General features: G+C 42.5%; 2 protein-coding genes across 4 annotated transcripts; both read left to right on the top strand.

Annotated features, from left to right (window-relative positions):
- Positions 1–6,153: 6,153 nt before the first annotated feature.
- On the top strand, positions 6,154–31,634 carry LOC139471536 (endoglucanase E-4-like). 2 transcript variants are annotated; one of them, XM_071253913.1, is made up of 12 exons: positions 6,154–6,209; positions 7,712–7,890; positions 9,350–9,671; positions 10,328–10,510; positions 11,179–11,366; positions 12,433–12,592; positions 20,546–20,657; positions 26,438–26,588; positions 27,879–28,023; positions 28,328–28,499; positions 30,323–30,513; positions 31,527–31,634. In XM_071253913.1, exons 2-12 carry the CDS (start codon positions 7,717–7,719, stop codon positions 31,583–31,585), a joined length of 1,857 nt encoding a protein of 618 aa, XP_071110014.1. In that variant the 5' UTR covers positions 6,154–6,209; positions 7,712–7,716; the 3' UTR covers positions 31,586–31,634. The 2 variants fall into 2 exon arrangements, with proteins under 2 accessions (XP_071110014.1, XP_071110013.1); XM_071253912.1 differs by lacking the exon at positions 6,154–6,209 and adding an exon at positions 6,337–6,361.
- Positions 31,635–62,602: 30,968 nt separating this feature from the next.
- LOC139471539 (uncharacterized) lies at positions 62,603–132,803 on the top strand. Of its 2 annotated transcripts, none has more exons than XM_071253916.1 (3): positions 62,603–62,714; positions 115,943–115,990; positions 125,681–132,803. In XM_071253916.1, exon 3 carries the CDS (start codon positions 125,700–125,702, stop codon positions 126,342–126,344), a length of 645 nt encoding a protein of 214 aa, XP_071110017.1. In that variant the 5' UTR covers positions 62,603–62,714; positions 115,943–115,990; positions 125,681–125,699; the 3' UTR covers positions 126,345–132,803. The 2 variants fall into 2 exon arrangements, with proteins under 2 accessions (XP_071110017.1, XP_071110018.1); XM_071253917.1 differs by lacking the exon at positions 62,603–62,714 and adding an exon at positions 94,285–94,312.
- Positions 132,804–144,179: the final 11,376 nt, after the last annotated feature.

The raw sequence follows: 144,179 nt of genomic DNA, 5'->3' as shown, positions 1-144,179 counted from the left end.
CCGCCCCACTTGTAAATAGAGAATGTACAAATTAGTTACTGTCATTTACTCCAACGTTGTCTCAACAGGACCATAACTTTGGTAATATATCGATTATCGGTATTTAGTTGATGATCGGTAACATTATTTCTACTGTGGTCCATGTTTATCAACTTTTTCATCAGCTTGACTGATTTGTTTACATAATAAAAAACATCTAATTGATCATGAACTACTGAGGCATTGGAGCACCTGTATTATTAGAGAATATACATGTCAAGAAAAACAGCGATGTTACATCCAGTCCAACAAACAGGTAATAATTTCGTCGCAATGCACTTGAAAATTGCTGGTGTGACAAATCAAAACAAATTACAGAATATCAATTGCATTGGCAGTAAACAATAGAGTGGTAGTACAGTATTCAATGGAGTGAGTGAGTGAGTAAGGTTTTACGCCGCTTTTAGCAATATTCCAGCAATATCACGGCGGGGGACACCAGAAATGGGCTTCACACATTGTACCCATGTCGGGAATCGAACCCGGGTCTTCGGCGTGACGAGCTAACGCTTTAACCACTAGGCTACCCGACCGCCCCAGTATTCAATGGCAATATATAATATGTCTGCAGTGGTCAGCATGAAATGCAAAATTACGGTGGTGATAGTAAAAGTCAAGCTTCCGAGATGGGCTAGGCAGGCCAGGGAAATCAGGGATGAAGTGCGATCCTCACATGAAAGCTGGTTCCGATGTGATGAAATGCGTGAGATATATACGTAAACAGGCTATTGTCCCCTTATATACAACCCAACTAGCTACTGGAAAGTTCTACATAGTTCTGTCACCTCACCAGTCTAGCGGCACTAGAACATTTCAGAAGTTTCTATATCATACTATCACCCTCCGCGGTATACCGGACAGGAAGTTTACTCACCGCACCAACATCTAAACATAGTAACTTCCTGCCGACTGATCATCGTCCAAACACAATACAATAAGCGTCTACTGAATATCAACAGAAACAATGTAACACAGTTAGTTAATTGTTCGACAATAAATGCACTTCCATGTAACAAAGTTGGGCGCTTTACAGGAACCAATGTGATTGATATTGTGAGCAAAGTGAAGCTCCCTCGGATCTCGATGCCACGCAATTAACCAAGTGCCCATGCTTTGCCGCCCGAGCCTTCACGTCGCATCAAAAGCCAGTCATATATTGGTGGGATCAATACTAGCCTGGGATTCGGATATTTATTCATACAGATAGAAGGCTGTGTTAGTCGTATGGTTAAGGATTTGATTCGTAATTGCGAGGACCGGGTTCGATTCCTAACGTGGGTTAATTGTGTGAAACCCTTTTCTGGTCCATGACATCGTAACGTGACCTGAATATTGTCAAACCTTACTCATTCAGAAGTGACGCGGTGAAGAAAGTTGGTGAAACGTCTCTAAAATATATCAATCGCTATCCTTATGCGTGCCTTTCGTCACCACTCGCCCCTTTCCGTAACCTGCAAGCTTGTCCCGGAATAACACGAGTTTGTCACGAATGTATGCGTGTGAGGATGTCCGTATGTTTTTTTCTAATTTTCCAATCTCCGCCCGTCCTGAATTTTCATTCCGGCGAAACCCGTGAAGATCCGGGGTAGAATTGGTCTTCAGCAACCCATGCTTGCCGTAAAAGGCGACTATGCTTGTCGTAAGAGGCGACTAACGGGATCGGGTGGTCAGGCTCGTTGACTTGGTTGAAGCATGTCATCGTATTCCAATTGCGTGGATCAATGCTCATGATGTCAATCACCCTTTATCGTGTAACTATTTCTTTCAATGCCAGACGTGAATCAAGGTCAAACTCAGGAGAAGTATATACCTTGCCCGCCTAGGAGATAACTGTATAAACCTTCTGAATAATTTACTCAGTTATTGTCAATAGGCCAATACACCAACACTTTCGTTTTGTTCCCGGCTATAGCACTGCAGATATGCTGGTTGATCCATCTTGACAATAATGGCCCTTTGGCGTTAAGCGTTTTAAAATGATTACTTTATAGTTCTCTCCATACGAAAATACAATAAACATATTTGAAAATATATCAAATAATATAAACGAAACATCGTTAAACCGGACGGAATTATTCTCAGTGTAACAAAGTAAGATCAACACATCTATGGATAAACAGGGTTTCCACCCTAATGGGATTTTAATATGAAAAGAAAATACAGATAGCCACAAATAGCTTTGATACCTCAAACAGAAAGGTCCATCAATGTTTCTGATGCCAGAACGCGTTTCTTCTCAACCTAGCGTGAAAATGGCATATGAACGTCCCTAGAATTACCGTAATACTAGTATTTGGGGGTACATGATTTAATTGCTCTTAGTAGTGCTGTCTGGGGTAGTCTTAATGATGGTTGAATAAGCAACAAATATTTCAAAATTCATTTTTGGCTTGTGTATGAAGATATTCCAGGCTTAAATGGAAGTGAGAATGTTTTTGTGCAATGTTATTTTAATAGCACCAGAGTGAACTTGCATGTTTCTGCCCTAATGTAAGAACGGCGGTAATTAACATAAACATTGTCTGTATACTTCACTTATTCCCAGGATGTCTTTGCGCTACGACATCTTTATTTATTGTGAACCCGTGAAGACCCGTGCTGGAACAGGTCTTCAGCAACCCTTGCTTGCCGTAAAAGTCTGACTTGATTGATGCAATCATATTCCAATTGCGTAGATCTATGCTCAACATATCAATCACTGGATTGTCTGGTCAAGACTCGATTATTTACAGACCGCCGTCATATAGTTTGAATATTGCTGAGTGCGGCGTTAAACAACAAACAAACAAACAAACAAAGCAAAAATTAAATGGTGACCTGAACTTCATCCGTTCATTGAGTCGGTATGTATTTCAGCTGAACGATGATTGTCCTCCTGTTTCTCAAACAAATCTCAAACAAGCAATAACGACGCAATACTGGCCCGACTTTGATTAGTTGAATACACATAGAAAGTAATATATCTATTTGAAGTCTGAGTCCTAAAAAATGGAATTGTCTATATTTAGTTAGATAACATATAACATGCTACATCGATGACCCAGCACGTGGACAGGTCATTCGTGACCAACTCGTGTTATTCCGGGACAAGCCGAATAGCGACTCGTGCCCCTGTCATGGCCATTTTGGCGACCGGGTTCCGTCTTAGCGCAAACGGGCATATTATATATATTTCAGATGCAATTTAAAGCACATTGGGACGAGCGGAATTATACAGTATGATTAAACACATTTAACTGTGTCTTGGGTATATTTTAAGATGCAAGACATATGTAAAACCAAAAAATATTTCTGAGGGATTCTTTGACGAAGAACTTAAAATCATCTGATTGGTTTGTCATATTTTCGCACATAACATTCATCGATAGGGGGACGAGTCTTCTTGCAGGTTACGGAAAGGGGCGAGTGGTGACGAATGAGGTGCTCCCTCGAAAGGCTTCTAACTTTCTCAACATGTCTCTAATCTCAAGGCAATGACTCCAGACAGTCACGTACCGAGTCTGACCTTGGTCCTTGGGGTAATACAACCACCAGTCCTTCGTTATGAAACGCCAAAAATTCTCCCAGCTGCCTGCAAATAATTGAGACAAGACAACCAGTGAGTGATATTATGCGCACCGTCCCTCGTCGTCGGGGAACGTTGACAGCAATCAGCCAAGTCTCTGAGCCTGACCACCCTATACAGTTAACGCCTCGTTCGATATGCATAGGGTGCTGGGGACCTATTCTGACCGGGATTCCCCATTACTTGGGTCTCATGCTAAGGAGGTCCTAGGATTGATAACCCAAGTGGATACAATGTTTGAAGTCTATTATCAGTATCCAGGCCGTGATATTGCTTGAGGCATGGTGGGGTAGCCTCCTAGTTAAAGCGTTCGCTCGTTACGCCGAAGACCCGGGTTCGAATCACCACATGGGTACAATGTGCGGCCAAAACGTATAGACATGTATATCAAATAGGAAATGTCTATACATTTCTGTGACTATTACGAACGATGTCGAACAAAGACAGTGTGGTTTTACACCGCTTATGTCAATATTCCAGCAATATCACGGCGGAGGACACCAGAAATGGGCTTCACACATTGTACCCACATGGGGAATCGAACCTTGGCCTTTGGCGTGACGGACGAACGCTTAACCACTTAACCACCAACTATCAACCTTTATCATTCAATTCTTTATTCATGTACATGTGTAGGCCAGCGGCCCATGGTACAATATTTGGTCCACCATTAACATTTATAGGCTTAGTGTTTGGAGTCTAACATTCATAGCATGATATATAAAAGTTGCAACATTTCTAATAACAGTTTCATTGTTTACCGCCATAAGCATATTGAATTTAGCAAGAGTAGGATGTACAAAATACTTCTGTGGTAAATACTGAAGACGAATTTCATCATTAGCGTTACAAATTAATAAAAAATGATATTCATTCTCGACATATCTTTGGTTGCAACCAATATTTTATACAGCGTTTATACGCAGAAATGTACAGTGGGTATCTTCCACACTCTCCTCGCACAACATGATTGGGAGTAGACGTTTTAACACCTAGCACTTTCTATTTCTTTACAGTTTTCAAAACTCCACATTTCAGCCCCATATAACATAATTGGAGCGATTTTAGTATCGAATATTTAAAAAAAATAGTTTCAGTGGAATAGGTTTAAGTGATGAAAGGGATTTTAGAACCGAGAACAATACCCGTTTAGCCTGTAATGCAGCATTGTAAGTATGTTTCGACCATGATAAATTCTTTGAAAATACAACTCCCAAATATTTGAACGATGATACACATTCCAACTGACAACCACTGAAATACCATTTCTCAAATGTAGAAAGTACTCCACCATTCTTAAAAACTACTATTTTCGACTTATCAAGATTTACCTTTAGGAAAAAAATCTGGCAATAGTGTTCGAGTACATCGATGCGTTTTTTTGGAGGCCATATACAGTATCTGATATAAGAATTACATCATCAGCAAAGAGTAGCAGGAATAGTTGAATTATGTCTTGATGGAGCTGAATTCCGGGTTCACAGTTAGCCAACCTTTATCATATAATGGGTAGGTTTCTCGGCAGGATAAAGACAACGGATTAAAACGATATCCGTTGGGGTCATATGCGGATAGAGATGCAAATATCAAAGGTCAAGTAGGGACTACTTTCACTGTTTATAAACAAACATGGCGTCGCCCTTGTCATTCGGCGATCGAGTCAGAATTAACCATCGGGAATCTGGATAAACTAAATGGATAATTGCTATCATTATCAAAAGAACAGTCTAATATACTGAAAATCCGTGTCTAACTGTGACGTAGCTAAGGGATTTTATAAGTTTTGGCAACTTTGGAGATATAAATTTTGAAACAATTTTGCGAGGGCACTAGGCCTAGCCAAGCGGGATCAGTAGCCATATTTGTGCTTGAAATCTTTTCCACAAATTAAAATTGTTGGATTTGGCCAACATATGTTCCATTTGTTACCTTGTTTCGTTTTGTCGCTGTGTGTACATCTGACTGCACTTCTTAACATTATGACAGCACATGCCGACTGTCAACAACGTCTGAACGTGGCCGTGACGTCTCATAGACTAGGTTTAGAGTAGTTTACTTTTGACAAAGGGCAGTTACTCTAGCGGATAGACCGATGGATTGCCGCGAAATGCAAGTAAAAACAATTGTTGTTTTGCGTATATGTTGCTTCGCCACTGTAGAAGAAACAGATTTCAGTTGGAACTATATTGGCTACTGTCACTGTCCGACTGACACATCACTTACCCTGTGACGTAATAAATAGTAATGCGAGCATTCAAGGAAAACTCGCAATGTTTCGGTAATGTTTGTGAGAGAGGGAAAGCGATTTTCAAGCACAGAATTAAAGAATGACAATATTATGACATTATATGATAAAGAGGTTATTACGCTTGTGTGTTTTGGGATGGTAAGGATCCTGTATTAGGAATAAACACGATATGTTTAGCTCGCCAAGGCTCGCTGAATACAATGTTTATTCCTCATGCAGGATTTTTACCATTCCCAAACACACTTGCGTGATAACCTCTATTGACACGTGTACCAGAATTAGAACAGATTACAAAGATAAACCACTCCCAACTGCAGACATAGCATACGCACTAGTCTCGTCCTATACAGAGAACAGGTAAGAACGTTGGCTAGCGTTGTGGAATTTCAAGTCCGTACAATGTGTATTACTTCGCCAGTATAGAACAGTTGGATTATGAATCATTATCATTGTGATTGTACATACTTCTCCCGGAGATACCTGACGGTTTGACAGTTAGATGGGATTAAGTAGGTCTTAAACTCCGTTATAGGTTTATCAAAGGTACTTTGTTTAGCCCACCAGATCTGCATAATTGAGGATCGGCAAATGTTTAGAAATTGACTTAAAGGTTTTTAGATGTCTTCATGTAGATGAGAAACTTCTTTTTCCGACATTTGCATATTTTTTAGGTTTTCGGGAATTTGGAATGATATTTTCTCATATTTTACCACGAGCAAGTCCCTGAGCCAAGTCTCTAGATGCAGCTGTAGATGTTGCCGCAGCTGCGGATGTAGCTATAGCTGTAGATGTAGATTGTATATTAAACATAAAGTCGGGTTAATGAAAGTATACACCCATGTTTAATGGTAGCTATAAATGAAACAAACAAGAAATGATTATTCGATGGTGATGTGATTCGAGTATCAAAGTTGTGTATGGAACTTTAATTTTGAAATGTTTCTTTGACAGTATTCAGCCTCGTCACATTTGTATTTTTGGGGTTAAATCCAATTTTCAAGTATATACTTGCAGTTTATTTGTATTAAAGGGTCATCACGTTCATATTTGATCTTCGAAGATCATCACGTTCATATTTGATCTTCGTAGGGCATCACGTTCATATATGATCTTCGTAGGGTACCCCGTTCATATTTGATCTCTGTAGGGTATCAGGGTTCATGTTTGATCTTCGTAGGGCATCACGTTAATATTTGATCTTCGTAGGGCATCACGTTCATATTTGATCTTCGTAGGGCATCACGTTCATATTTGATCTTCGTAGGTCATCACGTTCACATTTGATCTTCGTAGTAATCAGGGTTCATATTTGATCTTCGTAGGGCATCACGTTCAGATTTGATCTTCGTAGGTAATCAGGGTTCATATTTGATCTTCGTAGGACATCAGGGTTCATATTTGATCTTCGTAGGGCATCACGTTCATATTTGATCTTCGTAGGTCATCACGTTCACATTTGATCTTCGTAGGGCATACCGTTCAGAAATCCCAGCATAGTTCAGCAGGATGGAAACTGGACTTTCAAAGTCAGTAAACTCCCTTGCCTAGGGAAGATGGGGCTGTGTGTAACCAGTGAGTGAGTGTGGTTTTACGCCGCTTTTAGCAATATTCCAGCAATATCACGGCGGGGGACACCAGTAATGGGCTTCACACATTGTACCCATGTCGGGAATCGAACCCGGGTCTTCGGCGTGACGAGCGAACGCTTTAACCACTAGGTTACCCGACCGCCCCCTGTGTGTAACCGAAAACACAAGTACAATGTTGACAGGAATGACTGTTGGGTCTGCGAGATGTGTGACTCGATGACTGTGTATATCTTGAATGCATTCATCACCGAGGTCACCTTGTTCCGTCAGCTGTGATGTTCCTGTTGCTGGTGGCCGCGATCCTAGGGGTGACCTCCGCTGTCACTGACGTCAAAATCACCGGCCACTGGGAAGGAGGTTTCAATGGTCAGTTCTGCATCACGCTAACAGAAGAGTTGCATGGCTGGAAAGCTCATCTTGTGTTCGACCATGAGGTCAAGTCACTACAAGTAGGTAGCCTGGTCAGGCTGACCTGGAGTAGGTCACACTTTCAATATGTTTACGACCCGTGAAGATCCGGCGTAGAATAGGTCCCATGGTTATCGTAAAAGGCGTCCATGCCCTGCCGTAAAAGGTGACTATTGGGATCGGGTGGTCAGGCTCGCTGACTTAATTGATGCATGTCATCGCATCCCAATTGCGTGGACCGATGCTAATGATGTCAATCACTGACTTGTCTGGTCCAGACTCGATTATTTACAGACTGTCGTCATATAGCTGGAATATTGCTGAGTGTGGCGTTAAACAACAAACAATCATTATGTTTACCTGTAACGTTGGAATGAATGAGTGAGTGAGTGAATGAGTCGGGTTTAACGCCGCAGTATTTCACAGCGCGTCTGCTTAATGGGGGAGCAAAACCCAAAGTGATGAAACTCTTTCATAATTTTGAATAAAAAAACTACGAGACGCGTTAGTGCTGACAAATCAATGATGATAGGATCTTGACGCACCAAAGGGACGCAACTGTTGGTGAATAGAGGTCCGCCGTGAGTCCGTGGATAGCTTCTATCCTGGGCCAGAGAACCGGAATTATATGTCAGTATTTACATGTTTTGGCCGTTATCAATGAAAGTATTTTAACTACAAACATTGGCATTTGTGTCGCTATAAAGACACTCACTGGTCACCTGGGGCCTTGTCCATGCCTATGGTAACAGATGATTCTTGGGGACATTGGCCATCTTGATGACAAGGGTTATTAACTCAGGACATTGGTAACATAAATTGCAGATAATTGTTGGTCACAATCGACCTTATTGGTCATGGACCATTTGTGCCTTGGACCGCCTCCGTGGTCTAGTGGTAGAGCGTCCGCCTGGAGAGCGGAAGGTCCGAGGTTCGATCCCCAGCCGTGTCATACCAAAAGACGTTAAAAGATGGTACTTGTTGATGGCGCGCGTCATTAAGGGGCTAAAGCAAGGACTGGTTTGCTCGGAGTCAGTACACTGTGTCTGAGTGGGGTATTCATGTTAATATGCAGCATGGTGTATCTCAGTAGGCTTGCAGTATAAAATCTGCATTAGTCCGGACTAGTACAAGCAGCCACACACACACACACACACGTGCATGCGCGGCGCTATATAAGTGCAATAATCTTAGACGCGACGTGAAAGCCCATTTCACCTCACCTCACTATTTGCGCCTTTCTAACAAGCATCGATTGCAGTGACCTTAGAACGATAAGCACCCAATACGGCACCGTGAGCCATCTTTAGATTAAATATTTCTTTTGCACATCAATTGGATTCATTGGGTCTGGTTAGTGCTGTCGTGGTTTTGTTTACCCAAGTGACCTATACATGTACTACCGGTTTGATGACCTCTCGAATGTTTTAGTGAATCCGTTGAATATGTTGTCCAGTAAGCTGGTGTTGTTTGAGGCTAAATGAAGTCACACGTTTGAAGGTCAGTACGGCGGACATCGTGGAGACGCGCGACAACAACAAAGAATTCATCCTCAAGAACAAGGACTGGAACAAGGATGAACAGGTGGGACAACAACTGTGCGTCAACTTCATGGGCAAGACTGACGGCAACGTCGACATGAGAGGCACCGTGTTCATTGAGAACATCCACGGATCCGCGACATCTTCGCCGACACAGCAGCCCCCGATAACACAGCCGACGCAGCAGCCCCCGATAACACAGCCGACGCAGCAGCCTGTTCAGACACAACAGCCAGTCACGTCCGCTCCGGTCACGTCCGGAGGCCAGACACAAGCACCCGGTAATAGTGTTGAAACTTGTCCTGGGATTTAAGTTAGAGACAAGATTTGTTTTGCTTACTGCTTCAAAATATGCAATTATTTTTCTGTGATGCAATTTTTTTCACGACACATTATTTTCAGGACGCCCGGTATGCCCTGCGAACTAAGACCTTAGAACAAATTATTTGTTTCTAACTCAAACCATTCTTTCATAAAGCGACCATTAGTGTTCCACGCCTCGGGGGCAAGACACCAATTCTATCCAGTGTGAAATATGCCTTTAATATGGAACGGTTAGTATGCTTAAAAGTGTTTCTCGGGCACGTGTTTCTGAAATGTGAGGAGGGACGTCGTTCTTTTTATTTGTTTAAAACAAAAGTAATGGGGGATGAAAACCCTTTTTTATTTCTTTTCAAACAAAAATACTAACAAACATGACTGGACACACTTTGAGCTCTTGAAAACAATGTCAAGCAAGCATATCATTTTATGAAAAACAAAGCACGCTTAACATGACGAAATTTTTGAATTTTTGTTGTTGTTGGCTATATAAATGACTGACGCGCGCTTTCCGAGGAACGTTTTTTAGCCCAACCTTTCACAATGTTAAAACTGGAGGACCAGGATGCTGAGGCATTCTTTGGTAGTAGATTGAATTCTTTTTTTACTGTTTAAGTACAAACCGGAAGTAGCACCGCCAAGTACGACTACCGGAAAGCACTGGGTCTCTCCATTCTCTTTTACGACACCCAGCGATCGGGCAAACTTCCGGCTAATAACCCCATCCCTTGGCGAGGTGACTCCGCACTTGGAGACAAGGGAGATAATGGCGAGGATCTCACCGGCGGCTGGTATGATGGTACGTGGTGAATTCATCCGCGCAGTGCACTCATGATGACTTTTAGTGAGTGAGTATGCTTTTACGCCGCTTTTAGCAATATTCTAGAAATATAACGGCGGGGGACACCAGAAATGGGCTTCACACATTGTACCAATGTCGGGAATCGAACCCGGGTCTTCGGTGTGACGAGCGAACGCTTAGGCTACCCGACCGCCCCGTGATGACTTTTAAGGTTTACATGGTATGGCCGACTTTGGGCTCGCATCTCTATACGGTGTAATGACAAACAAAAGAGTAAGGACGTCAATTAAAGATGTATGACAATATAACACCCTGTTCAAAAAATCGATTCTTGACCAGACAATCCATTGATCATATCATGAACGTCGATCCACCTCTTATGACCAGCATATGTTTCTGGGGACCTGTTCTCGCCCCGATCCCAGTGGTTTTGAAGGAGGAGTGATGGGATATTGTTGGTTTGTACCTAATTGTACGCTAGTTGGGTTGTTGCCATTTAGTACCCGTCAACCAGTCAATTTTACGACCTTCTGTCATTCAATATCACAGCGGTGGTCAGAAATGACGAACCAAGGCCTTCAGCGAGAGAACGCTTTACCCACAAGGCTACACTACATGATGATGATGATGATGATGATGATGATGATGGTGATTTACATTTTCAGCCGGCGACCACGTCAAGTTTAGCCTCCCCATGTCGTCCTCCGCGTTCATCCTGGCCTGGGGACTGTCTGTGTGGAAAGATGGCTACACGGCCGCTGGTCAGCTGGACCAAATGTACGACATGTTGAGGTGGCCACTGGACTACTTCCTCCGATGCTGGATCCCGGACAAGGAGGAATACTACATACAGGTCAGACTTGTCACGTGCCACACCAAGGGCTGGACATTCACTCTGTCTCTACTGAGAAGGCCCCCGGCGGTGTATAACGTGAATTATATTTCATTGCAAAAACGTTTGATAACTGATCCCCGTTTTGTAAACTTCATTATCCCTGTAGATTGAAATCCCGTTAACCCGCATACCTAACTGACACCATACGTATTTATTGATAGCGGAAAAAATAAACTAATTAACATGATGCTATGGACTATATACATATAAATGGCCTTATTGATCAGGGGCGGTGGGGTAGCCTAATGGTTAATGCGTTTTCTCGTCACGCCGAAGACCCGGGTTCGATTCGCAGCATGGGAAAAATGTGTGGAGCCCATTTCTCGTGTCCCCTGCCGTGATACTTCTGGAATATTACTGAAAGAGGCGTAAAACCATCTCACTCACCCCTAATCGATCACTATGTAGCCACCAGATCAACCATCAAGACATACCCTCGATTTGCTTTAGTTATTATTTATTAAATATGATCACATGATATGATCACAAAGTTTTGTTTCTTTTGATGGCTAGTATATAATTGGTGTGCTACTGTTTTAAACTGATCAGCAAGCTGCACCTATGAAGGTTGATATACCAACGTTTGCCTCAAAGTTTTTTCATAGAAACAAACAATTCCCTTTAAATTGAAAAGGAGCCCAAGTGAGATTGGATATTTAGAACCTGAACCTGAGGTAAAACTAGACTTGCTTCGTTATACAGTAGGGCTAGGCGGAAGGGGAAAATAATATCATTCAGGGACTGGGAGACAGTCTTAGTTGATATGTAAACCGTTATTTTACGATCATATGTTTGGTTATGAAAATACAATAAACTACGGTTATAACGAACTCAAAGGGACCTCTAATTTTAGTTCGTAATAACCGAAGTTCGTTATAAGCATACATACAGCATATATACAAGAAATGACCGGGACTAAAAAATAAGTTCGTTATATCCGTCAGTTCTTTATAAACGTGTTCGTTTTAAACGTCGTTTACTGTAATTATTAAAATAAGCAAGCAATCCATGGCACACCCTGCAGGTGGGAGACGGAGGCCCCGACCATGCATACTGGGGAAGACCGGAAGACATGACCATGGCTCGCCCAGCTTTCAAGCTAACGGCTAGTAAACCCGGAAGTGACGTATCAGCTGAGACGGCTGCTGCCTTCGCTATGGGGTCTGTCGTCTTTAAAGACAAAGGTACGTTATTACAGGTAGCCATTTTAATACAATACTCATGTGCACAGTAGGGCTGGGACGGGTAACTCGGGTACTCGGGTCGGGTGGGTCCTGAGTGAGTGAGTGAGTGAGTTAATGTTTAAAGTCACATCGGCAATATTTCAGCCATATCGTGACTAAATCAAGTTGGACATTAATCATATATAAATAAAGACAGTTAAATCTGTCGACGAAGGACTGTAAAAACACTAGACTATCACAAATGTAGATTTAAAACTAGCAGATCATCATAAAAAGTGTAACAAATCAAAACAGTACACAATAAAAAAGGGCTATAGATCACCAATAACCAAAGGTAGGTCACCATACTAGGTACCATGGGGACTTACGATATTTCTGCTACCTACATGGTAACCCAGCAGGATTTACACCATCGCTCTGGCTACTGGTGATTGTCAGTGAGTTTTAGCTACATCAGTAAAAAACAACAAGAATTCTACGAATAAGAGCATCGAAAATGAAAAAATACTTTGAATGAAATGGGACTGACATACCTTCTCAGGGGAACAATTTTTTTACGTTACTTCAACCCCCTTTAAAGGTACAGCCACTAACAATCACAGTTATATAATCATTTTACCAAATTAAAAGCACATACTTTATACAATACATATCAAAATTTATCAATCAATTCTATGTCTTTTAAAAAACCAAGAATTAAATGAGAATTAATCTGATTAAAAAGATCCCTGATGGATGAAACTTTGAAATACTTATCCCTTGTGATGGAAAAATCAATACAGTCAAGCAGGACATGCTTGACCGTGATTCTTTCATCACAAGGGATACAGAACGGAGGATCTTCACCTTTTAATAAATATTCATTTGTATACCTTGAATGGCCAATTCGACATCGTCGTAAAATGACCTCTTCAAACCTGGACTGACAACCCAAGTAGGTGTAACCGATATTTGGCTAAATTTGATGTAATTTATTGATACCTACTTGGGTGTCCCACTTCTTTTGCATAAGATCTCTGATGTAACATCTGATCACAGGTTTATAATCACTGTATGGAATTAGAAGTGGTGTCACAGATTTGTTGAGCGCTGCTTTAGCTGCAGAATCAGCCATTGTGTTTCCTTTTATGCCCACATGACTAGGCAACCAACAAAAGACGATGTCGTATTTGCCAGTTGAAAGATCATTATAAAGTTCTAAAATGTTTAAAATAATTGGATGATTAGAAGAGACGTTTTTCAGTGCCTGAAGGCAAGATAGAGAATCAGAAAGATTATAAATTGTTTTCATGCAGACTGTTTCTGAATGTAGAACAAGGCTGTAAGGATGGCATTGGCCTCAGCAGTGAAAATAGAGCTATTGTCTGGTATTCGAGATGATAAATGTTTTGATCCAACGACAGCGGCACTTGCTACTGTGCCACCGTCCTTGGATCCATCAGTAAAGATTGAACGGTGTGTATCGTATTTAGATCTTAATTGTAAATATTCCTGTTGATATACTAGTTGATTAGTGTCAGATTTGATAAAACGAGTGAGGGAAATGTCTACCTCCGGCCTCACCAACTGCCAGGGAGGAGAAGACAAAAGACGGTAAGGAGAGATAAGGTGGGTCCTGAGTAGGACCCGGGTACCCACATGACTACCCCGACCCGAGGTTAGTCACGGGATATAATGTAATGACATTAACAATAAAACAATGGTTACACAACAAGTAAAGCTAATGTTCACATTTCTTTCTCACTATGCAAGCATTCGTTCTGACTTGTATATGTTCAAGTAAGGATACAGCGTCTATCAACTGCAGAGTATGCATGATCAGTTTGTTTTATACGTGTATCTAAATAGTTATTGCCAGGGCATCGGTAAAACAATTCCCATTCGGACATTATGTACCCAACTCTTGCGACATATAGCAGGTATCCGGGTAGGGCCGGGTAAAAGTGTGTCGAGTACCGGTTAGTAAATTTGGACTCGTCCCAGCCCTAGTGCACAGAGCGAAGGGCGGCAGATAACTGATCCGAATACCAAAGAATATCCCGAGAAGGGAGCAGGTAGAACGTGCCCTGAGACAGATCAACGAAAAACATTGGGTCGAAGTGGATGTAAGTACTCAATTTAAAAAAACATGTGCTTTTTTAAAAACAAATCTCTGAAAAATAGTGTCAAGATCAAGATGTCATTGTACTGGAGGCCTCCGCCCCATATACAAAACAAGAGTGAGTGAGTGTGTGAGTTGGGTTTAACGCCGCTTTTAACAGTATTCCAGTTATATCACAGCGTGTCAGCTTAATGTGTGAGGAAAGCCCGAAGTGATGCAGGTCTCAGACGTTTACCACTTCGGTGAAACCCACGAGCACGGGTATGGTGCTGACAAACCTAGAAACATAATCGGGGCGAACCGGGATTCGAACCCACGATCATAGGTTTCTGGCGAGAACAAAGGTATAATATCAGTGAGCACAACACAGCTACAGAGACGTGCGACATACAATACATCTGACGTAGCTTGTGTTTCGGGCCGTTTTGCCTTGTGTGGGCGTGGTCCCGTTTGCTACGTCACAATAGGCAAGATAGTGGGGGAATTAACTTGGTAGAGCTGATTACTCGGCTATCACCTTTAAAACAGAGAGAAGGCTGCTGAGTCCCTTTACGTCTTTATTCGTGGTAGAGTCTAATTTCATATATAGAGAGATATTTAAACAATATTACATTACAAGATAGATGCAGTCAATGACTTGTTACATTAAATATATAATTGACAACCATACATGAATTGATAGCGACTCGTTTAAACTTTCTTAACAGGATTGTTCTAATAAATAAGGTACAAAAACGAATTGTGAATAATAAGCGACTGGGAGGTATTTCATGTTATTCTAGCTACACCATTTCCTACAGGAACTGTTAACATTTACATTTACGGCATTCTAGCGTTACTCGTGTATTAACATACAAATGTATTTAACATACTGTATAATTTCAATGCCGTAAATGCTTAACCAAAATGATAGACGTAGCATGGCCAATATTCGCATGAGACGGTATTTACGTGAGATTACCCGCGGGTATTTACCACTATGTACTCTTTCTCATGCTATGTAATGTACGGCTTTATCTATCACTTGGCATATCAACAGTTAATGTACAAGTGAACTAATCCACTAACATCTTTATAAACACACACATACAATTAACACTCAAGGTGCTTTGCGGTATAATGAATGACATATAACTTATTCTTAAATATTACAAACCATGGTAAATATATAGTTGCTTGCACAGGACTCCGTATATATAGGGACTCAGGCCTTCTATAGAATGTGTTAGTTACCTAATATTGAAACTATGATCTAATTACAATAATTCGACAGTTACGGAGCGCACCGACCGCGTAATATCCTTTATATTCCACCTACCTGAAACTAAACTGATGGTGCGACCGGCCATACACAGCATGTTATAGCCTGGGGCATAACCCTAGCCTGGCCACCTGGCTGAGGTAGATAATCCAGTCACTGGTTTGTGACGGTCAGTCACGTGCACGGCAACTAACTAACATGATCTACAGAAATATATTTGGGTATAGCTCGTTGTAAGATACAATATTGAGAGAAATACAAAACATATTATTGAAATATGACTACTATAATTATGGGTTAATTATAGTGATTTTAGGACTAAGACACATCTGTGCAGGTAATGTAACAAAGTGGGTGTACACAATGAGTTAACGAAGTGACGTCACGATACTGTGAACATATTTCACCGACAAAGTGCATGGTGAACAAATAGTGCTAACCTAAGAACTGTTTTTCCATCCTTGAGTTCAAGAGATTTACATGAATACAAATTTGGTAAACGCCATTTCTGTGGGAACTATGCTTCACTTAAATCAGTATAAACAGTACTAACAGTTTATCAAATTCATCCTCTATGCAAGTTTGACAGAAAGGACACAATATCATTGGTATCAGTATAGAACGCTGTCGACCAATGCTAACCATTTTCCCGAGGCAAGGGAGTTAACTGACTATATAAGTCCAGTTTCCACCCTTGCCGAACTAGGCTGGAATTCCGGAGTTACATTTTGTCTGGATTAACGAGGCTATGCCTAGTCCAATCAAAAACGAAATCGACATGCGGCGCGTAAAACTGCCGAAACATCCGGTTCGTAAACAACATGGATTTAAACGTGCAGATTTCCGTCGACTGCAGGGGTTGCAAAGCAAGTGTATCGTCAATTTGGCGTCGTCTGATATTTTGCAAATCTTTTGATGTTTTAATCAAGGTATTGAAGTGATCTGATTCACTTCGCCGGGTGTGACCCGTTTTATTACAGTATAGATCTTGATTATTGATCAAATCGTCTTGACTGGGCGCCGCCATTTTGTGTGAAGCAAATGAAAGTGATATGAGCGACGAAATCTTATTGGTCAATATGAGGGACACAGAAGGGACATAACTCGTAATAGCCACTTGTGACGCTACGATCGAGCCAAGAAATACCAGCCAAGTTCGGCAAGGCTGGAAACTGGACTTTCATACAATTCAGGTTCAATTAGCGACTTAAAAGATCTATACATTGCATATCTTGAACTGTTTTCAAGTGACGAACTGAAGTCCCGATGAAACATAGTGACTTTCTATGAAATGATCTTTAAAAAATCCTGTTTATTACTTTTTTAAACCGATGTAACAGCTGAACGCCGTGTTCCCCCTGTCAAAAAATATCGTACGTGAATTCGTTATTCTACCATGAATTTGGAATTTTTTTTATCTACAATTACAGGTTACAAAATGCACAGATGCGGTTACTACAATATTCAAAGGATGTGTGGCAATACACTTCGTGCAGAAAACACGATAGAAATCTAATTTAGCGCGGTTAAATCTACAGGTAACCTAGCTCTACATTGAAAACCCAGTATGTTTATCCCCTAAATATAAAATGAGAATAAAATTGGACTTAATAAGCAGCCTTGTTCAAACCAAGAGATCAATATAAAAAAGTATGTTCCCTGACCATCAAATCGTCTACATGCTCTTACCTTTATGTTCATACTTTTTAACATTTGTAGTTTTTTACGCTTCTGGTCAGTTCTAGTATTCTGAAAACTACCATGCTTTATGCCCATTAAGAGAATCAAATGCTTTCAACGAATGCTACGTCGAGCCTCTTCTTACGATTTAATAGATATTTCTAAATAATAGCATAGAGCTAAAAAATGTGGTATATATGGAATATTGTTTTTTTCGAAAACCCGCTTTCGTTTCCGGAATTTTGTCTCTCATATTTGCCAAAAGCGTCTCTTATTTAAAATACATGTAAAGACTTTACTAAGTCTACTATTCAGGGGGATTCCTCTATAGTTATCTGGATTAGTTCGATCCCCCTTTTTGTGGAGAGGTACAATTATAGATTTCGACCACATTAACAGTATCATTTCCTTAGAACAATATAGGCATTTCAACAAAAAGATTATCTAGTCCGTGTGACTTTTCGAATTCATTCTTAAGAGAATAAATTGCATCAATAATTTCCTCAACAGTGATATTGGCATCAAGAATACATCGATCAATGTTAGTGTAATGCTCATGACAACATATATCTGTGTCTGTATCAGAACTGGCTAAGTTCTCAAACATATCAGCAGTATGGAAGACATCTGTGAAATGAGTTAACCATTCGGTGGGATAAATTTTGCAATTTTTATATGCCTTTAAGTATATATTTTGATTCCCTTTCAAAATTTAGTAGGGCTACCCAGAGTTATGCATGCATAATTTATCATTTTTATGTTGCCGAACTTAAAAATTTATAACTACATGTTTGCTTATATACTGAACCGCAAAGGAAACATCACCCCAAGTAACATTGCATGAAAAGTTGTCATTTAAATATCTGGATATTTTTTGTCAAAGTTTCTAAAATTTAAAACTACCTTGTCCGGAAAAATGAAATTAAAAGATAAAAAACCCAAAGCAGATGACAATGAAACCGATCGCCCAAATGCATCACGGCAACGGCCATGGTAACCCGATGCACGTGAGTTCCGTGCAAATTGAAATGCACTCGGTTCCCCCATTTCTTGCCTTATAAAAACCCACCTAGAACGGATAACATTCATTCGTTATTGAATTGCTACCACATGCCAATATTGACAACAAATGAGCGACACCAAGCCCTTGGACGATTGCAAGCTGGACAAACCGCCCGGAAAGTAGCCAGTGCATTTCTAGTCCACGTAAGGACCATATACAGGGTCCAGCAACGGTACCAGACCACCAACACTACAGATGACCGACCATGGAGTGGAAGACCAAGGGTCACCACCCGACGTCATGATCGTCAGATTGTGCGACAGCATCTTAAAGATCGGTTTGCTACTGCTGCGGGAACTGCTCGACAGACCATGGGGACACGCCAGCGACACATTAGTGCGGACACCGTGCGTCAACGATTGACGAGCAGACACCTCCACTGTCCACTATGTTGTTGAGAGACACTCGTTGGGTGGTCCGAACATCATGGTGAGGGTGGAATTGGTCTTGCAGAGAGGGTCGGCCCTGTGGTTTTCCAGAACATCGGTCCAGGGAGAGGCAATGGTGTCACAGCAGCTCGGTACATTGAGTCTTGAGACCATACGCCATACCTCATTTGGCACGTCGCCGGAACCACGAGTTTCAGCATAACACCCACACTGCGAGAGCAACAAGAGACTTCCTCCAGCAGAATGGCATCAGAACCATGCAGTGGCCTGCCCTCGGTCCCGAATTAAATCCCATTGAGCACCTATGGGACGAGTTTCAAAGACGGCTGAATGACGTCCGACCAAGGCCGACAACTGCAGGTGAACTGCTTCAGGCATTCCTCAGAGTGTGGGCTCAAGTGCCCATGGCCTTCATCAACCGCCTCATCCATTCCATGCATCGACGTTGCACGGCAGTCATCAATGCACATGGCGGACACACGAGATACTGACTTGTGATGCCATTTTCTCAGGGACTAGTGTTGTGTTTCACTTTAAGAACATTTGACACTATAATTTCAACCTTGATGATCAGTTTTGCCAAGTTTCATCTTTTGAATATGCCTCAAAGTATGTTTACAGTGTCTGGACAAATAAGGTTTCTCATATATCTATCAATGGTGACGTTTCTTTTGCGGTTCAGTTTATTTACTCCTAACAGTACAATATTGTTTTCTGTAATGTTCATTTCTTTGTCGTCTGAACTGTCGATTGAAAACAGAGAAAAAAAACTGGACTTGTCAAATATTTACTTTTGTTTCAATATTGGCAATATGTGTTTTTTAAAACGAAAATTAGTTAGTCTACCATTTGTGAAATGTCCGCGGGTTCCCTACACCAAGTTATATATATGTGCGCGCGCGTGCATGCGTGTGTGTGCGTGCGTGCGTGCGTGCGTGCTTGCGTGTGTGTGTAGCATGTGTGCAGCGATTCTGTAGCCAGTGTTAGGGTTCAATGACGTTATTTAAGGCCATTAAAAATAGTTTTGTTTCTCGTGACGTTTTTTCACGAAACTAACCAAGCAGGGGTAACTGTAGGTTACAAGGGTATTAATAGATGTAAACGTCACTCTGTTTTACCATCATACCTCTTTTGGACCTGCCACGTGAGGCTCGAAGTATGAATATAAGTTATAAAATGTTAGATCTGGTGGAAAAACGAAATTTCAAATATGTTGAAAAGTACTCTTTTTTTATCTTGCTTAAAATTTTATAAAGAAGAGAAATTAGGATTGGGAGCATATTTAGCTTCAGTACATCCCAGCACACTGAATCATTTATCTGCGGGGAACTCTAAGAATGTACATTTACTGTTTGCGGTATATTATCTAGATCAACGCGTGATCCAGTGACGATGCCGCTGGTATTGATGGGCCTCCCGTGTTCTGGTTACGTTATGAAACCATGTTATTATCTTGAAGACCCGGCATTCTCCGCCAAGCTGTTAGATGCTGCCAAAACTCTGTACGACTTCGCCAAGAAGTACCAGGGAATCTACAGCAACAGCGTTAACCAGGCCGCCGGATACTACAGGTAAAGCTGGACAGGTAAAGCTGGACAGGTAAAGCTTAGAGTCCATAGGTACGGATTCTTCAGCTGGGATTGCATAGGTACGGATTCTTTAGCTGGGATTGCATATGTACGTATCCCTTAGCTGGGATTGCATAGGTACGGATTGTACAGCTGAGATTGCATATGTACGGATTGTTTAGCTGGGATTGCACAGGTACGGATTGTTAAGGTGGGATTGCATAGGTACGGATTGTTAAGGTGGGATTGCACAGGTACGGATTGTTAAGGTGGGATTGCATAGGTACGGATTGTTAAGGTGGGATTGCGAAGGTACGGATTGTTTAGCTGGGATTGCACAGGTACGGAGTGTTAAGGTGGGATTGCGAAGGTACGGATTGTTTAGCTGGGATTGCACAGGTACGGATAGTTAAGCTGGGATTACACAGGTACGGATAGTTAAGGTGGGATTGCATAGGTACCGATTGTTAAGGTGGGATTGCATAGGTACGGATTGTTAAGGTGGGATTGCATAGGTACGGAGTGTTAAGGTGGGATTGCAAAGGTACGGATTGTTTAGCTGGGATTGCACAGGTACGGATAGTTAAGCTGGGATTACACAGGTACGGATAGTTAAGGTGGGATTGCATAGGTACGGATCATTGAGCTGGGATTGCACAGGTACGGATTGTTAAGCTGGGATTGCACAGGTACGGATTCTTTAGCTGAAATTCCATAGGTACCGAATGTTAAGATGGGATTGCATAGGTACAGATTGTTAAGTGGGATTGCATAGGTACGGATTGTTAAGCTGGGATTGCACAGGTACCGAATGTTAAGATGGGATTGCATAGGTACAGATTGTTAAGTGGGATTGCATAGGTACGGATAGTTAAGGTTGGATTGCACAGGTACGGATTGTTTAGCTGGGATTGCACAGGTACGGATAGTTAAGCTGGGATTGCACAGGTACGGATTCTTTAGCTGAAATTCCATAGGTACCGAATGTTAAGATGGGATTGCATAGGTACGGGTTGTTAAGCTGGGATTGCACAGGTACGGATTGTTAAGGTTGGATTGCATAGGTACGGGTTGTTAAGCTGGGATTGCATAGGTACGGATTGTTAAGTGGGATTGCATAGGTACGGGTTGTTAAGGTGGGATTGCATAGGTACGGATCATTGAGCTGGGATTCCATAGGTACGGATCGTTAAGCTGGGATTGCATAGGTACGGATTGTTAAGCTGAGATTGCACAGGTAGGGATTCTTTAGCTGGGACTTCATAGGTATGGGATTTTAAGCTGGGACTGCATAGGAATGGTAGCGAACATATCAGAGATAACATACATACATGGTTTGAGAGTGTCATTAGATTACAAGAGAGAGAAATAGTTGGGCCACTAAACTCCAACACAAAACCCCGATACTTAGGCGTGAGGATCTAACGCTTTATCAGAAATCCCTTTCACCCTTTTTCAACCACATACTGCGATTTCATTGTCCAAGGTTTATTCACAATTACATGAACTCATGTATTCAGCATTACCTTGCAGCATTTTAGTGAGTGAGCGAGTGATTGTAGTTTCAGCCGTTTTCAGCAATAGTCCAGTGACTCCAAGAATGGACTTCACACATTATATCCAAATTGGGAATCGAACCCGGATCTTCGGCATTATGATCTAACACTTTAAGCACTAACCTACCCTATCGCAAATATTGCAGCTACAACACGGCGACCAGTGAATATTCAGCATGGATCAAACGAACCAATGATTGTTAGCAGGTACTTTGCCAACAATCCACGACGATGGGGGACGATGCCTCGCTGCAAACACTCGGCTAAACTCATTCCGTATACTACTGATTTCCATGTCTCTACTGATTTCCTTGTCTCTACTGATTTCCATGTCTCTACTGATTTCCATGTCTTTGCTGATTTCCTTGTCTCTACTGATTTCCTTTTCTCTACTGATTTCCTTGTCTCTACTGATTTCCTTGTCTCTACTGATTTCCATGTCTCTACTGATTTCCTTGTCGCTACTGATTTCCTTTTCTCTACTGATTTCCTTGTCTCTACTGATTTCCTTTTCTCTACTGATTTCCTTGTCTCTACTGATTTCCTTGTCTCTACTGATTTCCATGTCTCTACTGATTTCCTTGTCGCTACTGATTTCCTTTTCTCTACTAATTTCCATGTCTCTACTGATTTCCTTGTCTCTACTGATTTCCTTGTCTCTACTGATTTCCATGTCTCTACTGATTTCCTTGTCGCTACTGATTTCCTTTTCTCTACTAATTTCCATGTCTCTACTGATTTCCTTTTCTCTACTGATTTCCTTGTCTCTACTAATTTCCATGTCTCTACTGATTTCCTTTTCTCTACTGATTTCCTTGTCGCTACTGATTTCCTTTTCTCTACTGATTTCCTTGTCTCTACTGATTTCCTTGTCTCTACTGATTTCCATGTCTCTACTGATTTCCTTGTCGCTACTGATTTCCTTTTCTCTACTAATTTCCATGTCTCTACTGATTTCCTTTTCTCTACTGATTTCCTTGTCTCTACTAATTTCCATGTCTCTACTGATTTCCTTTTCTCTACTGATTTCCTTGTCGCTACTGATTTCCTTGTCTCTACTGATTTCCATGTCTCTACTGATTTCCATGTCGCTACTGATTTCCATGCCTCTACTGATTTCCTTGTCTCTACTGATTTCCTTTTCTCTACTGATTTCCTTTTCTCTACTGATTTCCATGTCTCTACTGATTTCCTTGTCGCTACTGATTTCCTTTTCTCTACTAATTTCCATGTCTCTACTGATTTCCTTTTCTCTACTGATTTCCTTTTCTCTACTAATTTCCATGTCTCTACTGATTTCCTTTTCTCTACTGATTTCCTTGTCGCTACTGATTTCCATGTCTCTACTGATTTCCATGTCTCTACTGATTTCCATGTCTCTACTGATTTCCTTGTCTCTACTGATTTCCATGTCTCTACTGATTTCCATGTCTCTACTGATTTCCATGTCTCTACTGATTTCCTTTTCTCTACTGATTTCCATGTCTCTACGGATTTCCATGTCTCTACTGATTTCCTTTTCTCTACTGATTTCTATGTCTCTATGGATTTCAATGTCTCTACTGATTTCCATGTCTCTACTGATTTCCTTGTCTCTACTGATTTCCATGTCTCTACTGATTTCCATGTCTCTACTGATTTCCATGTCGCTACTGATTTCCTTGTCTCTACTGATTTCCATGTCTCTACTGATTTCCATGTCTCTACTGATCTCCATGTCTCTTTTGATCTCCATGTCTCTACTGATCTCCATGTCTCTACTGATTTCCATGTCTCTACTGATTTTCATGTCTCTACTGATTTCCTTGTCTCTACTGTTTTCCATGTCTCTACTGATTTCCATGTCTCTACTGATTTCCATGTCTCTACTGATTTCCATGCCTCTACTGATTTCCATGTCTCTACTGATTTCCATGTCTCTACTGATTTCCATGTCTCTACTGATTTCCTTTTCTCTACTGATTTCCATGCCTCTACTGATTTCCATGTCTCTACTGATTTCCATGTCTCTACTGATTTCCATGTCTCTACTGATTTCCATGCCTCTACTGATTTCCATGTCTCTACTGATTTCCATGTCTCTACTGATTTCCATGTCTCTACTGATTTCCTTTTCTCTACTGATTTCCATGTCTCTACTGATTTCCATGTCTCTACTGATTTCAATGTCTCTACTGATTTCCATGTCTCTACTGATTTCAATGTCTCTAGAGATCTCCATGTGTCTACTGATTTCCATGTCTCTACTGATTTCAATGTCTCTACTGATTTCCATGTCTCTACTGATTTCTTTTTCTCTACTGATTTCCTTGTCTCTACTGATTTCCTTGTCTCTACTGATTTCCATGTCTCTACTGATTTCCATGTCTCTACTGATTTCCATGTCTCTACTGATTTCCATGCCTCTACTGATTTCCATGTCTCTACTGATTTCCATGTCTCTACTGATTTCCTTGTCTCTACTGATTTCCATGTCTCTACTGATTTCCATGTCGCTACTGATTTCCATGTCTCTACTGATTTCCATGTCTCTACTGATTTCCTTTTCTCTACTGATTTCTATGTCTCTACGGATTTCAATGTCTCTACTGATTTCCATGTCTCTACTGATTTCCTTGTCTCTACTGATTTCCATGTCTCTACTGATTTCCATGTCGCTACTGATTTCCATGTCTCTACTGATTTCCTTGTCGCTACTGATTTCCATGTCTCTACTGATTTCTATGTCGCTACTGATTTCCATGTCTCTACTGATTTCCATGTCGCTACTGATTTCCATGTCTCTACTGATTTCCTTGTCGCTACTGATTTCCATGCCTCTACTGATTTCCATGTCTCTACTGATTTCCATGTCTCTACTGATTTCCATGTCTCTACTGATTTCCATGTCTCTACTGATTTCCTTGTCGCTACTGATTTCCATGCCTCTACTGATTTCCATGTCTCTACTGATTTCCATGTCTCTACTGATTTCCATGTCTCTACTGATTTCCTTGTCGCTACTGATTCCCATGCCTCTACTGATTTCCATGTCTCTACTGATTTCCATGTCGCTACTGATTTCCATGTCTCTACTGATTTCCATGTCTCTTCTGATTTCCTTGTCTCTACTGATTTCCATGTCTCTACTGATTTCCATGTCTCTACTGATTTTCTTGTCGCTACTGATTTCCATGTCGCTACTGATTTCCATGTCTCTACTGATTTCCATGTCTCTACTGATTTCCATGTCTCTACTGATTTCCTTGTCTCTACTGATTTCCATGTCGCTACTGATTTCCATGTCTCTACTGATTTCCATGTCTCTACTAATTTCCATGTCTCTACTGATTTCCATGTCTCTACTGATTTCCATGTCTCTACTGATCTCCATGTCTCTTTTGATCTCCATGTCTATACTGATTTCCATGCCTCTACTGATTTCCATGTCTCTACTGATTTCCATGTCTCTACTGATTTCCTTGTCTCTACTGATTTCCATGTCTCTACTGATTTCCATGTCTCTACTGATTTCCATGTCTCTACTGATTTCCTTGTCTCTACTGATTTCCTTGTCTCTACTGATTTCCATGCCTCTACTGATTTCCATGTCTCTACTGATTTCCATGTCTCTACTGATTTCCATGTCTCTACTGATTTCAATGTCTCTACTGATTTCCATGTCTCTACTGATTTCAATGTCTCTAGAGATCTCCATGTGTCTACTGATTTCAATGTCTCTACTGATTTCAATGTCTCTACTGATTTCCATGTCTCTACTGATTTCCTTTTCTCTACTGATTTCCATGCCTCTACTGATTTCCATGTCTCTACTGATTTCCATGTCTCTACTGATTTCCATGTCTCTACTGATTTCAATGTCTCTACTGATTTCAATGTCTCTATTGATTTCAATGTCTCTAGAGATCTCCATGTGTCTACTGATTTCCATGTCTCTACTGATTTCCTTGTCTCTACTGATTTCCTTGTCTCTACTAATTTCCATGTCTCTAGTGATTTCTATGTCTCTACTGATTTCCTTGTCTCTACTGATTTCCATGTCTCTACTGATTTCCATGTCTCTACTGATTTCCATGTCTCTACTGATTTCCTTGTCTCTACTGATTTCCATGTCTCTACTGATTTCCATGTCTCTACTGATTTCAATGTCTCTAGAGATCTCCATGTGTCTACTGATTTCCTTGTCTCTACTGATTTCCATGTCTCTACTGATTTCTGTGTCTTTAGGTCGAGTCATTTTAAGGACGAACTGTGTACCGGAAGTGCCGTTCTGTACAAGGTGACTGGAGAGGCGAAGTATTTGGCTGATGCAAAGAGTTTTAACACAGATGAAGTCCCATGGGGGTATTCCTGGGACGATACGAAAATTGGATGTCAGGTTAGATTATTGAGGCCAATTTCCGCTTAATCCTAGTGTTAAAAAGGTTAGAAAGATGGTTGTTGGGGTGATTGTGGTATTGACAGTGAACTTTGCAACGGCGACGATGATGATAATATTGATGATGATGGTGATGGAGAAACTACCACAACGTCATGGAGTGAGTGAATTAAAAATTTAATCTCGCATCTGCATTAATTCAGCCAAGTAGCGACCGCAACGTCATTAAATGGTAATAATGGATAGACATCTACGCTACAAAACCACTGGACCAGACAGTCCAGTGGTTGACATGATGACCATGGATCTACCATGACATTCATCACCCGATCCTGACCACCCGATTCCATTAGCCGCCACTTACGACAAGCATGGGTTGCTGAATACCAGTTTTAACCCGGATCTTGCAAAGAAAGTGCAAGCTCGATTCATTCGCCACCACTCGCCCCTTTCCGTAACCTGCAAGAAGACTCGTCCCCCTGTCGATGAATGTTATGTGTGAAAATACGACAAACCAATCAGAATGCGCGTATAATTTTAAGTTCTTCGTCAAAGAATCCCTCAGAAATATTTTTTGATTTTACATATGTCTTGCATCTTAAAATATACCCAAGACACAGTTAAATGTGTTCAATCATACTGTATAATTTCGCTCGTCCCAATGTGCTTTAAATAATGCATCTGAAATATATATAATACATGGGGAAATAATATGTGAACCATTACGCAACGCAACAATTGTTTTGGGTATGCCCGTTTGCGCTAAGACGGAACCCGGTCGCAAAATGGCCATGAGAGGGGCACGAGTCGCTATTCGGCTTGTCCCGGAATAACACGAGTTGATCACGAATGAGCTCGATTGTACCTCAAAAGTTGTCAAATGTACACACCATTGGGATATTACTCGACAAAAAGGGCAAATTGATTCCCCTTGGCATACAGTCTTGTGGATAGTACATTGTCACTCTGAATCTTTATGCTCAGATATGACTGGTATGACTGGTCTCTTTTATATCCTGCTCAGATCCACCTCCACAGTCTAGGGATGGAGCATCTTGTCAGAGAGAGGAAGGTCTGTGGTTCGATCCCCAGCCGCATCATACCAAAATACGTTCAAACATGGTACTTGTTGTTACCATGCCTGGCGAGAGGCATGAGGGGATCGAACAAAGGCTGGTTGCCTTTAAAATCAGTAGACAGAGTGGGGTACCTATGTTTATCCGCGGCATGATATCTAGGGAATCGCCTTTTAACAATTATTAAACAACAACTGTTTCTCTCGAACGACAGCTGCTGTTGTTCGAAGTCACCAAGGACGCCAGCTACAGCAAGCAGGTGGAGGCCTTCATGACAAGCTGGATGGCAGGCGGTGCCGTCCCCTACAGCCCGTGTGGCTTGGCCGTCAGAGACAAGTGGGGAACGCTCAGATACGCAAGTATGTTGTGGGCTTTGCTCTCAGACAACAGTTAGATACGAGGAATTACTAATTTACTTTTATGTCAAATTCCCTCACCCTGCCATAATATTTAATTTAATTATTTAATTCAACTGGTTAATTATCAAAGTTTGTCGTATGTAAGGAAGCTGTGAAAACTAAACTGACTGTTGTATGAGAACAAAATAGTGGACCTATCATTGATATAACTGAACTACTGTTCAGAGCGTCGCCAAAACACTCTCTCACTCACCTATCCATCCAAACTACTCACTCACTCACTCACTCACTCACTCGTCGACAGCCAACTCCGCTTTCATCGCCCTGATGGCCGCTCACGACGGCATCAACTCCAAAACATACCAGCAATGGGCTGAAGGGGAAATCAACTACGTCCTCGGGGACAACCCCAAACACATGAGCTACCAGATCGGCTTCGGGAGCAGCTACCCTAGAAGCCCGCATCACCGAGCCAGGTAACATCTGTCTGTGTCGTCGTAGTTGCAGCAGCTGATGTTGTAAATGTATCAAGACGTAACAATGGATTAGGTGCTGGCCTCAGTAACAGTTGATGGAAGGTGTTTGTAAAAATATATTGGGTGTTTGTTGATTAACGCCACACTCAACAATATTCCAGCTGTATGACGATGGTCTGTAAAATAATCGAGTCTGGACCAGACAATCCAGTGATTGACATCATGAACATGGATCCACGCAATTGGGATCGATGACATGCATTAACCAAGTCAGCGAGCCTGACCACCCATTCCGTTAGTCGCCTCTTACGACAAGCATGGGTTGCTGAAGACCTATTCTACCCCGGATCTTCACAGGTCGAAAACATTATTGAAGAAGTTATTGCTAAGGTGGTAATCAAGAAAATCGTCATTTCTAGCTGATCTAAAGAGGTGTAATGCTTTGTAATCACTACCGTATTTGTCATATAAATTAACCGTGCTGTTATGTCGCTCATATTTTTGACAAGATACACATTAAGTCTGTATGGCTGTACATTTGTGACTGGGGCGGTGGGGTAGCCTAGTGGTTAAAGCGTTCTCTCGTCACGCCGAACACCCGGGTTTGATTCCCCACATGGGTACAACGTTTGAAGCACATTTCTGGCGTCTCCCCGTGATATTGATGGAATATTGCTAAAGCGGCGTAAAACCATACTCACTCACTATCATTTGTCTCTGAAGAAGGTCCGGGATCGTATCGTATCGCTTCCAGTCAAGGAATGTTGTTTCGCACTAACCCTCGATAGCTCCTTGTCACGTGTTTGGGTGATGATTTTACGAGCGCTTCCTCTGATTTCGCTCATAGAGAAACTTGAGAAAACGAAGAAAATATTTCCAAGGGTTTTGTTCATCTCTCTGTAAGCTAAGGCCGTTTAGTTTTTATTTGGGGGCACGGGTGGCCCAGTCGTCTAAGGCGCCGCGATTCGCTGTGCAGAGTTGCGTCCCTTGGGCACGCCAGAAACCTATGATTGTGGGTTCGAATCCCGGTTCGCCCCGATTATGTTTCTAGGTTTGTCAGCACCATTTCCGTGCTCGTGTGTTTCACCGAAGCGGTAAACGACTGAGACCTGCATCACTTCGGGCTTTCCTCCCACATTAAGCTGACACGCCGCGATATAACTCACTTAGTTTTTACTACTTATTTTACGAATCCACAGCCCCGTACAATTGGGGATGTCAGACCGAAAAAGATATAAAATTTTGTTAAAGTGAGTTTTTGTTGAATCTGATTATCACGATCATGTGAAGATATTATAAGTTGTAGCAGGATCACTCCCGCGTCAGGTTTTATACGGAAAACCACTCGTGGTATAAAACGCGGGACGCATAACACCGCATGTACCCCGAGTTATACTTACCGACAATACACGAATTCATCTTACCGACATGTTTTAAAATGACATTGAAAAAAGAATTAAAACAATTTCAAAATTGACAGAATACAGCTATTCGACTGAGCTGAGGTTAACGTGTGCTATGTTACGTGTCTTTCACTGACTCGGAAAAGGCGAGCGGAATTTGGCATCGAAGCGGGGCATCAGGGATTTATTCTTTCCCCAGAAATCCACGTGCAGCCTGTCTTGTTCGTGGCGGGTATAAGGGATTTATTCTCCCGCTGAGGCATTTATTTCCCTCCATGGTATTTTATCAAGGTCACGTGGACCAATCCGACCTCAATATTCTGACATGGAGGTATGATAGGTTAATAACACTAATTACTGTTACTGTTAAACGAATGGGTCGATTGTACATGTGTTGCACTGATGCCTCTTGTATGCCAGCTCCTGTCCCGACCGTCCGGCCAAATGTGACTGGTCCTCCTTCAGTAGTTCCAGCCCCAACCCCCAGCTCCTCAAGGGGGCAATGGTCGGGGGTCCCGATGCCACGGACTCTTACGTCGACAAACGGGACGACTACGTCAAGAACGAGGTCGCCTGTGACTATAACGCCGGCTTCCAGTCATCGCTTGCAGGTAGGCGATAAACATGAAAGCTCGGAACTTAAAACATTAATTTCACTCGTGACATATTTTCCGAAATCACTCGTACCTCGTGGGTTATTCTATAATTAGATACCCGTAAATTTCGATATACTTAATACCCGCAAATACGAACATATTGGCAGCCCCTGATCAAACACACCTCAGTCTAGAATCCCTAAATACCGTCTTGTGTCTCTCTCTGTGTCTCTCTCGATCTCACTCACTTTCTGTATCTCTCTCAGTCTCTCGCTCTCTCTCCATCTCTCTCGTTCTCTCTCAGTAACCTGATTATGTATTGAGGTCACCTGATCTACGAGGAGCCGGTTTTTCATATCGTTTAATGCAATGAGTAGAAACTTAACTACAAGTACAGCCTCACCGAGTGAATGTTATTGCCCGGCGCAATCATCAATCCCATCTGGACCAGACAACCCGGTGATTGAAAGACTATGAGCAGCGACCCAGCTAATTGTGACCTACAATGAGTCCTATCACCCTTTGTGTCCACCCGATACCCATCCATCTACCTATAGTACACGCATTGGGTACTGGGGCCTACTTTTGCTCCCAAGGGAAATCGTCCATGCAATCGGGACTAGTCCATTTCTTGACCGCAAGTGACTTTGTAGGCATGAGTTAATGCGATGGACATTCAAACCAGGCATCGGGGGCACGGGTGGCCCAGTCGTCTTAGGCTCCGCAATTAGCTGTGCAGAGTTGCGCCCTTGGGCACGCCAGAAACCTATGATTGTGGGTTCGAATCCCGGTTCGCCCCGATTATGTTTCTAGGTTTGTCAGCACCATACCCGTACTCGTGGGTTTCACCGAAGTGGTAAACATCTGAGACCTGCATCACTTCGGGCTTTCCTCCCACGTCAAGCTGACACGCCGTGATATAACTGGAATACTGTTAAAAGCGGCGTTAAACATAACTCACTCACACTCAAACTAGGCAGCAAAAAGACAATGATACGTTGTTATATATAGACAATGTTGTGTTCCAGCACTGGTTTCCCTGGATGCGAGTAAAAAGCTCCCTCCCGCCCCCGCTGCCAAGTGTTAGACACGGAACAAGAATCACGGTGTGGACAAGAAAAAATAAAATACATAAATATGTTTTTGATTTTGTATTTGTATCAGCAATATGTCGCTGCAGTGTGGCGGCCAGTACATAATCGATTCTCAGCCAGTGAACAAGTTGTTGATGAATACCCCACGCCACCGGGGTACGTGGCACGTGGTCACAGGTCACAAATCATGTGAAGTGAAGCACGTTGAGCAGGTGGATGGGTGGCCGCGTTCAGCAGCTTGACTTCTCAGAGTATCACGGGCTTCGGTCCTGCCCCACACTGAAGCACGTGTAGCACATGAAGCACATGTGTTCGAAACGTGCCTCTGGCCACCCAGCCCCATCTTCCCGAGGCAAGGGAGTTAGCAGACTATAAATGTCCAGTTTGAACCCTTGCCGAACTAGGCTGGAATTATGGAGTTATATTTTGGCTGGACTAACTAGTCTGTGCATAGTCCAATCAAAAAAAAAATTCGACATGCGGTTCGTTAAACTGCTGGCAGATTTCGGTCGATTGCATGATTTACAAAGCATGTGTACCGTCAACTGAGCGTCAACAAATATTAAGTTTTTAATCAAGGTGCTCAAGTGATTCGACGCACTTCGCGAAGTAAGACCTGTTTTATTACAGTATAGATCTTAATTATCGATTAGATCGTCTTGACTGGGCAACGTCATTTTGTTGAAGCAAATGCAGGTGAATTGAGAGGTGGAATCAGAATGTCAATAGGAGGTGAGGTGAGGTGAGGTGAAATGGGGTTTAACGTTGCGTCCAAGATTATTGCACTTATATATCGACGTGCATGTACGTGTGTGTGTTTGTGTGGCTGCCTGTACTAGTCCGGACTGATGCCGATTTATAGTGGTAGCCCACTGAGATACCATGCCGCAGTTTTAACATGAACACCCCACTCAGACACAGTATACTGACTCCGAGCCGGCCAGTTCTTGTTTTAGCCCCTTAATGCCGAGCGGCAGACAGGGTAACAACAAGTACCATCTTTTAACGTCTTTTGGTCTATTGCAGCCGGGGATCGAACCCCGGACCTTCCGCTCTCCGGGCGGACGCTCTACCACTATACCACGGAGGCGGTCTTGTCAATAGGAGGTACATAGAAGGGACATAACTCGTAATAGCCACTGATCGCGCAAAGATCGGGTCCAGAAATTTCAGCCAAGTTTGGCAAGAGTGGAAACATGACTTTCACAGTCAGTTAACTCCCTTGCCTAGGGAGGATGACCTAAGAGTGAATGGGTACCCGGTAGGGTGAGATGGTAATGTGGTTGTCAACCCTCCAGCGCCTTACAGGCAGATTGGTTGGTATACTCCCAAGGGAGCTGGGAATGAAAATCGAGTGTACACTGATCCCTTGACCGGGGTAGTAACAGTGAAGTACTATGAGCATCCACTTCGTGAATTGAAAAAACAATGAGCCACATCGCGGAGCCTGACCACCGGACTCAAAGTCGACTGTTTAAGGTATATTTGGACCTATTCTGAAACTGAATCCCAACATCTGGTCTTCAGTGCGCACACACATGCACGCACGCACGCACGCACGCACGCACGCACAGAACACACACACACACACACACACACATTCTTTCAGTCTCTCTGCAGGGAGAATGCGCCCCTCATGGTTTACCAATGATTGACATCTTGAGCATCGATCGACGCAATTGGGATACGATGACATGCCTCAACCAAGTCAGCGAGCCTGACCACCCGATCCCGTTAGTCGCCTCTTACGACTAGCTTTTGTTGCTGAAGATCTTTTCTAACCCGGAATTGCACGGGTCACTAACAGTTGACACTTTGGGTGGTAACTTGTCAATATCAATTGTACAAAGCTTTTTAGATTTTCTTCTATTAAATAGTGATCCCCATCCTGTCTCAAAATATAAACTCGATCTTGAAGAAAATGTAGAAAGACCTGCTTCTAGTTGAATAATTTAAAGTGGTGAATACTCTCATTTAGGAGTTATTCATTGAGATCACCAATTGAGACAAAGCCACAAGAAACATCACGTGCAGTTTTTATCACGTGCTCTAGAACAGTCAAATATGTAATAGGGGTGTCGGGTGCGCGGTAATGACACAAAGTAGAAAACATTTCTGTGGTGAATAAACTTGAAACAACACTGAATCAGAATAAAATACTTCCAAGTCTGTTCTATGCTTGACACAAAGTGAATTAGAGAAATATACAATTATGCCACCCCAAATCATTCTCTGTCCCTCCTGTGCGGTTCATGGAAGAGGTCAAGATCGGCTGACTGAACGCGAGCGTCCAGGTGGGATTCAGTGAAGCATAACACATCGAAATCGCAAATATCATCGTAGATTTGTGTCAATTTGAGGCGGATACTTCTGATATTCCAGTGGAATATGCTTATATCATTGGTTGTGTTAGATTCTTTTGGACTGGGATTTGGAGGAATACACCTGCAACGAGCAAGAGAAGGAGGAGAGATATATTTCATGTTAAGACGAGAGTGTAATGTGTACATTGTACACGGCATTTGCAATGGATCTCTACTTTGCGGATGGACATTTGAAGGTGAGTTGGCATACATCTATATTAAATTAACCGGGTCCCTATTGTTGCCATGTGCAGTCCGTTTGGCTTCAAATGAGAACGGGGCGGTCGGGTAGCCTAGTGGTTAAAGCGTTTGCTCGTCACGCCGAAGACCCGGGTTCGATTCCCGACATGGGTACAATGTGTGGAGCCCATTTCTGGTGTCCCCCGCCGTGATATTGCTGGAATATTGCTAAAAGTGACGTAAAACCATACTCACTCACTCACTCCAATGAGAACGATGAATTGCAAATAACTCAATATCGGGACTAGTCCATTAAATGTCAATACGGTACACGACAATGAATACCCTGTACCCAACATCATCTGCTGTTTTTTTTTTTTAATGCCACCACTGAAAAAAACTGTTCAGGAAACCAACATGTTGTTATGTGTACAAGTTGAGATCTTACAGGGGGCGCGGGTGGCCCAGTCGTCTAAGGCGCCGCGATTCGCCGGGCAGAGTTGCGTCCCTTGGGCACGCCAGAAACCTATGATTGTGGGTTCGAATACCGGTTCGCCCCGATTATGTTTCTAGGTTTATCAGCACCATACCCGTCCTCGTGGCTTTCACCTCCCACATCAAGCTGACACTGGAACATTGTTAAAAGCGGCGTTAAACCCAACTCACTCACTCACTCACTCACTGTGGTAATCCCTCTTGTGCTTGGCCTTGAGTCGAAAGACGGGGTCACAGCCTGGGTGAAACCCTGACCCTGACCAGCACAGTCTTTCACCTTTTCCCGTTGGTAACTTTCTCCCAGACTCCTTACAGTCCCCACCGGGTACCCACTGACTGCTGGCTGTGTGAGAGGCATTTACCAACGTCTCATCTGGGAGAACAGGCTCATGTCCTTCTTCACGTTTCTGCTTGATGTTGCGAAGATAATGATGACGGAGGAGGTCAGAACGTTCACACAATACAGGCCTGTTTTCACCACTTATCTTTCTGTATCTGTATCCAAATGTATGCAACGGCTGCCATAGCTTGTATTTTGTAACAATTTTAATCATGTTCAGTTCCAAAGTATTTCACCAAGAGTCTTAGTGACATTTGCTTATTTTCTGAATTCAGTTTAACAATTGCACGTCTGACTTGATGTTTTCTGAACATTGTCTAATTTATCAACCCCACGTGGTTTTAATATGTTCCCCCCAGAGAGCCTGAGAGCTTGAGTACCGTCGGCGGACAACATTTTCAGCTTGTTAGGAGACAAAGAAAGAGCTTTAGAAGCTTGTTTCAAGTATTTATTAATGGCACAAAATGTTTTTCCTCTCTCTGCTTCACATTGAAAGAAACCACACACCTTAAAAATCAGCTGAATTGCGCATCTTGTCAGTCAACAACGACCTATACCATGAAACACGTCTAGCACGTGTTTACGCTGTTCCGCCTACCGTTGTGCCCGCCCTCCTTCTGTTGACTGTTGAAGAGGTCAACTCGTGCACATAACAACATAATAGTTTCTTACACCACTTTTTCCAATGATTTGGATTAGAAATAACAAACAGCAGATATTGTTGATTACAGGGTATTGACAGTTAATGGACTATTGACCCGTGAAGATCCGGGGTAGAATAGGTCTTCAGCAACCAAGCTTGCCGTCAAAGGCGACTATGCTTGTCGTTAGAGGCGACTAACGGGATCGGTTGGTCATGCTCGCTGACTTGGTTGATGCATGTCATCGTATCCCAGGATTGATGCTCATGTCAATCACTGAATTGTCTGGCCCAGATTAGATTATTTACAGACCGCCACCACATAGCAGGACTGTTGCTGAGTGCGGCGTTAAACAACAAACAAACAACACAAATAATAAACTGTTCCCGGTTTTGAGTTGTTTGCATTTCATCGTTCTCATCTGAAGCCAAAAGGATCGTGCGTCGTGATGTCATGCTTGATCTGTTTGAGGGAGAAAGAACCAGGTGAGGACAACGAAGAGTTGTTGTGAAATTGTTTAATGATTGGGCTGATGATTACGACTAATCAATAGTTCAACGCGTTGTAGAGACATACTGAATATACAGTATTTCCTTGATTGTGTCGTACAAAAAGTTAAGAAAATTTGAACTGTAGCTTGTTATTCGACAAAAGGCAAAAACAAGATGTATGTACAAGTAGCATAAAAAAGACTCGGAAAAACTTCCGCCCGTATTCCCGTTCCAAACGTTATTTACCCCATCATTCCTATACATTGCCACAATCTTTTTCATTATATATATACTCTGCAAAAAAAGAAAAAAAGAAGAAAAAGAAACGCAAAAGTAGTAAAATCGTAAATATCCGACAGAGTGTTACCGACATCCATACAAAACTATTTCCAAAAATGATTTGGTCATGTCTGCATGGATTGATTCGAGTGGAAAGAATGAGGTACTGCAGAAATTTGGCGAGAAGATGGAAAAAATCGCAAAAAACACAACCACGCGATGCCTGTCCTCAAACTGCTTTGAACAGTATTCCAGTTATATCCCGGAAACGTATAGAAATACAGTCAGGGCGAACCTGGCCTCGAACCCTCAATCCCAGGTTTCTGACATGCCCAAGGGACACCTTAGACGACTGGCACACCCGTGCCCTCTCTTCAAACTAGAATTGCGCGTGGATGACAACTGCATATTCATTACTTTGTGACGTCAACGGCCCCAATGGGAAAGGCCGTCGCATCAGTCTGTGCAGTGTTGCGAAGACTACGAACATCCAGTGACTACTTTATAACATAAAATTACTTTGAAACAAAAATATTTTTTTTCTATGTTTTATTCATGTTAAAAATACGATTTAAACTTTCTTTAGCCCCTGACTTTATAATAACGAAAGCCTTAGGAAAACTCTCTTATCTTTTTTCCGATTGTTTCCGAAAAAATGATCTCATCCTTTGTAAAAGAAGCCCAGTTGGTTCTGATAAAACTAGTTTCATATTTATATAATTCATTTCGCATATCACATCAGAAGCGTTATGTATGTATGACCCTTATAGGAATGTTCTCTGTGGTGGTATACAACAATACGTCAACATTTCATCCACAGAAACAAATTCAATTTTAAGCTCGCCATGCGTCAGGTAATATTGTTGATATGATAAGATTGTATGACTTAATAAGCGATGACGAGACGTCGGACACTGCGTCTTGTTTCAGTGTGATTGTCGTTGACACTTGAGTTAAGTCAGGAGGTGAAGCAAATTAACCTATACACGTTATTCATCTCCACAAATGCAACAGTTCTGCAACATTTGACAGGAAGAATAAAGGCCAGCATTAGGCGTTCGGCCGTTTCCCGTGAAGAACACGAAGAGGGTACCAGTTGAGTATAGCCAGCAATATTCTACTCTATGTCGGCACCCTGTTAAAATACGGGTCTTTAAAAACAGTGATTTTTACCGTCAGTATTATTCAATCGACTAGTAATATTTAGTCGGTCATTCATACGATCAATAATTTAAAGTCGGCCAGTAATATTCAGTCGGTCAGTAATACTGTCAATAATATTCAGTCGGTCATTCATACGATCAGTACTATAAAGTCGGTCAGTAATACAGTCAGTAATATTCAGTTGGTCAGTAATACGGTCAGGAATATTCAGTCGGTCAGTAATACGGTCAGGAATATTCAGTCGGTCAGTAATACGGTCGGTAATATTCAGTTGGTCAGTAATACGGTCAGTAATATTCAGTCGGTCATTAATACTGTCAATAATATTCAGTCAGTCAGTAATACTGTCAATAATATCCAGTCGGTCAGTAATACTGTCAATAATATTCAGTCGGTCAGTAATACGGTCGGTAATGTTCAGTCGGTCAGGAATACGGTCAATAATATTCAGTCGGTCAGTAATACTGTCAATAATATTCAGTCGGTCAGTAATACGGTCAATAATATTCAGTCGGTCAGTAATACGGTCAGTAATGTTCAGTCGGTCAGTAATACGATCAATAATATTCAGTCGGTCAGTGATACGGTCGGTAATGTTCAGTCGGTCAGTAATACGGTCAGTAATGTTCAGTCGGTCAGTAATACGGTCGGTAATGTTCAGTCGGTCAGTAATACGGTCGGTAATATTCAGTCGGTCAGTAATAATAAATCGGTCAGTGATATTCAGTCGGTCAGTAATAATAAATCGATCAGTGATATTCAGTCGGTCAGTAATAATACATCGGTCAGTGATATTCAGTCGGTCAGTAATACGGTCGGTAATATTCAGTCGGTCAGTAATAATAAATCGATCAGTGATATTCAGTCGGTCAGTAATAATACATCGGTCAGTGATACTCAGTCGGTCAGTAATACGGTCAGTGATATTCAGTCGGTCAGTAATAATAAATCGGTCAGTAATGTTCAGTCGGTCAGTAAGACGGTCAGTGACATTCAGTCGGTCGGTAATATTCAGTCGGTCAGTAATAATAAATCGGTCGGTGATATTCAGTCGGCAATATTCAAGCTGTAAATGAAGGCCTGTAAATAATGGAGTCTTGATCAAATCAAGTGGTTGATAGCATGAGGAACGTGTCACGTCGACATGTCACGCACTGCAAACACCAAATCCTCATTCAGTCGCTTCTTACGACAATGGTTTTGTGAGTGAGTGAGTTAAGTTTTACGCCGCTTCTCGCAATAGTCCAGCCATATCACAGCGGGAGACACCAGCAATGGGCTTCACACTTTGTACCCATGAGGGGACTCGAACCAGGGCTTTCGCCATGAAGAGCGAACGCTCTAACCACTAGGCTACCCGACCGCCTAGTGTAGTCACGTTCATACTTTTGTTTATGCTTTTGGAAATGCCATCACAGTGAATTCTGAAAAGGTTTACGACCGACCACATTTCCCAGATGAATATAACTATTTGTTTGTTCAATCAGATTGGTTCCAGATTGCACACGAACGGAAATTTACCCAACTTTCACCTTACATTCTTACCATACCAATTACATGATAGTTGAAATGAAATAGAAATTCATATCGACATAGAAAGTAATTTAGTTAGTATTCGGCGTCATGGCATTCATCACTTGTTTGTAAACATAACGGTCCGTCGGTTGCGAGTTCAACTCCAAGTATGGTTGTGACCACATATCACAGTGGGGAGTTTTGACTTGTGGCAGCGATAGTATAGAGAGCTCCGCGAACGGGCTATCGCAGTTAGGAGCTTTCCCCAGACACCTACAATCGTAGGTTCGAATCCCGGTTCGCCCCGATGATGTTTCTAGGTTTGTCAGCACCATACCCGTGCTCGTGGGTTCCACAAGGTGGTAAATGTCTAAGACTTACATCACTTCGGGCTCTCCTCCCACATTAAGCTGACACGTCGTGATATAACTGGAATACTCACACACTCAACCCATCACCCCCCCCTTCCCCCGGGCCGCAGATAAGGAACGGTGAATACATACACACACCAACACCAGGAAACCACGTCGGATGTCAGAATGGAAAATACAGATTTTTTCAATCTGGAATTTAATGTTTGAATGTACTAAATTGTTGTATGTGTATATCAGGTTTTGTTCTAGATGTCGGTGTTAAATTATAAAATGTCTCTGATGATGATGATATATGAATGCAATTTGAATATTTTCTATCAGTATATATGTTGTGATTTGTCGACTATTTTAATAATCATATCTGTGTGTGTATGTGTGTGTGTGCGCGTGCGTGCGTGCGTGCGTGCGTGCGTGCGTGCTTGTGGTCACTCGGATGTAACGAAGTCGGATATTGCGAATAACTGCAAATCTTGCTTTAGTTCAGTGAATTCCGTGACAGATGTACACGTGCCAGGAACAGTTTTTCAAATGTGCCACAGGCCACTCCTCAAGATGTGTGTGGTGAGGTGAAATGGGGTTTACGTCGCGTCCAACATTATAGCACTTATATATATATATATTTGTGTGCGTGCGTGCGTGTGTGTGTGAGTTTGTGTGTGACACAGTTTTAGCCACTTAGTGAGTGAGTACGCCGCTTCTAGCAATATTCCAGCAATATCACGGCAGTGGACACCAGAAATTGGCTTCACACATTGTACCCATGTCGGGAATCGACCCCGGGTCTTCGGCGTGACGAGCGAACGCTTTAACCACAAGGCTACCCGGGTTCGATTCCCGACATGGGTACAATGTGTGAAGCCCATTTCTGGTGTCCCCCGCCGTGATATTACTGGAATATTGCAAAAAGCGGCGAAAAACCATACTCACTCACTCACTCACAGGCGGACAATATACCGTATGTCAGTGTTGTCCTCGTGGCCTCTGTGTTTTCCTTGACACAGCTTTACAACCGTTGAGAATGAGAATGTTGAATTTATTTTTTCACAGAAAAAAAGCGCACAAGTTTTGTTTAATGGATATCGTCATACCAAGAATGTAGAGAGATAGACTTGTATTCACTGGAAGTGTGTAAAAAACACCTGTAAAGGGAAAGTGACCACAGTTGGTAATATCCTTAGGAATTCTACAGAACGCAACCATCATCCGGAAGACATTCAGCGTGTTCGCTTTGTCAGAAACTTGAGGAAGAGAGCAAGAGAAGAAACAACACAGATGCACACACTGTACAACGAAGAACTCGCCAACTACAACCTAGAAGAAATTCGTATCCATCCACGAGCAGCGACCTCTACCGCCATAGAAGGAAGACTATCCCTGCCTTGCCAGAGACGAGAGCAGATGTTCACCTTGAAGACTCTTTGACCAACACATCTCATGACCGTCCCTTCCTCCTGTTCACTGATGGCGAAGATAAAATACTGGCCTTTGCCACAGAAAAATACCTCCAAGCCTTCCAGTCAGCGGATGGATTGCTCAAGAATGAAGTTCAACAGAGACTCAACCGTCCTCTTGTCCCAATGTGCGTACAAACTGACTTTGAGTTGGCTGCTATTCGGGCTGTGGAGGCAGAATACCCCGCTGCTGATGTCAAAGGGATGCCTATTTCTTTTCAGCCAAGTCATTTGGAGGAAGACACAGGACTTGGGACTTGCTGTGCAAGTGTATAAGAAGAGCTGCTGGACTGCCTCTGCCTCCACAAGCAGTTATTCAAGACATCTGGATCGAAGCCATGGATGACACTCCCAACGTTCCAAGAGCTGTTGAATTCAATGACTATGTGGTTAGCATGATTCCCGCTGCCATTGTGGAACAATCACTCAACGATAGGTCCGAGAACAAATAGCAATCTGGAAGGATTCCACAGCAGACTGAACCGTGGACTACCTCAACGACATCTCACCATCTGACTGATTAGTGAAATAAAATGTATATTAATGTTCTTGGGGTTATTCCATTAAATTGACAAAGGTGACAGGCAAGGGATTAGGTGTGAATTCAACTGTGAACTTTGTTGTTATAAGCTGTAGGCGTTTTGGGAGGACACCCAACCGCGTGTCACTACTTTCCATTGATATTGGCGGTAAACCCAACTCACTCACTCGTTTGGTCAAGCTTGATCTATAGTTTGGTATAGTTTCTCTTGTTAATTAGTGAATCAAGTTTCCTTCCAACTCCACCCATTTTATAGTTAAATCAGTGATGAGAAGATGGAGAAAATGTTTCTTTAACGTAGAAACATTTCAAATGTTTCAACAGCTCTTCTTTGAGATCGGAAGACAGACTCAGGATGCGAATACAAAAACAGCAGCAAATCCGAAATAACGGAAATATAAAAAAACCCTACAAGAATCATCAGAATCAGCGAGTGAGGTGGGTTTAACGCCGCTTTTTAACAGTTTTACAGTTATATCGAGGCGTGTCCGCTTAATGTAGGAGGAAAGCTCGAAGTGATGCCTGTCTCAGGCGTTTATCACTTCGGAAAAACCCACGAGCACGGGAATGGTGCTGACAAACCTAGAAACATAATCGGGGCGAACCGGGATTCGAACCTACAATCATAGGTTTCTGGGACTCTGCCCAGCGAATCGCGGCGCCTTAGACGACTGGGCCACCCGTGTTTATTGGAATAGAGACACCATTATGGAACTGAGTCTTGTCCCTCAAATGGTATATTTGTGTCAGGAAACATGATGTTTTGGAAAAATGGAAAATTATTTTGTTCCTACTGTTTCTCACATAATAAAATGTGAGTTCTTGCCATCACATTTGTTTGACATTGCATAACAATTGTGTCCATGTCGTGAATATTTGTCGACATATGTCGCCTACAGCCTATGAGACGTTCAACAGAGGGAATATTTACTGTTACAAATATGATGAAATCGTTGAAGCTGTGTTGGCTTCCAGACACCATACACTGCGTAACGTGGGATCAAGCTGATTAATTGATGATAAAAGTCGTGTTTATTTGCCAAACATAAATATTGGAAAAGAAATTTGTTCGAGAACTGTTGACAGAGTAAATTATGCTTACTTAGCGATAATAATATCAAAGGTTTGTCCACGAGCGTCGATAATGCACTGTGCCCTACATGTCTACTTCGTTTGATATGAAATATTACTCTCAGACACGCAGTGACAGTGCATGCCAATGTTAGAAAAATATTGCTTTTAGAGAGAACGAGCTTATTGGCGGAATTAATTTAAAAATGCACTAAATTTCTTTTATAACTATTGCAAATGTATGATTAAGTTGAAAAAGGGATATGTTCTTTATCGAATCAGTAAAATGGCTAAATATGACAAAATGGATTTTACTGATTAAAAGTGAGTAATTAAAATTCAGTCTGGCCTGGCAGATAGTGAGTGAGTGGGTGGGTTGGTGAGTGAGTGGGGTGAGTGAGTGAGTGGGTGGGTGGGTTGGTGAGTGAGTTGGGTGAGTGGATGGGTGGGTGGGTTAGTGAGTGAGTGAGTGAGTGGGGTGGGGTGAGTGAGTGAGTGAGTGATCGATCTACCCACCCAACAAATGCATCTCAAATGCAAATCATACTGGGGTGAAAGCAATGGGTTGTTATGTGTTAGTGAGTTGTGTTTAATGCCGCTTTTAACAGTATTCCAGTTTCATCACGGCGTGTCTGCTTAATGTGGGAGGAAAGCCCGAAGTTATGCAGGTCTCAGACGTTTACCACTTCGGTGAAACCCAGGAGCACGGGTATGGTGCTGACAAACCCAGAAACATAATCGGGGCTAACCAGGGATTCGAACCCACAATCATAGGTTTTTGGAAAATCGCGGCGCCATAGACGAATGGGCCACCCGTGCCCCCGGCATGTAATGAGGCACTCATTGATATGATGCATGTAATATCGCCTATGACGCGCATATCAAATACATCACCATCCAAGAACCATTTGTTGTTGGCGACCGCCTCCGTGGTCTAGTTGTAGAGCGTCCGCCCGGACAGCGGAAGGTCTGGGGTTCGATCCCCGACCGCGTCATACCAAAAGACGTTAAAAGATGGTACTTGTTGTTACCCTGTCTGGCGCTCGGCATTAAGGGGCTAAAACAAGGACTGGTCGGCTCGGAGTCAGTATACTGTGTCTGAGTGGGGTATCCATGTTAAACTGCGGCATGGTATCTCAGTGGGCTAGCACTATAAATCGGCATCAGTCCGGACTAGTACAAGCAGCCACACAAACACACACACGTACATGCACGTCGCTATATAAGTGCAATAATCTTGGACGCGACATTAAACCCCATTTCACCTCACCATTTGTTGTTTCTTTCATTTTTAGCCACCATCAAACATGGATGTATAATATACTTTGCCCGGCAGTGTATTAATGCATGACCATAACGATCTGCTGTTTGCCTTCACGTTGAACCTGTTTGCTGTTGACGCTACTGACGAGGAGTGATGATAAATTATCTTGGTCCCTTTGCAGTGTAAATATCCTCGATAGGGGCTCGTCTACGGTTTGGAATAACTCCCACCGTGGATATACATCGTTAAGTTTTAATGGGATGACCTAGGCCATGTATTTCTAAGCACTGTGATTCTCTGTGGATAAGTGTGTAGTTTAACAATACACGACTCATTGCTCCAGACAGTTCACGCCGCATCCTCAAATGTCAAACTTGGGGTTCTAATTTTGTTAATTTGATGACAATTACACAACGGAAATCACTAATGTAGATTAAGTAGACCAGCTGAGTTGGACTGACACGTGTTAATCATGGTTGGGAGATGGGTGTAATACTGTTTTAAACATGGCCTCAGTCAAATTACAGCAAATCCTAGACGTTTAACACTTCATAACCAGAACGAATCTAGGAACTGAAACTACTGGACTCAGCTATAACAAAGGGACGCAACTCTGCATTGCGAATTTTGGCGTCCAAAAGATGTAATGATGTGATTTGATTTGCATATGACAGTAAACATGTGTTTTGGTGCAACTGCAGCTGTCAATGGTGTGAATAGCTGTAGCGTTCAACAATATCCCCTCACTCACTCTAAGTGCTCCCTTGGATGACGGGATATAGGATTGGTCTCAGCAACCGGTGCTTGTCGTAAGGGGAGACTAAATGGATCTGGCAAGGTGACCTGATTGATTGCGTGTCATCTGATCCCAATGGCGTGGTGAGTGAGTTTATTGCCACGTGCACGTGATGTGGGCGGAATGACCGGAGTGATGCAGGTCTCAGACGTTTACCACGTAAATGACACGTACGGGTATGATGCTGACAAACCTAGACACATAATCAGAGCGAACCAGGATCCGAACCCAAGACCATAGGTTTCAGGCACGCCAAAGGGACGCAACTCTGTACATCGAATGGCTGCGCCTGAGACGACTGGGCCCCATCAGTGTAGCCTACGTATTACCCGATCCCGTTAGTGGCCTCTTTTGACAAGCATGGGTTCCCGAAGACCTATACTAACCCGGGTCTTCACGGGTAGAAATAAAGGAAGCCTATGAGACAGCCTGTTTCATATTAAGATCTATGCACAAAGCTTAAAATTCAGAGTGCCAAAAAGCTACCCACAATACTGTATGACGAGGGGTTAATTCAACTTTTATGTCAAGCAATATTCAAGCAACTCCAGCCTTTGGTGTCACAACGTTTGAGGTTGAATGGATCATGTTCTTTCCCTTGTTCAACATTTGTTTGATCTGGTTTACATCATTCAATGCCTTAGTTTTCCAAAGGATTTGTGGACGTGTGGACTTTTTGAAGCAATTTACTACTTTCCCAATGTTGACTTTTACCATATGTTCCCGTGTTTGTGAACAATTGACAGGGGCGTCTTGGTAGCCAAGTGGTTAAAGCGTTCGGTCGTCACGCCGAAGACTAAGGTTCGATTCCCGACATGGGTACAATGTGTGAAGCCCATTTTAGGTGTCCCCTGCCGTGATATTGCTGTAATATTGCTAATAGCGGCGAAAAACCATACTCACTCACTCACTCACAGAACAATTGACGTACCTTTGCATGTGTTTGTGACGGTGCCATCTGTGGGGCAGGTCCGACACATAAGTTGTGACGTAGGGGCGGGTTGACAAGGAAACAAACGTATTTTGAAAAAGCTGATCGTGTACCTTTAAGTCGTAATCACAAGCTAATGTGATCGTACATGGCGGAGAGGGCACCAACAGCGTATTGACAACATTAAGAACAAAATCAATCCGTGAAATCATTTAAGCTCCATGAGAGTTCCTAAATGTATGTCATCATCCATTATCACGGCGAAATAGACCCCTCAACAGACCAGGCAATTGCTAATCAAACACCGGGTTGGGACAAGAATAGCTTATAACATCACAGAATGTCCATGTTTACACCGAAACGAGATCGCGCTGGAACCAACAACCCGTGCAACCCGGCTATCATCAAAGGGAGATAATTACGCCACTCGATGTTTCACGTACCACTAATGGTTATATCCGCGTTGATCAGGATCTGCTGTACAAGCGTAGAGTACGTTGTTTAGACGATAGACAGCTATAGTAGACGAGAACCGTGTCTCCCATAAGGGGAAGAATAATTTGGTTACAGACTGCTCCAGACGAACAATGCTTAATCAAACATACATCTTACACCCTTTCAGACTATGACAGAATGGGCGAGAGGATGTTGTCGTTTAAGATCTTATGACACATTTAGTTTTCTTGCCTTCCTTTCTGCGTAATGAGATTATTTGTCCAACCTGGGTTGTCGTCTGTTAAAATTGTTGCTGATACAGCGCCCAATATTGATTATCCTGACATGTTTGTCTCTTACCCGTTGTGTGGACGTCACGTCGACATTGAGATCTCAGGACATGTTTGTTCTTGGGCACGAGGAGGGGGGCGGGGAGCAGTTGTCCAATGTGCCGCAATTCGCTGTGCAGAGTGAGTCGCATCCCTTGGGCTCGCCAGGAACTTATGATTGCCGCCCCGATTATGTTTCTAGGTTTGTCAGCACCATACCCGTTCTCGTGGGTTTCACCGAAGTGGTAAACGTCTAAGACGTCTATCACTTCAGGATTCCCTCCACAATAAGCTTACACGCCGAAATATCACTGGAATACTGTTTAAAGTGTTGTTAACACATCCCACTCTCACTCATAACAAGCCGCTGTAGTAGTAGTAGTAGTAGTTGTAGTAGTAGTAGTTGTAGTAGTTGTAGTAGTAGTAGTAGTAGTAGTAGTAGTTGTAGTAGTAGTAGTAGTTGTAGTAGTAGTAGTAGTAGTAGTAGTAGTTGTAGTAGTAGTAGTAGTAGTAGTAGTTGTAGTAGTAGTAGTAGTTGTAGTAGTAGTAGTAGTAGTAGTAGTAGTAGTAGTAGTTGTAGTAGTAGTAGTAGTAGTTGTAGTAGTAGTAGTAGTAGTAGTTGTAGTAGTAGTTGTTGTAGTAGTTGTAGTAGTAGTAGTAGTAGTAGTTGTTGTTGTAGTAGTTGTAGTAGTAGTTGTAGTAGTAGTAGTAGTTGTTGTAGTAGTAGTAGTAGTAGTAGTAGTAGTAGTTGTAGTAGTAGTTGTAGTAGTAGTAGTAGTTGTAGTAGTAGTTGTAGTAGTAGTAGTAGTAGTAGTAGTAGTTGTAGTTGTAGTAGTAGTAGTAGTAGTTGTAGTAGTAGTAGTAGAAGTTGTAGTAGTAGTAGTAGTTGTAGTAGTTGTAGTAGTAGTAGTAGTAGTAGTAGTAGTTGTAGTAGTAGTTGTAGTAGTAGTAGTAGTAGTAGTAGTAGTAGTAGTAGTAGTAGTAGTAGTAGTAGTAGTAGTAGTAGTAGTAGTAGTTGTAGTAGTAGTTGTAGTAATAGTAGTATTGGTAGTGGCAGCACTGTCGGAAATGCTAGAAAAAGAATAAAATTTTTCACACACGGTTGTTATTGAAATCGAATAACTACCGATCGACCTACCTCTGGTATTTCGGTCACAAGGAGTCCTATCGACTTTTTACAGGAGAACAATTCGAACGAAAACAGTGAGTTTGGCTCTATTTTAAGTCCAATGATGGCAGTTTAAAACGGACTACAGAAATAGGCGCACGTGACTCCGTTAGAATGGTAATGATGTGTAGTCTTCCGAAAACATCTAATCAACACAAAATAAATCACACGCAGAAAATTCCAGATGTGCATCTTCTAAAATAACAAAATGACGTTGCGTTTGCAACACTGCTACTATGATGCAAGTTACATTACACTTGGGGCGGGGGGTGGGTGTCTCAAAACCAAAACCGGGACGTAAAAGGATATTTGATACCGGGTGACTTGGTGTACAAGCTATATGAGCAGAAGGTACCCCCGATGACCGAGCAGTTTTCAGGGGGAAATATTCCATCCTGTCTATTAGGTCACATTATCCCCGCACCATTCTTAACTATACAGTCATGGATTCAAGATCATTTACCTTGATTAATCATTCCACTGACTACATGTGGCTATCGGCAGATGGACAAAAAGCACCCATGGTACCATCAGGTAAAGGTAATCCTGTCATTGTTTTGCACGCTGCAACACGTGATCTGGGGCGTATTGATGAATGTGTGCTAGTTTTCGAGGTGAAAAAGAAAACTAGTGACTTCCATAATTAAATTATAGGAGGAAATATGTTTATAGACTGGTTGGAACATCAGCTATTGCCCATTTTAAACAACCTCAGTGTCATAGTCATGGATAAGGCCTGTTAATACAACGTCCCGGTACCAGACGTCACACCAACCAGGAGTAGTCTGAAGGCGACCATACAAGAATATATGACATTGTCGACTTCAGACCATCTGAAACGCAAGTTTATGGAGAACATTCGGCTGAATAAGAAACCAGTAAAGTGCAAGATATGTGTGCTGGCGGCACAACACGGTCACGTTGTCTTAGGTTTGCCAGTCAGACATTGTGAGTTCAACCCTGTTGAGCCTCTCTCGGCTGACTGTACAGGGTTCGTGGTCAGACATAACACAACATTCAAAATCACACATGTCAAAGGGAGGGTCAACGCAGTCTTTGCTAGACATCAGCGTTGTTGAACCAGTTATCATAGCGGAGATAGATGCTACCTCAAGAAATCATCTATAGAAAAACAAAATTAATACTTCTTGATTCCAAAACCGCCACTTCCAGTACACATCACGTTTAATAGTTTTTAACTATTCCATCATTTATCCAAACAAATATGATGCATGTCCTAAACCCGTGAAGATCCGGGGTAGAATAGGTCTTTAGAAACCCATGCCAGCCGTTAAAGTCGACTATGCTTGTCGAAAGAGGCGACTAACGGGATCGGGTGGTCATGCTCGCTGACTTGGTTGATGCATGTCATTGATCCCAATTGTGCATCGGTGCTCATGATATCAATCACTAGATTGTCTGGTCCAGACTCGATTATTTACAGACCGGTGGTAGAGTTACACCAATGTAGGTGTTAAATGGATTCATTCCAAACACACTCGTGAAGATCCAGGTTTGAATAGGTCACCAGCAACCCATGCTTGCCGTTAGGGGCTACTAACGGGATCGGGTGGTCAGGCTCGCTGACTTGGTTAATCATGCATGTCATCGTATCCAAATTGCGAGGATCGATGCTCATGATGTCAATCACTGGCTAGTCTGGCCCAGACTTAATTATTTACAGACCGTCGTCATATAGCGGGAATATTGCTGAGTGCGGCGTTAAACAACAAACAAAACATGCTACCCCACCAATGCACATGTCAATTAAGCGCAATAACAGCAATATTTTGAGAATGCACGGACAGGTGTTAGGTAATTACCTCAGGTTATAGGCTGTTTATCATCATTTTACCTGTTTATCATCATTTTACCTGTAAAGGTACATTTAAGGGTAATAAAAGTGTCAGTTAGAGTACGCTAGATTAGGTCAATTTACGTTACTTTGATATATGCTATTTTCATAGCCCTATGACTCGTATTTATTAAATGAAGTACAATGTGTGAAGCTCATTTCTGGTGTCCCCCGCCGTGATATTGCTGGAATATTGCTAAAAGCGGCGTAAAACCATACTCACTCACTCACTATTAAATGAAGCCAGAAAAGCATTTTTCTGATATTTCCGACAGAACGTAAGTATGTGTGTGTACCTATGTTCGCTCTGTCTCAGCGGTTACCGAATCAAGTCAGGCGTGTCTGCTGTCATCTCCGTCTCTCGTTTCGCCCTCGCCGCCAGTTTGCATGTTTCCATGGCAATATATCAAACCGTCACACTGACACAGATTGTTAGTAAAGTGTACTAACTTAGCGAAGTTCACAGTCCACTCAGACACCAACATGTTTGTAGACTTTACAAACCACTTTGTAAATATTTTCTAATTAGACTAGTAGGTGGCCTATCCGTAAAATATACTAATCGGTTAGTAGAGATAACTATCCATCTTTACTAACTGCAAAAGTATATTTACTAAGTTTGGAGTGATTTTTACTTCACTTTAATCAAGACTCTTTTCTTGGTCATTTAGCGATCCCTGTTTACAGCTTCTGACAATTTGCAAAATAACAAGTAAATAACAAATGACGTAAACAATATAAAACACATAATGATTTTCAGTGGCATATCAAGTTTGCTGCCGCGTGTAATCTACCAGACAAGATAGTAGATTCGTTGTTTACGAATCTTCTGCCGCTGTTACTAATTTAGTTCGGAGAATTCACTAGACTGAATTCTCAGCGTAGCTATCGATTCTTAGAATCAGCGTCTTGTCAAAATCTATACCCATTTACAAAACATAAATGAAACTTGATGAAAGTTGAGCCCCAGCTGTACGGCCCAAGCAGCTTGAAGGGCATTTCACGTCTATTTGAAGACCAACACTGTACGTTTGAGCTCTATCTACAAGCCGGATCTGTGTGTCCAATTCTTGTTGAGAGACGTGTAATGCGTTTAATGATACAACGGACACCACAAATAACTCTAAATTCTGCTCCCTGGACGCCATAACCAAGAGACCAAAGGATTCACATAATTGAATCATGGTCTTGATATCGATCCAAGAAAAAGGTACGAGGACGATTTACTGCCGTATGCTTGAGAGAGTTAAATAAATATATCAAACTCGTGGCTGGCGTCAAAGGTAGATATTAGCTTCTGTAAAGAAATGAAGATAGCTCCTGAAATATACACGGGTGACGTCATACGCGTTGACAGATCGTGGCTATATCTTCCTTTTATAGACGTGGTTGTTTTTTTGTGCCTACATTGTCCTTTGGTGTTCAGGACATGAACCTTACTTTATTTATAGAACTTGACCACAAACACACCTTCAGAGATCAACCATATGATTTTCGGGGGTGGGTGGATGTTGTGGGGGAATTTGGATTTGACATTCTCATTTTTTTTAATGTTGAGGAGCTCACTTGTATTTTCTAAAATAAACAGGTGCTCAATTATTTTGTATTTAGTCTCAAAAACAGACCACATTATTATTTTTTACAATGCTGCGGCATATTTTACAAAATAAAGTAAACAGGGGTTGATTATTTATTTCATGTTGTTTGGTTTTTGTTTGTTGTTTAACGCCGCACTCAGCGATATTCCAGCCATATGGCGGCGGTCTGTAAATAATCGAGTCTGGACCAGACAATCCAGTGATTGACATCATGAGCAATGATCCACGCAATTTGGATACGCTGACATGAACCAACCAAGTCAGGGAGCCTGACCACCCGATCCCGTTATTCGCCTCTTACAACAAGCATAGTCACCTTTCACGACAAGCATGGGTTGCTGAGGACCTATTCTACCCCGGGTCTTCACGGGTGAACGGGTTGTGAAGTGAGTGAGATAAGCTTTAACGTCCCATGGGCTTTTTAAAGTCATAGAGCGACCGTATTTTTAGGCCAGATAGTTTAAGTTAAGGAGGCGTACGGATTTGAGGCCCGGATCTTCACGGGTCTTATTTCATGTATCAGATCAAATGTTGCTGTGAGGATCAGTATCAGAACATTTCCCCCTTGAAGATCCGGGTAAAAATTGGTCTTCAGTAATCCATGTTTGTCGTCCATGAAGATCCTGGTTAGCCCTTTTTTTTGAGCAACCCATGATTGTCCCCCGTGCAGATCCGGGTTAGAATTGGTCTTCAGCAACCCATACTTGTCACCTGTGAAGATCCGGGTTAGAATTGGTCTTCAGCAATCCATGCTTGTCCCCGTGAAGATCCGGGTTAGAATTGGTCTTCAGCAATCCATGCTTGTCCCCGTGAAGATCCGGGTTAGAATTGACCTTCAGCAATCCATGCTGTTCACCCATGAAGATTCGGGTAAGAATTGTCCCCGTGAAGATCCGGGTTAGAATTAGTCTTCAGCAACCCATACTTGTCACCTGTGAAGATCCGGGTTAGAATTGGTCTTCAGCAAACCATGGCCATGCTTTTTGCCCGTGGAGATTTACGTATTTTAGTTTGAATACACATAGCAAAACATATCATTACCTGTAAAAAAATCTATCCCGCACAAACCAAAAAAATAGAGATTATTATTTCCGTATCATAAATATAAAACGGTAGGAATAAATATTGTGTTATGAGAGCCTTTAGCGAGCATTATACATACTTTTTATTCTTAATATTTGTTACTTACGACTCGGAAACACGCGAAGGTAATATTATCTTTATCATAATATGTCATTCTTGAAATTATCGTTTTTTAAGATGTAATTTCCCTAAAAGAAGTAACTCTCTTAACTGCGTATGAATACAGTATTTGGGTGAGCCGTTTATCATATAGTGCCAAATAATTTACGGTCACGTTTGTTTAGATAAACACACACACACTTTGGAAACCCCGATCTGAAGTTTCTGGGAACGTTAGTCAATAGTTTATTGAGAAAATTGACACTGAATCGATGTATGGAAATTAAAAGTAGTTCCGTCAAGGTGACCTCGTGTTTATATTTATCGGATCATGATACCAAGTTTATCAGGTTGGCTTATCGCATTAACAACACTACCCATATCTACAGCCTCCGACCCGTAAAGATCCGTGTAGAATAGGTCTTCAGCAGCCCATGCTTTGCGATAAAGGCGACTGTGCTTGTCGTAAGAGGAGTCAAACGGGATCGGGTGGTCAGACTTGCTGACTTGGATGATGCATGTTATCGTATATCAACTGCATGGATCGATGTTCATGATGTCAGTCACTGGGTTGTCTGGTCCAGACTCGATTATATAGAGACCGCCGTCATATAACTGGAATATTGATGAGTTCAGCGTTAAAACACACACACACACACACACACACACACACACAAAAACAACAACAACAAAAAACAAAACAAAAACAAAACAAACAAAAAACAAAACAACAAACAAACCAACAACAAACAACAAAAAAAACAACAGAACACCCCCCCAAAAAACCCAAAACAAACACAAACAAAAACAAACCCGCACATGGGTACAATGTGTGAAGCCCATTTGTGGTGTCCCCCGCCGTGATATTGCTGGAATATTGCTAAAAGCGGCGTAAAACCTCACTCACTCACTCCCGATACTACACGTGATCGTTGGTGGGCCCAGTCGTCCATGAGGGTGCCAACCCCCTCCTCCCCCCCCCCCCCCTCCCCTGAATCCCGAATACTACATAACACAGATCTCAAAAGCACTTTTCCACCGTTATTTGTACTTTTACAAATCTTGAATCTGCGTTCTAAATGCAATTGCATCTGCGTCCCGCGTACCACACGGTCCCGAATGCGCAAGTATCAAAACGCGGTTGGCAGCTTTGTCTGTGGCCTCGCAAGTCGACTTTTGAGGTACAATCGAGCATGCTCCTTCTACTGAGGACCCGTGAAGATCCGGGGTAGAATAGGTCTTCAGCAACCCATGCTTGCCGTAAAAATTGACTATGCTTGTCGTAAAAGGCGACTAACGGGATCGGGTGGTCAGGCTCTCTGACTTGGTTGATGCATGTCATAGTATCCCAATTGCGTGGATCGATGTTCATGATGTCAATCACTGGATTGTCTGGTCCAGACCCGATTATTTTCATACGGCTGGAATAATTTAACAACAAGCAAACAAACAAAACCTGAAGGGAATGTTATCGTCACAGTGTTTTTTTTTAATAATCGTATATATTTTATTATTACAATAACACAATTAGATGTATTTCATGAATGTGTTAGAGGGGCGGTCGGGTAGCCTCGTGGTTAAAGTGTTCCCTCGTCACGCCGAAGACCCGGGCTCGATTCCTGACATGGGTACAATGTGTGAAGCCCATTTCAGGTGTCCCCCGCCGTGATAATGCTGGAATATTGCTAAAAGCGGCGTAAAACCATACTCACTCACTCATGAATGTGCTAGTGCGACGCAACCCTTATGCATCTGCGCCTAGCCTGGTGTGATGAGAATAAAATGAAAGGTACTAAACTTTGGTGTCCGGATAAAACTGAACGTAAGATAGTATGCGATGTGGTAGATATAGATATACGTACCGACGTGCTTGTCGGCAGTTCAGGGTTACCTCGTTATAACGCTAATTGAAACCACGTGCCATTCCGTCTCAGTGGACCGTTTCACACAATGGGGATGCTCGCTCCGCCACTGCAGATTACTCTCAGTCTCAGCACCTTCTGTCTTTAATTAGAATTCTATGTCAAAGCGAAACACGGAGAACTGTTTTCGTGACTACGGCGAAAAATAAGCAGCATCGCAATGGTGGTGGTACCTGCGCCTTATTCTTTCCTTGGGTTACAATACCACAGACTCAAAAAAAAATGAATAAAATTTTGCAAAAAAAGACAGAAATAAATCCGACAACCAGAAATAAGTAAAGTGATGAAAAACCCAACTCATTTACTGTTGCCATAAAAAACATAAACTATTTAAAATACTTCAATAAAAACTAGTTTAAAATGGAAAATTAATTTCAAACATTTTGAGGAAATATTTTAATTTTTTTTTTTTTTAATTTTTACTTTTTCGACCTTCGGACTGAAGTTTTGGGCCTCAAATCCGTACCCCTGCCAAACTTAAACTATATGGCCTAAAAAACGGTCACCATATGACTTTAAAAACCAATGGGACGTTAAAGTTTACCTCATTCGCTTCACAACCCGTTCATCCGTGAAGATCCGGGGTAGAATAGGCGACTATGCTTGTCGTTAGAGGCGCCTAACGGGATCGGGTGGTCAGGCTCGCTGACTTGGTTGATGCATGTCATCAGTTCCAAATGCGTGGATCGATGCTCATGATATTAATCACTGGATTCTCTGGTCCAGACTCGATTATTTACAGACCGCCGTCATATAGCTGGAATATTGCTGAGTGCGGCGTTAACCAACAAACCAACCCTACCAATCTCAACCCGTTAATCCAGTTCGTTTCTTTCACATTCATCCAGCTAAACGGGGCTATGATTAAACATCACCTCCGGAACAGAGACCATATACAGAAAATCTTCACCATATCCGTGATCGTGGGTTTCACCGATGGGATAAACGTCTGAGACCCGCATCACTTCGGGCTTTCCTCCCACATTAAGCTGACACGCCGCAATAACTGTAATACTGTTAAAAGCGGCGTTAAACCCAACTCACTCACTCCACTTGTTTTAGTATTTTATTCAATTGTATAAGTGATTTGGTATAGCCGGGGGCCCTCTTTTGCAAATTTCACCCCACATTTGCGTCTATAGTATTCAGATACAGAGATGGTTTGGCATAACTCGGTCTCCCGACAGCAAACTTCACATAACATGTGCATTTAGTATTTTATTCAAAAAGTAAAATATTGAATACCTTAATCCATAGGGATAAAATATCAGTCAGGTGTTCAGAGGAGTGATAGAGTAAGTTTATGAAACGTCACCTTTTGCAATATTCTGGAATACCATGACAGAGACACCAGAAAAAGGCTGCAGACATTAGTTTTAAAGGAGAAGAAAAAGATCATGTGAGAACACACGATTACTTCACCAGTCTGATATCATATGATATCACCGGTTTAGTAGAGATCATTTGTCATCACTGGTTTAACACAGATCACATGACATCACTGATTTAATACAGATCACATGTCCTCACCGATTTAATTCAGATCACATGACATCACTGGTTTAATACAGATCACATGGCATCACTGGTTTAATACAGATCACCTGACATCACTGGTTTAATGCAGATCACATGACATCATCTTAATACAGATCACATGGCATCACTGGTTTAATATACATCACATGTCATCACTGGTTTAATACAGATCACCTGACCTCACTGGTTTAACACAGATCACATGACATCATCTTAATACAGATCACATGGCATCACTGGTTTAATATACATCACATGTTATCACTGGTTTAATACAGATCACCGGACATCACTAGTTTAACACAGATCACATGGCATCACTGGTTTAATACAGATCACATGGCATCACTGGTTTAATACAGATCACCTGACATCACTGGTTTAATGCAGATCACATAACATCACCTTTTTAATACAGATCACATGACATCACTTGTTTAATACAGATCACATGGCATCACTGGTTTAATACAGATCACCTGACATCACTGGTTTAATGCAGATCACATGACATCATCTTAATACAGATCACATGACATCACTGGTTTAATATACATCACATGTCATCACTGGTTTAATACAGATCACCTGACATCACTGGTTTAACACAGATCACATGGCATCACTGGTTTAATACAGATCACATGGCATCACTGGTTTAATACAGATCACCTGACATCACTGGTTTAATGCAGATCACATGACATCACCTTTTTAATACAGATCACATGACATCACTTGTTTAATACAGATCACATGGCATCACTGGTTTAATACAGATCACATGGCATCACTTGTTTAATACAGATCACATGGCATCACTGGTTTAATACAGATCACATGGCATCACTACAGATCAATGACATCACTGGTTTCATATACATCAAATGGCATCACTGGTTTAATACAGATCACATGACATCACTGGTTTAATACAGATCACATGGCATCACTGGTTTAATACAGATCACATGGCATCACTTGTTTAATACAGATCACATGGCATCACTGGTTTAATATACACCACATGACATCACTGGTTTAATACAGAAGACATGGCATCACCTTTTTTTAATACAGATCACATGACATCACTGGTTTAATACAGATCAATGACATCACTTGTTTAATACAGATCACATGGCATCACTGGTTTAATATACACCACATGACATCACTGGTTTAATACATCACATGACATCACTGGTTTAATACAGATCACATGACATCACTGGTTTAATATACATCAAATGGCATCACTACAGATCAATGACATCACTGGTTTCATATACATCAAATGGCATCACTGGTTTAATACAGATCAATGGCATCACTGGATTAATACAGATCAATGACATCACTGGTTTAATACAGATCAATGACATCACTGGATTAATACAGATCACATGGCATCACTGGACTAATATAGATCACATGGCATCACTGGTTTAATACAGATCACATAGCACCAATACAGACCAATGACATCACTGGTTTAATACAGATCTCATAACATCACTGGTTTAATACATATCACATAGCACCAATACAGACCAATGACATCACTGGTTTAATATACACCACATGACATCACTGGTTTAATACAGATCACATGACATCACTTGTTTAATACAGACCACATGGCATCACTGGTTTAATGCAGATCACATGACGTCACTGATTTAATACGGATCAATGACATCACTTGTTTAATACAGATCACATGACATCACTGGTTTAATATAGATCACATGATCTCACTGGTTTAATACAGATCACATGACATCACTGGTTTAATACAGATCACATGACATCACTGGTTTAAAACAGATCACATGACATCACTGGTTTAATACAAATCCCATGACATCACTTGTTTAATACAGATCACATGACATCACTTGTTTAATACAGATCACATGACATCACTTGTTTAATACAGATCACATGACATCTCTGGTTTAATACAGATCACATGGCATCACCAATTTAATTCAGATCACATGACATCACTGGTTTAATGCAGATCACATGACATCACTGGTTTAATATAGATCACATGATCTCACTGGTTTAATACAGATCACATGACATCACTGGTTTAATACAGATCACATGACATCACTGGTTTAAAACAGATCACATGACATCACTGGTTTAATACAAATCCCATGACATCACTGGTTTAATGCAGATCACATGACATCACTGGTTTGATACAGATCACATGACATAACTGGTTTAATACAGATCACATGACATCACTGGTTTAATATACATCACATGACATTACTGGTCTGATAGAGATCACATGACATCACTGTTTTAATACAGATCACATGACATCACTGGTTTAATACAGATCACATGACATCACTGGTTTAATGCAGATCACATGGCATTACTGGTTTAATACAGATCAGATGACATCTCTGGTTTAATATACATCACATGACATAACTGGTTAAATACAGATCACATGACATCACTGGTTTAATACAGATCACATGACATGATTGGTTTACTACAGATCACATGACATCACTGGTGAAATACATATCACATGACATCACCTTTTTTAATACAGATCACATGACATCACATGTTTAATAAAGAGGTGATGATGTTGACTTATCTGTATGAATGTTTAGAAGACAACACGTTGGGAATGGAATTGCTGCCTCTTTAAAGACACCTTATCTTAAAGCCAACACAGACTACCGATGTCATGCGTCCCCCTCCCTCAGTTCATACACGCGTGAGTCTAGAATCCCTAAATACCGTCTTGTGATAGCCACTGGCCACATACACATGAGTCTAGAATCCCTAAATACTGTCTTGTGATAGCCACTGGCCACATACACATGAGTCTAGAATCCCTAAATACTGTCTTGTGATAGCCACTGGCCACATACAGGTGAGTCTAGAATCCCTAAATACCGTCTCCTGATAGCCACTGGCCACACACACGTGAGTCTAGAATCCCTAAATACCGTCTTGCGATAGCCACTGGCCACACACACATGAGTCTAGAATCCCTAAATACCGTCCTGTGATAGCCACTGGTCACACACACATGAGTCTAGAATCCCTAAATACCGTCTTGTGATAGCCACTGGTCACACACAGGTGAGTCTAGAATCCCTAAATACCGTCTCCTGATAGCCACTGGCCACACACACATGAGTCTAGAATCCCTAAATACTGTCTTGTGATAGCCACTGGCCACACACACAGGTGAGTCTAGAATCCCTAAATACCGTCCTGTGATAGCCACTGGCCACACACACGTGAGTCTAGAATCCCTAAATACCGTCTTGTGATAGCCACTGACCACACACAGGTGAGTCTAGAATCCCTAAATACCGTCTTGTGACAGCCACTGGTCACACACACGTGAGACTAGAATCCCTAAATACCGTCCTGTGATAGCCACTGGCCACACACACGTGAGTCTAGAATCCCTAAATACCGTCCTGTGATAGCCACTGGCCACAAACAGGTGAGTCTAGAATCCCTAAATACGGTCCTGATAGCCACTGGCCACACACACATGAGTCTAGAATCCCTAAATACCGTCTTGTGATAGCCACTGGCCACACACACATGAGTCTAGAATCCCTAAATACCGTCCTGTGATAGCCACTGGCCACACACACATGAGTCTAGAATCCCTAAATACCGTCCTGTGATAGCCACTGGCCACACACACATGAGTCTAGAATCCCTAAATACCGTCTTGTGATAGCCACTGGCCACACACACAGGTGAGTCTAGAATCCCTAAATACCGTCTTGTGATAGCCACTGGCCACACACACATGAGTCTAGAATCCCTAAATACCGTCCTGTGATAGCCACTGGCCACACACACATGAGTCTAGAATCCCTAAATACCGTCCTGTGATAGCCACTGGCCACACACACGTGAGTCTAGAATCCCTAAATACCGTCCTGATAGCCACTGGCCACACACACATGAGTCTAGAATCCCTAAATACCGTCCTGTGATAGCCACTGGCCACACACACATGAGTCTAGAATCCCTAAATACCGTCCTGTGATAGCCACTGGTCACACACACAGGTGAGTCTAGAATCCCTAAATACCGTCCTGTGATAGCCACTGGCCACACACACATGAGTCTAGAATCCCTAAATACCGTCCTGTGATAGCCACTGGCCACACACACATGAGTCTAGAATCCCTAAATACCGTCCTGTGATAGCCACTGGCCACACACACATGAGTCTAGAATCCCTAAATACCGTCCTGATAGCCACTGGCCACACACACATGAGTCTAGAATCCCTAAATACCGTCCTGTGATAGCCACTGGCCACACACACATGAGTCTAGAATCCCTAAATACCGTCCTGATAGCCACTGGTCACACACACAGGTGAGTCTAGAATCCCTAAATACCGTCCTGATAGCCACTGGCCACACACACATGAGTCTAGAATCCCTAAATACCGTCTTGCGATAGCCACTGGTCACACTACTTTCCGAGAACATGCTGCATGACTGGGCCAGAAGAGACTAGGAATGCGCTTACCGTAATAGGAGAAAGCCGCTTTGGTTGAAACATGACCAGGTTGATAACACGATTCTGCACGCTGATGTTAGCTTGTTTACTTTGGCGCTTTGATGAAGAAACAAATATAGAAATGCTCTTTCAAATAAAATTGAATTATTATTAATTTAAAGGACTTGTATGTATATTTAGTCTGTGTTGTGTTCAGTTGGAGGATTTCATTGAACATTACGTGAAGATGGCAAACACACCAGGTACATAAACGTACATTCCTTGTTATCTAGCATGTTGAAAATATTATCTCTAAGTGCGAGATAATTATATAAGGACTATTTTCTTTTTTTTATGTCTACTGCATCGCATTAAATGATGGTCCTCGTCGTTAAGGACTGAGCAATGACCACAAACTCGTAAACAAGTAAACTAACATTTAGTACCAGAAATATAGTTATCTCGTTTAAAATAAATTAAGTAAAATTCAAATGGAAACCAGAACAATGATTTATTTCAGGCTGAGACAATGTAAACTAGACTTGAGTTGGACTCCTTTTATTCATATAAGTGTCCCGGGTCTGGGAGACAGAATATAATACGAGGTGTAAAGGATTTAAAATTCAATTAAACTTTGTAAACATCAGGAAAAGTCGAATTATCTGAGGTTTGAGACAATCAAGGGAGTGTCGGCATCAGAATAAAGCGCAGATACAGATTCCGTCGGGACAGTAACGTGAATTGTGTTAGCGATGTAGCGAGTTTCTGGATGTCGAGTTTCTTAGTGACAGATGTATCAAAGCAATGTAGCGAGTTCCTGGATGTCGAGTTTCTACGTGACTGGTGTATTAAAGCGATGTAGCGAGTTCCTGGATGTCGAGTTTCTCAGGGACTGATGTATTAAAGCGATGTAGCGAGTTCCTGCATGTCGGGGTTCTACGTGACTGATGTATTAAAGCCATGTAGCGAGTTCCTGGATGTCGAGTTTCTACGTGACTGATGTATTAAAGCGATGTAGCGAGCTTCTGGATGTCGAGTTTCTACGTGACTGATGTATTAAAGCGATGTAGCGAGTTCCTGAATGTCGAGTTTCTACGTGACTGATGTATTAAAGCGATGTAGCGAGTTTCTGGATTTCGGGGTTCTACGTGACTGATGTATTAAAGAGATGTTGCGAGTTCCTGGATGTAGAGTTTGTAAGTGACTGATGTATTAAAGCGATGTAGCGAGTTTCTGGATGTCGAGTTTCCATGTGACTGATGTATTAAAGCGATGTAGCGAGTTCCTAGATGTCGAGTTTCTACGTGACTGATGTATTAAAGCGATGTAGCGAGTCCCTGGATGTCGAGTTTGTAAGTGACTGATGTAAGCAATGTAGCGAGTTCCTGTTCGCGAGGGTCTTAGTGGCCGATGTATTAAAGCGATGTAGCGAGTTTCTGGATGTCGAGTTTTTACGTGACTGATGTATTAAAGCGATGTAGCGAGTTTCTGGATGTCGAGTTTCTACGTGACTGATGTATTAAAGCGATGTAGCGAGTTTCTGGATGTCGAGTTTGTAAGTGACTGATGTATTAAAGCGATGTAGCGAGTCCCTGGATGTCGAGTTTCTAAGTGACTGATGTAAGCGATGTAGCGAGTTCCTGTTCGCGAGGGTCTTAGTGGCCGATGTATTAAAGCGATGTAGCGAGTTTCTGGATGTCGAGTTTCTACATGACTGATGTATTAAAGCGATGTAGCGAGTTTCTGGATGTCGAGTTTGTAAGTGACTGATGTATTAAAGCGATGTAGCGAGTTTCTGGATGTCGAGTTTGTAAGTGACTGATGTATTAAAGCGATGTAGCGAGTTTCTGGATGTCGGGTTTCTACATGACTGATGTATTAAAGCGATGTAGCGAGTTCCTGGATGTCGAGTTTCAACGAGGTTTTGCCGTTCGATATATCCAAACAGTGAGGAGTAGGTCGTCCCCACTTTTCACAAAATAAATATCGGCCCTAGTGATAAATATATTGGCAAGGATTTGTATTTTGAAGTACCATGTCATCAGAATTCACCTTTAAAGAGTTTTAAGAATTCAGAATTGATAAAGAATTCAAAATGTTCATACCGACTAATGTGAATATTTTATAGTTTTGACACATTCGTCGCTATAAAAAAAATTTGATCCGCCTCTGAAGATTAGTTAGAAGAAACTCGTTTTTCTCGAACCCACGATGAATACCATCAAAACGAAAGCTCTATTACAACTTTTATAATCCTTCCCCATCGCGATCATTAGAACAATCTCAGGTGTCATCAATATCACGGTCACAATCAAGGTCACCCTAGTTACAAACATCGGAACAACGTTTTTGTCAAGAAAAACACACCTATCCCGTATGATCATGCTCCAAAACCCCACCCCCATCCATGTCCGTCCCCCCCCCCCCCCCCTCCTCCTCTACCTTCGTCCCCTCCCCCCACCTTCGTCGCGTGCACCTTCTGTAGTGTTATGCCAAGGCTGTGAGTTCACAGAACATTGATTGTGTGGTTGTAGGTCACTTGCTTGCCTATGCTACAGCTGTCGAGTTGTGCAGTCGCTGACTGTCTTCGTTTCGTGGATGCATTCTCGTCGTCTGCTCGACCACCAACTGTCGTCTGCTTCAACCGGTCTCGGAAATATTCGTGCAAATCGTGAGTAGACATTCCAGTTTTCACCACTTCCTCTTTAGTTTTGTGTAGAACGAGATTTGTTGTTATGTGTACTGCAGTTGAGGGTTTTCGGAGCAGACGACAATTCCAGCGTCTAAATATAACCCAAACTCGGAGCAGGGATGCTCTCTGCTTGATAACTCATCAGCACTCGTTTCGCAAAGTTTCTTCAAAAACTGTGATTCTCTTGTGTAACACAACTCCGTCGGCAGATCCTAAGCCGTGAGCAGACGACTACATTTCCTGAGCTTCAGGAAAAATCGATTGACACAAGTCCACCTGTTTTCATTTGCAAAAAGAGCATGTATGGTTGTAGCGGTGGTTATGCTTACATTTTATCTCCCCGGCGTGAAAGCCAAATAACAGCCAACATTTTATAAGTAACAGTTCGACTCATGACTGTTTGCGCTCGCTCTCAATCTTATAAGTAACACTGAAGTACCATTTGGGTAAGGCTTAAACAGTCAACCAAACCTGAATCTTGAATAATCACGGACTGCGCTTTTTACTTTGGTAACTCTGAATGTGTCGAATTCCAGGATGTTTAAGACACAGATTAAATAATACCATTCTCATGAACTACATTTCTCAAGGCTGTTACAATTGTGGTCGATGTATTCAGTTTCCGTCATACTCGACTTCGGTATAGCCGAAGCAGATGTTCCTTCAAGAAGAACTATTCGAGATTAATTCCTCAAGGGCAATAATTACATTCCGGTGTCTATTGCACCGTGGTAAACATCTGTGTGAAATAAATAGGAACACTGCTGTGAGGATTGTGTGTGTGTGTATGTGTGTGTGTGTTATCAGCGTGTGTGTGTGTGTGTGTATGTGTGTGAGAGAGAGAGAGTGTGAGTGTGACAGAGAAAGTGTGTGTTAGTGTATGTGTGAGTGAGTGGTGTGTGTGTGAGAGAGTGGTGTGTGTATATATGTATGTGTGTGTGTGAGTGAGTGCTGTGTGTGTGAGTGAACGTATGTGTGTGTGTGTGTGGGGGGGGGGGGGGGGGTCACTAGGTCTCCTGATTCATACGGTTGACCTAAGTGCAGACTGATGACTACACACAGCCGTACCCTCGAATATACAGCGCAAGGATGATACATCACTCATTTGATATCCAAGCGTGATTTTGAGTCTGATCGGCTGACACGACGGTAATTATGTACCGCCATCAGGACATGGAGAAATCATCTCAATCTATTCATTCTAATCTACCTCCGGAATCCACATAGTCTCTTGATGTCACCGACGTAAACCATGTCATGGTTGATATCGACTATTTCTATAATATTGCAATACCGTCATCAATGAAATATTGCTGACTGCGGTCTAAAATAACATTCACTCACTTATCCATAAAAAAACACAACATGAGTTACGCTTAACAAACATGCCTTCATGCGAATTTTTTGTCGGGATTCAATTATAATTTTTTCTAAAATCATCCGTTTTCCAACCTTCCAAAATACTGATCCGCTCTGATGGAGTAGACTGTAAAGGACCCATTCATTCAACAAAGAAGCAATTACAGCTTTGGTGAGATGGGAAGGATTCACTATTTGATAATCAGCCTAGGCAATTAAACAACATTTAGATGCAGAAACTATACTGAGCATATGATACGCAGTGACTGAAGACTGGCATGTATGTTGGAGTTATATCCGTCTGATAACGTAGATTCGCTACTGACTTCACTTGTGATATAAATACCATGCGAATGCAAACTCCGGTATAGCAAACCGATCTAGACATACGGTATCTCAACGAGTGTGTAGACTGTGACTTGGAACTAGCGAGCGACCGGAAGCCAATGTGGCTTGCTCATTTCAGTGCTGTTGCCGACGTTGACCGGGACGCTGGTGGCGCAGCCGTCTAGGGCGTGGAATGAGCTGTGCAGAAACTTATGATCGAATCCCGGTTCGCCCCGATTATGTTTCTAGATTTGTCAGCACCATACCCGTGCTTGTGGGTTTCACCAAAGTGGTAAACGTCTGAGACCTGCATTACTTTGGGCTTTCCTCCCACATTAAGCTGACACGCCGTGATATGACTGGAATACTGTTAAAAGCAGAGTTACACCCAACTCACTCACTCACTCTGACGTTTCTTGGTGTTAGGTTTGTTTGTTTGTGTATTTGTTGTTAAACGCCGCACTCACCAATATTCCAGCTATATGACGGCAGTCTGTAAATAATCTGGACCAGAAAATCTAGTGATTGATATCATGAGCATCGGTCCAAGCAGTTAGTATACGATGACATGCATCAACCAAGTCAGAGAGCCTGACCACCCATTCCCGTTAGTCGCCTCTTACGACAAGCATAGTTGCCTGTTACAGCAAGCATGGGTTGCTGAAGACGTATTCTACCCCGGATCTTCACAGGTCTCCCGGTGTTATTGTGGAAGGATAGGTTATGAAAAACTCTTCATGTTGTAATGGTTGGTACCATATTGGCTGAGCCCTCGTTCATCTCGCCGGAATCTATATGGTACATAATATTGCGTGAAGCCTGTTTCCGTGTCCCCGTTATAACGAGGTTGCTGAAAGCTTCTTAGAACCATAATCACTCATTCACTCACCAGTAATAAATATTTTCTAAATGCGACCCAGTGAGTGCTGACGCCCGTCATGCTGGCGTAGCGGGCTACAACGGGGATCGGTTGGCAACAATGGGGCTGTTATGGACATTTCTGGGTTAAATAGCGTTCGAGGAGGCAAAGCAATAAGCTCTGCCTGAAGCCAGGGAACTATCTCAAGGATGTCTGTGTAATATGTGTGGTATGTTGGAGGCTTGCTCTAGCTGCAAGATGGGACATCGTCAGCCCGATCAGCCATTCTAGCCAACCGAGACAGCAATGGCGGAATGGTCTTGCCGTAATGAACCATACGCAGTTCAAACTAAACTTTATACCTTCCACAGAAAAAGGAACATATATTTGTTGAAATAAGGTCAGTTTGAATTCAAAGATAATTCCAGTTGTATCTTTTCCACGAAAAATATTAATTTGTTTCTCAGAAGATGAGGAAGCGCTTCTTTCTTCCGTGAGACACACTGTATTCACCTTCAGTCCGACCGATGCATACTGTGGAACTGCCTTTGGAATGGAGGTCACAAGGTACACTCGCACTCTAAGTACCAACAACTCACTCAGTTTCAAGGAGATCCCTCCACAAGCACTGAACAAAAGAGCCTCGATGACGTCTTAATTACGCTGTGGACAAATGAGGAATCGGTTCAAGCTCGTCTTACAAATGTTCTCAGTTTACACTGAATGTTTCACAAGGTAGGACTACTGACTAATGATACGCTAAGGGGGTCGGCTTGTTTGTATTAATTAACTAAGGTGATCATTTTCTAAGGGTGTGGTGTGTGTGTTGGGGGTAGGGGGTCGGGGGTTGGGGGCGGGGGGTAAATGAATAGTTTGTTCAGAAACATGCCCAAAAGGAATAGTTTCTAGGGAGTGGTGTAACAAAATAGATAGTTTGTTTTGCTGAAAATGCACAAACGTCATTTTTGTGTGTTATTAGTGAAAATGTAAAGATTGTTTGGTGGAGCTAAATAAATATATTCTTTGTTCTAAAAAACCTATTCAAATCAAACGGATGCCACCGAAACCGTTTTATAATACAGGTATTATTAATCTATGTAATTTTATGTAATTGTTCAGTTGAAAAGGGCGTCGAGGAAGCCTACTTTTTGTAGTAATAAAAGAGTGCGCATGTAGGTTCAATACTAGACGCCTATTTCCCCTACCCACTCGCTCAAATCAAATAACGAGGGATCCCTGCATTCTAATGCCTGCGCAACATTCCATCTGTGCGATAGATCGACTTAAGATATGTCCTCAGTACAGCCCCATAACACAACACACAACACACAACACACACATACGACAGTTCGAGTTGCGCAGTGGCTAGACATCAGCAGGCATCCTCAATAAGAAGGATGTATTCGTCTACACACAGCGGGATTAGATATGAATGAACAATTGACTTGCCTTTGCGTGTGTTTGTGACCTGCCATCGGTTGGGCTGGATATGCTCATCTTTTCACGAACATCTGGTATCATCACTGTTGAATAGTGATTCATTGACAAATGTTCATGATATTGTCGTAATCGTACAATGGACTTTCTGATGAATCTGCGTCTGTACAAACATGCAGGAAAACCGCGTTGGTGAATGAGTATGGTTTTACGCCGCTTTTAGCAATATTGTAACAATACCACGGCGGGAATCGAACCCGGGCCTTAGGCCTGCCGAACTAACGCTTTAACCACTTGGCTACGCTCCACCCATTTTATGAATGATGCAGTGTACAGCGTAGGTGATGAGTTTCATCATATAGGATAAAGACATATTTATTTCGAGGATAATTTCGCGGGAAATTGTTTTGTGTCCTTCGATATATAACTGTTTTTTGTCCGCCGGTAACGCGTGGGCGAGCACAGCTGTCGTATTTCATCATTGTACGGCTCCTACAATCAGTCATCACTGTAAAACTTGCTGTTTGTTTTCTCGGAGAAGAAACATGTTTATTTTCACTGATGCGATTGTTATTGTGAATTCTGTTAACAACCATTTGTGTGATTCATTTGGTGGCGTGAGTAACCCAAGCCGTAACTCGCTGTGAAGAGTTGCGTCCCTTTGCTCCCAGGATTCCCTGACCCTATACATTTGTTTGACTCTGTGGTGAAGTTGCCGTTCAGCTCTAAAGCAAAGTTATCTCCCATGTCCGGCCGTGTTTGGCGTTTGTTCGATTCGCACACGTACATGTCTATCCAGGGTTGTAGAAATTACTACTACTACTACAACTACTACTGCTACTACTACTACTACTACTACTACTACTACTACTACTACCGGGGGCGATGAGGTAGCCTCGTCGTTAAAGTGTTCGCTCGATCGCCAAAGACCCGGGTTCGATTCCCCACCATGGGTACAATGTGTGAAGTCCACCCCCCCCCCCCCCCCCCCCCCCCCCCCCACACACACACACACACACACACCCCTCATATTCCTGGAAACTAAAGGCGTTGTATAAGAAATACTTCGAAATATTCCCGCTATAACAGGTCTGGTAACCATGGAGTCCGCCCAGTGGTCGATAATATGAGCAGATATCCATGCCGCGAGATTACAGAGAGGCAGGTCAGACATTGTAACCAACCGATCCACATTAAAATAGTTTGTTTTTTTCCCGACGGGCACGAGGTGCAGTGAATCTGTTCTCAATCAGACTACGGGGGCCGTGCTAGAGAATAGGAATTTAATACTTGTACTAAGATAGCTTTGTCGAGACGGAGTTCAACCGTCTGCATGCACTCCAGGGATCTCCGTCAGGGCAATTACAGAAACCGACAGAAATATGCATGGTATTCCAAGAGACCAACTAGTCGGAACATACATCCAAGTCGCACACTCAGAACCAGGACTTCTGAGCATAAGTTTCAAAGAATGAAAGTCAATGTTTTGCAGAGTGTTGGTCGATCAGAACGAACAGAGGCGTGGTTGTGTGTCCGAATCCCATGTTCACTGGTTATTTTGACAAATAACAAACCCGCTTTTTTGCAAACATCTGACCCGTGAAGATCCGGGGTAGAATAGGTTTTCAGCAAAACACGCTTGCCGTGAAAGGCGACTTTGCTTGTAAGAGGCGACTAACGGGATCGGGTAGTCAGGCTTGCTGACTCGGTTGATGCATGTCATCGTTTCTCAATTTCGTGGATCGATGCTCATGATGTCAATCACTGGCTTGTCTGGACCAGACTCGATTATTTACAGACCGCCATCATATAGCTGGAACACACAGAGTGCGGCGTTAAACAACCAACAGACAAACATACTAACTGCAAACGTCTCAGCTGTTTTGATTTGTCCATCTGGCCCTTATTTGAGTATGAGTGTCGCGCAGAATGGATGCATTATATTTCCCATTCTGTATTACTTCCCACACATTATTGATTGGCGGGTGCAAGCGGTTTCGTGAACACCTGGTGTCATCAATGATTTTCAATTTTCATTCATCATTTCTTTACGCCCGTTGGAATCTGTTTCGGCTGTGGTTATTCTGTGGTGTTGATGTTTTACCCTCTCCTTTTGGTGTTGATGTAAAATATTTACCCTCTCCTTTTATCATTTACCTCTCGGCCCATTCTCTGGTATATCTTCTTGTTACAAGACGGACGGAGGCAGGTAAAGAAGCTATTATTGATTCGCTGATTAGCTTGTGTGTGCGTTCAGTGAGATACACCCTGCAACACTATAAGCCCATGCCGCACGCTAAGTCTGCCTCAGTCCTTGAACCGTGGTATATTCCCTCTCGCCCAGACCTTACTGTAATGCTATATCTATAACTGAACAATTCTAGATTTTCCACAGGTTCTGAATCTCCAAGCTCACTGGGGCTCCTTTTCAATTTAAATGTAGTTGTTTGTATATATCAAAAATATATTTTACCTATGTGCCTGTATGTGTGTCAATCCATGTGTTATGTTGGACCCTTGGCGAGTACAGAGTTCGTTACAAACTGTAGGCTTCGGTTTTCATTTGAGGTAAGTTTATTTGTAAAGGGACATCGTTGATCTGACTTATTTAATCATGTACAACTCAACCTCGATATTCCGGATGATTTGGTTATGTATAATTAACCTCCTTTATAATTAGCCTCAGTTATCCGGACATTTCATGTCAAACAGCCCAACCCTTGTTATCCGGATGATGATGATGATGATGATGATGATGATGATGATGATGATGATGATGATGAACAGATTAAAAAAACAAATGCAGTAAAGAGGGTTTTGGTGAATCTGGCACAGTCAGACTGGTTAGGCTTATCATCAGCTCAGGGCCCTTGCCCCCTCTGTACGCAGCCCAGACAGCGAATGGGGCTTCTCCCAGGAAGCACTGCCTGGTCAAACCCACCCAGAACTTTTGAATGCGAAGACTCCCCAACACTGCGGCCTTCTGCATTACCCAGATTTTCAGAAGGACTGTATTCCTGGAAGCAAACCCGGGTACTCTCCCAATGTCAGTCAACAGATTGGGAGGTACCAAACCAAAGGCACCGAGAACAATGGGGAGTCGGACAACTTGTTATTTGGGATGCAAGCATGACATTTCGAAAGCGAGTTCGGCATATTTGCCATGACTTTCCTGACTCTTGTCAATCACATTAGTGTCGAAAGGGACAGAAACTTCAATGATATACATGATTGCATTGGATGTATCACAAAGGAAGGCAAGATCAGGTTTGTTGGCTTGGATACATTTGAGGCTGTATACGGTCCTTTTTCAAAGAATTTGTATTTATCATTTTCCATGACGCCCTCCACATATTCCGGGTCGTACCATGGATGGACCTCTGTGTCAAAACCACAAGCATGGCGAAGACGGTCATAAAATGATCGAGCTACACCATCATGTCGCTTAAGATACTGTGTTTTTTGCCAAAGCTGGGCATCCACTGACAATGTGTTGGACAGTCTCATTTAATTCCTTGCCTCATCTACATTTCATATTTACATTTTGATTCATAATCACACATTGACGGTTTCAAGGGGGAAGTGACTGGTCCTGAGCAGCAAACAGAAAGCCTTCTGTTTCACTTTTCAGACCAGCCGACTTCATCCAAGCGGAGGACTCTGCAGGATTGCTGATCTTCTCAACACACTGCACATAAACTCGATTCAGTGGTCGTTCAGAAAGCCTCTCCTTGAAAAACTGAGTCGGGGCCGACTTGATATGGGACTTCGCTTGGTTGACAGTCATTTCTGTACCGTCCAGCAGTACGGAACCATCAACAACATCAACACTGACATTGAGATTATGTCCCACATCCTTGGCTCGTTTTTGAAAACTGTGGAATGCCTTGTTTTCATCACGAGTCTTGACATGTTTCACAAGAGGATCATCAGAGAAATAAATGTGTGCAAAAGTGCACAAAACAATTCTATAATGAAGAGCCTCCACATGAAGAGCCAATCCACGCCCTCCCATCATACTTGGTAAATATTAGCGATTGAGGGAAGAGCGAGGGTGGTGGGATCTATTGTCTGCCATGATTCTTCGCTTGAGGGTGTCAATACCCTGAATTTCTTGTTTCTTCAAATCAACAACACCAAAAGAATACGAAATTATTCTTCTTCTTATTATTATTATTGTTGTTGTTTTTATCATCATTATGTAGGCATCCGTGTTATTGCTGGATCATATCCAACGAAGCCCGTCTTTATGGTGCTATCAATGGTCAGGGAAGTTTAACCTTACTGAAGATACTATGGTTTTCTAGTAAGGGTATGGCGGGGTAGCCAAGTGGTTAAAGCGTCATGCTGAAGAAACGGGCTCGATTCCCTGCATGGTATATTGTGTGATGCCGTGATAGGCATAAAACCAAACTAACTACTATTATTTATAGGGTGGTAGAGTAACACCAATGTAGGTGTTAAATGGATTCATTTCAAATACACTCGTGAAGATCCAGGTTTGAATAGGTCTCCAGCAACCCATGCTTGCCGTTAGGGGCTACTAACGGGATCGGGTGGTCAGGCTCGCTGACTTGGTTAATCATGCATGGCATCGTATCCAAATTGCGAAGATCGATGCTCATGATGTCAATCACTGGTTAGTCTGGCCCGACTTAATTATTTACAGACCGTCGTCATATAGCTGGAATATTGCCGAGTGCGGCGTTAAACAATAAACACAAACGAACGACATTCGAAATACTACTTTAATTAGGATGATTATTTAGACTGAAACCCTGTAAAAACTATATTGTATGCCTACCACACTTCCCACTCACTCACTCACTCACTCACTCACTCGTGGCGGTCGGGTAGCCTAGTGGTTAAAGCGTTCGCTCGTCACGCCGAAGACCCGGGTTCGATTCCCGACATGGGTACAATGTGTGAAGCTCGTTTCTGGTGTCCCCCGCCGTGATATTGCTGGAATGTTGCTAAAAGCGGCGTAAAAGCATACTTACTCACTCACTCACTCACTCACTCACTCACTCACTCACTCACTCACTCACCAACTCACTCACTCACCAACTCACTCACTCACTCACTCACTCACTCACTCACTCACTTCTTGTTCCCTCGGTTGTATGCAAATGAATAGACTAACATCTAGTCTCTGAAATGAACATATCGTACAGAAAAAACAGTTGTTCAGTTATCTTATATATGAAAATATAATATAAGGGAGCCCAGTGACTCTCTTCATTTTCAGATACTGCAGTAATCTAGACTTGCCAAACATTATAGACTTGCATGGGCTGTATTTGATATATATTTGTATCAGGGTCTGTAAGACAGACTAGCAAATGAAGTGTAGGACGTATTTAGCAACTGGTTGTTATCTTCACAGCGGGAGAATGTAGAAGTTGCGGTCACTGGGGCCAGATGGTTTCTGCTAAGTTATAGTACCGATAATATCAGCCCATGAATTTATAGCTTTCATGTGTGCCTGTTAGTAACATATGGGCCTCACCCACCATCTGATTCACAGCTGCCGTTAAATATAAGCAGTGTCAATAAAAACACGTCACGCTCTGCTTGGATTGATCTCATAGCCTTGTGATGAGTGAGTGAATATGGTTTTACGCCGCGATTAACACTATTCCAGCAATATCACGGCGGGCACACCAGAAATGGGTTTCACACATTGTACCCATGTGGGGAATCGAACCCTGGTGACGAGACAATGCTTTAACCACTGGACTACCCCACCGCCCCCACCTTGTGATGAAAAGGGGGTCACAGTTATTGTGGGATCGAATCGACGTTAGCACCAATTATGTTTCTTTGATTGTCAGCACCATACCCGTGCTAATGGGTTTCGCCGAAGTGGTAAACGTCTGAGGTCAACATCACTTCGGGTTTTCCTCCCACATTCAGCTGACACGCCGTGATATAACTGGAATACTGTCCATAGCCAACTCCCTCACTCACTGAAGTATGCCTATCAACAATGGAAAGTTAAATTTCCCCGACGCCGATCAGAATACATATATACTATCAAATTACCTAGTTAATTATACTCATTAAAATACTATTTTTTCACGACTGAATCCACAAATGAGACTAATTACTTTGACGATGACGTCACTTTTAGGTTGCTGACCAGGGCACCGCACCCCAGGGATTCCGTAGGCATGGCCACCTCTGTTCAACCGAAAATGCCGCTATTGGGTTCACATGGGTTAACATTGGTTACCATAGTTACCAGTCGAGAGTCGAGACTTTTGAAATGCGACGCGAGCAGTAACATCTTGTGAACAGTACATCGTGTGAAGTGATGTAAACACTACATCGTGTAAGATGATGTGAACACTACATCGTGGAAGGTGATGTGAACACTACATCGTGTAAGGTGATGTGAACACTACATCGTGTAAGGTGATGTGAACACTACATCGTGTGAGGTGATGTGAACACTACATCGTGTAAGGTGATGTGAACACTACATCATGTGAGGTGATGTGAACACTACATCGTGTGAGGTAATGTGAACACTACATCGTGTAAGATGATGTGAACACTACATCGTGTAAGGTGATGTGAACACTACATCGTGTGAGGTAATGTGAACACTACATCGTGTAAGATGATGTGAACACTACATATGTAAGATGATGTGAACACTACATCGTGTAAGGTCAGACGAGTTTGGAGTTGACAAACCAGTAACCCTCAGTTTGAGAGTCGACCTCTGGAGAAGGATGAGCTTCTTCCATTCCAGGTATATCACGGTGGTAGCTAAATTGATCCCAAACAACATCCGTCAGTAAAAACAACTTATCCTCGATCGAAACCAATCTATCGAAATTTGATAGCCCAGTTGCTATCAGCTTGTGGTAACGGATGGTAACGGATGGTAACTTCACTTGTGTAGCAGGCTTCAATTAGTTTTATGCAGGTGAACCAGATTGTGTGTGTTTGAACTTGCCAATCTCTCTTCCGAAATCTAAGTTGTGAAAAGAGAGACCGACAGAGCTTCAAAGTTAACAAGTATGGGGTCAGCGGCAACCAGCTAGGCAGGTAATTTCCTTTAATTAACTTTCCTATTTCAAACGCACAACTTCGTAGTCTCTTGGATTCCTATCAACTTTGATTAACATGAGTCGGACTATTTTCGAATGAACGGAATGGTAGCTGACTCTCCTGACAGTTGTAAGTTCTATTTCTGAAGATATATTATATATTTATGGAAGAAATGAGTGATTGCATGAATTGAATGGAAAATAAATGTGCACGGCGTGTATGCTTAACAGCTGTATAATATCAAGAATACCATGAAGAGAGGTTGTTCATAACGATCGTGACCCATGTTGACCTTGGCATCTGTGTTTTAATATCACAATTGCGATATCCAGAGACATTAATCTTTGAGGAAACCACGTTGGTGACTTTATTAATAAACATTATAGAGAAAGAAAACTTACAATGGTGGTCACTGATTTACAGATAGCAACGTCACAGAACATAATATCATCTTCCCGAGGCAAGTGAGTTAACTGACTATAAAAGTCCAGTTTCCACCCTTGCCGAACATGGCTGGTATTATGGAGTTACATTTTGGCTGGACTAACGAGTCTATACATAGTCCAATCAAAATCGCGCAACGACATCGAAATCCGGTTCGTAAACTGTCGTGCAGATTTCGGTCGATTGCAGGATTTGCAAAGCATTTACACAGCCAACTCGTTGTCAACAGATATTTTCTAAATCTTTTCATGTTTTTAATCAAGGTGCTCACATGATTTGATGCACTTCGCGATTGTAAGAGACGTTTTATCACAATATATATCTTGATTATCGATCAGATCGGTTGACTGGGCACCGCCGTTTTGTTTGAAGCAAATGCAAGTGATACGAGAGGTGGAATCTGATTGGTCAATAGGGAGAGGCATAGAAGGGACATAACTCGTAATATCCACTGGTGGCGCTACGATCGAGCCCAGGAATTCCAGCCTAGTTCGGCAAGGGTGGAAACTGGACTTTTAAAGTCAGCTAACTCTCTTGCCTCGGGAAGATGCATAACATAGGACAACGTCACAAACAAGAAACGTGACGTCAAATAGCAATAGAACAGATAACAGCCCGCCGTTAGGGAAAAACGGAATGCTATCAAGGTACAGATTTCTGATACCATGAGGGCATTATCATTCTATCCATTTTAGCTATAATTCTTGTTTAAACGTTCACATTTAGTGCATTATATATTCCATTGTTAACGTCTGTGTTTACATGTGTGTGAAACCCATTTCTGGTGTCCCCAGCCAGGATATTGCTGGAATATTGCTAAAAGCGGCGTAAAATCAAAATCACTCACTCACCCACTACATTTCAACGTTGTATAGGAAACATATGTACTGTCGTGTCGTTCATACCGATTGTGTTACGTTTTCATTTTGAAATGACACGTGCGATGAGGGTATGAGATTGTGACTTTTCGGCATAATTAATTCGTTATGGTGTCGTTAGTTGCCGTATTCGGTGTCATATAAAGTATTGGCTCACGAGTAGTAGCTCGTCGGTTATTCCCCATAGCGGGGCGGTCTGGTAGCCTAGTAGTTAAAGCGTTAGTTCGTCACGCCGAAGACCCGGTTTCGATTCCCGAAATGGGCACAATGTGTGAAGCCCATTTCTGGTGTCCCCCGCCGTGATATTGCTGGAATATTGCTAAAAACGGCGTAAACCCATACTCACTATTCCCCATAGCTGACTATATATCGCCGCTGTGCAACAAGGCGTTTTATAAGTTTGTGATATCCAATGGAACATAATTGATTTACTTGAGCTTATTTGATTATACGGTGATGGATTAACTTCAGGTACTTTTAATTTTTTTTTATATTACCCTTACACATATTTATATTTTCCTTTTATCATATTTATTGGTTAATCGTTACTATCCAGAACCATTCACTAAACTTAACTGTAGTTCATTGATTTGCTCGGCCGACATTGCCACGAGGTCATATGGTATCGATAAGCTAAGAACACGCTGAGAATTGCTTTGCCCCTTCAGTGAAACGGTTGTCAGGTCTGTGAATTGATTGACTGTTACTAGTACATTAATGATACATTACGAATTATTGAACTGGTATTTATATTTGAACAAAGATTCGTTCTTTCTGATTGTTAAGAAAGTTTTCGGCATAGAGCAATTCGTCCCACCAATGCTGATCTGCTGTTATTAAGGTCATTATACCTTCTAATTATGTCTCGTTAGCTGTTCGTTGTTAAAAAGACAGTGTGCCAGAACATCGGTTTGAATAACCGTTTGTTGACGTTCTACTTGAAAGAGTTGGGGCGGCCAGGTAGCCTAGTGGTTAAAGCGTTCGCTCGTCACGCAGAAGACCCGGGTTCGATTCCCGACGTGGGTACAATGTGTGAAACGTATTTCTGGTGTCCTCCGCCGTGATATTGCTGGAATATTGCTAAAAGAGGCGTAAAACCATACCCACTCACTCACTTGAAAGAGTGTGCACCTTGTGCAGTGTGCATCTTGTGCAGTGTGCATCAGTTGTGTTTGGACTTCTAGTGAATGTGTGTGCTTGATGGTGACAGTAGGAGTCTGGATTTGTCTATTGGTTTACTCAATTTAACTTTGCAAATATTGTTTGCTGCAATCTCAACGGGATGTCCTCGGATCTTTGTTTAGCGATAACAAGAACTAAGATCTGATTTTAAATGAGATTGTGTTTGCTGAAACAATGTTAGAAAATCAATCAAATGGGTCACTGTTGTGTAGAACGATTAACTACCTTTTAAATTTGATTTGGGATTTTTGATTATCCACCGAAACAAGTTTCGACAGGGCACAAAAGGCAAATAACTGGAGAAAATTATATGAATGGATCACTGAAAATCAGTGATGACACCAGGTGTTCGCGAAAAGGGGAAGCCTGTTCTGTCCTACAGGTAGCACCCGCCACTCACACAATTTGCCTACAAAGTAAGAGTTTGTTGTCTGGTTCCGCACAACACAACAGCTAGATAGGACACGTCAGGAGGATAAAAAAAGTAGAAAAACACGTTTCCACTTTTACAGTGAGTGAGTGGGTGAGTGTGGTTTTACGCCGTCTTTAGCAATATTCCAGCAATATCACGGTGGGGTACACCAGAAATGGGCTTCACACATTGTACCCATGTCGGGAATCGAACCCTGGCCTTTGGCGGTTGGGCGAACGCTTTAACCACTAGGCTACCACACCGCCCCTAACCATTTTTACAACTAATGAAGTAAAATATTCTTGAACCAGTAAGAAAGGGTAATAATTATTTCATGCTCTCTTGAAATCATTGGGAAATTAATTTGTTGTTGCTTGTTTTAAAAAGCAGTGAACATATGAAAAAATAATCCTTTCTTTTACAAAAGTCACAACCCTTTACACCCCACCCCACCCCTGCCCCACCCACCCACCCCACCCCCCACCACACCCCCACCCCCTGCCAAACACACACATACGCCTCCTTGGTTGTCGATGTCATCGTACCCCAGTTGGGAAGATCGAGACTAGATTATTTACAGACCGCTGTTATATAGCTGGATAATTGCCGAGAGCGATGGTAAACAACAATCAAACACAGAAAAAAAATACTAAATATACAAAAGAAAAATCCCAAGCACTGACAACACACAGGGCATGAACTCCACGTGCATCGCGACTCACTCCCCCGCAATCCCCTGTTCGATGGTAATGGATTCTTCCGCTGCACGCACACCGACCGCTGCCTCAGAACGCCGGGCTCACGCCGATGTTTCTTTAGTTTGTATAGCAGCACTTCAATAATCCGTTTTCCGCCAAATAGATAACAAATACTTTCTGGGACGTGCTGAGATTCCATCACTGTGTAGGTGGCTGTTTACTTTGTGATGCGTGCTCGACGTTGTGTGATTTATAAACACGATTTAGAAACATTCCACTTGAGCCCTTCATTGTCTACGCTATTGATATGCTCTTTTATTTTTTCATTTAAAACAGACCTTTGTCCAATGAGAGATCGTTAATTGACCAGTGTGTGGTATTGTTGTTTAACGCCGCTCTCAGCAATATTCCAGCTATATGATGGCGACCTGTAAATAAATAAACCACGTCTTGACCAGAAAGTCCAGTGATCGATATTATGAGCAACGATCCACTCCGTCGGGGTACGAGGGCACGCTGTCAGTCAAGTTAGCGAGTCTGACCACCCGACCCACAAAGATTCCTGAGGTCCTATTATTACCCAGAATACCCACGGTGTCACTTGGTCACGTGGGTTTCACCGGATTGCAGTCTTAGATTCGAACCTTTGGTTTGTCTGCACCATATGCTGGTGGTGCTTTTAATGAAGATTGTAACACCCATGACCTGCACCCCCCCCCCCCCCCTCTCTCTCTCTCTCTCTCAAACTCTGTGTGTGTCTCTCTGGGTCTCTCACTCTCCCTCTCACCCTGTCTCTCGCTCTGTGTCACTCACTCTATCTATCTATCTATCTCTGTGTGTGTGTGTGTGTGTCTCTCTCACTCTGTCTCTCGCTCTGTGTCACTCTATCTATCTATCTATCTATCTATCTATCTATCTCTGTGTCTCTCTTTCTCTCTCTCTCGGGATGGGGTGGGGGTAGCTGTGGTGGGATGATAGGGTGTGTGCGGAGATTATTTATTTGTCCCAAGAAAAAATCAATTCGTCCTGAGGGTCTAACCTCCAAATACATCGCGGGACAAGGTGGATCAGCCCCACACAAAGTGTATTGTGTAGACAGGAAATTGTGCAGCTCCCCCTTTCACGGAAACACTTGCGCGTTTTGAAGCAGGGACCGAACCAATATCAGGCCTCTTACACAAATATCAGACCTCAATGTTCTAGCTCCTCTGGACAGCCTTATGTCTACACATATATCGTGGTATATCGACGTCTGTACGTGACAGTCACGCGTATATTCATGACTTACCTACTTTTGTAGTGACTGACAAACCAACAGTCATGACAAATCAGCCTTTGTACGTGGCGTCATGAGAGCGAATAACTTCTGAACGTGACGGTTACGAGAGCGAATGAGCATTTCGTAATGACGTCTGTACGTGACGTCATGAGCGCAAATGATAATTACATAATGACGTCTGTACGAGACGTCATGAGAGCTGATCATTACATAATGACGTCTTACGCGATTGTCAATAGAGCGAGTGATCATTACATAATGACGTCTCTACGTGACGTTATGAGAGAGTGACGTCTGTACGTGACGTCATGAGAGCGGGTGACGTATGTTTGTGACGTCATGAGAGCGAATGGTCTTTACATAACGACGTCTGTACGTGGCGGTCAATAGAGCGAATGAGCATTACATAATGGAGTCTGAACATGACGTCACAAGGGCGAGTGACGTCTGTATGTGACGTCATGAGAGCGAGTGAGGTCTGTACGTGACGTCATGAGAGCAAGTGGCGTCTGTATGTGACGTGATTAGAGCGAATGAGCATTACAAAATGACCTCTGTACGTGACGTCATGAGAGCGAGTGGCGTCTGTATGTGACGTCATTAGAGCGAATGATCATTACATACTGGCGTCTGTACATGACTTCATGAGGGCGTGACGTTTGTACGTGACGTCATGAGAGCGAATGATCATTTAAGGATTGAAGTTGTATTTGTGGCCGCTCATCAGCTGATGAAGATGTTAATCAAATTCCATGATGCTCAATGTTATAAATCATAACAAAACAATCCATTTAATATCAAACTTTAATTATTTAAAGCGAACTATATCAACGCGGAGAGTCGTGACGTCATCCGTCCCAAACATTCCATTATGAGTGACATCCCTTCGTTTTACAAACGGCAGAAAATGGCGGCTACGGCAATGTCATTCACTTGAAATAAAAGTTGCACCAAGTAAAGTTGGCGTTGGAAAGAAGTCCAGACCTGACTGATGCTGAAAATGGATTGCTATTAATGTTTTGTGAATTTTGGGTGTGTGTTTGAGTGCTGCTGGTGGCGGTGATTACCGTTTGAGGCGACGCGTTTGGACTTACCGAAGCAATACACGACAGTGTGGAGCTCAGAGATTTCTTTCGGTAAGTCGAGCATTCTCTTCGACAAATACATGATCTGTCTGGCTTCAAAGCCTGCATCATTATAGCCTGAATCGATGTCGCTCTCAGTTCTCCCAAATGATTGTTAATGTTATATTTAGACATTGAGGAATCACCCTAAAGTTGTTATGTATTTCTAAGCTCGATTGACAACGTAATCACGTGACATACTGACGTTCATCGGGTAATGAACCAATCTCATTAAAATCAGACCTCAGTTCTCGCTACCGCTAAACAAAGATCTGAGGACATCCCATTACGGGTCACGTCAGACCGACCTTGCGCGAACTTTGACCGACCAATGGAATGACCAGTCAGAAGGCAGCTTTCTCGTGCTTTACAGCACTAATTTCAAATTGGCGACTACATATTTTGACAAATTCTCGATTACAAATTTGAAACCTGAACAAAAGAACATTCTGGAATAGCTAATAGATGGTCTAGATTGTATGGATTCAGTCGTTAAACCCGTAACTATCGTTCGGAGTTAAAGTTTTCGAGGTTGCATCACATTCCGACTTTCATAATCTGGTAAGCGATGCTCTGATTGGTCGGATTAAAGGTCGTTCTGACGTGACCCCGAATGGGATGTCCTCAGATCTTTGTTTAGCGGTAGCGCGAACTAAGATCTGATTTTAATGAGATTCGTAATGAACGACACTCAGCTTGGAGGTGTTCACTAAGGCGAGATCACTCGCTACTGTCATTATAACATAATGACGTCTGAGCGTGACATCATGAGAGCGAATGATCATTAAAAAGTGACGTCTGTACGTCACGGTCACGCAAACGGTCATGGCGTATCTGCCTCTGTGCGTGACGGTCATGACATTAGCCACGACACATAACCTTCCTCTGCGCATGACTGTCATGCGACCGATACCAAAGAGTTGTTTGTGAAGCAGACGCCATTGATGACCTTCTCAGCTCAGTGTTTATTGGGAGGAGAGTGGGCGGGCACGTGGATTTAAGGGGTTTCATTTATTATGTTATTTTCCAGTACTTGACATTTGGATGCGATGGTGTTCCCTGTTATGAGTCTTTTGAGTAAAACCGTATTACAGTCTGTTTTAGTCAAGCGTCGTACCGTGGAACTGTGATTTCGTCAAAATCCCGATTGCTATATGGTGATGTCAGAGGATTTAAGACACACCCGACACCGTTGCTATGGTGGTAGCGAATGGTTGTTGCACACACACACACGATTTTAGACAAACCCGACAGCGTTGCCATGGTAATATATGAGGTTCCTACACACCCGATAGCGTTGCCGTGGTGATGTCTGAGGTTGCCCCACATCCGGCAACGTTGCCATGGTGATATCTGACATCAGATCAATGGGTCTGGCACCGTTGTTGCTTGACATTTAATTTTGTAACAGGGGGCACGGGTGACCCAGTCGTCTATGGCGCCGCGATTCGCTGTGCAGAGTTGCGTCCCTTGGGCACGCCAGAAACCTATGATTGTGGTTTCGAATCCCGGTTCGCCCCGATTATGTTTCTAGGTTTGTCAGCACCATACCCGTGCTCGTTGGTTTCACTGAAATGGTAAACGTCTTAGATCTGCATCACTTCGGGCTTTCCTCCCACATTAAGCTGACACGCCTTGATATAACTGGAATAATGTTAAAAGCGACGGTAAACCCAACTCACTCACTCACTCATTTTGTAACAGAACGTTATCTGTGGTCATGGTCATGGTCGTGCACAGCGACATGGTCAAGGTGGATTTCTGAGGTTGAGGTTGACCACAACCTCCTCAACGTCCGAGTACAAAACACCACGTGACCACTTAAAGACAATTAACGGGCTGAAACACGCCCGCAGGTGTCGACCCTTTTAAAGGAACTGTGTTCCGAAGTCAAGCACACGTAATGAACTCGCAGTAACGTACAACTCAATATCATTTAGTTCCACCTCGTGATTTACACCTTTGTGTGATCCGTGAGTCAAGGAAGCGGATATCTGCCGTGCTAATTGCCCAACCCTGGCGTTCTTTGTGATCAATAACAGCACGCTAGCTGCTTTGTAAGGGTCAAGGTCTTATGGACATGGTCGGTTTTTGTTGTCTCGTATTTGATAAAGTTTTCATGATGGTGTAACGGGGTGGGGGAGGGGTGTGTTTGTGTGTGTGGTCTTGGATTAATCGGTAGATCTACGGTACATTAAATGTTACAGGATTTGTGCTCAATTGTTTATGACAACTGGAAACTTGCCATTAATCTAATATGCTAGCATTAACTGTTGATGTTTACAGAGATTTCACACAACCTTTCTACAGAATGTAAAATGTATATTCCTTGGGTGGATTCAAAGGGTAGAAACGGGTTGTTTTAATGTCATAATGGACTGAGTGAGTTTTTGAAAGTCGTAATGAACATGTATAAGAGTATTTTCTTTGATAATTCTACTCTAACGGTGGACCCGTGAAATCACAACCAGATTCACCCAAATAACGATGAAACTAACCCACTGTGCTGCGGTTGCATGTGCTTGCTTGCGATGGTTGCTCATAATCTTATAATCACCGAATTGCTTGGTCCAGATGCGATTAATCTAATAGTATGTATCGATGATTGCGTCATGCAATAACATTCATACTACGTTTACGAGACACGACATTATTTAATATACACCATAAAACTACATAAACTGTAAACCCCGTAAACGTGTATATTAAAATAATATATACATATTTATAATTATGAATATTTTTGTCTTTTTTAAACATTTTATAATACTTTTAGCTGGAGTTGCTTAGTAAGAATCGTCATTCACAATAAAAATCAGTTTATTCGGTTGTCCAAACGTTAGGGGCTGGATAAACTCGTTTGTGGCAAGACAGCATGGTGTTGTTAGAGGACCATGTCCACTGCGTGTGCTACACAATCTAATCCATTTCAGTGTCAATCAATTATACCATGCGTGCGTTATGCCCTTTGTTGAGTAAGAAATGTACATTTTGTTGTACATAGCAATAGTGACATCGACTGGTGACCACACTTATCCATTTCATGACTCGCCCGGGACGAGAGTCTATTGACTGCATGTCGAGTTACACACACACAGCTGGTATCGAGTGAGGTCGTGTCACATGTACATTCAAACATGGGCTCCGTCGTCATTCCCACGTAACAGGTTAAAAAAGCACCACGTGTCAGCAAGACACCTGGATGTAACTATGACAAGGAATATTATGGATGATAGCTTTCATTATACATACACTGTGTCGACTAACGGGATCGGGTGGTCAGGCTCGTTGACTTGGTTGATGCATTGCGTGGATCGATGTTCATGATATCAATCACTGGATTATCTGGTCAAGACTCGATTATTTACAGACCACCTCCATGTAGCTGGAATATTGCTGAGTGCGGCGTTAAACAACAACAAACAAATAAACAAACAAAACATACACTGTGTATAATAAATATCCATAATTTACCTTGTCACAACACGTTCTTCTTAATTTCGTATCGCTTCACAATGCATATTACAGAATACTTATTAATATTATCACACTTGGACTAACAAGTGATACACATTACATACACATCCTCGTGGGTTTCACCAAAGTGATAAACGTCTGAGACCTACATCACTTCAATCTTTTCTCACATAAAGCGGAAACGCCGTGATATAACTGGAATACTCACACTCACACACTACGATCTTTTAAATTTTACAAAGAAAAATCCACGGGCATCGCATTAAACAACCCATTCACAAAATTCGGCTTAATAATTTATCGACGACGTTGAAAGTTTTTTTTCAGATGATGACACTGATCCTGCAGATCTTCGATTAGTGTACATGTACATGTACATGCATATCCGAACAGTCTCTCGGCTCAAGGGTGATATTGACCGTACAGCAGCTATCCAAATCACGGCTGATGACAAATGCTATGTCAATGTGTACTGCTATGTGCGACACATTGAAATTACGTGTCGATCACAGGTTTTTGTCGATTTCTCTGTGATATGATCATGAAAATCAGATAATTGACATGGATACATGGATGTAAGCAAATATTATGCATAGATTCCACTCCGATATAAACTGAGGCGAGACGTGGTAGAATTCCGTGCACAAACCTGGGGAAATGCTATGGTTTTATATTTGCAACGAATGAAAACCGTTTACTTCCTGATCACAAACGATGTTTCTGGAGTTGAAACATCGTCTTACCTTTCTCTGTGTTTAGCAGATTTTGAATCCGGTTTTTTGTGGATAGCTACTTTTAGGGATATTTTTTGTGAACTTGTGTGCTCAGTCTTCACGACAAAAAATATCCCCCAAAATATTCATGATCATTAAGTTTTTGTTCAGTATGCATGTAAATATGCAGTCAAAACGGATTTGTTAAACTTGAATCATTCCGTTATTACAACGCAGTAACACTTTTATTTCCAACAAGAGTTTTCTTGCAATTGCAAGATTTTACAAAAGCAATTGGCATGAACATGACTGGGGAGTTAGAGAGTTTTAATCAATTGCTGTTAGCTGAAGGAACCGCTTCCAAAGTGTGGACGTTATAATCTCCGGATTGAAGAGATGACTTATTTAGTTTGAGTATAAATGTATTTAAAATATTTTGGAAACACAGTTTGGTCATTGAACTTTGCAGTTATTTTACATGTTTTTTAAAGTATTTTTTGAGTCGGTAGTGACAGCTTGATTTTCGAAACGTCGACAAAATAGTTGTATTTCTCGTTTTTTGTTAATTTAATGTGTCGATGATGCAGTGTCGGTGATACAATGTCGGGGATGCAGTGTTGGTGATGCAGTGTTAGTGATGCAGTTTTGGCGATGCAGTGTTGGGATGCAGTGTCGGTGATGCAGTGTCGATGATGCAGTGTCAATGATGCAGTGTTGTGATGCAGTGTCGATGATGCAGTGTCAATGATGCAGTGTTGTGATGCAGTGTCGATGATGCAGTGTTGGGATGCAGTGTCGATGATGCAGTGTTGTGATGCAGTGTCGATGATGCAGTTTTGTGATGCAGTGTTAGTGATGCAGTGTTGTGATGCAGTGTTGGCGATGCAGTGTTGGGATGCAGTGTCGGTGATGCAGTGTCGTGATGCAGTGTTAGTGATGCAGTGTTGGCGATGCAGTGTTGGCGATGCAGTGTTGGGATGCAGTGTTAGTGATACAGTGTTAGTGATGCAGTTTTGGCGATGCAGTGTTGGCGATGCAGTGTTGGGATGCAGTGTCGGTGATGCAATGTCGGTGATGCAGTGTCGATGATGCAGTGTCGATGATGCAGTGTTGTGATGCAGTGTTAGCCATGCAGTGTTGGCGATGCAGTGTCGTGATGCAGTGTTGGCGATGCAGTGTTAGTGATGCAGTTTTGGCGATGCAGTGTTGGCGATGCAGTGTTGGCGATGCAGTGTTGGGATGCAGTGTTAGTGATGCAGTGTTAGTGATGCAGTGTTGGCGATGCAGTGTTGGCGATGCAGTGTTGGGATGCAGTGTTGGTGATGCAGTGTCGATGATGTTGTGTCGGTGATGTAATGTCGGTGATGCAATGTCTGGGATGCAGTGTTGGTGATGCAGTGTCGATGATCCAGTGTCGATGATGCAGTGTCGGTGATGCAATGTCGGTGTTGCAGTGCTAGTGATCCAGTGTCGATGATGCAGTGTTGACGATGCAGTGTTGTGATGCAGTGTCGGTTATGCAATGTCGGGGATACAGTGTTGGTGATGCAGTGTCGATGATGCAGTGTTGGGATGCAGTGTCGATGATGCAATGTCGGTGTTGCAGTGCTAGTGTTGCAGTGCTAGTGATGCAGTGTTGGTGATGCAGTGTTGGTGATGCATTGTTAGTGATGCAGTGTTAGTGATGCAGTGTTGGGATGCAGTGTCAGTGATGCAGTGTTGGGATGCAGTGTCGATGATGCAGTGTCAGTGATTGTGTTGGTGCGTGTGTATGGTTGTTTGTGTGTGTGACTGCTTGTAGGATTCGATTATTTACAGACCGTCGTTATAAAGCTGGAATATTGGTGAGTGCGGCGTTGAAAAAACAAACAAACAAATCAATAGCCAAATACTGAACTTTACCACTAAACTTTGGATAATTTGTATCGTTCTCTCACAAAAAAACATTGTCATATGTCAAGTGTATTTTTATAGAGAATGACACGTGTCTGATTATCCTCATCAACATATGTTATAATCCTTATCAAAATTTGAGTAGCATATGTCAATGTCGGCCCGACCACAAACAAAACACATGCTCTGTCGCGTTTCACATTACATGTAACATAACGGTCTTTGGCATCTTAAAACTCACTATATTTTATTCATACCCTAATCCTTTTATAGGACCATCGGTAGCGAAAGGAAAAGTCTGCAACCACGGGCTAAATGTAACTAAAATGGTGCAAGTTTATTTCTACGAAAGAAAAACAATGCTTATTCAGCAAAGTGCTCAAGGAACTCTTCTCAGCGCGTGTCGTGCTCATTTCCCGTGTTGCACGTGTGTGAAATGAACAACGCGGTGTGATTGACAGCTCATGGTGATGACCAAAACGACTCGCAATTGAGCGTGCTTAAATAGCCTCAAAGACCACCAAAGAATATCACTCACTGATACATAGATGGGCGTTTGATAATTTTCTCTCTAAAGCCATGACCGTTGTTATTTAATGTGAGGCTTAAATTCTATTTTCTTTTATCAAGTATATTAGACATATTTCATGGATCAACCATTGATCAACACGTAATTGATCAGCTGCGCATGGCTGAGGATAATCAAGGTCCAGCAATGGCTACAAAGATGTTGGAATAAGATAAAAGCGACAAATCTATATCCACATACAAAAGTAATATCTGCCAAAAGCAGAGTCGATTGTACGATTCCGACTTTTTCGTGCACATCTGTTTATAAATCACTATCAAGTTGGTCGGATGGTTTGTTGTATTACGCCGCACTCAGCAATATTCCAGCTATATGACGGCGGTCTGTAAATAATCGAGTCTGGACCAGACAATCCAGTGATTAATGTCGTAAGCATCGATCCACGCCATTGGGATTGATGCCATGCATCAACCAAGTCAGCGATCCTGACCACCCGATCCCGTTAGTCGCCTTTTACGACAAGCATAGTCACCTTTACGACAAGCATGGGTTGCTGAAGACCTATTCTACCCCGGAATCTTCACCGGTCCACTATAAAGTAGTGATGGCACCAGGTTTTCTAATTGAAAGGATGTCTTAAAGGTTTTGTGCGGATTATAACTCAAGTGTTCGTGTTATATACGATTGTGAATCGGTTTGTCAATTTGTAGATTGCATTTATATTTATCATTATCCATAACCATACGAAATCGTAGATGAAAACAGTCCATTGTACGATTTTGACTTTATAATACAGTAGGTGTTTATGAATCACCATCAAATTGTGATGTTACCACTTGTTCGAGGAAGGTAAGTGTATTTTCCCCCACCGGAGGCACCCGTCACAAACACATGCAAAGGCAAGTCAATTGTTCATCTGAACATATGGTACAGGTTAACATGAGACAATAGGACAAGCGAGTTGTTGGTGCACATGCTTTGCAAATCATGCAATGGGTCGAAATCTGCACGACATTTTACGAAGCGGATGTCGATTTGTTACGCGATTTTGATTGGACAATGCATAGACTCGTTGGTCCAGCAAAAGTCTAACTCCATAATACCAGCCTAGTTCGGCAAGGGTGGAAACTGGACTTTTATAGTCAGTTAACTCACTTGCCTCGGGAAGATGGGATGAGGGCGAAGGATGAGGGGTGATGGGGGTGGTTGGTTCACATCAGACAACAAACACCCTGACACGAGGAGCGTGAAGTACTGGGAACCTATTCTTCCCCGCATCACGTGAGCTGTGTCATGCATTGAATGATTCTTGGATCGTGATACTCAGTAGTGATTAATCAACACACACGTGTGCATGAATCAATGCAATAGGTGGCCTTATAACAGCTGTTAGGGACAATGTGGTGACAGGTGACGTCAATGTCAAGGTTAAGGTCAGTTGCTCTTGCGTTGGCGGTTGAATGTAATCTTGTGGGGAAAGGCACTCGCCACATTGTATTGGCCTCAAACTATAAAATAAGACATTAAAATATCTGTGATTTCTGGATTGTTTAATCTACATTGCTTAGTCATAGTACAGTGTTACGCAATGGATGACGTCATGAATAATTATGACGTTAGGCCACGCTGGAAAGTATTCAGATTCAGAAGAAAATCAACATTATTGTTTTTTTATTCGCTTCCAAAATTATTTATTGAAACGCTTTTCGTCGTTTGAGCAAATTGTGACTACACGTGCACAGTAATTGTATAGCACATGCACAGTAACATGGACAAGTTTGATCTTCTGTGAATTTATATTCGGAGTTGCCACAGTCATTTGCATCGGATAAGCTGATATATGCAAACATAAAATACAGACGTCGTGTCAGTTGCCATGACATCCAGATTATATCTGTTAGAGAATCCGTCAGTGGAAACAATTACGAATTCCATCGCCGTGTGATCCAATTCAGATGAATTGTTCAGTGTTGTTTATTGATAGAAGGTACGAGCGTGAGTGAGTGAGTAACTGAGTGAGTTTGGGCTTAGACAACAGCAATTCAGATACATGTATATCACCTTTGTCAGAAAATTGTGTGATTTTTACAAAAGATAACACAGGTAATTAAAGTTTATTTTGGGAAATGATCATAATGTACACAAGCACCCAGGGTGTAGACCGCCTCCGTGGTCTAGTGGTAGAGCGTCCGCCCGGAGAGCGGAAGGTCCGGGGTTCGATCCCCTGCCACGTCATACCAAAAGACGTTAAAAGATGGTACTTGTTGTTACCCTGTCTGGCACTCGGCATTAAGGGGCTAAAACAAGGACTGGTCGGCTCGGAGTCAGTATACTGTGTCTGAGTGGGGTATTCATGTTAAACTGCCTCATGGTATCTCAGTGAGCTAGCACTATAAATCAGCATCAGTCCGGACTAGTACAAGCAGCCACACAAACACGCACACGTACATGCACGTCGCTATATAAGTGCAATAATCTTGGACACGACGTTAAACCCCATTTCACCTCACCTCACATCACCCAAGGTGTAAATATGAATACCAATGAATGAGCTGGGTTTTAACGCCGCTTTGAACATTATTCCATCCTAGAACCGTTATTCGAACTAAAGATCATAAGTTCCTGGTGCGGCAAAGGGACGAAACTCTGCACAGCGAAAATAAACCCATTAATTTGACCCGCTAGAAAGCTGCGATCCAGTGTTAACGTGATCCAACGCTATTAAACATCGGAGACAGGTATAAGGATAAACAGCGATTTCGGAAATGTGTTTTTAAAATACCATCTGAAATCTTAGATTCGTATTTGCTTAAACATTTCGTTTCTTAACCCCTTGCCTTCTGGCAATTATCAAATGCCACATATTGTCCCCTGGCATTTGCGAATATGTCGAACCGATTCAATCTTCCAGGTTTAGACATTAGACGTGATCAGATGTGGATGACGTCGACAGGATGGCCTTTATCTGGCTGTCATAGCGATAGAAACCTGATTTCACATCCCACGCCTGACCTACTCGGGAGCTCTTTAACGTCTAATGTAATAACATGTAACGGAACGCGATGCTACCTGTAATTAAGTACTATCAGTGCGAGAGAACCGTTAGGTCTTGCATCATTCAATAGTTGAATGACATGAATGATGAATAGAAATATGTGAGGTTTGTATTATTGATATTAACAGATCGATTTATATTCTTGAAGGTTTACTTTTTGACGTTTAGCCGACGTTAGAGTACGCACCAACGGTTAGAGACGAAACCTTACATAACTATCTGTACTGTTACGACGTGATTTCCATATTGAAACGCGCGGGTTATCTCACGGTGCTATCAGAACTTAATTGTGAAATCAATACATAGCCACACAGGATGAATGAATGATCAATAAATAATATTTATAAACTCTCAGTCTTAGGTTTACAACAAACAAGGCAATAGTTTTACACAGTGTGGACTTCGTAATGAAGGAGGTCGGGTAGCCTTGTGGTTGGAGCGTTTGCTCGTCACGACGAAGGCCTGGGTTCGATTCCCGACCTTGGTACAATGTGTGAAGCCCATTTCTAGTGTCCCCCGCCACCCACTGGAATATTGCTAAAAGCTGCGTAAAACCATACTCACTCACTCATGTATACAACCAGGGGCAGATAACTCTAAATTCATATCTGGCGACAACAGTACCTTATATCTTTACAAGTAGTTCAATCATTTGCTGCCGCAGACAATTACTGCAAATATATTTTAAACAGTTTCTACCACCACTAAAATTACTTACACATAACAATACCTTGGTGCTCACACTATTAACCACAGGTTTGACTGATTCATGATCCATCAAATTACAGGTTGTTGTACTTAAACTGTAAAATAACAAGCTTTGATGTTATTCCAAATTACCTGCAGGGTATTCTTGTTAACGGCAATATTCCAGCTGTAAAACAAAGACCACTAAATAATCGATTTATTTATTGATAACCAGTGATTTATATGAAAACCGTCTACTCTGTCGGGGTACAATGGCACGCTATCAACCAAATCACCGAGTTTATCAATCATGTCTATTTAGTCGGCTCTTGACAAAATATAAGATAGCTAGCTACGAGATAAATCGGCAAGAACAATGAAGAACGAAGCGTGGTTTAAGGAAGCAAATATATGGATGTCAACTACTTTATTATGAGGAACACAACGTTTCGGAGTATATGCTTACTCCTTCATCAGGTGAGTGAAGCGTGCTTTGTTCTTTCATGACGTCATTTCTGGAGATTCGAACATGCACTCGCAACTTGATGACGCCGTAAATTGGACGACGTTTTTGAGAGGGAGGTGTCAAGTGAGTTTTTCACCACAGATGTGACTGGGCAACGTAGAAAATCTCAATGGCAACGTTCGTACCCAAAATGTACCCCACAGTGGGTGAGATATGAAAATCGAAATTAGGGAGTAAAGGTTCACATCTCAAATTGTGAGAATATGCGGGAAAGACCAAATTTAATCACCCAGTTCATAAAACAGACTTGTCCGACATTGCCGAGGTCGGATTTGATTCAGGGAGTCATCATTATTTAAATACGGGTAAATGTTTTTAAAACTTGTACATTTTATTAACACCTTAAAGAGGCCCGCCCGTCTTGGTTTATTCTCCCTGCAGTGTTTTATTGTACGATAAACAACTCTCACACGTCGTTTATTTCTTAAGTAAACATAGGTTGAAGGGGACATACGACTTGTACCTCGGCCTGCCCACAGTGCAAATGATAAGAATAACATCCAATTGTTCCTCGAATATAATTAAAATAAAGGCGACAAATTAAAACCCTTTCCATAGTGATAAGAATTCTCCATTGTACGATTCTGACTACATCATGAACACGTGTTTATGAATCACGAGCAAATAGTGATGATTCCAGGTGTTCGCGAAAATATCAGCGTATCCCGCACCACCGGTGGCACCTGTCACAAACACATGCAAAGACAAGTCGATAATGAAAGCATATTGGGCGTTAATATTACCACCACCACGCTAACCACAATGTATATCACCATTCTACATGTTCCAGCTGAACGTCAAACCGAAACACTTCCTACTTCCTGTTCAATTAGGTTCAAGAAATTCATCAACATAACACTGAAAACATTCATTCATTTCAATCAGAGTGAAAATAACATCCATTGATTAAGCCTCTGTAGTTCATGTCAAACAATTCACCATTCAAAGTTCTTATCAGATCTGACAAAATTCGTGCTTTTCTTACAAAACCATCCTCATCCCTGCATCAGTTCGGGATGTAGGCGTTACCGTACTGCCTCGGTGCACTTAGCTCACCTTAGTGCGGATATTAACAACTAAAAGGTGAGTCCACACGGCTGAATCACTTGCTTATCCGCCTTACCGCCCTCTTCTGTAACAACTAACGCGATTAGGACACAGCACGGGGGTCGTGTGTGGCCACTGGGAACGTGGAATCCGATCTTGATACTTCATTTCATTAATAGCACTCGTCTTCAGATTCCCACTTTCCTGGTGTGCAGCGACGGACTTATATCGAACGTTACAGTCAGTGGAGACGGTGATCCCTTGTTAATCCGCACAGTATTAAGTTTAAATTCCTCTACCTGTGTTACTTTTACTTCTGACAAATAACAGGGGGCACGGGTGGCCCAGTCGTCTGAGGCGACGCCATTCGCTGTGCAGAGTTGCGTCCCTTGGGTACGCCAGAAACCTATGTTTGCGGGTTCGAATCCCGGTTCGCCCCGATTATGTTTCTAGGTTTGTCAGCACCATACCCGTGCTCGTGGGTTTCGCCGAAGTGGTAAACGTCTGACACCTGCATCACTTCGGGCTTTCCTCCCACATTAAGCTGACACACCGCGATATAACTGGGATACTGTTAAAAGCGGCGTTAAACCCAACTCACTCACTCACTCTGACAAATTACACTAACTCTGTCACTGTTCGTACAATATTTACTAAGTGATGCTAAAATATGAATGACATAATGAGAGTAGAAGGTTATAAAATTTAACTGTTTTCTAAAGAGTGATTATATCCACCAAAACACACTGCTGAAATTCCACAACTTGCAAATTTCCCATGTTGGCGTGCGAGCTCCGTTCTTCATGTTTCAATTACCAGGTAGTAACTGAAGTTCGGTTGAAAAAGAACTTAATAAATTGATGTATTTAAATATATTCATGAAGGAAAGATTGAGAGTTCAAACAACGATCATGTTTTAAGCTTCATTTGTTTAATTGTAAAACGACCGCCTCCGTGGTCTACTGGATAGAGCATCTGCCAGGACAGCGGAAGGTTGGTGGTTCGATCCTCAGCCGCATTATATTAGAATGCGTTCAAAGATGATACGTGTTGTTACCCTGCCTGCGTTCGGCATTAGAAGGATAAAACAAGGAACGAGTCAGTATCCTGTATCTGAGTTGCGTAGCCATTTTAAACTGCGAGATGGCACACACACACAGATACCATATATTGAATTTAAAAAACTTATTGAAAGCCCCTCGTATTAACACTAAGGACTATGGAAAGGTGCGAGGAAGCCGATTCAATGTGTTGAGAACAGATTCACTTCTGTTATGGTCCTATTTAAGTTCTGTTTATACCATATTCGCACTCATGTTTTAGTGGTAATTAATGTGTAGAAGACGAGAAATAATTGCGCCAGAACCAGGAAGTGGAATCAACCCCTTATCACGACCGGAGTAGGACACGTCAAGTTCACGCAACTGATTGATTTCTTGTGCAATCTCGCTTCCAAGTAATAGGAATCTTCGTCCTGAAGGAACCAGTGCTCTCGGCCTCCAGTAATGCATATTTAATGTTGTTAAAAGTAATTAAATGTAATATTTAGCAGGCTGGATTATATCGTTTGAGATCGCTTTTGTTAATTGCGTATATTCTTTATGAGGTCACGGGGGATCCTGTCGTTTAAGTCGCCACAGTTTTGTCTGCAGAGTTGTGGCCCTTAGAGGTACCAGAATCCTCTGATCGTGGGTTTGAATCACCATTCCCTCTGATTGTGAGTCTCGTCACGCCAAAAACCCGGGTTCGATTCCCCACATGGGTACAAAATGTGAAGCCCATTTCTGGTGTCCCCCGCCGTGATATTGCTGGAATATTGCTAAAAGCGACGTAAAACCAAACTCACTCACTAAAGCTTGTTTGATGTCCTTTAATTGTTAAGCCTTACAGTGTACATTAACTTAATGTCCAGAGACATTAATACAGCACAGCTAATGAATAAATCTGAAACAATGTGTTCGTCAAGTGTACAGTACATGTTATACGCATTTCATGTGATATCATTAGCGCCTTGAATGTTTTTTTGTCTGTTGAGATTTCGGGGTTAAGTCACATTATGTAATGTAAAACCATACTCACTCACTCACTCACTCTGACTCTCTTTCCACATTGTGATGAGGCGCTGAAATATTGGCCAAAGCAGCGTGGGACGAGCCTCGCACTCTGTTTCATAACATAGTAAACAACATCATAATCTTGTAAATTTGACAGACCGTTTATCACGTTATTTAATATTCTATTATCAATTATACCCAACTAACTACACACTAACATGTCTTACAATAGATGATTACAATTAATAGTTTATTACCGCTCAAGTGTTAGTTTTGAAATGCTGCCTTATAATCGTCTACAAAGCAACGGCATTTAAACCAGATGGAGATGGAATTACTCCTGTTGAATAATTAATCAGCCATCATTAACAGAAACGGACACATACGTGCTCCTTGCTGTAGTCGGGTCTCGGTGCTCGTAACTGTAGGTATTATAGGCATATCGTCCGCACGCACAGATGTAACACGTGGAAGGAGTGATACTGCCTATTACTGTGTCGACAAGCAGAGTGGTTCGCTGCATCTTTCACAACGGGTATGTGTTAGTCTCTGCTACAAAACATAGCTTAACTGGTTATTGTTGATTATAACTTGTTTGAAAATCGTTTTTGTTACTGATACCTTCTTTATATTTATCCGACATTTCGAATTGAATTGTTCGGAAATAACTCCTTTAATTCGGTACATACCAGTCATCGGTTTCTCATATACATTTCGAATTGATTTGTTTGGAAATAACACATTAATTCGGTACATACAAGTCAGTCATCGGTTTCTCATATACATTTCTGATTTGAGCTTGCTACTCGCTGTTAGCTTCAGACATGATATGTAAAGAGATTCATATTTCCGCTATTGATCTGGCATTGAGAGCAGGTGACACACGCTTTCATTATCGTGATGGTTTGGTGTTAATATCGTTTTGTTAATGGATTACAATCACGTTGAGATTCCTCGGTGGAAGTAGGTTTTCCCAAATGTCTTTCATATCCTTGCCATTGATAAATACACACAGCCCAGATATTTCACATGTACTATGCATTTCGCTTACAGTGTTTATTTGTGTTTGAAGCGTTTGAAAGAGATTGAAGATATAAAGGTAATTGAATTTGCGGTGTCCAAGAAAAGGTTGACCTGGTTGATGTTAATGTTTAAAAATGTCGTTGTATTGAAAGGAGTGAATTATTTTGAATTCGAGTTTCAGGAATTAATTTTAAATTTGAATGTATTATTTATTCTCCTTCTTATTGTTGTTGTTATTGCCTTTCCATGCGAAAATTGTTTTGCATATTTTTTTTGGTGCGTTGTGTATGATAAATATCCTTAATAGCTTGAGCTTAAGGCACGACGCTTCAAACAGCCGTCCAATCAAATTATTCAGATAAACGAGGGAAATGTTTTGCGAGAGATGTATATGGTCACTGTTACGAAGCTATGGTGGCGAATAGGTCGAGGGTATTTATCATAACAGGATGGAGAATAATATAATACCCTGGATGACCGAGGATGAGGTGTAGACGTGTTTCACTTTGCTTCATAAGATCAGGGTAAAGAAGGTACTCGGAACTTCATTACGATTGCAGTAAATCTGGAAATGCCATACCATGAATGTATAACATTGTATGACTGATGTATACGATGTACATAACATTCCTAGGCCTTTTTCTGTGCTGACGGATATAAATGACAATTCACAATGAATATGTTTACATTATAACGTAAATTGTTGCATAAAATTTGCACATTAACTCATCCATTAAGCTAGAATTTGCTAACCATGGTTAAAATGCACGCCTTATTGGATAAAAGTCGCTGCACTGCATATCATGAAACGGAAAAGGTAAATATTTTTCAGATATTTGAATATTGTATGCTTGAGATAAAGCTATTCGACTGAAATAAGCGGACTCACGTGGTATGTCATGTTATGAAGGGTTATTAAACGTGCATGTATAATGCCAAGGGTATTAGTTGCGACGTTGCATATCAAGTTATCTTTCACATGTGGATCGGCTCAGCTGATTCCATCTGGCCATGGAGCTCACATGGCTTGTCACAGGTGTAATCAATTTCATGTACATAACAGCATGTGGCTTGTCTACAACAACAGGAGGCATGTCGGAGGACGTGCTGATTGCATGTTTATTGCAAGGGCCTGCTCCTTCCGTGAAGTGTGCGGTATTTACAGGGAGAATGTAGACTGTAGGCACAAATAGACACAGTTATCGTACTTTTCTGGACGCATATAAAGTGTTTTGGTGTTTCACATAATTACTTACATCGGATGCCGGTTTGTATTGAGACATCTACAAATAAGATCGTGTTTTCTTCTGCAGGATAAAAGAAATATATTCAGGGCAGAATTAAGACGAAAGATTAAGCTAGCAAACTTAAAGAAATAAAGATAAGAAATCAACAGCGTCACGTTATAAACTATCCATGCTTCCCGAAACATTGAATCATTTCAGTATCAGTGAGTCAGTTAGTGGGCTTTTAACAGTATTCCAGTGATATCACGGCGTGTCAGCTTAATGTGGGAGGAAAGCCCGAAGTGATGCAGGTCTCAGACGTTTACCACTTCGGTGAAACCCACGAGCACTGGTATGGTGCTAACAAACCTAGAAACATAATCGGGGCGAACCGGGATTCGAACCCACAATCATAGGTTTCTGGCGTGCCCAAGGGACGCAACTCTGCACAGCGAATGGCGGCGCCTTAGACGACTGGGCCACCCGTGTCCCCTATTTAAAAAGTTTGGACCCGTGAAGATCTGGGGTAGAACAGGTATTCAGCAACCCATGCTTGCCATAAAAGGCGACTATGCTTGTCGTAAAAGGCGACTAACGGGATCGGGTGGCCAGGCTCGCTGACCTGGTTAATGCATGTCATCGTATACCAACTGCGTGGACCGATGCTCATGATATCAAACACTGGATTTTCTGGTCCAGGCTCGATTATTTACGGACCGCCGTCATATAGCTGGAATATTGCTAAGTGCGGCGATAAACAACAAACAAACAAACGATATCAATTTGAGTATTCTATATGACACAACGCTTATCAGAAATAAGTGTTCTTCTAATTAAACAATGGACCTTCACCTCGACGTGGCCCATTTCTGGTGTCCCGCGCCGTGATACTGCTTGAATATTGCTAAAAGCGGCGTAAAACTATACTCACTCACTGACCTCCACGTGTTCCGCCATGCATTACTTCTTGAATGGCAATATCACGAGCATGTTGTTTTTATTTGAAAAGTAAAGTTGCATGTTGTGATATTTCGATATGCTTTTTATCATTTTCGAACTGACGCGACGCAGTAAAACTGATAAAATTGAACCACCAATAATTAGTATAGATGCTAGTCCCTGGGTATATAATACGTTCTACTTTGAGAGTGAGTGAGTGAGTTGGGTTTAACGCCGCTTTTAACAGTATTACAGTCATACCGCGGCGTGTCAGCTTAATGTGGGAGGAAAGCCCGAAGTGATGCAAGTTTTAGACGTTTACCACTTCGGTGAAACCCACGAGCACGGGTATGGTGCTGACAAACCTAGGAACTTTATAGGGGCGAACCGGGATTCGAACCCACAATCATAGGTTTCTGGCGTGCCCAAGGGACGCAACTCTGCACAGCGAATCGCGGCGCCTTAGACGACTGGGCCACCTGTTCCCCCCTCTACTTTAAGATGTATTGAGCGGTGGTAGAAGAAGGGCAAGCTAAAATTAGCACAGCAGCGTTACTTCTAATTTATCATAAGAAATATGGAAAATACAACGTCTCAGTTTATTGAATCCGCGACATCTTTGGTACGAGTCCGGCACTAAACATAAGCAGGTGCGCGTCAAGTAGCCCCACTAATTGCTGAATCCTATGTTCAGCCGAGGGAGGACGATAAGTCTTGATTACCCCCAGCATCCTGGTGTGTGCCCGGATCCCCATCAATCACGCCTGATGCCAAAGTAAAGATGGCGGATCGTATTACCGGCATCTTGTGTCTCGACTGCAGTTCGGTACAACTGAGTCACAGCCGCTGTCCGACAGTAATTAAAGGTATATTGTACACTCTTGTTCAAAACAAAGGTACCCTCGATCGCGAATATTCGCGACCTAGTCGCGACTGAGGCGACATTTGATTTGAACACTGACGGTGTGCGACCCTGTCGCCTTCGAACCTTGTTTTGAACAATACCATTATTAATTCAAGTCATCAATAAAGGTACATAGAATAAACGTTTTCGCAGCGGTCGCGAACGAACCTAAATACAACTGTAGACCTTAACGATAACGTTTAGTATTGTTTTACCCCGCTCTTAACTGTATTCCAGCAATATCACGGCGGGGAACACCAGAAATGGGCTTCACACATTGTACCCATGTAGGGAACTGAACCCGGGTCTTTGGCGTGACGAGCGAACACTTTAACCGCTTGGCTACCCACCGCCCATATACTGGTACAGTAAACTACGTTTATAACGAACATGCTTATAGCGAACTGACGGATATAACGAACTTACTTTTTTTGTCCCGACTATTTGCTGTAGTTTTGCTGTATATATGTTTATAACGAACTACGGTTATAACGAACTAAAATTAGTGGTTCCGTTGAGTTCGTTATAACCGTAGTTTACTGTATATAACAGGTGCAGTAAACTACAACATAGGCACATGTCGCACCCTTTTTGGGATGGGGTGGGGGTGGGGTACATGCAACAACTCTCAAACTACACGCATTTTCGTGATCGAGGGGAACTTTGTTTTTAGCAGTAGTGTAAATCTGTTTCTGAAAATAACAGGATGTTGAATTTCATATCCTGGCGTAATGTCATTATTGATGATGTTAATCGAGTTTACATTAATGGTTATTTGAAGTCTTACAGCTAGAGCGACAGGACGATGGTGTATTGCTCTATTGCTCAGTCTCCCGTTTCATGTTTCTATGATAGACATATTGCCAAGGCGGCGAGAGTTGATATTGCCAATATTTGAGGACATGAAAATGACAGAAAAGTACTAAATTGATATTGTTCTGAACATCTTTTTCTTAAGTATCCTACTTTGTTACACGAATACTTTCTGGAGATCATCTTCAGATATTTCTTCACTTCAATTGAAAATACGCTGTATCTATTCTAATATGTCTCAATAAAAATAAAAATAATTGTCAGTTTTCTTAAAAGAGCCAAGGATGTGCGACATAATCTCAATGTCATTGTTGATGGTTCTGTAATGCTGAACGTTACAGAAATGAGTGTCAACCAAGCGAGGTGTCATATCAAATCGGCCCAGAAGGGGCTATCTGAACGACCACTGCATCGAGTTTATTATGTGCAGTGTGTTGAGAGGATCTGCAACCATGCGGAGTCCTTCACTTGGATGTAGTCGAAATGTGAAACAGAAGGCTTTCCTTTTGCTACTCAGGACCAGTCACTTCCCCCTCGAAACCGTCAATGTGTGATTTTGCATCAAAATGTAAATATGAATGTAGATTATCCAATGAATTTAATGAGACTGTCCAACATCTTTGGCACAAAAACAGTATCTTAAGCAACATGATGGAGTGGCTTGATCATTTTATTACCGTCTTTGCCATGCTTGTGGTACCATCCATGGTACGACCCAGAATATATAGAGGGCGTCAGGGTAAAAGATAAATACAAAATTCTTTGGAATAGGCCCGTATACAGCCTCAGACGTATCGCAGCCAACAAACCTGATCTTGTCAATTTTGGTAAAGCCAATGAAATCATTCATTTAATTGAATTTTCTGTCCCATTTGACACTAATGTTATTGACAAGATTCAGGAAAAACTTCAAACTTGCATCCCATGTACAGTAAACTAGTAAAGAACACGCTTATAACGAACTGACGGATATAACGAACTTTTTTGTACTGACCATTTGCTGTACATATGCTGTATATGCTTATGACGAACTACGGTTATAACGAACTAAAACTACTGGTCCCTTTGAGTTCGTTATAACCGTAGTTTACTGTAACAAGTTGTCCGACTCCCAATTGTTCTCGGTGCCTTAGGTTTGGTACCTCCCAATCTGTTGACTGACATTGGGAGATTACCCGGGTTTGCTACCAGGAATATAGTCCTTCTGACAATCTGGGTATTGCAGAAGGCTGCAGTGTGGGGGTGAGTCTTCACATTCTCCGAAAAGTTCTGGGTGGGTTTGACTAGATAGCGCTTCCTGGGAGAAGTCCCATTCGCTGGACGGGCTGCGTGTAGAGGGAGCGATGGCCCTGAGCTGATGATGAGCCTTACCAGCCTGACTGTGCCAGGATCTAGATCAGGACTGCGATTGTCATAGAATGACCGTGTCATCTTCTCGTAGATAGATAACATTAAAATGACCAGAGCCACCGGTGATGGTTGCTATATCATATATGATGACAACTAAAATAGACTGTCTGTCTCTAATGACTAATTACAGACTTTTGAGAATCTCATCAACATGTCCCAAGAGAGATGTACTTTGAGTGTGTGGGTCAATGATGAGGCGTGGCTCGGCAGACCTAGGAACTCTGACCGGTAATTGGTGTCCGTTGAGGGCCTGGGATTTTGTATAGAGACCAGATATTTTTTTCAGTTACAGCTGCGAAACCAGACATTTTCAAAATAAAACTATGAGCCTGAACATTTATTCTAAATAGCTCCAACCTCTACCCTCTCTCTCCAATCTCTACCCCCTCTCTACTACCTCTACCCCCTCTCTCCTACCTCTACCCCCCACTCTCCTACCTCTACCCCTCTCTCCTACCTCTGCCCATCTCTCCTACCTCCACCCCTCTCTCCTACCTCTACCCTCTCCTACCTCTACCCCCACTCTCTCCTACCTCTACCCCCTCTCTCCTACCTCTACCCCCTCTCTCCTACCTCCACCCCCCTCTCTCCTACCTCTACCCCCACTCTCCTACCTCTACCCTCTCCTACCTCTACCCCCACTCTCCTACCTCTACCCTCTCCTACCTCTACCACCCCTCTCTCCTACCTCTACCCTCTCCTACCTCTACCCCCACTCTCTCCTACCTCTACCCCATCTCTCCTACCTCTACCCCCACTCTCTCCTACCTCTACCCTCTCATACCTCTACCCCCACTCTCTCCTAGCTCTACCCCTCTCTCCTACCTCTACCCCTCTCTCCTACCTCTACCCTCTCCTACCTCTACCCCCACTCTCTCCTACCTCTACCTCTCTCTCCTACCTCTACCCCCACTCTCTCCTACCTCTACCCCCACTCTCTCCTACCTCTACCCCTCTCTCCTACCTCTGCCCCCTCTCTCCTACATCTGCCCCTCTCCCCTACATCTGCCCCTCTCTCCTACCTCTGCCCCCTCTCTCTCTTACCTCTGCCCCCTCTCTCCTACGTCTGCCCCTCTCTCCTACCTCTTCCCCCTCTCTCTCTTACCTCTACCCCCACTCTCCTACCTCTACCCTCTCCTACCTCTACCCCCACTCTCCTACCTCTACCCTCTCCTACCTCTACCACCCCTCTCTCCTACCTCTACCCTCTCCTACCTCTACCACCCCTCTCTCCTACCTCTACCCTCTCCTACCTCTACCCCCACTCTCTCCTACCTCTACCCCTCTCTCCTACCTCTACCCCTCTCTCCTACCTCTACCCTCTCCTACCTCTACCCCCACTCTCTCCTACCTCTACCTCTCTCTCCTACCTCTACCCCCACTCTCTCCTACCTCTACCCCCACTCTCTCCTACCTCTACCCCTCTCTCCTACCTCTGCCCCCTCTCTCCTACATCTGCCCCTCTCCCCTACATCTGCCCCTCTCTCCTACCTCTGCCCCCTCTCTCTCTTACCTCTGCCCCCTCTCTCCTACGTCTGCCCCTCTCTCCTACCTCTTCCCCCTCTCTCTCTTACCTCTACCCCCACTCTCCTACCTCTACCCTCTCCTACCTCTACCCCCACTCTCCTACCTCTACCCTCTCCTACCTCTACCACCCCTCTCTCCTACCTCTACCCTCTCCTACCTCTACCACCCCTCTCTCCTACCTCTACCCTCTCCTACCTCTACCCCCACTCTCTCCTACCTCTACCCCTCTCTCCTACCTCTACCCCTCTCTCCTACCTCTACCCTCTCCTACCTCTACCCCCACTCTCTCCTACCTCTACCTCTCTCTCCTACCTCTACCCCCACTCTCTCCTACCTCTACCCCCACTCTCTCCTACCTCTACCCCTCTCTCCTACCTCTGCCCCCTCTCTCCTACATCTGCCCCTCTCCCCTACATCTGCCCCTCTCTCCTACCTCTGCCCCCTCTCTCTCTTACCTCTGCCCCCTCTCTCCTACGTCTGCCCCCTCTCTCCTAAATCTGCCCCTCTCCCCTACATCTGCCCCTCTCTCCTACCTCTGCCCCCCCTCTCTCCTACCTCTACCCCCACTCTCTCCTACCTCTACCCCTCTCTCCTACCTCTACCCCTCTCTCCTACCTCTACCCTCTCCTACCTCTACCCCCACTCTCTCCTACCTCTACCTCTCTCTCCTACCTCTACCCCCACTCTCTCCTACCTCTACCCCCACTCTCTCCTACCTCTACCCCTCTCTCCTACCTCTGCCCCCTCTCTCCTACATCTGCCCCTCTCCCCTACATCTGCCCCTCTCTCCTACCTCTGCCCCCTCTCTCTCTTACCTCTGCCCCCTCTCTCCTACGTCTGCCCCTCTCTCCTACCTCTTCCCCCTCTCTCTCTTACCTCTACCCCCACTCTCCTACCTCTACCCTCTCCTACCTCTACCCCCACTCTCCTACCTCTACCCTCTCCTACCTCTACCACCCCTCTCTCCTACCTCTACCCTCTCCTACCTCTACCACCCCTCTCTCCTACCTCTACCCTCTCCTACCTCTACCCCCACTCTCTCCTACCTCTACCCCTCTCTCCTACCTCTACCCCTCTCTCCTACCTCTACCCTCTCCTACCTCTACCCCCACTCTCTCCTACCTCTACCTCTCTCTCCTACCTCTACCCCCACTCTCTCCTACCTCTACCCCCACTCTCTCCTACCTCTACCCCTCTCTCCTACCTCTGCCCCCTCTCTCCTACATCTGCCCCTCTCCCCTACATCTGCCCCTCTCTCCTACCTCTGCCCCCTCTCTCTCTTACCTCTGCCCCCTCTCTCCTACGTCTGCCCCTCTCTCCTACCTCTTCCCCCTCTCTCTCTTACCTCTACCCCCACTCTCCTACCTCTACCCTCTCCTACCTCTACCCCCACTCTCCTACCTCTACCCTCTCCTACCTCTACCACCCCTCTCTCCTACCTCTACCCTCTCCTACCTCTACCACCCCTCTCTCCTACCTCTACCCTCTCCTACCTCTACCCCCACTCTCTCCTACCTCTACCCCTCTCTCCTACCTCTACCCCTCTCTCCTACCTCTACCCTCTCCTACCTCTACCCCCACTCTCTCCTACCTCTACCTCTCTCTCCTACCTCTACCCCCACTCTCTCCTACCTCTACCCCCACTCTCTCCTACCTCTACCCCTCTCTCCTACCTCTGCCCCCTCTCTCCTACATCTGCCCCTCTCCCCTACATCTGCCCCTCTCTCCTACCTCTGCCCCCTCTCTCTCTTACCTCTGCCCCCTCTCTCCTACGTCTGCCCCCTCTCTCCTAAATCTGCCCCTCTCCCCTACATCTGCCCCTCTCTCCTACCTCTGCCCCCCCTCTCTCCTACCTCTACCCCCACTCTCTCCTACCTCTACCCCTCTCTCCTACCTCTACCCCTCTCTCCTACCTCTACCCTCTCCTACCTCTACCCCCACTCTCTCCTACCTCTACCTCTCTCTCCTACCTCTACCCCCACTCTCTCCTACCTCTACCCCCACTCTCTCCTACCTCTACCCCTCTCTCCTACCTCTGCCCCCTCTCCCCTACATCTGCCCCTCTCTCCTACCTCTGCCCCCTCTCTCTCTTACCTCTGCCCCCTCTCTCCTACGTCTGCCCCCTCTCTCCTAAATCTGCCCCTCTCCCCTACATCTGCCCCTCTCTCCTACCTCTGCCCCCCCCTCTCTCCTACCTCTGCCCCCTCTCTCTCCTACCTCTACCCCTCTCTCCTACCTCTACCCCTCTCTCCTACCTCTACCCTCTCCTACCTCTACCCCCACTCTCTCCTACCTCTACCTCTCTCTGCTACCTCTACCCCCACTCTCTCCTACCTCTACCCCCACTCTCTCCTACCTCTACCCCTCTCTCCTACCTCTGCCCCTCTCTCCTACATCTGCCCCTCTCCCCTACATCTGCCCCTCTCTCCTACCTCTGCCCCCACTCTCTCCTACCTCTACCCCCACTCTCTCCTACCTCTACCCCTCTCTCCTACCTCTGCCCCCTCTCTCCTACATCTGCCCCTCTCCCCTACATCTGCCCCTCTCTCCTACCTCTGCCCCCTCTCTCCTACATCTGCCCCTCTCTCCTACCTCTGCCCCCTCTCTCCTACATCTACCCCTCTCTCCTACCTCTACCCCTCTCTCCTACATCTGCCCCTCTCTCCTACCTCTACCCCCTCTCTCCTACCTCTTCACCTCTCTCCTACCTCTGCCCCCTCTTTCCTACCTCTACTCCCTCTCTCAAAGTGGTAAACGTCTGCATACTTCGTGCTTTCCTCCCACATTAAGCTGGCACGCCGTGATATAACTGGAATACTGTTAAAATCGGCGTTAAACCCAACTCACTCAGTCACTCATGCTAGCACACGCAACTAAGGGACGCAATTCTGTACATTAATTTGTCGCGCCTTACACGACGAGGGCACCCATGATCCTGGTTGTTAATAAAATTAGTTTCTTCTTGTGAGAAAAAAAAAATCTGTGTAACGTATGTACTATAAGGTTCTGATTTAAATGACAAACAATGCCAATCCATCCCCTCCGTGCACGTGCAATCGACCTGCGCTGTGGCATTGTGGACACATGTCGATTTCATGTCGATTTCATGTCGACAGCATGACAGATGGAGTGTATTGACAGGTGTTTAGATGTGGGTCAGGCACAGATATGCGAGTAATTGAAATCAATACGTGTTTATGTCTTCCATGATAGCCGGGATAGCTGAACACACGTGGCCAACAGAAATGTATCACCACGTATTTCAATCATTTCAATTAATGAAATCACATTTTTCCAAATTATGTAAATATACAACTCAACATTAGGGGACATAAAAGGCGACTATGCTTGTCGTAAGAGGCGACTAACGGGATCGGGTGGTCAGGCTCGCTGACTTGGTTGATGAATGTCATCGTATCCCAATGGCGTGGATCGATTCTCATGATGTCAATCAATGGATTGTCTGGTCCAGACACTATTATTTACAGACCGCAGTCATATAGCTGGAATATTGCTAAGTGCGGCGTTAAACAACAACCTATCAACCAACCAACCAACCTACCAACCAACAGTTGGGCCAATATAGTCATCTTTTATCAAAGGCGCGGTCCTTAGCAAATGTTGAGCAGTATATAAAACGTCAACGCAAGAGAATAACCAGTCTCGATTATATGCCGAAACTTTGAGTGAGTGGGTTGGGTTTTTAACAGTATTCTAGTTATATCACGGCGTGTCAGCTTAATGTGGGAGGAAATCCCGAAGTGATGCAGGTTTTAAATGTTTACCACTTCGGTGAAACCCACAAGCACGAGTATGGTGCTGACAAACCTAGAAACATAATCGGGGCGAACCGGAATTCGAACCCACAATCATAGGTTTCTGGCGTGTCCGAGGGACGCAACCCAGCTCAGCGAATTGCGGCGCCTTATACGACTTTTAAAATAGATAATAAATATGACATTAGTCTTTTTGAAAAATTATAAAAATGTAAAGAAAATATTAAAAATTAAGCAGGGTTCAGACAAACGACATTTCAACATATGTCTAAGTTCAAAACATGAAAAGCATATTTTTTTCAGGAATTACACGTGTCAAAATTAAACTGTGCACTGCACATATTCTATTAGTATGGAAAGTGTGCCCTAAATGTGAAATGAATCGACGAAGTAGTTTTGTAGCCATAGGTCGCACAAATGTTTCAGCGAAAAGAAATTAAATAAAAAATGAAAATAGCTGTATTTTTCAGGAGATCCAAATACTGAAAACAAACTTGGCACTGCCCCTCTCCTACTGTTATAGAAACTGTACCCCCAATTTGAAAAGAATCCATGGAGTTTATTTTCAAGCTATAGGTCGCACAAATGTTGAAATAAAAAAGAAAAAAAAGCTGTTTTTTTTTAAAGAATATCTAAATATTCATCAAGTTTGAAAAGAATCTACAGTTAACTACTGTTAAAACGAACTTAAAGGGACCACTACTTTCATTTGGTTATAAACGTAGTTCGTCATAGGCATATATACAGTATAAAAACATAAAATGACGGGGACCAAAAAACAGCTCGCTATATCCGTCAGTTCGTTATAAGCGTGTTCGATATAAGCGTAGTTTGCTCCAGTAGGTTTTAAGTTAAATTTCGCACACAAATTTCCTCGGAAGGGCGAACGGACGTATGGAATCCTTGGTATAACAGTATAGCCCCGCCCGTTTAGGTTGTGGGGTATAAAATCCAAGAAATGAGCATCACACCCCGTGCTGACAAGTTTGAATATGTGGCAAGGGAGACAACTGATGTAGGTCATAGAGCAAGCAGCACGCGACATGATTTTCCTGATCTGTACCAGTTACAAATGTATATGTACTGTTATGCATACGGTTGCCCTACTGTTGTTGAGATGCCAACGGCTTGGGTTACAGACCTAACGTTGCTGATGACATACTTAATATGTCCAGAGACACAGCATGGCAGAGACGCATCACTGAGGAGTTTGTTTTCAAAGGGTTTTTCTTTACGGATCCACGACACAATTGTAACTGAAGTGAACTAAAATAGAATTTTCGAGCACTTACATCTTCATTCCCGCTGTCTGTTTATATATTTCTTTGGAAAAAACCGTGTTTGAGATATTTTTTACCGTTGCTTACTGGTTCAAGAAAGTGTTGCTTCAAAAGTCGTTAATTGGTCACTTCGTATATGTTTTACCCTACCTACCATATAGTGACCATTTTAAGAATATTGTTTTCTTTTTTCAGTTCGACCACCGACTTTGTTTTGAGAAAATATCCGGTTGACCAGGTATTGACATGCGTAATAGCTGTGAGATGAATGACGGTGTTGTCAGGGTGGAGTAGTCTGTTACAAATATATATCAAATACAGCCCATGCAAGTCTATAATGTTTGGCAAGTCTAGATCACTGCAGTATCGGGGGGGGGGGGGGGGGGGGGGGCGGTGAAGTGATGCAGGTCTCAGACGTGCTGAGCCCACGAGGTGCTGACAAACCTGGAATCATAATTGGCAAGATCTGGGATTGGAACCCATATCATAGGTTTCTGCATCAGCATAGGTCCCTGGCGCAACTGTGCAAAGCGAATTGTGCTGCCTTAGACGACTGCACCACACGTGCCACTTTGGGGAAACCAACGAGCACGGGCATGGTGCTGACAAACCCAGGATAATAATCTGTGTGAATCTATTTCCTCCATTCAAGTTCAGCAGCATCCCCATTTCGTGAAGTATTGTAAAAGCGGCGTAAAATCAAATTCACTAACTCACTCAGCAGCATCTCAGCTTAATTTTTTGTCTGTCAATTTCATTCCTCAACGACATTGGGATTGACGAATAACAAAAAAAAACGCTCGAGTAAATGATTGCGCCTTATCAAGATCTCCAAGTAGAAATGAAAAACGCCTCTATCATCTGTTTAAGGGCACGCAGCGTTCTTGCGTAATTCTGTCGTATATTACCGTAGTAATCTTTAAAAATATTGTCCTCAAGAGAAGGGATTTAATGTCCTTGAAAACGAATTACCAATCGCGATAGGAGGGCTGATCCTGACTCAGGTTATAATTTTGATTGTTTGTCGTTTCCGTTCTGGACTAGCCTACATGCGACGCGAGATTTGGATGCACTGTAAGTACAGCAATATCTGCCCCCGGGTTCTGTGAGAGCGTGTGGTGGCACAGACACCTGTGTACGCCGCACATGTCACAGATCGATCGAGGTTGCGGCGAGTAGGTGGATGGGTGTCCGTGTTGGGCAGTTTCATTGACTCCTGAGTGTTTACAGGGCTTGGGTCCGGCCCACACTGGACCACATTATACATGTGGTGTCTCCTTCGTGAAATAACCCTGTTCGAAATATACCTTTGTTCAATCAACAGTATATGGGTACCCGGTAGGTAAGATGATAATGTAACGGTTAACCTTACAATCTGACTTGTATACTGCCCAGGGGGCTGAAAATGAAATTCGAGTGCACACTGCCCGAGGTAATCATCATCATCATCATCATCATCATCATCATCATTATTATTATTATTATTATTATTATTATTATTATTATTATTATTATTATTATTGATCATAACTTTAACGTTTCATCTTACCCCGATGACTACATACTACATGTAGTTGCTATTACTTCTAATGATTAGTTTGTCTATGTCTAGTGTTGTTTTATATTGCTGGCTATGGCGAAAAACAACATTCATTCCCTTCCTCACCCAAACACAGGACCCAGACAGCGATACAATGTATATGAAATTGAATGTGATATTCCATTTGTCCCGTTTTCCCACCAGAAAAAATATATCAATGAATGAGTTCTCTCACATAAATCCTTAGTTAAAAAAATATCCGATGCAAGTCTAACTAGTTTAGATTTCTTCAGTTTCCGGCTTAAAATGATTTTTTAATCATACTCCTTTCTGTGATATAAATACACAAAATTTAAAAATAAGACTCGAGAGACTGAATGTTAGTATTTACAAGATACAAAAGACAACATTCTAAATCCTATTCAATTTGACGCTTAAGCAAAGTTCATCCTACCCAGTCCATACAGCAACACTCGTTTACTACACAGAATTACGTGTCAAATAGAAGATTAGCCCATTCTAAATGTTATTAGATCATGATGAAAATCCTTCATTTGAAACTAGCTTGTTAGGAAAGCCTTAAACAAACATGAAAAGGCCACACAATTTTTTATCGTTCATAATCGTTTCATTAGACGCAGTAATGTCTAGCAACTCTGTCTTGGAGGGTTACTAGGCAACAAAGAAATCGTTAGAAAGTACAAGTTTTTCATCTGTTCCAGCTGCTTACTTTAATTGAAAATCTTTAACTCTTTATTAACCCAGAAGTGACAGGTGAGGTGAAGTGAAATTGGGTTTTACGTCGCGTCCAAGATTATTGCACTTATATAGCGACGTGCATGTACGTGTGTGTGTGTGTGTTGCTGCTTGTACTAGTCCTGACTGATGCCGATTTATAGTGCTAGCCCACTGAGATACCATGACGCAGTTTAACATGAATAGTATTACCCTCTCAGACACAGTATACTGACTCCGAGCCGACCAGTCCTTGTTTTAGCCCCTTAATGCCGAGCGCCAGACAGGGTAACAACAAGTACCATCTTTTTACGTCTTTTGGTATGACGCGGCCGGGGATCGAACCCCGGACCTTCACCTCTCAGGGCGGACGCTCTACCACTAGACCACGGAGGCTGTCCCAGAAGTGACAACGTTTCGTTCGTATTCGCCAATTTTCTCTTGGAGCAGTGTCACAGCTATCCTCATTAATATTCTTCCTGTTACTTCGCGTCCAAACTCACGCGGATAGGGGTGAATAATGTACCCATTTTGCTTTGTCATTCCCCGCCGTAACCAACTGCCATTTATTTTACCCAGCACTGTCTCAACTTCGCGGAATGTCTTGTATTGTGACAGTTCTAAGGAACCGACCTTTAAGTCCTCTGAAGGGAACGGGCGGTCGGGAAGCCTAGTGGTTAAAGCGTTCGCTCGTCACGCCGAAGACCTGGCTTCGATTCCCGACATGGGTACAATGTGTGAAGCCCATTTTTGGTGACCCCCCTCCGTGATATTGCTGGAATATTGCTAAAAGCGGCGTTAAACCATACTCAATCACAATCTGAAGGGAATATCGGATTTTTATTTGAGATAATATGTTTTCAGTCAGTCAAAGGAAACTAGACCAAGATTTTGGCTCCATAACACCCTTTTTTACAGAACATACAATTGCCTAATGAGATGTGGTTAAACGTGATGACTTATTCTTTTACAGTATTTATAGTGTCATGACATGAATAGTGAGTGAGTATGACTTTGCGCCGCTTTTAGCAATATCATGACAGGGACACCAGAAATGGGCTTCACACATTGTACCCATGTAGTAAATCGAACCCGGGTCTTCGGCGTGACGAGCGAACGCTTTAACCACTAGACTACCCCACCGCCCCCGACATATGAATAACCATAGCAATGGGAAAGAATCGGATGTTCTTTAACTAATCTTGAGTAGTATATATGGTTTGTTTGTTTGTTTTTGACTCCGTACTCAGCAATATTCCAGCTATATGACGGCGGTCTGTAAATAATTGAGTCTTGGCCAGACAATCCAGTGATTGACATTATAAGCATCGATCTACGCAATTGGGATACGACGACATGCATCGACCTGGATCTTCTCGGGTCTAGTATATGTGCACATGTATCCATTATGTTGATGTGAGTTGGATGAGGTTCCGTGGTGAGTGCCTGCTCTTCACACGTGTGTTAAATCAACTTTATGGGAACCCTCTTACTCGTACAGACGTGTTCCTGAATTGCATTGCCACGTGACGGCATCTGAATATCGGTGAACCTGGTTTTGATAATATGTATCACGCGTTCTATACTCAACAACAAAAGTTCCTGTGACACCAATATTTTAGTGTATTTTTCAAACAAGTAAAGTTTGGTTTTCAGTATTGTAGTACATGTATAGAATCAAGTCACAAAAACGCAACTGCTACAGAAAAGCATGAATTCCATGCAAAAGTTGACTTTTATGCAAGCCCCATGCATTTCACTACCCAAGAATGGGTCTCGTTTTCACCTCAGCCACAGCGATGGACGGATTCGAGTGTACCGACGTCGAGGTGAACGTTACGTCAATCATTGTGTCATGGAAGAAGGTCGGTTCTTGGGCGGCAGCGTTATGGTATGGGGTGGGATTACAGCAAGACAGAGGACCCGTTTGATAGTGGTAGAGGGAAAACTCAATGGACAGCGCTACCGCGACGAGATCATCGGCCCTGTTGTTCTACCGTCTGTGCGTCGTCATGGCCCAGGCATTACCTCTCAGCATGACAACGCCCGGCCTCATATTGCTGGACTTGTTCAGGATTCTCTTCAACAAAACAACGTGAATGTCATCCCCTGGCCGGCTCGCTCCCCTGATCTCTCACTAATCGAGCACATGTGGGATGAGATGGATCGGCGCCTTCGACGTCAACCACGTGTTCCACAGACACTCCAGGTACTTCGAAACATGCTCCAGCAGATATGGACAGATATCCCACAGGACTTTGTGCGACGCCTGGTTCATTCCATGAGACGAGGATGTGTTGCTTGCATCGCAACCAGAGGTGGACACACACGCTATTGATTTGTAAATTGACAGTAGGGCAAATTAAACTATTTGAATACTTACAGGAGTTGCACACCGTAATTGTTAAACTTTCAGATTTGGTAAAAAACATAACTTTGCATTAGATCTTATTAAATGTCACAGGAACTTTTGTTGTACAGTATATATATTTCATCTGGTGCCTTCATCTGTGTTATTCTTTTGTAGAAAGTGAATGAGTGAATTTTTAACTTGTCAGCAATATTGAAGCTATGACAGAGACCTATGTGTGAAGACGACATGTTATCAATCGTGCTTAAACCTACAAAAAGCGGCTTTATTTATCTGTTTTTGCGTACTTAATTAATCAATTACGTCGTTTTTTTAGTAAATACTAAACACAACTTTTGGGATAAAATCGAGCGTGTTCAAGGTTAGTCAGCACCATACCCGTGCTCTCGAGTCACCAAATTGCTAATCGTATGAGAACTGCAGCTTGAATTCTGTTCAAAGTGTTTTTTAACCCAACTCACTCACCCAATGCATAGTTAGAAAGATTCTCAATACTTACATTAACAAATTATAAATAATTTTCAAAAGAGTATCTATCGTGAATCCATTTTACCTGGTGTCATTTGTATTCTATTTAGAACAAAAATAAATAATTTTAACAGATATCAGCGGGTCGCTTTCTCTTTCGAAATCACTGTCATTTATTTCGAAACTCTGACGCTGTTGCCTGAACTTTGATAATTTCTAGTTAATCAAATACGTCTCTCGGTTCATACTGATATCAAGCTAAACCAGAATAATACCCTAACGTAGGAGTGGCGTCGAATGTCATCACCGGTTTTATCACGATAAGCCAATTTAGCCAGAGGAAGAACATTTTTAAATTATTGCTAATGTTCCATTCGGGAATGGGGAAAACAATCGGAATCGGATTTTCTACCAGAGCCATGACATATTGAAGAGAGTTATTGCAAACCCAAGAATAAATCCATCAAACAGCAAAGTAATAAAATAGCGATTTCCTGATAAAGTTTTTAAAAGTTTTTTTTTCCGTCGTGTGCTTCTCGGGTGTGTTCAACTGAATGAATTACCAACACAAATAGACCCTTATCACGACAGGTATTCCGATATATCTTTTTGTTAAATTTATATTTGATAGAACACAAAGAATGTCATAGCAAAAGCTTTAAACCTCGTGGAATGCAGAATCAGCGTCAATATCTATGAGGTTTCGTTCATAATTTTCTTTATAAAAAATATATACAAAATAAAAATATAAAAATATTTAAAAAATAGAAATATTGCTTAGGATCTCGTTGTGAATTCCCTACACGCTGGTGTACGTGCATTGTCCCGGGCTATGTGTCGTGTTAACGTCATTTGGTAAATGGCCATATTGGGTGACAATAGGGATGACATTTGGGCGAAATGTCAGTCCAGATAATTGTTAATAACACAATCATCATGAGGATATAAGTATTAGAATTATCTGTACTCATTTAATCTATCAATTACAGTAAATTGGTAGTTGTATTTGTTTGTTTACAAGAAGACAGATATCTATGGAATACTGTTTGGGACATTCCCGCAATCTCGCATTCTCGCGATGTCCGCTTTTGGAATCGACCTTAATATGCCCCAAACACGAGAAATCGAGATCTCGAGAACGCGAGATTTGGCCAAAATGTTTTCACTATCACTGGACATTCGTGTACACAATTCCTGTTAAATTATTTTGAGATGTTGAGGGTTTTAAATTAAAGTACATAGGAAACTGTAACAACGTGAGAAGACTCTTCTCTCGTGATTTCGCATTTTGTGTGTGGCTAAGTTGAGATTGCGATATTGCGAGATTTTGCAGCATGTCCAAATGTCGCATTCTCACGTTGTCGACTTTTGACGGAAAGTGCAATGTAGCAAAAACGCGAGAATGCGAGATCGCGAGAACGCGAGATTTGGCCATTCTCGTGTTTGGGGCATATTAAGGTCGATTCCAAAAGTGGAGATCGCGAGAATGTCCCTTACAGTATTCAATAGTTATCAAATAAATATTTCAATAAAAACTGCGGTTGACGCAATTAAACGGGCATCATACTCTAACTACTGTCAGTCCCCCCCCCCCTCTCTCTCTCTCTCTCCCTTTCTCTCCCCTCTCTCTGTCTTTGTGTTTCTCTGTTTATGTCTCTTTTCCTCTCTATGTCCGTCTCTCTTTCTGTCTGTTTTTCTCTTTCACGTTTTCTCTCTCTCTCCCTTTCCCTTCCCTCTCTTTCTGTCTGTTTTTCTCTTTCACGTTTTCTCTCTCTCTCTCTCTCTCTCTCTCTCTCTCCCCTCTCTCTCTGTCTTTGTGTTTCTCTGTATATGTCTCTTTCCCGCTCTATGTCCGTCTCTCTTTCTGTCTGTTTTTCTCCCTTTCACGTTCTCTCTCCTCTTTTTCTCCGTCTTTCTCTGTATATGTCTCTCTCTGTGTCTGTGTGTCTTTCCGTGTGTGTCTCTCTCTCCATCGCCCTCTGTCTGTCTGACCCTGTCCGTCTCTCAATCATTTGGAAATGAAACTGTTGATAAAAATTCATGTGTGTGTTGGACAACATATATCATTAAAAATATTTTTTTTAAATGAAATGTACATTCTAAAGGTGAGAAGCTGGTGCCATATGATGATTGATTCGTGTTTTATGACACGTGACACTTCAGACACCCCCACGTTGATGACAATACGTATGCCATTTGTTTCGTGCTAAATCAAAGTTCTTCTCGGTTTTCTCTCTCCCAACTAGTGTCGGTGTGAACAGATACTGACGTGTAGTGTTTCTGACACTGTTGGGCGTTTGTCAAAAAACATTAGACGTGGTAACCAGGGTAACCTTGGCATTTGGCGTCAGAAATGTCGATATTTACTGTTGTGTGCCATCATCTGTGTAACTGTCAAGTAGACATTTAATGAGTGAATTTTAAACTTGTCAGCAATATTCAAGCTATGTCACGGCGTCCTATACGTGAAGATGCCGTTTTTCAGTAAATACGAAATACAACTTTTGAGATACAATCGAGCATGCTCTTTCTGTTACGATTTCCAAGCTGCTCAAATGTTGTTTGATGGGGATTATAGCACTCAAAGCATCAAAGCCTAAATAAAGCTTTCAAAATGTTTATGGTAGACATGAGGACATTTTCAGATTTGACGCATCAGTGACAGAATTGATGTCGGATGCAGTTCTCAATTCGGACTTGTGTAAGATGTTTCCATTTATTAAGGTGAACAATTGACATGTATTTTCAAGTGTTTGGTGAGTGAGTGAGTAAGTTGGGTTTAACGCCGCTTTTAACATTATTCCAGTTATATCACGGCGTGTCAGCTTAATGTGGTAGGAAAGCCCGAAGTGATGCAGGACGTTTACCACTTCGGTGAAACCCACAAGCACGGGTATGGTGCTGACAAACCTAGAAACATAATTGGGCCGAACCGTGATTCGAACCAACAATCATAGGTTTCTGGCGTGCCCAAGGGATGTAACTCTTCACAGCGAATTGCGGCGCCTTAGACGACTGGGCCACCCGTGCCCCCTACACGTATTGGAACATTAGAATACACAAAGCAGTCAGGTCACGAGCGTACGCACATAGATACACGTAGGTCATCCAATACGTGTTGGATATATCAACTCCTTGTAAGTACTTTCCCTATCATATTTCAGAGTTGCGTCCCTTGGGCACACCAGACACCTATGATTGTGGGTTCAAATCCCGATTCGCCCCGATTATGTTTGTCAGCATCATATACATGCTCGTGGGTTTAACCGAAGTGGTAAACGTCCGAGACCTGCATGACTTCGGGTTTTCCTCCCACATTACGCTGACACGCCGTGGTATAAGATCAAAAGATTCACATTGACCAGTGTACTTTGTATTGCCTTCTTTTACCTGCAAATCATGCTGATACCAACATATATTATCCAACAATGAACTATAACCTGAACTAAAAAGCAATACTCTTATACAATTACTTATACAACCCTTACCATGCTACTGATACACAAGCAACTGAGAGAAAAACGTATTAGTTCGGGTGAACAACTGACTTGCCTTTGCATGTGTTTTGGATGGATGCCACAGGTGGCGCTGGATACGCTCACATTTTCGCGAACACCTGGTGTCATCACTATTTGATTGTAATTTATAAACACATGCTCATGATAAAGTCGAGATTTCTTATATTTATAGATTGGTTTTGTCGCTTCATTGTCAGTATTCTTTGATAGCCTAGTGGTTAAAGCTTTCGCTCGTCACGCCTAACGCCGGGGTTCTATTCCTCACATGGGTACAATGCGTGAAGCGCTTTTCTGATGACATTATAAACTGATGACTTTGCTGGAATATTGATATATGCGGCGTACAAACATTCTCACTCACCCCTAAGGATGTGTGAAAGATACTCCCAGTCCTCCCCTGAAGACATACTATGTCCCAGCTGTCTGAACAAAGGGGTCATATTGCAAGTGGGATTGCTTGATTTTATTAAATTGTAATATGACAATCCTGCAAAACATCCAAGAATAACTCTAATGGTTTCTGAGGCCAGCGTACAAATACGCTCGCAGCTTCGGAACCGGTCGCAAGTTTTCCGCTGTTACTGCCTACATAGTTGTGCCTTGGCTGCGACGTCACCGTTCCTCTACTGTTTCAGATCACGGCGTAGAGGACAGCAGGACAGGCAGCAGACGTGGTAGTTTGTGTGAGTATATATTCCCCTGTTTATATCCTGTATATATTCATTTATATAAAATAACATATTTGTGTCTACATATTCACTAATTGTTACATTTTATTCCTTTCCCTATGTCGTGTTGACTGTACCACTGTGCATATTGATTATTTTACAAGTTCTATTTACTGCAAGATTTAAATGTCAGTGCGGTATTTCTAATACGTCCTGATTATTCTACCGGTCGTGTATCCATTACCATTTCTTATTTCAATCTGGAAATGTTTATAAATTTGTCTTGGGCGGTGGGGTAGCCATGTGGCTGAATCGTTCGCTCCGCACACCGAAGCCTAGTTTCGATTCTAGATTCTGGTAGCCCTCGCCGTGAAATTGGTGGAATATTGCTTCAACAAAAAGGAAAAAAATCGTTTTACGTTTGATATAAATCTCTGCTAAAAGTACAGTCGATTGGGCGATTCCGATTATATTCTGAGCATGTGTGTCTGAATCACTGTCAACAGTGATGACATCGGGTGTTCGGGGCGGTCGGGTATATAGCCTAGTGGTTAAAGCGTTCGCTCGTCACGCCGAAAAAGCGGGTTCGTTTCCCGACATGGGTAAAATGTTTGAAGCCAATTACTGGTGCCCCCCCCCCCCTCCCTCAGATATTGCTTGAATATTGCCAAATGCGGCGTAAACCACACTCACTCACTCACATCAGGTGTTCGCGAAAGGGTAATCGACTTATTGCCTTTCGTCAGAGGTTGTGTCAATCTCGCAATGGATACTACCGTCGTATTAATCCAGTGGTGGAGCGTCTGTCTGGATGGAACTCCTGTTTCATATCAAAATATGTTAAAAGACGAAACTTGCTGTTACCTTGCCGGGCGCTCACAATTAAGTGGAATTGAAAATCGGCTTGGAGTGAGTGAGTGAGTATGGTTTTACGCCGCATTTAGCAATATTCCAGCAATATCACGGCGGGGGGCACCAGAAATTGGCTTCACACATTGTACCCAAGTCGAGAATCGAATCCGGGTCTTCGGCGTGACAAGCGAACGCTTTAACCAGGCTACCCGACCGCCAAGTCGGCTTGGAGTCAGTATACTGTATCTGAGTGGGCCATTCATGTTAAACTGCGGTATGGTATCTCAGTGGGTTAGCACAATAATACATAGACGCACGGGCGCACTCTAACTCACTCACTCACGCACACGCACACGCACACGCACACGCACACACAGAGAATCACACGGACAAAATGAACGGAAAAAAAGTGATATGATCTTGAACCCTATTTCACCTCACCCAATCTCTTATAACACCCAACTAAACATTATTATTCCTGGTTGAGTTCCTCTTTACACTTACCTTTTATAATCGTCCAGCTTACCGACATGCATAATTACAATTCCCAGAATCAGTTGTACAGAAAACGAATATTTCAACTGATCCTATGACACGAACACCGCCGACGAGGAGCCATGATCAGACAGCCTGTCCCGACGGTCGCACTGACACTACACGGATATGAGTTTATAATATCTCTTTCGAAATTCAATCATCACGATGTTGCAGTACTTTGCGACAGGTAATTTCCTCGTCGTAAAAGAGCCGTCAAAACTTAGTGAACATTTTAAAACCTTTTTGAAACTTTCAGTGATAAACTGTGGGAAGTAATCTGTGCGTTTAAAACATTGACAAAACAAGAGCTCTAACAGTTCCACCTGATCGAGGTATGAGGTATTAGGTATCAGGTATCAGGTATCTACGGCAGATGCGTTCCGACATCGTGCACCCGATCTCTTCACGCTACATCGCGCTGTGCGGCAACGAGCAGAATAGTTTATATAACACATTAACATGTTGCCTGCATGGTGTCAAAGATGAATACTCACCGCCAAAAGAAACGCGAATACCATACGTGTTGATAATATATGAGTGAGTGAGGGAGTATGGTTTTACGCCGCTTTTAGCAATATTCCAGCAATATCACCGCGGGAGATACCAGAAATGGGCTTCACACATTGTACCCATGTCGGGAATCGAACCCGGGTCTTCGGCGTGACGAGCGAACGCTTTACCCACTAGGCTACCCGACCGCCCCTGATAATATATGAAGACTTGTTCGTTGTCAAGAGATATCAGATTGGTTTGATGCAAAAACGAACATTCTCGTATGTTGTGTGAATCGATGCTCATGAACGCATCACACGTGATACATGTTGGTATAATGTCGGCCATGTTGGTTTAATGTCAGCCATGTTGGTATAATCTCGGCCTGTTGATATATAATGCTGCCCTGTTAGTATAATGTCTTTAATACGACTAGAACAGTGTTTAAAGTGAAATATTGACTCGCCTTTGCATGTGTTTGTGACGGGTGCCAAATGTGGAGCAGGATACGTTCATATAGTAAGTCATATAAACATGCTTATGACGTAGTCGGGGTCGTATAATGAACCTTGCTTTTAGCAGATATTTCAGACGACTGTTGAAAGGTTATAATCGTTCTTATTTACCGTTGACAAAATTTGTAATGGCGTCAGCAGCCACGAATACCTAGTGACGTCATACATGCCACACACGTCACAGGGATACGATACAGCCTCACAGTTCCCGGTGTTTTCTGAACGACCACGTGAAGGCATTGAAACGACCAATGAGAAAGCATCAACATCGATAAAATCCCAATAAAGACACCGAAGTATCACATAACAGCTAAATTTGGTATACTTGTAACATATTACGTATTAAGTACGACTATGAATATCTATAATGGTTTTGGGGGGGCACGGGTGGCCCAGTCGTCTAAGGCTCCGCGATTCGCTGTGCAGAGTTGCGTCCCTTGGGCACGCCAGAAACCTATGATTGTGGGTTCGAATCCCGGTTCGCCCCGATTATGTTTCTAGGTTTGTCAGCACCATACCCGTGCTCGTGGGTTTAACCGAAGTGGTAAACGTCTTAGACCTGCATCACTTGGGGCTTTCCTCCCACATTAAGCTGACACGCCGTGATATAACTGGAATAATGTTAAAAGCGGAGTTAAACCCAACTCACTCACTCACTCACTATGATGGTTTTTCTTTTGCAATCTTTTCTTGATACGTTTATAAAATTGACTGTTGACTGAAATGGAAGGAGTTATCAGCCTACTTATTACAATTTCTCAGTCAATCAATAGATGTACATACCCATATCTGATCATGTTTTAAGATTCTATGAATTCCTACACGTATATACCTCATTTACCAATGTTACATTTATGTCTACTGAATTGTAATAAAAAAAAATTAAAAAAAGAAGAAAAAAAGAACTGACTATTGACATATGGCCATGTTTGGTATTTACCTGCTCTCTGCTCATAGCAGAAATTTCTTGTGGCGAAAGATAGCGTTCTGTCGCTTTTAGATACACAAAATGAATTAAATATGTCATGCTCTATATTTTGTGGAAGGCTAATAACAGTCTAGACTAATTTCATCAAGCTAATAGCTGTCTAGATTGCCTTCATGAAACCCCTATAAATAAATTAAAAAAAACGTCCACTGGCATTATAGCATTACCGATGACATTATGGCGGGGTTCATTTTACAAAATTTTCCTCTGAAAATAACACCAAAACCTTAACGATCACAAATATGGTTCCAACCGGTGTAATATTCGTGTATCTCCATTCCGTTATGATAAATACCCTGGAGTTAGTGAGTGAGTTGGGTTTAACGTCACTTTGATAGATTTCCAGTTGTATCACGAGGCATCAGGTTAATGCTTGAGGAAAGCCCGACATAAAGCAGGTCTCAGACGTTTACCACTTTGGTGAACCAACGACCATGGCTTCCTGGCGTGCCCAAGGGACGCAACTCTGTACAGTGAATTGCGGCGCCTTTATACTGTGGAGCCATTTGCCATCCTTTCGGAATACTATCACTATCTAAATCTCTTATCACTAACCGATTACAGAATTTCCCTCTCATGGTCGCTGCATCACTTCGGGCTTTCCTCCAACATTAAACTGACACGCCGTGATATAACTGGAATACTGTTAAAAGCGGCGTTAAACCCAATCACTCACTCACATACTCAGATCCTTCTGGAAAAGGAACCCGTGATTATAGTTGGTGTCCTCCCTGAGAGAATCACCCGTTTTCGATGAAGTTATCAATATGTTTTTTTAATGAATGACCTTGGTCGTAGAATTTCGTGATAAGCAGCCATATACTCGCAACGTTACATTGGACAGCCTAATGCCATTGTATTCTTGTGTTAGTCCGAAATATCACTTGTGTGAATGTGTCCTGATGCTTGATCCTAGCCACTTGATACGATCTTCCACGCCGCATTATTATATCAACGCATGGCATTCCCGTTGCGTCGAGAGACCGGGACGAGATTACACGAGATTACACGAGAAGGTCAAACTCATTAAGGGAGTAGGTGGTCCTCTCCGGTCGCTAAAAGGGGACAGGCTCGGCTAATTGGCAATCCTAATAAATTTGATTCTTTTCATTCAAAACCCGCTTTGATGGCTGCTAACTCATATTTTACGACGCAGAACAATCTGGATGTTAGTGCTTACAGACCAGTGGGGATTCCGGGTAAGACTGTTGGCCCCAGCGATCATGCTTGAAAGAGACGATTAAAAGAACTTGGTGGTCGTGTCGTCTTTCACGGTCGAATATGTACAGTTTGATTTGAGAAATTTAGCTGGAAATTCATCAATAAAAAACATGTTAAAGATTAAATCATTCAAAAATATTGTCTCTGAAAAAAATGACACTGCATATCCTTATGGGTGGTTTGTAGTATTTGTTTGTTTGTTGGTTGGTTGTTTAACGCCGCACTCAGCAATATTCCAGCTATATGACGGCGGTCTGTAAATAATTGAGTCTGGACCAGACAATCCAGTGATGGACCTCATGAGCATCGATCCACACAATTGTAACTGATGAGATGTATCAACCAAGTCAGCGAGCCTGACCACCCGATCCCGTTAGTCGCCTCTTACGACAAGCATAGTCGCCTTTTACGGCAAGCATGGGTTGCTGAAGACCTATTCTATTCCGGATCTTCACGGGTCTGGTTTGTAGTGAGTGTGTTGACATAGTCCCTATGTTTCCACTCTTATGTGCACTTTGAATATGACGTCATATTAGATTTTCATTCACTTTTTTAGATTGACACATTTAATAATGTGGTGATCATTCCTGAACGTCATATCATTGTTATTTTTAAGTAATAAACAATTTTTACAACTTAGAAAAGGAAAGAAAAAAAGAATATGAACAGGCCGCGGCGTATGGAGCGGCGTTAAACAACACTCACTCTCACGTACACTTACGCACGCATACACGTGGATCATACGTGGATTTCGTGGAGCTCTTTATAAATATGGTTACTGAACGATAAGGGAGTTTAATGATAGTTAGGATCCGTGAAGATCCGGGGTAGAATAGGTCTTCAGCAACCCACACCTGCTGTAAAAGGTGACTATACTTGTCGTAAAAGGCGACTAACGGGATCGGGTGGTCATGCTCGCTGACTTGGTTGATGCATGTCGTCGTATCCCAGTTGCGTTGATCGATGCTCATGATATCAATCACTGGATTGTCTGGTCCAGACTTGATTATTTACAGACCGCCGTCATATGGCTGGAATATTGCTGAGTGCGGCGTTAAACAACAACCAACCAACCAACCAATAATAGTTAGAATGTTAACAGTAACGTGATAATATGTGTTTTAAACTTTGTACTGGATACGGTGAAAAAAGGTATGATATTTCTAACCCCAGCCCGCGTATTTTAAACCCCCTGTGTCGGCTTTTATATTTTCCGGATTTTAAACTAAAAGGAGGTAACCTGCTTTCCCAAAAATGAAAGTACAAACTGCACGTGGATGTCGTGTCGATGCGGGTTCGTGTGTGGAAGGCGGTTGGGAGATTATATGGCGTTTTGTTCTTGTCAAGTGCCCTTTGGACATCACACTACTGAACGTTTATGAATCGAAAAGGTCATTCTACATGTAAAACCGTAGACAACTACTCCCCCTCCCCCCCAGAAGATTGTACCGTTCAGATCAGTTTATGTGAATCGTGCAAATATGCTCGACAAGAAAGAATAAATGGTTCGCGTCATTTTCATGTCGAATTGAAACACAAGAAGGGTCTGAGCTTCACGCGATAGATTCGATTTGACGTCATGATTTAACGGTGAAAAGTACAGATGCGAATATTATTAAGGGATAAAGTCTAATGTTGCCTCCCGGATGGCCTCCGAATACGGATAACTCGACATGTATTCGGTACTCCTGATGACTTCGAGGTGTCCATGTGATGACTTCGAGGTGTCCATGCAATGTCCTCAAGGTGTCCATCCAATTACTACAAGGTGTTCATGCAATGACTACAAGGTGTCCATGCAATTACTTCGAGGTGTCTATGTAATGACTTCGAGGTATCCATGCAATTTCTTCGAGGTGTCCATGTAATGACTACAAGGTGTCCATGTAATGACTTCGAGGTGTCTATGTAATGACTTCGAGGTGTTCATGTAATGACTTCGAGGTGTCTATGTAATGACTTCGAGGTGTCTATGTAATGACTTCGAGGTATCCATGCAATGACTTCGAGGTGTCCATGTAATGACTATGAGGTGTCCATGTAATGACTTCGAGGTGTCCATATCATGACTTCGAGGTGTCCATGTCATGACTTCGAGGTTTCCATGTATGCTGTGCCCTAGTTGTTTTGTATGACGTCATGCCCGATAGAGATAGTGCTCACACTATCGAAATAAACAAACAAACGAAGTGCATCAACCAAGTCAGCCACCCGATCCCGATAGGCGCCTCTTAAGACACGCGTGGGGTACTGATGACCAATTCTAACCCGTATCTTCACTGTCTCCCAAGGTAGTTATCCAGAATGGAGATATAGTACCCTGGGTAATCGACTATAACTCCATAATACCCGCCCCCATAATGACACTCTGGTAGATTTGCGACCGCCTCCGTGGTCTGGTGGTAGAGCGTCCGCCCGGAGAGTGGAAGATCCGAGGTTCGATCCCCGGCTCGATCCCCGACCGCGTCATACCAAAAGACGTTCAAAGATGGTACTTGTTGTTACCCTGCTGGCGCTCGGCATTAAGGGGCTGGTCTACTCGGAGTCAGTATGCTGTGTCTGAGTGGGGAATTCATGTTAAACTGCGGCATGGTATCTCAGTGAGCTAGCACTATAAATCGGCATCAGTCAAGTCTAGTTCAAGCAGCCCCCCCCCCCCCCACACACACACACACGTGCATGCACGTCGCTATGTAAGTGCAATAATCTTGGACGCGACGTTAAACCCAATTTCACCTCACCTCTGGTAGATGTGCATGGAATGACCTTGACCTGCCGTGACATTAAACGATCAGAGTTTGTTTGCTGTGCTTTCAGTGATGAGGAGTTATTTGATCTAAGGATGTCGCTCAAATAACCACTTTGCCCCAACGGAATTGCTCATCAGTGATCCATGGGAAGCAGGGCGGTTTCTACTTAGGAGCCTAATGTAATATTTGGCTCTATACTCATGTGCCTTTGTATTGTGCCACCATAAAATTAAAAAAAATATATAAATAAATAAATACATGAATGAACGAACGAACGAGAACAAACAAACGAATGAAGGAATAAATCAATAATCGTAATTAAAATCATAATTGAAACATCAACATCACCAAGGTCAAAACTATCATCATCATCATCATTATCGTCATCATCCTTCAATTAAAGATTGTATTGTCCACACAGCAGTTAGATGCTCGTAATTCAAAACGTATTTGAAAAATATCTTTGGTGTTGCTTCCTTTGTGTTGTAGACCGCCTCCGTAGTCTAGTACGGGGCGTCTGCCCGGAGACCGCCTCTGTGGTGTAGTGGATAGAGTGGCTGCCCGGAGACCGCCTCCGTGGTGTAGTGGACAGAGCGTCTGCCCGGAGACCGCCTCCGTGGTGTAGTGGACAGAGCGTCTGCCCGGAGACCGCCTCTGTGGTGTAGTGGATAGAGTGTCTGCCCGGAGACCGCCTCCGTGGTGTAGTGGATAGAGTGTCTGCCCGGAGACCGCCTCCGTGGTGTAGTGGATAGAGTGTCTGCCCGGAGACCGCCTCCGTGGTGTAGTGGATAGAGCACGCACCCACACACACACACACACACACACACACACCCATACACACACACACAGACACATTATGCGGGGGCGGTCGGGTAGCCTAGTGGTTAAAGCGTTCGCTCGTCGAGCCGGATTCGGATTCGATTCCAGACATTGGCACAATGTGTGAAGCCCATTTCTGGTGTCCCCCAGCGTGGTATTGCTGGAATATTGATAAAAGCGGCGTAAAACCATACTCACCCACTCACTCCGTGATCGTATGATGATATAGGCTTACGTGATCCATGACATCGTGTCTGACATGTACAGCACGGTAAGCAAAGGGAATTCCGATTGTAAATAGCAATCATCAAGGGAGAAATTAAACCAGACCGTCCGTCTCGAAATCATTATTAATTAACCCCGAGTCGACAGTCAGCCAGCTGATTCCGAGGCTGAGGACGCCTTCCCGTGTGGCACAAGACACATCAGCCACCTGGGTGGGCGTGTATGTTACTTGTCAGGTGACGTGTCGATATCTGTCAATCAGTGGGGGTATAGAGTTACCCCGTTTCACAGCATGGATAGACGAACAATGGTAAATGGATTGTCTTAAGCCCATGACCAGATTTGTTCAATACAGATCAATGGGAAGGTGAGGTAAAATTGGTTTTAACGTCGCGTCCAAGATTATTGCACTTATATAGCGACGTGCATGCACGTGTGTGTGTGTGTGTGGCTGATTGTACTAGTCCGGACTGATGCCGATTTATAGTGCTAGCTCACTGAGATACCATGCCGCAGTTTAACATGGATACCCCACTCAGACACAGTATACCGACTCCGAGCCAACCAGTCCTTGTTTTAGCCCCTTAATGTCGAGCGCCAGACAGGGTAACAACAAGTACCATCTTTTAACGCCTTTTGGTATGACGCGGCTGGGGATCGAACTCAATTGACAACGAATGTGTGAGTGTTGATTTCACACTTAATTATATCTACTCAGTCGCAATCGAAATTCGAAAATAAACATATGAAAATAAAATTTATGGAAGTTAACATCCCTAAATGCTCTCTCTTATGTGCATAATTTCAAAAGCCATTGAAAGACACGAAAAAAAACAGATTTGAAATTTCTCCAAATCGTTTTGTTGCAAGGAAACCTCTGTCACTTTAATTTTGAATATTCGTTTTTACCCAAATGTTCCGGAAAGATAAAGGTGAGCTACATAATCTTGTGTCTTGCTTTTAATATTAGGATAAATACGTTTCAGATCCACACCCCACCACAATGAGACCAATTATCAAACAATCATAATAGAAGCGACAAAACCCTTTCAATATTAGCAGAGTCGACCGGACGATTCCGACTAAATCATGAGCATCAAATAATTATGATACAAGGTGTTTGCGAAAAAGGTCCTGCGATCCTGGTTGTACCCGTCACAAACACATGCAAAGGCATGTGAATTGTTCACTTACAAACACGGGAACATATGGTATAAGTCAAAATAGGTAATTGCATCGGACATCATGTTTGTATATATATGTATGTAAGTTTTATTAATTTATTTAAACCAGTGTCATTTTTCAGAGATTCACTCATTGGAACCATGGATAAACGTTTCGTGACGTCACTCACGTTGTTTCTCCTTCTGGCGGAAGTGACGTCAGAAGAACCCACCCGTGACCTCATGAACCAGTCCCAACCACTTCTGGCGCACTTCCCAGGACGAGCAGCAACTACAGTGACGGCAGGCAACGTCGCCATCACCCATCTCTACAGCACGACATCAACAATGGGAATCAAATGGAGCTTCGAGGGCTACGAACCAAACGGCACAATCGAAGCCATCTTTGTTGGCTGGGATCTGAACTACGGGCGATTTATTTCCGACAAACTCCAGCTGGAGGAAGAGTTCGAATTCACCCACCTACAATCAGACACGGCGTATCTGGTGTGCGTGGAGATACTGGAACGCTTGAATGGGAACGTGATATCGCACGTCCAGTGCTCCAAGCTCAGAACCATTGCAAACATGCGAGTCGACAGCATCGTTGTCCTTCTGCTTGTCCTAGGTTACTTCATCCTCATGCCCGTTGTAGGATGCTTGTTGTGGAGGAGGAAGTTGGTCCAGTTGGGTGGAGGGGGGTCCAGTACACACACAGTTGGGTCCAACTACGGCCACGACAAGAAAGTGATGAGGTGGAAAGACATCGAAGAGAGGATGATGTTGAATCCTGCTGCTGAAGCTTAACTGTATCTCTTGATTCAACTTCAATTTCCTAATTCTATGCAACTTGTATCGACATCACTCCATCACCTGCGGCATTTTAGCAAGATCTACATTCATAGCAATCGACGTTGATCGGACAGTGTGCATCTTTGTTCGGGAATCGGAGGTTTCTGGAGATCATCCATCATTTTGTAAAGATGATACTGCCTTATATGGTTTCATGACGTCAGACGCCTCTTGTACCATTGGTTGGTTGTGTAAACGTTGTGTTCTTTGAAGTATGCCAAAATTTAATCAACTACACGAGGTACGAACCGGATGATATGTGCTACAGATTCACGTGTATAATTTAAAAAATGAATGTATATCATGTACATATTTACACATGTACATTACGGAGCACAGGTCGTCTGAACCACTAGATTTCGCTGTGCAGAGTTGCGTCCCTTAAGCATGCCAGGTTCCGATGATTGTTGGTTCAAATCCAAAATGTGTCCTGAGTAGAATTATTTCATCAAAACGGTAAACGTTTTAGACATGCATCCCTTTGGTGTTTAACTCATAAATCTGGAAAACCAAATAATCATTAAGATATTGTTGAAATCTGTGTTAAATCGAATTCACATTCTTACAAAATGTGGAAATTCCATATTTTAAAACAGGGTCTTTTCATAGTGTATATGCATAACAAGCATAATTATCTATTTCCATATTCTAGGTATTATTTCGATGTCCAAACAGTGAGCGGTATCCGGTAACATTTTAAATAGGATAAATACCTTGAGATGTACAGTAATTGCCCTTTGACCTTGGTATGCAACATGTCGACTTTGACAATGATCTTTTATTCCAAGCGGTAATTAGAAACATAAAAAGCTGTTAGTATGACATGAACTCAAAGTTGAATTTAAACTATCAAAGATAAGGTCGTCAGTCACTTAAATATTATCTTATTAATGTGGACAGGGTCGAGCCGGATTAACCAGGTGGTGTTTGGGTTCGAAGATGGATCTGATTAACACAATTACAAACAGACTAAAATATACGTTGTGTACTATATTGATATTATGACTATGTTTAGATGGTATTGTTTAGATGTGTTTGTACTCACTGACTCAGTGACCATGGAAGTCCATTGATGACATTCGTGATCCATGCATACATTCACCTTACTAACAGTACTTCATCGAGTTTCAGCAACAAGAAACATATATTAACTTGGAGGGGATGGGTATTTTTATCATAATGTGGTGTAAATAAAATCATAGATTTATACTTATATTTTTCTTTCAATAATTAACTGAGTGCTTGTGTTACATTGACTTAAAATGTCTTTATACTAATTCTAAACTTTCTACCTGTCAATGTTTTTCTAACACAAATGTGGTGATTTTGGTACTTACTTAAATCCCGCATCAGGTATTCACAGTTTGGGAGGCAACAAAATATGAGCTGCGGCTTTGTTGACATTTTGAGAATGATCTTTCCAACACGTGGTTTGCTGTGTACAGTGTGAAGAATTATCAGTCTGTAAACAGTCCATATGTTCAATATCATAATTATCAGAATTTTAGTTATGAAAGATTCAATATGAATATATTCCCATGTGCTTTTGAGTAAACTCACACCAGTTAGACTAACATTTAGTCCAAGAAATAAAATCTCCTTTAACAATACATAAATATACCTGAAGAGCAGTTGAACGGCGAAAGATATTGTGTTGATAAAAGGAGTTTTGACAAGCACGAATATCTGGACTCTGTTTTATATATATTTAATACTTATACACCTGCATCACTTCGGGATTTCCTCCCACATTAAGCTTACACGCCGCGATATAACTGGAATACTGTTAAAAGCGGCGTTAAACCTGAATATGGTCATGAAAGGAAATGGCACACATCTCATTGGTTGGGTTTGTATTTCTCTAAGTCATGTTAATGTTTAATCCGGGTTGTCTTTTCGACTTTGAGACACTGTCATGAAGGTCCTGGTAGCCCTGTTCACATGCATAGTCTGCAGATAAGAATAAGAGTGAGTGTGAGTGAGTGAGTTGGGTAAAAACGCCGCTTTTAACACTATTCCAGCTATATGACGGCGTGCCAGCTTAATGTGGGAGGAAAGCCCGAAGTGATGCAGGTCTCAGACGTTTACCACGTTGGTGAAACCCACGAGCACGGTAGTATGCTGACAAAACTACAAATATAATCGGGGCGAACCGGTATTCGAACCCACAATCATAGGTTTCTGGCGTGCCCAAAGGGACGCAACTCTGCGCAGCGAATCTCGGCGCCTTGGACGACTTGGCCACCCGTGCCCCTAGTATAAGAACAAAATAAGAATAATAGTACAGACGTCCTACCTCGTTATAATGCCGTGTGGCTTTTTTCACATAGCGGGTTTCTGCAGTCCAAAATTCCCTGGTCATAATGTCAATATAACGTAAAATTCAAATGGAACCCAGAACAGTCCTGAATTTTAGGCTGAGACAATCTAGACTTGCTAGTCATTCTAAACTTGAGTTGGACTCCATTTAAAATATATTTTCTAGGACATGGGAGACAGACTAACAACCAGAATTAGAAGCCTCAGGTTTAGTTTCCCGTTACATATATACCCTGAACCTGGAGTTTAAGGAGGAGTGTGGATGACTCCATGTAACATGGCTGTACTGATGTGTACTTATCGTCTTCAGTTGATATTGTGTACATAGGCATATCTGCAGTACGTTTTCAAAAGTTGGTGGTTTTGGCTTTGGTTTGGAATGTTCCCCGAGAATCCCCAAAGGCTGTTTGTACAGTGGTGCTTTTGAAACATGTATTTATTTGAGACATGTATATCCTGTGTATAGTATGTCGTTCATATATGCTAATACATTAATTTCTTCGAATGTTTTTCTTTGGTCGTTGCGTCGTTATGGCTTGTACATGATAATGTATATACATAGATATGTGACAGTATATTGATATATATTAACGATATATTTATATAGATCATGAACGGTGTTGTTAAGAATAGGAATGAGTATCCTCGTATATTTCGTCAGATGGCTGTGTGTATAATTACCCAGGAAACATGTACTTGGATAAATACACGATACATGAAAACTGCCAGCAAAAGAAGGTATCCACTTGAAAATGGGTTTTGACATAAAAACTACAAACGTTATCAAAACGTTACCAGACTGAAGGCAAACCCTGTAAACCTAAGGTCCAAAACACAACTATAATGCCCGTATCAAATACATCACCATCGAGTTACCATTTCTTGTTTGTCTCATTCTTGCTAGCACCAAATATGGGTGTATACTTTCTTTTGTCCGGCAGTTTATATTTACCATTATTAATATAGATTTGAATAATTCGTGGATACATATTCTTCCTTGTCGCATTCACCCTGATAATAATATATGAACACTGAAACAATTTCTGTATATATTAAGACCACACTATTTGATTGTATTAAGATGAATGCAATAAACCAGAGGGATGTTAGATATTGACGTAAACACGTGACGCTATCGGCGTACTAAATGTGACGCTACTTACGTAAAACGTGACGCGACGTGCTAAATGTGACGCTATTGACGTAAAGGCATGTAGCTTGCGACGTACTAAACGTGACGCTCCTTACGTTCAAACGTGACGCTTGCGACGTACTAAACGTGACGCTATTGACGTAAAAACATCACGCTTGCGACCTACTTAACGTGACGCTTGCAACGTGCTAAACGTGACGCTATTGACGTAAAAACATCACGCTTGCGACGTACTTAACGTGACGCTTGCAACGTGCTAAACGTGACGCTATTGACGTAAAAACATCACGCTTGCGACGTACTTAACGTGACGCTTGCGACGTACTAAACGTGACGCTCCTGACGTAAAAACGTGACGCTTGCGACGTACTAAACGTGACGCTACTGACGTAAACACGTGACGCTATTGACGTAACAACATCACGCTTCCGACGTACTTAACGTGACGCTTGCGACGTACTAAACGTGACACTCCTGACGTAAAAACGTGACGCTTGCGACGTACTAAACGTGACGCTACTGACGTAAACACGTGACGCTTGCGACGTAACGACATCACGCTTCCGACGTACTTAACGTGACGCTTGCGAAGTACTAAACGTGACGCTTACGGCATACTAAACGCGATGTTACTGACGTAAAAACGTGACGCTTGCGATGTACGACACGTAAAGCCGGTAACGGCATGGTGATAAAACATGAATGACTTCTTCCCAAAGAGTATGACAAATTATCCTGTGTCATATACAAGTGTACACATGTTTTGTTTGACTTTTTTTTAAATGGACTTTTCTCGTTCGCGATCTGAAACAGTATGATCACTGAAGTAATTAAAATGACACACAGGTTTACTGAAGAGAGTATCATAAATATAATAATGAATGATGAGATATGAGTTATTACTTATTGTAACATAAATGTTTGGCCAGTTTCTTATTTCTATAATCTATTTTTATGTTCAATTCAGAAACAATCAGGGAATAGAATGCAACACTCAGATGTGGAATAATCTTTTGAATGCATGTCACATTGCCATTCTATTTGACCACGCCTTTAAGCACTTCGGATATGCCTAATTCACTTATATCGAATACTTACCCAGGTCGAAGTTGTCTGTAGTCCCTGGCAGTAGTTATTAATGCCTTTGTTTATATGAATATGGAACGTTCGGATGTGTCGAACAAGAGGAGAATGTCCCTTAGATGCGGTATATCAGGGTTGACATTTATTCAGAACATGTTACTTATTTGGTTGTTAAATGACCTGTGATCAATGTAGTATATTTCCATTTACACAAACATGTACATATGTTCAAAGTGCACTTATCCTCCCTCGCATAGAATTGCAAAAATCTTCAGTTTCTCCTTTATTATAAATGTGTAATACAACTCGTGTCCAACTCCAAGAGAAAAACAAAGCGACTGTAAATGGTTGCATGACTGTATCATTTATTTTTCATAATAATTCAGTCTCTCTTCGATGTATGAAAGATGTTTAGCATAACGAGTCAGTATGTATAGGTTTCTTGTAATGCAGCTGTTTATAATATTTTGAAACCTCATATCTCGAACTCTCCAGAATGTGCCATTAAGAGCGATGTTGTCTTATTACCATGGCACAATCATCATCAGCTATGAAACACCCAACTGTGGATACCGCTATTTATGTGCCGTTGTTCCGGAGACTTGGAGTTAAGAGGTTTCATGGTTACTGTTTGTCTCGAAACATTGTTAACTGAAAGTTAACATCTGGTTTTTTTCCACGTGTGAGTTGACAAGAATGGAGTGTATGTATGAGAAACAGTGTTGTGTAAATATGTCAATTTGTGTGACATCACCAAGCCTTGTTGCCATTCAATTGGCTCTAGATTTGTATATGTTTTATATCCATGAAAACTACATTTGCACCAGTTTTATAAAGGTATTGAAAAAACGATATTTTTACTCGGTTGTGTCGAAGAAGTAGTGGAAATGATTTAGATCAAGACCTATACATTTCAAGTCTGCAACCCCGATGCAAAACTCGAAATCTTGATGTTTTGAAACACACAATGTCACCCTCCCCCCAAAACCCCCAAAGAACAAAACACAAAACAAACAACAACAACAACAACAACAACAACAACAAAACAACAACACCTGACTGTATTTAGATCTAGGGTTTGTTTTCAAAATATGCTATATTTCCAGCAATGACAAAACCTTATTGGAGATTACCCAGTTTAACCCGCGAATAAAGTAATTCAGCAGTTACAGTGATTACACCAGTTGAGAAGTTACCACATTCCTAACTACCAACACCACCCCAAATTCTTCCTGAATCCTAATTGGTGAAATCGATCCATGTCGATTCTCGACAGAAGGTCCAAGTTTGAATTACCCGAAAACCTACCATTTCATATACGACAAAGCAGGTAAGACAAGAAAATCTACATTTACATATACGACAGAGCAGGTAAGACAAGAAAACCTACATTTACATATACGACAAAGCAGGTAAGACAAGAAAACCTACATTTACATATAGGACAAAGAAGGTAAGACAAGAATACCTACATTTACATATAGGACAAAGAAGGTAAGACAAGAATACCTACATTTACATATAGGACAAAGAAGGTAAGACAAGAATACCTACATTTACATATACGACAAAGCAGGTAAGACAAGAATACCTACATTTACATATAGGACAAAGCAGGTAAGACAAGAAAACCTACATTTACATATAGGACAAAGAAGGTAAGACAAGAATACCTACATTTACATATAGGACAAAGCAGGTAAGACAAGAAAACCTACATTTACATATAGGACAAAGAAGGTAAGACAAGAATACCTACATTTACATATAGGACAAAGAAGGTAAGACAAGAAAACCTACATTTACATATACGACAAAGCAGGTAAGACAAGAAAACCTACATTTACATATAGGACAAAGAAGGTAAGACAAGAATACCTACATTTACATATAGAACAAAGAAGGTAAGACAAGAAAACCTACATTTACATATACGACAAAGCAGGTAAGACAAGAAAACCTACATTTACATATAGGACAAAGAAGGTAAGACAAGAATACCTACATTTACATATAGGACAGAGCAGGTAAGACAAGAATACCTACATTTACATATACGACAAAGCAGGTAAGACAAGAATACCTACATTTACATTTACGACAGAGCAGGTAAGACAAGAATACCTACATTTACATGTACCACACAGTCAATATTGCAGCAATGGTCTTACGAGAAATCAGAATGCAAAACTTGGTATGTTTAATAATATAAATTGACAATTATCCTGTCTCGTTGCTCTACCCACGCTTGCTGTCCTGTCCGAGTCTATGCACCAGTCGAACCCTTACTGGAATATTTTCAAGATGCACTTAAATCCTCTTGCAAAGAGAAGAATACACGAAAACACCCAAACATCTTCCTTTTCCATTGTTTGGACCTAAATGGATGTTCTGGGAAAACCACATACCATCCCATTCTGTAGGAGAGTTTACTCTGTTATACCCTTTTTGTTTTTCTAAAAAATAAAGTTTTGTATACATTGCGGTTATCGTTTGTTTTCATTCAGAAGGATCAAACAAGTTTATGAGTATATTACGGGCGCTTCAATCACCTTATCTCGACCTCGCATCTTCAAAAACCGTTCGTGGCCAACACGTGTCATTCTGGGACAAGCCAAATAGCGACTCGTGCCACTCTCGTGGGCAGTTTTGCGACTGGGTTCTGTCTAAGCGCAAACAGGCATAGGCATATATATTCCAGATACTATTTAAATGGTTTTACATACGCATTCGTCCGTACTTTGGGTATATTTTGAAGATGCACATCTTCCCGGGGCAAGGGAGTTAACTGACTATAAAAGTCCAGTTCCGACCTTTGCCGAACTAGGCTGCAATTGTGGAGTTACTTTTTCCTGGACTAAGGAGTCTATGCATATTCCAATCAAAATCGCGTAACGAACCAGACATCCGGTTCGTATAACATGGATTTCAGCGTGCATATTTCGTCGACTGCAGGATTTGCAAAGCACGTGTACCGCCAGCTGGGCGTCGACAGTTATTTTGCAAATTCTTTCATGTTTTTAATCAAGGTTCTCAAGTTATTTGATGCTCTTCGCGGGGTAAGACACGTTTTATTACAATACAGATCTTGATTAACGAGCAGATCGCCGTCGACTGGGCGCCGCCTTTTTATTTGAAGAAAATGCAAGTGATATGAGAGATGGAATCTGATTGGTCAGTAGGAGGAGAATAGAAGGGACATAACTCGTAATAGCCACTGGAGGCGCTACGATCGAACCTGGAAGTTGGGCAAGGGTTGAAACTGGACTTGCCTAGGGAAGATGTAACATGCAAGTCATATTTAAAATCAAAAGTTATTCATTAGGCAATATTTGACCGAAGTACTTTAAGTACTTCTCATTTTCCCACAGAACATTCATCGACAGGGTCACGAGTCTCCTTGCAGGTTACGGAAAGAGGCGAGTGGTGACGAATGCTTTAAAAACTCTATGATGACATGTACAGTTCATCCAGTCGACCCAGCCCAGTCTCATTAAAATCAGACCTTAGTTCTCGTTACCGCTATAAACAATGTTTATAAACTAAGATTATGATTTTAATTAGATTGGGCTCAGCCCTGTATACACGTACGTAACCTCGGACAGTACTGACCGCCTCCGTGGTCTAGTGATAGAGCGTCCGCCCGGAGAGCGGAAGGTCCGAGGTTCGATCCCCGTCCGAGTCATACCAAAAGACGTAAAAAGATGGTACTTGTTGTTACCCTGTCTGGCGCTAAAACAAGGACTGGTCGGCTCGGAGTCAGTATACCGTGTCTGAGTGTGGTATTCATGTTAAACTGCGGCATGGTATCTCAGTGAGCTAGCACTATAAATCGGCATCAGTCCGGACTAGTACAAGTGAGCGAGTGAGTGAGTATTGCTTAACGCCGCATCAGCAATTTTGCAGCTATTCGCGGCGACCGGACTAGTACAAGCAGCCACAAAAACACACACACGTACATGCACGTCGCTATATAAGTGCAATAATCTTGGACGCGACGTTAAACCTCATTTCACCTCACCTCGGACAGTCCTGCGAAAAATAGTACTGTTCCAGTGAAATTCGAAGAATATGTGCCGACCCAGAAGAATCTGTTATAAAACTGTTGAGTTCCTCGCCCACTGTCTAACAAACCTGTGCCCAGCAAGTATTAGGGTAACGGAGTTTGCAGCACAAACATTTGGAATTGAAATGATTGATGCACGTGTTACGTGTTGATTCCCAAATCAATAAATAACCAGTCAAGATCAATGAATAATTGACAGGCAATGCAAAGGCCATACAAATGGTAGCAAGATACAAGAATATTTATTTAAGGTCGTTTTTTGTTGTTGTTGTTGTTGTTTTGTTTTGCGGTTGTTGTTGTTGTTGTTGTTGTTGTTTTGTTTGTTTGTTGTTGTTGTTTGTTGTTGGGTTTTTTGGGGGTTTTTTTTTGGGGGGGGGGGTCAGTATCCAGTCCGCACTGGACACGTTGATAAGACGCGAGGCAGGCCCTAGAAGGAGGTTCTAGTGCGGCCAACCTTCCAGACACTTCGCGAACATCGAACGTCTGTCATCTCAAATACGGCGAGGCATCGAGAATTGTCCGAAACCTTTTGTGAAATATCGGAACTAACATGACACAACTTACTCTATCTCCGAGATCCCCTGGCACCGGATACCGTCTCTACATATAGTTTAACCGGCGTGGATGTCTGGAGCGCTTGCCATACGGAGAAAGTATGTGTTTCAGAAAGTGCTGATAATCAATGTCCTGCCAAGTGGCCAATCTGCGCCGTCGTCAAGAGAGAATAGGAGGACAAGACAGAATAAACAAACCTGAATTACCAAAAAGACGTTAAAAGATGGTACTTGTTGTTACCCTGTCTGGCGCTCGGCATAAAGGGGCTAAAACAAGGACTGGTCGGCTCGGAGTCAGTGGTGTATTCACGTTAAACTGCGGCATGGTATCTCAATGAGCTAGCGCGATAAATCGGCATCAGTCCGGACTGTTACAAGCAGTCACACATACACACATACATGCATGCACATCGCTATATAAGTGCAATAATCTTGGACGCGACGCTAAACCCAATTTCACCTACCCATACTAATTTGGGCTGTTGACATTAAAATTTTGTCCAAATTTGCAGAAGTGTGTTTGTGGCAGCTTGTACCAGTCTAGACTGATGCCTGCTTTACATTGCTAGCCCCGATGGTCACTGTACACAGTTGTGTTGCGCCATACCCGTGCTCGTGGCTTTCATCAATATGGTAAACGTCTGAGACCGGCATCACTTCGGGCATTCCTCCCACATGATGCTGACACGCCTTGATATGACTGGAGTACTGTTCAAAGCAGTATTACAACTATCTCACTCACTCAATCACCCATGAACATATACTCCTCACAAAAAGTTAAGCAAAAAGTATTATTTTCCGCGCAACATTCTCATCAGTGTTGAATGCCATCCAAAGAGAACAAATTCAGGCAGGAGAATTACCTACGAATACTCGACTTAAAGCCTTTTCCATGTAGATTTTCCTGATAACACTGATAACATCGCCTGAACACAACCACCCTCAGAACACACATGCAAAATGCACGACATGCATGTTTTACACACTTCACCCATGCATCCTGATTGCTTAAAAACTGCCTGCAAGGGCAATTTGTCGACATTAACACTTTAGACATGGCTAGGCGTCACTTAACGCCAACTGAGGTTGCTCAGATTGTTGGAATGGTACAGGGGGTCTCGCCCAAACTGCTGTTGCCAATCATTTTAATGTTCACCGCAGTGTCATCTCAAGAGCGATAACTCGATACCATCAAACTGGACTGATGACAGAGAGACCACGCACAGGTCGTCCAAGGGTGATAACTCCTGGTGAGGACCGGTATTTAGCCACCCTAGCCCGGAAAAACAGGTTTACTTCGGCCAGATCTCTCCAGAATGACCTTCAGAGAGTTGCAGGAAACAGAGTCTCAACACAGACAGTAAGAAGCAGACTTCACGCTCAGGATCTGAGGTCCAGACGACCAGTACGACGTATTCCACTGCCTTTACACCATCGACAACAGAGACTTGCTTGGGCCAATCAACGCCGTAACTGGAGGGTCAATCGCTGGCGTGACGTTCTCTTCACAGACGAGTCAAGATTCTGCCTTGACTTCAACGATGGTAGGGCACGTGTGTGGAGAAACCGTAATGAACGATACGCCAACTGTACAATTGCTGAACACGACCAGTACGGAGGTGGAAGTTTGATGATCTGGGCTGGCATCAGGGTTGGACACAGAACTGATCTTGTGGTCATCAGACGTGGTACCATGACTGGAGTACGGTACAGGGACGAGATTGTCACACCTGTGATCATTCCCCTGGCACAACACGCAGGTCCTAACTTCATCTTTATGGATGATAATGCTCGTCCCCATCGAGCAAGAGTCACTGATCTTCTTCAGACCAACAACATCACGCATATGGACTGGCCTGCAAGGTCTCCAGATCTTAATCCCATTGAACATGCATGGGACATTCTTGGAAAGCGTGTTTATGGTCTTCAGGTTCGTCCTCAGAATCTGGATCAACTTGAACAGGCCTTAAGGAGAGAATGGCAGAACATTCCACAACAGACACTTGATTGGCTTATCTGTTCAATGCCAAGACGTAGAAGCTTGCATTCAAGCCAATGGTGGACATACACGTTACTGAACATTGGATCATTGTTTCAAAATGACTTAAACTCAAATTTAAACATTTTCATCTTTCAGTGCAGCACATTTTGCACGACTGTTTTCATGATACTGTTTTTGATCATTTGTAAACCTGTAAGGCATTAACGTTTTTCAGTTCCCTTTGAGGACAATGTGTTTGTGCTCTTTCTTTGTATTGCTTTAGTCAGATTTTAGGTATTGGAATATATGAGCATGGACTGACACATAATAGATTTGTTGCTTAACTTTTTGTGAGGAGTATATATGGCTGCTGTGTTGTTATACCGATGCATGTCTACTTTTGACAGCTTCTGAAATGAAGCACTATAACTCACTCACTCACCCGCCCACTCATTCATTCACTCACTCACTCACTCACTCACTCTCTCACCCACCCACCCACCCACTCAATCATTAACTCACAAACCCTACACTTATCTGACGTCACAGCAACCATGAACGATTTTGGTGATGTAATCTGCTCGCTCACTGGTGTGAGTACTCCCTGGTTTCCCTGTCGTTCGAACCAGGCCATCGATTGTTTCGTTGGAAAAAAGTAGCGACTACAGAAAGTAGCCTCTGTCGTCACAGGTGATGGAGGAGCCAAGTGTACACAAACACATGAATACGTGGATCGATGCCCATGATGTCAATCACTGGATTGTCTGGTCCAGACTCGATTGTTTACAGACCGCCGTCAAATAGCAGGAATATTGCTGAGTGCGACGTTAAACAACAAACAAACACACACTTAATTTTACTTTAAGTCTAATTTGGCTGAGAGAAGTTGAAAAGTTTGATATTTGGACATCCCAAACAAATGTCTCAAGTTCGTGAGTGGTGGATTAACTGGAAGACAAAATAATCTTTTCAGGCTATTTACAGCTTAAGTCAACAAATAGCAGCTGAAATCATCGGACCTTTACCCTGAAAATGAATGTCATCTTCATCTCTGGTCCAAAACTTGATTGAAAAAACAATTTTACATACACAAGCGCTTATAGCTTATTCAGCTTATGAATCATTGTTTAGTAGGATTTGCTTGACAAAGGAATCTGTTTGCGGTGTCAACAGTTCATTGTTAAAAAAAATATAAATTCCTGTTCATGCAAACATTTTACCATGTTGAGGCCTAGTTCCCTCAGTAGTTAAGTATGTGTCAATGAATTGATGAACCTTTCCCAATAGAATGCACAGCAACCTATTTTTCTTTCAGTGGGGTAGCCAGTGGTTACAGCTATATAATGCATCACAGCAAAGTGTGTGAGGTCCATTTCTGATGTCCCCCGCCGTGATATTGCTGGAACATTGCTAAAAGCGGCGTAAAACCATACTCACTCTGTGCTGTTACAGCCTAACACTTTTCCGCAATTTATGCTCCCTGACTGTCGGAACTCTCCTGTGCGCGAGTCAAATTTGTCGTTGCGTAAAGGTAAGCGAGACAAACCACGCCGTTCGCTCTCGCAATTAGGAAAATTAGGTTTTGACCACTTGTGACACACCACAGTGTGAGTATTGGCAGTATATTTATGATAGTATGGTTAAAATTGTTTGTGTACAGTTTAATTGGGCTGTCATAGGATGATATGTCGGGAATTCGCTTTGACCAGCCTTGTAATGTGACTAAGTTTTCGCGCGTTTTTTGAATATGCTGACGCATTCAATTTATGTGTTTGATTTCCCTTGTAATTTATTGTCACTTAAGGTTATATGTAAAAGGATATTTCTTATTTGTGTCTTTAAACTCTGTTTTAAGGCATTTTGGACTAAAAGTTGTTATTTTTGTTGTATAGCAAATTACCGTAATTATCTTAAAATGTGGAAACTTTTTGTTAAATACATGATATTATATGCTAGCGACCAGGTTAAGTAATCATTTCTGTTTGTATTTCTTACAGCCTTTTACGCTTTATGAGAACCTCCATTTACAGAAGAAACACCTTCAAATCTGATGACACTTGTACCATCATTTCTTGAATGGAAGAGGTTTGGTTTGACTTGTAGCTCGCAAGGGGGATGCAAGAACACACTCACTCCCTCCAGGTGTGTCCCCATCACAATATTGCTGGAATATTACAAAAGTCATAATCACTCTCACTTTTAATGTAGATAGGTGCTTTTGAAATGTAAATCATTTTACTATATGAGAAAAAGTTGTTGTTTTTTAAATAGAACCATGGACATCCTAAAGCATGTGTGTATACAAGGAGCAAGCAAGACTCCATCACTCTGTTGCAGATGTGACAAGATTTAAATCCTGGGACAGCAGAACATGTCAAAGTTCAAGGAATCGTCTGAGATTGATTCCTGCAGCGCTTCACCACCCACCTTACAGCATGATTCTCTGTGGATCCGGGTAATATAGGGACGCTTCACTGTGGATCCGGGTAATATAGGGAGACTCACTGTGGATGGGGTTAATATAGGGAGGCTTCACCGTTGATCGAGGTAATAAAGAGAGGCTTCACTGTGGATCAGGGTAATATAGAGAGGCTTCACTGTGGAGTGAGGTAATGTATGGAGGCTTAGCTGTAGATTGGGGTAATATAGGGAGGCTTCATTATGGATCTGGGTAATATGGAGAGGCTTTACTGTGGATCTGGGTAATATAGGGAGGCTTCACTGTGGAGCCGGGTAATATAGGGAGGCTTCACTGTGGATCTGGGTAATATAGGAAGGCTTCACTGTGGATCAGGGTAATATAGGGAGGCTTCACTGTGGATCTGGGTAATATAGGGAGGCTTCACTGTGGATGGGGTTAATATAGGGAGGCTTCACTGTGGATCGGGGTAATATAGGGAGGCTTCACTGTTGATCAGGGTAATATAAGGAGGCTTAAACGTTGACCAGTGTGATATAGATAGGCTTCACTGTGGATCAGGGTAATATAGGGAGGCTTCACTGTTGATTGAGGTAATGTAGGGAGGCTTAGCTGTAGATTGGGGTAATATAGAGAGGCTAGAGTGTTAAATGGGGGTAATGTAGGGGACTTCACTGTGGATCGAGGTAACATAGGGAGGCTTCACTGTGGATGGGGGTAATATGGGGGGGCTTCACTTTCGATCGAGGGAATATAGGGAGGCCTCACTGTGGATAGAGGGAATATAGGGAGGCTTCACTGTGGATTGAGGGATTATAGGGAGGCTTCACTGTGGATGGGGGTAATATAGGGAGGCTTCACTGTGGATTGAGGGAATATAGGGAGGCTTCACTGTGGATGGAGGGAATATAGGGAGGCTTCACTGTGGATAGGAGCAATATAGGGCTGTCCAGTTTCAACATGCTACAACACATGTATCTTGTAACTGACACTTTCCTACAGTTCGTGGTTTACCTGTGGTTTGCTTCTTGCATTCAAAGTACTTTTTCTCCTTCCTACGATGGAGGGAGTGCTTATTATACATATGTTTGTGCAATAACATACATGTTTGTACATGAACAAAATGCAAAATTGATGAAGGTGACTTTTTGTCATGTTTGTTTCTTCACGTGGTTTCTTCTTGTTACAATCCGACATTTTGAATTGCTAATGTGTTTTCAGTGCTTGGTACTATTATGTGTAATTACCCCAAGCTTCTAAATTGGCTTTTAAGTGTTATACCCCCATCAAGAGTTTACAGGTCGAGGCAGGACGCATGAATGTGACTTCCGTAGCAGTACCTTTGGCACGCCTAGAGGATGTGTTCTCCGCTATTCGCTATGTTGAGCTGGGTAATACTGTTCTCCTAAAATGTAAGAATTACCCGGCCGTCTCTGTCTAACCAGGCGCTGAGCGCAGTATTATTGTCTATCTACTGATGAGTGCGGAGACACCTCAGGGTTCCTCAACAAGACAGGCACCTTTCGTGTGCCTGCTATGATGCCCATGTCTTTGTGTGCCTTTTTGATATCTTCACCTTCGGGTGCCTGTATGATGACTGTGCCTCCAGGCGATACCTGCTTTGCCTGGCGCCTCAACGGTGGCTACGCCTTCAGGGTTCCCCATGGCGCCTACGCTAACCTGCCCACATGACCAGTTGCTTAATGAATTTCCGTTCCTGCCAGTGCCTACCATGTACCCACTAAGGCATAGTTTTTGCAGTACATGGCATGGGCTCCTAGCAAAGGCAGGATGAAATCATCGTATTGTATTAGTTAGTGGTGTAACGATACATCAAACTATCGATTGATTGTGATTGCTTGTCTCACGATAGTACACTATCGATTGCAACTTGAAACAATCGATACTATTGGCCATAGTTTGTCTAACTATTGATAGTTTCTATAGGTAATTTGTTTGGTACATTAACTTTCTTAAAAAACATAGAAACAACTCCTATGATCATCTAACCTCTGTCGTGCTTTCGTTTGGATTGCACTACTTTGTCTGCTTGATTTAGAATTACGTCCCTTAGCTACTCGTCGCTAGGCAACATTGACAAGATGGCGGACGCCACATGTCAGTTTTTGTCAACTTTGTTTCCTAATTGATATGTTGAATCAGTGAATGCCAATGTGACAATTAAAGAGTTTGACAGTTTGTCTAGTCATATACTAGTCATTCAATCACATTCATTCACATTGGTGCTAAAACACTGCAGTAACCTAAGACTTTACCAGTTACATGAAGTGAAATTTTGTTTTAAAATGTTTTTGAGAGGTCAATTTGAACTTGTTTTCTTCTCATTGCTTGTTTTCTTTAAAAATAGTATCAGAAAGTTATAATTATTTTGATGGTGTCAGTCAAAATGCTGAAATATATGCTGCTAAATCCTGCTATAATTGGGCCACTATTGCAATAGTATCGCAATAGTCAAATATGCCTCTATAGTCACCCCTAGTATTAGTCTTGCCGTGGCGAGTCCCAGGGCAGGAGTGGGGACAGTAGGGATAGACTATGTACCTTTGGACTCTCACGACCGGGTCCTACCACCCCCAAGCTTCGAAATCGTCGACATCCGAGTAGGTGGAAGACTGATTTCCCTTTGCAGATTGGGATCACCACGCCAATTCCAAACTTAAAACATGATGGTCTCTCCTTGACCAGGCAGCGGATCCACCAGTGACTGTAACATTTCCTCCAGGGTCCTACCCCATGATGCAGGTCCCGCTTCTGATGTCTAACACTGACATCAGGTTGAAAAAGAGAGTCTTGGAGACTGGGCACACCCCAGCCTCAACAACTCATGGTCCAGTCCATGGTGACCACTACCTGTGGCTGGTTTTACCCTGTGGTCTTCAGTGGCTCCAGGTCTATTGACCCGCCTCACCAAGCTTGTAGCTGTTACTGTCACCTGAGGGACATTCCGTTGAGTTGTACTTAGGCGTCTGTCGATGAAACCACCTGGACATGACGACCTTGCGCTTTCACCGGGACTTTACCAAAGGTTTAACTGGAATGTTTGTTATTCTAACCCGGGTCTTCAACTGAAATGGATGGTGGACAAGGTATATATGCCCTCTATTGTAGCAGCTTTTATTTTATCGGAAGCCTGGATCTTCTAACAGGGCCAACAGGTTCAAGACTGAATGGATCAACTGGAATGGATGGTGGTCAAGACAAGGTGGATATACCCTCTATCATAGTGGCTCCTGTCAGAAGCCTGGATCTCCTAATAGCGCCAACAAGTTCGAGATTCTCCATCGGTCACCTGCCCATCAGCTACGTCACACTGCCAGTGACAGGTGTCCCTGGGATTACGGGATTACTCACATCGGCCCAGGACAAATAGTTCCTGGTGCCTTACTGCAGACATCAGGATCCATGCATATCCTTGGCTCATCACAGCGTGATGGACGTCTTAGGAATTGTTGATCAATAACCAGAAGAATGTAGTTATTATCTTTTCCCTTTCTTTAAGAAAAGTCAGGTTGCCTGTCAGAATTGTATTTTGTTTCTCCAAAAGCAGAACTGTCGAAACATAAATTTTCATGAAAACTTTGTGTAAAAATATTTCATACAACCTGTAGTGCATATATTTTTATTTAGTTTTTGTGTCCCGACTTTATAGACATGTGTTGCAATTTTGGTAAAATGTGTGACGAAACCACAAACTAGTTTGGATAAGAAAAAATTGTGTGGCAGATTGTGGTTAGGTTTTTGGTGTCAAGACTGGGAACAGGTCTACCGGAAGTATAGCAAGATGTGTTTTGTATATATCCTTGGAAATTTTGGAATCTCAATTTTCCAAAACCACTGTTGCCGGACATTAAAGTGTCAGGCAACATGTCTTTTTGGGGGGTGTCTATGGTTACCATGCTATTTTGGAAAGAGCTCGATCACTACATATAAATGGACAGCTCCTTCACCTCGAATAGATTTTTTATTAAATGTTTGTGTTCCTTGCACTGCATCTTCGATCCATGTGAAGAAACAAGGTCAGGGTCACAGCTATCCAGCTTTTACCAGGTATTTGGTATGAGGTTTCTACTTTCTTTAGAAGAAATTTTTTGGTGGGATGCATGCCATTGTTGGCGTTTCTTGCTTTTTCAAGTCTGGCACAAAATGACACAAGGTCCTTATTCTGGGTAAATGTTGCTCTTCAAGGATGTCCGA

This window comes from Haliotis cracherodii, unplaced genomic scaffold, assembly GCF_022045235.1.
Source record: "Haliotis cracherodii isolate W230 unplaced genomic scaffold, xgHalCrac1.p SCAF_23, whole genome shotgun sequence".
Taxonomy (NCBI): domain Eukaryota; kingdom Metazoa; phylum Mollusca; class Gastropoda; order Lepetellida; family Haliotidae; genus Haliotis; species Haliotis cracherodii.
The sequence above is the reverse complement of the archived record's forward strand: the minus strand, read 5'-3'. Positions and strand labels throughout refer to the sequence as shown.

Bases quoted from the DNA above. Each gene is read 5' to 3' on its own strand.
- LOC139471539 (XM_071253916.1), top strand. From the start codon at position 125,700: ATGGATAAACGTTTCGTGACGTCACTCACGTTGTTTCTCCTTCTGGCG.
- LOC139471536 (XM_071253912.1), top strand. The intron at 26,589-27,878 runs GTTAGATTATTG...CTCGAACGACAG, and splicing joins ATACGAAAATTGGATGTCAG to CTGCTGTTGTTCGAAGTCAC. The intron at 30,514-31,526 runs GTAGGCGATAAA...GTTGTGTTCCAG, and splicing joins CTTCCAGTCATCGCTTGCAG to CACTGGTTTCCCTGGATGCG.